This window comes from Narcine bancroftii, chromosome 5 (assembly GCF_036971445.1).
Source record: "Narcine bancroftii isolate sNarBan1 chromosome 5, sNarBan1.hap1, whole genome shotgun sequence".
NCBI classification, from domain to species: domain Eukaryota; kingdom Metazoa; phylum Chordata; class Chondrichthyes; order Torpediniformes; family Narcinidae; genus Narcine; species Narcine bancroftii.
This window is the reverse complement of record NC_091473.1, coordinates 112,616,665-112,760,843: the sequence shown is the minus strand read 5'-3', so window position 1 is coordinate 112,760,843 and position 144,179 is coordinate 112,616,665. Positions and strand designations below refer to the sequence as shown.

The following is a 144,179-nucleotide window of genomic DNA, read 5'->3' as shown; positions in this document are numbered from 1 at the left end:
CGTTGTTTAAACAACCGCCACTGGTGGTTGATTAGTCTCTGACTCCCTCTAATGGTCAGGAGGATCACTAGCACCTCATCATCATGTTGGGTACAGTTATTTTTTTTAATTTATATTTTTTTCACTATCAATATCATGTAATTCTGCTTTGCCTGCAGGAAAAAGGAAATGCATGGCTGCATATGATGTCAGGCATTTACTCTGACAATAAATCTGAAATCTGGTATCTATCTATCAAGGTTACTGAGAGAATGATAATGGTTATCATTATCACTGATCTACTTGGTGAACCATTTATTTCTTTCAACTTTATTTTTAATTCCATCAAGCAACAACCATACTCATCACCATTATCAGTTGGCTTTTTTTTGTGTTACTGCTTATATAGGCAAATTTCTCAAATAGAGCCACAACCAAAGCATCCTTTAATGAATGCAGTCAACTCAGTGAAAACAATGCCAATATATCTGCAGCCATATTATATAAGCATTCAGCTTTTAAAAACATGCTTATTCTAATAAACTCCACATCAAACATAATAAACAGCAACTTAGAGAGGGAGAATGGAGCCATTAGATTGGGGCCAGAAATGAGAAATGACATGGGGAGGCGAGATACCCTTTAGATCGGTGATGCTTAAGGGATTAATTTAAACATTTAAGAAGAATTGGACAGTACCTAATAGCCTGAATACAGCACCTAATAGCTGGAATATGTCTGGGATTGTCTGATCTCGGAAGCTAAGCAGGCACAGGACAGTTCAGTACTTTGAGGTGAGGCCATCTAGGAACACCAGGTGCTGTAGGTTTCTGTGAGGGACACTGGAAAAAGTGGCGACTCTCTGTCTGTCTTACGGTAGACAAAAGTTAAATAATTTAATGTTTGTTACATTCTAAATATGGTATATGACAATAATGGAACCTTTACCTTTGCATAGATGAAAGAAGTACGGAGGGCTTTGGACTGGGTGCAGGTCAGTGAGACTAGGCAAAAAGAAATGATTTGGCACAGACTAGAAGGGCCGAGAGGGCCTGTTTCTGTGCTGTCGTGTTCTATGATTCTAAGATTTATTAAGAGACACAGAGGAAACATGTTGATAAAGTCAATCAGGTGAAACTGTCTCCATTGTGAAGAAACAAAATTTAGCAACAAAAGAAAACCAGAGGTAGCATAAGGTGAAATAATTTACAATCTGAATTCTTGTCATCAGGAATGGATTGGCTGAAAGGTCCAACAGAAGCATTCAAAATAATATCAGACAAATACTTGATGGGTAAGGATTAGAAGGACTATGGAAAAATAATGGAAGAATAGGTCTAATTTGTTTCTTTTTAAAATACTTTTATTGAGTTTAACATATAAATCTTATTTACAAAATCTTCTAATACAACAAATAACAGGTCATATCATATACATGTCACAAATTAATATAAATGGTAATCAAAAAACCTATCCGTATTTGTTTATTTAACAATATTTCTTAAAAATAATTCTGGATAGAAACCAAGTAAACAAAGGGTAAATTCTGTCTAATTTAATGATATGATCGATGACAACCATAATTAAACTCACATTAACAAGTTAATCTTAAAAAAAAAGAATAAAAAGGGGAAGAAAGAAAAAAGAAACAAAAAAATACTTAAACTAAATTTAATCTATCCCTTCCCTCTAATCAAGGATCCCTGGTCAAAAAAGATGTAAAGATATGAATCAAATAGCGGCCTTCAGACACTAGATACAGAATCTCTGGAGCATTCAGACTTCTTAATTCTTCCAATTAAGATAGTATTCCATGAATGGGCCCCACATCTTTACAAATTGAATGTTTCTATCTTTAATGTTGTATCTAATTTTCTCCAAGCTTAAAAATGACTTTACATCATGTCACTACTGTGTATGAGTAGGTGAAGAGTCATCTTTCCAATTCATTAAAATTGCTCGTCTTGCTAACAACATAATAACAGCTAAAACTTTCTCCTGGGTTGCAGACAGAGGTATATCCAGTTCATGTTAAAAACCTAACAAGGATCTAGGATCTAAAAATCATTGATAAAGTGTGAAAAATATTTTCTTAAAGTCCTCCTAAATTGGGGCGCTCCCAAATGCAAAAGTGACGCTTCAAAATTTTACACTTTTCACATCAAGGATCAACATCTGCATAAAAACAAGATAATTTAAGTTTGGGCATATGTCATCTATGTTCCCCCTTAATTTGTATTATAAGCAATGCCTTGCACAAAATGAGGAATCATTAATCAAGCTGAGAGTAGAGTACCAATCTTCTTCCGAAAATCTTATGCTCAAATCTCATTCTCAATCATTTTTAATCCCAACCATTGAGGCTGATCTTAAATCCAATGTCATTATAAATACATGATATTTATCCACCATGAGAGAACTGTAACTTAAAAAATAATCAAGAATATTTGAATTCGAGATTTGAGGAAAATCAGAATGTTTGGACTGAACAAAATGCTTAACTTGGGAGGCAAAGTTATCTCAAACAAAAAGATCATTATAACTTTTGACACCTAATCTGTTCCATTCCTTAAAGCCTGTGTCTAACACAGAAGACTGATAAAGATGGTCATCTATAAAGGGACAAGCAAGAGAAAAAGTATTATAATCAAAACATTTCTAAATTGAGCCCATATTCTCAACCTATTTCTCATTATCGGATTATGTGTTCATGTAGAAAATTAAAAGGGTAAAAAGGAACCTAAATTTGCCAATATTGATGATTTTTTAGAAAAGTTCAGTTCCATTTCTACACAAGTGGGGAGATTCACTAATTTATCAAAATGTAATAATAAAAGGAAATTATGTATACTAATCGCCCAATTATAAAATCCAAAATTTGTAAGTGATAACCTTCTATTCCTTTTAGAATTTTGAAGATGGGCTTTATTTATACGTGGTTGTTTTCCCTGCCATATGTATGAAGAAATAACTTAATCTATTGAGTTAAAGAAAGATATAGGAATGAAAATTGGTAAGGATTGAAAAAAGTACAGAAATTTACGTAAAATGTTCATTTTAATCGAATTGATGCATCTAATCATTCTAATAGATAACAGTGACCATCCTAATACTAATGCTTTAATTTGATTAAGAAATGTCATAAAATTATCTTTCAATAAATTTTTATAACATTTTGAAATTGTAATTCCTAAATTTTGGATTAGTCTTTCACTATTTTGAATGGAAAATTAGGATACCTTGAAAAAGATCCTTTTGAGAGGTAATAGTTCACTCTTGTGCAAATTTAATTTATAATGCGAAAACTGTCTAAATTGGACAAGCAAAGTTAATAAATTTGGTAAAGAAACCTCAGGATTTGAAATAAAGAGCAATAGATCATCTGTATAAATAAAAGGTTTAATTTGAAAGCTATTTCAAAGTGTCAGAATACAAAATGGAGATCATTTGTAAAAGAAAATTAAAGGTGGGATTTTAAAGGTGAAGTGTTATGCTACTTTGTGTTCTTATTTATCATACCTTAGATTTGTCTTATGCCAGTCTTTGCTTAGTTCCTTTATTTTTGAAGGTCCTGAAGGTTCGCATAATTGTAAATTATTTATCTGCATTGAAGAAGAGATCAAAATGGTTATCCCCACCTGCCCTTTTTTAATTTTTATTTATTGCACATGAGCTAGCTAACACCCCTTGAAGATCAAAAGCATCCCTGCCTCGATAACGTTGAATCAACAAAGCTTGGAGATCATTCACCAGTATATTCTTGGAATCGGCTGGAGGCATTCTTTTATTGCTCTCTAGGATATATGTCACGAAGATCCTGAGGCAGTTTACCTTGGTCCCAACAAAGCTTGAAAAACTCATGCAGTTTGGCATGCAGAGTTTTGCCGCCAGCCTTCCAGACTTCTGGGGGGATTCCATCCATACCTGCTGCTTTGCCACTTTTCAGTTGTTCGATTGCCTTATATGTCTCATCCAGGGTGGGAACCTCATCCAGCTCTAGCCTTAGGGGCTGTTGAGGGAGCTGGAGCAGGGCGGAATCTTGGACTGAGCGGTTGGTACTGAAAAGAGATTGGAAGTGTTCTGACCATCGGTTGAGGATGGAGATCTTGTCGCTGAGGAGGACTTTGCCATCTGAGCTGCGCAGCGGGCTTTGGACTTGGGGTGAGGGGCCGTACACAGCCTTTAGAGCCTCGTAGAAACCCCTGAAGTCGCCAATGTCCGCGCTGAGCTGTGTTCGTTTGGCGAGGCTAGTCCACCACTCATTTTGGATCTCCCGGAGTTTGCGCTGAAGATGGCTGCATGCGCGACGGAAGGCTTGTTTCTTCTCTGGACAGGACGGCTTTGTAAGGTGAGCCTGGTGGGCAGCTCGCTTCTTTGCCAGCAGCTCCTGGATTTCCTGGCTGTTTTCGTCAAACCAGTCCTTGTTTTTCCTGGAGGAGAAGCCCAGTACCTCTTCAGTGGATTGCAGTATGGTAGTCTTCAACTGATCCCAGAGGGTTTCAGGGGACGGGTCCGTGAGGCGGGTTGCAACGTCGAGCTTTGCTTTGAGGTTTGCCTGGAAGTTTCCTCTCGCTTCGTCTGACTGCAGTTTTCCAACATTGAACCTCTTTCTGGGGGCTTTATTGTTCCTGGGCTTTGGCTTGAAGTGAAGGTTGAGCTTGCAGCGAACCAGCCGGTGGTCAGTGTGGCATTCCGCGCTAGGCATGACCCTGGTGTGGAGCACATCTTGTTTGTCACTTTCTCGCACCAGGATGTAGTCCAGGAGGTGCCAGTGTTTGGATCGGGGATGCATCCAGGTGGTCTTAAGGCTGTCCCTCTGCTGAAAAAGGGTGTTTGTAATGACAAGCCGCTGTTCTGCGCAGAGCTCCAACAGGAGGCGCCCATTGTCGTTGCACTTGCCGACGCCATGCTTGCCCAGGATTCCTGGCCAGGTTTCTGAGTCTTTGCCGACACGAGCGTTGAAGTCGCCCAGGATGACAACCTTGTCGGCTGTAGGGGTACGTTGGATGAGGTTGCGCAGGTCGGTGTAGAACTTGTTCTTTTCAGCTGGTTCCGCCTGGAGGGTTGGAGCATAGACACTGATGAGGGTGATGTGACGCTTGTTTTGAAGTGGGAGTCGCATGGACATGATTCGGTCCGAGAGGCCTGTCGGAAGGTTTTCGAGTTTGGAGGCAATGAAGCTCTTGACCATGAAGCCTACACCAGATAGGCGTCGTTCATCCGAAGGCTTGCCAGACCAGTAGAGTGTGTAGCCCGCGCCGCGTTCTTGGAAGCTGCCTACATCTGCCAGGCGGACTTCACTGAGAGCGGCTATGTCGATGTCAAGTCTGAGGAGTTCATGTGCAATGAGGGCAGACCGACGTTCAGGTCGATGGCTGTCAGTCTTATCTAGCATGGTTCTGATGTTCCAGCATGCTAGCTTGAGTTTGTGAGCATCTTTTGAGGGGGAGGACGTGGAGGGGGAGGACGTGGAGGGGGAGGACGTGGAGGGGGAGGACGTGGAGGGGGAGGACGTGGAGGGGGAGGACGTGGACCTGTCCTCGGGCCTGCGCAAAGGAGCTTTTGACTTCCAGGCCAAACATTTTGGCAGTTTCCGCAAAGCAGGACGTCAAGCGCTGAAGAGCTGGCTCTGAATGGGCAACTAAAGCGGCATCATCTGCAAAGAGTAGTTCACGGACAAGTTTCTCTTGTGTCTTGGTGTGAGCTTGCAGGCGCCTCAGATTGAAGAGACTGCCATCCGTGCGGTACCGGATGTAAACAGCGTCTTCATTGTTGGGGTCTTTCATGGCTTGGTTCAGCATCATGCTGAAGAAGATTGAAAAGAGGGTTGGTGCGAGAACACAGCCTTGCTTCACGCCATTGTTAATGGAGAAGGGTTCAGAGAGCTCATTGCTGTATCTGACCCGACCTTGTTGGTTTTCGTGCAGTTGGATAATCATGTTGAGGAACTTTGGGGGACATCCGATGCGCTCTAGTATTTGCCAAAGCCCTTTCCTGCTCACGGTGTCGAAGGCTTTGGTGAGGTCAACAAAGGTGATGTAGAGTCCTTTGTTTTGTTCTCTACACTTTTCTTGGAGCTGTCTGAGGGCAAAGACCATGTCAGTGGTTCCTCTGTTAGCGCGAAAGCCGCACTGTGATTCTGGGAGAATATTCTCAGCGACACTAGGTATTATTCTATTTAGTAGAATCCTAGCGAAGATTTTGCCTGCAATGGAGAGCAACGTGATTCCCCTGTAGTTTGAGCAGTCTGATTTCTCGCCTTTGTTTTTGTACAGTGCCAGCTCCCCACCATGACTACCAGCCCCCCCACATCTCCATCGGGCACACAAAACTCAAAACGGTCAACCAGTTTACCTATCTCGGCTGCACCATTTCATCAGATGCAAGGATCGACAATGAGATAGACAACAGACTCGCCAAGGCAAATAGCGCCTTTGGAAGACTACACAAAAGAGTCTGGAAAAACAACCAACTGAAAAACCTCACAAAGATAAGCGTATACAGAGCCGTTGTCATACCCACACTCCTGTTCGGCTCCGAATCATGGGTCCTCTACCGGCACCACCTACGGCTCCTAGAACGCTTCCACCAGCGTTGTCTCCGCTCCATCCTCAACATCCATTGGAGCGCTCACACCCCTAACGTCGAGGTACTCGAGATGGCAGAGGTCGACAGCATCGAGTCCACGCTGCTGAAGATCCAGCTGCGCTGGATGGGTCACGTCTCCAGAATGGAGGACCATCGCCTTCCCAAGATCGTATTATATGGCGAGCTCTCCACTGGCCACCGTGACAGAGGTGCACCAAAGAAAAGGTACAAGGACTGCCTAAAGAAATCTCTTGGTGCCTGCCACATTGACCACCGCCAGTGGGCAGATAACGCCTCAAACCGTGCATCTTGGCGCCTCACAGTTTGGCGGGCAGCAGCCTCCTTTGAAGAAGACCGCAGAGCCCACCTCACTGACAAAAGGCAAAGGAGGAAAAACCCAACACCCAACCCCAACCAACCAATTTTCCCTTGCAACCGCTGCAATCGTGTCTGCCTGTCCCGCATCGGACTGGTCAGCCACAAACGAGCCTGCAGCTGACGTGGACTTTTTACCCCCTCCATAAATCTTCGTCCGCGAAGCCAAGCCAAAGAAAAGAAGAAGGATATATGTGTATGATCCTAGAGCCATCATTGATTCCACTGGAGTCACTGAAACAAGGGAGAGCATAAGGACATAAGGTTTGAATAAGGACAGCACACTTAGTAAATTTTAATTGGGGAAAGTGTGAAGTCACATTTCAGTAAGAACAATCAGAAAACAGATTATTATCTCCATGAAGTCAAATGCAAGTGAGGGAGGTGTTCTTGTGCACAAGTCACAAAAAGCTAGCAGACAAGGCCAATGAGTGGAGCATTTTGGCCTTCATTACAAATAGGTTGGAGGTTAAAGATAGGGAAGCTTTGTTACAATTTTATAGGGTGTTGATGAGGCTTCACTTGGATTATGGGATAGTTTAAGTCCCCTTACCTAAAAAAAGTGAGGGGGACATTGAACAGGCTAATTCCTGGGATGAGATGGTTTCCCTACCAAGAGGCTCTAAATAGTTTTAAGAATAAAATTGCACAGTTCTGTATGGGTAGAAAATAGTAGTCTCAATGCAGACATCAATGTAGCAGAGGAACATCCCAAAGATAGGTAAATTGGCTATTGTTGGTAGCGCCAGTGGGCTGATAACGCCTCAAACCGTGCATCTTGGCGCCTCACAGTTTGGCGGGCAGCAACCTCCTTTGAAGAAGACCGCAGAGCCCACCTCACTGACAAAAGGCAAAGGAGGAAAAACCCAACACCCAACCCCAACCAACCAATTTTCCCTTGCAACCGCTGCAATCGTGTCTGCCTGTCCCGCATCGGACTTGTCAGCCACAAACGAGCCTGCAACTGACGTGGACTTTTTACCCCCTCCATAAATCTTCGTCCGCGAAGCCAAGCCAAAGAAGAAGAAGGTAGTGTTGAAAGTGGTAAGAGGATCAATAGTTGTTCAAGGCATGTGGGAGAGAGAAGATTATAGGGAAATAAGTGGGGGAATGGGATTGATGGGATTGCTGTGAAATATGGTATTGACTCAATGTGTTAAATTACCTCTTCCTTTATTGTAAATATGAAGAAGCTGCTGTCAATTACAGATAGAAATGTCATTGTAATAACATACCAGGAAAACAGGCCCTTACCTTTATTTCCTGCCTTAAATCATTGCAGTGCATCAATTTGGAATTTTGTCAATTAAAGGAAAACATTTATCATGGAGTTGAATAAGATTAGAAATAATATTTTAGCATTAGGTTTCAGTTTTGGAATATTTTTCAACAATTTTACTAGACTGTCTTCTAAACTTCATCTGTAAACTTTGACCGTCAGATTGTCTTTCATTGCACAAGTCAAAATTCCATCATGAAGATTGAATATATCCTTATTTCAAGATCATAAATTCACTGATAGAATTACTAAGGAAATTAAAATATTTTTGAGAAATAACTTACAATGCCCGTTCTTATCCAGAGGAAATTAAACTGTGGGACATGTACTGTTCACCCGGTCAAATTAAGACCACAGCTCTTAATTCAGACTTTGTGCTGCTGCCCCACTGGAAATTTGCAAAGACGCTGGAAGCAAATCTGATGACATCAAATTGCATATGCCAATGGTGGATCCATTCGTGACCCTGACCCCGAGTTTTGGAATTGCTTCTCGATGAAGATTCTCTGCGAGATTATAATGGTACAGTTGAGGGAACTGATGGTTACAGGGACAACAGCAAAAAATACATTCAACTCAGAAAAAGAGCTGTAATTTTTTAGGTTCTTTACTAAATAAGAACATAAGAAATAGGAGCAGGAGTTGGCCATCTGGTCCGTCGAGCCTGCTCCATCATTCATCTCACCTACCTACCTCTTCCCCATATCCCTTAATTCCTTTTCTATGTAAAAATCTATCTAATTGAACCTTAAATATGTTTAATAAGGTAGTCTCAACAGCTTCCCTGGGAAGAGAATTCCACAAATTCACTACTCTCTGGGAAAAACACTTTTTCCTCATCTCTGTCTTAAATCAACTCCTCTGAATCTTGAGACTGTGTCCCCTAGTACTGGTCTGACCTACTAGTGAAAACAATTCTCCTGCCTCTATCTCATCTAATCCTTTCTTAATTTTATATGTTTCTATACTATCTCCTCTCATTCTTCTGAATTCGAATGAGTATAATCCCAAGTGATTTAGTCTCTCATCGTAGGTCAACCCCCTCATCTCCAGGATCAACCTGGTGAACCTCCTCTGGACTGCCTCCAAGGCCAGTATATCCTTCCTCAAGTATGGAGGCCAGAACTGCACACAGTGTTCCAGGTGCGGCCTCACCAGTAACTTGTACAGCTGCAGCATGACCTCCCTGCTCTTGAATTTGATTCCTCTTGCGATGGTCCAACATTCCATTTGCCTTCTTAATAACCTGTTGTACCTGCAACCCATGTACAAGCACTCCCAAGTCCTTCTAAACAACAGCATGCTGCAGTTTTTCACCATTTAAATAATAACCTGCTCTTCGATTTTTCCTGCCAAAGTGAATGACCTCACACTTACTAACATTGTACTCCATCTGCCAGTCCTTTGCCCACTCACCTAACTTAACTATATCCTTCTGCAGCCTCTCCACATCCTCTGTACAATTTGCTTTTCCACTCAATTTAGTATCATCCACAAACAAGGCTACACTACAACTCTGTCCCCTCTGCTAAATCATCAGTGTAAATGGCCCAGCACTGACCCCTACAGCCCCCCACTTACCACTGTTTGCTAATCAGTAGAACACCCATTTAAAACTCTCTGCCATCTGTCAGTTAACTAATCCTCAATCCATGCCAATATACTACCCCCGACTCCATTCATCTGTATCTTAACCATATAACCATATAACCACTTACAGCACAGAACAGGTCAGTTCGGCCCTACTAGTCCATGCCGTAGCAAATCCCCACCCTCCTAGTCCCCTCCTATCCATGTAACGATCCAGTCTTTCCTTAAATGATCAAGCCTCGACCACGTCTGCCGGAAGCTCATTCCACATCCCCACCACCCTCTGCGTAAAGAAATTTCCCCTCATGTTCCCCTTATAATTTTCCCCCTTCAATCTTAAACCATGCCCTCTAGTTTGAATCTCCCCCTTTCTTAATTGAAAAAGCCTATCCACATTTACTCTGTCTGTCCCTTTTAAAATCTTAAACACCTCTATCAAGTCCCCTCTCAATCTTCTACGCTCCAGAGAAAAAAGCCCCAGTCTGCACAACCTTTCCCTGTAACTCAGACCCTGAAATCCTGTCAATATTCTCGTGTACCTCTCTGCACTCTCTCTATTTTGTTTATATCTTTCCTATAATTTGGTGACCAAAACTGTACACAGTACTCCAAATTTGGCCTCACCAATGCCTTGTACAATTTCATCATAACCTCCCTACTCTTGAATTCAATACTCCGATTTATGAAGGCCAACATTCCAAATGCCTTCTTTACCACACCATCTACCTGAGTATCAGCCTTGAGGGTACTATTTACCATAACTCCTAAATCCTTTTGTTGCTCTGCACTCCTCAATTGTCTACCATTCAATGTATATGACCTATTTAAATTTGCCTTTCCAAAATGTAGCACCTCACTTTATCTGTATTAAATTCCATCAGCTATATCTCAGCCCACACCTCCAGCCTTCCTATATCACCTTTTAATCTACGGTAATCTACCTCACTGTCCACAATACCACCAATCTTTGTGTCATCCGCAAACTTGCTTATACAATTTTCCACCCCTACATCCAGATCGTTAATATATATAACAAATAATAGTGGACCCAGGACCGAACCCTGTGGAACTCCACTAGTCACCGGCCTCCAATTGGACAAACAATTTTCTACCACTACTCTCTGACACCTCCCATCCAACTACTGCTGAATCCATTTCACTACCTCTTTATTTATACCTAATGCCTCCACCTTTTTTCCTAACCTCCTGTGGGGAACTTTGTCAAAAGCTTTACTAAAGTCCAAATAGACAACATCCACAGCTTTCCCTTCATCAACCTTTATTGTAACCCCCTCGAAGAACTCAATCAGGTTTGTCAAGCATGATCTACCCCTGACAAAACCATGCTGATTACTCCCTATCAATCCCTGTACCTCCAAAAATTTGTAAATAGCATCCCTCAGAACACTTTCCATCAACTTGCCCACCACAGACGTCAGACTTACAGGCCTATAATTCCCAGGTTTGCATTTGGACCCTTTCTTAAACAGAGGAACCACATGCGCCACCCTCCGATCCTTTGGCACCACCCCCGTGGCCAGTGACATCCTAAATATCTCTGTTAATGGTCCCACTAACTGTCCACTAGCCTTTTGTTAAGTCTTTTGTGCAGCACCTTATCAAATGCCTTCTGGAAGTCTAAATATACAACATCAACCTCCTCCCCTCTATCTACCGCATCCATTATATCCTCAAAGAACTCCAGTGTTTGTCAAACAAGACCTTCTCTTTCTGAATCCATTCTGCACATGCCTGATGGAGCCCTTTCATTCTAATTGTCTTACTATTTCATCTTTAATGACAGCTTCAAGCATTTTCTCGATTACAGACGTTAAGTTAACTGATGATAATCACCCATTTTCTGCCTTCTTCTCTTCTTAAAAAGTGGTGTGACATTTGCTGTTTTCCAATCCGCTGGGACGTGCCAAGAATCCAGAGAATTTTGCTAAATGACTACCAACACATCGACTATAACTCCCACCATTTCCCTCAGTACCCTTGGATGCATCCCATCAGGGCCAGGGGATTTGTCCAATTTCAGTCCCATTAGTTTTCTCATCACTATCTCTCTGTCACAATTATTTTATCAAGGCCCTCACCTCCCTTCACACCCCTATCACCACTCTTTGGCATGCTGGAGGTGTCTTCCACAGTGAAGACTGACACAAAATATCTATTCAATGTCTCGGCCATTTCCTCATTACTCAATATCAATCTCCCTTTCTCATCTTTCAAGGGACCTATGTTGACTCATCACCCTCTTCAGTTTTATCTTTTTATAATTTTTTTTGTTATCTGTTTTTATTTTTCGTGCTAATTTACCTTCATAATCCTTCTTCCCTTTCATTATTTCTCATTTAATTTGCCTTTGTTGCCTTATAAAGCTTTCCCAATCCTTCAGTTTCCCACCACTCTTGGCTACTTTGTACACATGAGCTTTTCATTTTATACTTTCCTTTATTTCCATAGCTAACTGGTTCTTCCCTCTCTTACAGCCCCTATTTTTAATGAGAATATATTTTTGTTGAGCACTGTGAAAAATCTCTTTGAAAGTCTTCCACTGTTTCACTGTTCTGCCAACTAGCCCGTGCTTCCAGTTCACACTGACCAATTCCTCCCCCATCGTGTTGTAATCTCCCCTGTTCAAGTATAATTCAATAGTTTTAGATCTAACTATTGCACACTTCATCTGTATTAGAAATTCAATCATACAATGATTGCTTTTTCCAAGCATAAATTGTTAAAAGGCAAATAAAATTACATTGATTAAAACTTTATAAGAAATGCAGGAATCAATGATTCAGTCTCAAGTATAAAGCCATATTGTCCACAAATTAAGGTTTTCCAGTTTATTGTCACATTATATCTGGTATAGAGAGAATGTTCCTTTTGCAAGCAGCCCAGCTAGTCAACTTTAACTTGCATGCAGCAGTACTAAGTAGAAGAGCAAGAGCACATTACCACCGTGGTGTTACAGTGCAGGATCAATTAATACATAACAAGGGCAGCATTAGAGTAATAATGTGTAGTTCATTTTGGAGTCTGATAACCATAGGAAGAAACCGTCTTTGAACCAATTGGTGGGAAAATTCACATTGTCTATGGGAGGAGGAAAAAGAAACCAAGACAGAGGTGGAGTGGATTTTTTAGTATGTTGGCTGGAAGGGTCAATTGAGTTGGAGGAGGGAAGGGAGGTTTGTATGATGTTCTGAGCTGTATTCACCACCTTCTGGAGTTTCTTCTGATGTTGGTTGGAGCACCTCCTGTACCACACTGTGATGCTGTAATGTCTCCAGCTACGACACTTGCACTTGTGTACCTGTAGGAGTGGTTAAACATGCACTGAAGGAAATAGAGACATTGGTGCATTCTGACCATTGCATTGATGTGGATGGTCCAGGTCAGGTCACTGGAAATGTTTACTTCCAGGAACCTGAAGCTATCTACTGCCTTCACTTCAACACCATTAATGAGTGGTCTATACATGCCTCCCCCCACCACCTGAACTCAATATCAGTTCTCTTGTCTTGAAGATATTGAGAGAGAGGTTGTTATCTTGGCTCTCAATCTCATTCTTCAGTTCCATCTTATCATTGGTTGATATCAGGTCTATGGCCTTTGGTTTTCGATTCACTTATTCTGGGAAAAAGTTATGACTATTTACTTTATATATGTACTCATGATTATATAACCTCTCTAAGATCTCCCACTGCAGGGAGGAAATCCCTAGTATATCCAGGCTTTCCTTATAATTCTAGCCTACCAGTTCTGGTAACATTTTCACAAATCTTTTCTGCTTAATGGTAACATTCTTATAGCTGGGTGTACAAAACTGTGCACAATACTCCAAGTGCATCTAGTGCGGTCTCACTCAACATCTTGTACAGTTGTAATATGATCTCCCTGCTCCTGTACCCGATGCCTTGACTGACAAAGACAAGTATGCCAAATACTTTCTTCATATCTACCTGCATCACCACTTTCATGGAACTACACATCTCTACCCTCAATTTTCTGTTCCACAATACTCCCAGGGCACCATAATGTGTAAATCCTGCCCTTGTTTAATACTGAAAGTACAACACCTCAAACTTTGCTCTGTTTATATCCATCTGCCATTCCTTCATCCAGTTTCCCAGTTCATCTGGATTCTGCTGCAATCATAGGTAACCTATTTCGCTGTCTTACCAATTTTAGTGTCATTACGAACCATGAGAAACATGCGAACATTATCACCCCACATCATTAATATAAAAGATAGATACCAGTGGACCCAGCACCGATCTCTGTATCATATTGCTAGCCGCAGTCCTCCATTTTGAGTGACCACTCTCAACTACCACCCTCTGTTTCCTAGCATCTGTATCTAATTGGCCAGTGCATCCTTTCAGGTCAGCCTATCATGTGGCACCTTGTCAAAATCCTGGCTAAAGCTCATGTAGACAATGTAGCAGGTGAGTTATTGTCTTTCCCTCATCAATCTTCTTCATCACCACTTCAAAAAATCTCCACTATGTGAGACATGATTTTCTGTGCAAAAACTTGAACTCGATCCCCATTTTAATTCAAAGGAACCATTTTCTACAACAAAACAAAAACCCAAGATTAACTGCAGTACCTTGTCCCTAACATCATCATCACTTACTAACCCCATTCACCCTGTTCCATGTAAATAAATCAGGACCGTGCTGCAAATTCCTAATAAATTGCATGCCTCATCAAACACCAAGGATATGAAAAAGTAAAACAAAATTGCAGATGCTAGAAATCTTGAAATAATAAGTGCTGGAAATACTCAACCGGTCAGGCAGAAACATGGAAAGAGAAACAATTGATATTTCAGTTTAGAACATTCAGAAATATCAATCAATATCTTTCTTTCATAGTTTACCTCGATTCCCAGACTATCTTGGGGTCATCGGTGTAGCCAGGGTATGGTAGCGAGGGCACATGTCCTGGGGACCAAATGAAGGGGGGCGCCACTGTCCTCGTCTCTGGCATGGATGCGCATCAGAGACACGGGGTCTCTTAGGTGTGTGGCTCAGCAGCGGGAAGGAAGTTTTCTCCCAGGTGCTGAGAGAAGGGGAGGGAGGTGGGGTGGTGGTGCTGGAACCCTGGCTGCGCTGCCACCCCTGGCCAGATGGAGCTTGGTGGGATGACCATTCAGGTTCAGAGGAAGGTTCTGCAATGGATCCAAGGATGGTTCCAGCAATGTTCCTGCCAAGGTGGGGTGGTCAAATCATGTCCTGCTGCCACCCCTGAGACCCGCCCCCCAGTCTGCTCCATGCATTCTGCAGGATATCAGAGTCAGTAGTGAGGCTGATTTTTTTAAGGAATGGGCAGAGTTCCACCTATCAGGATGTGGGCTTCGCTGTTGGGAGTCAGATGTTTATTCCAGGTGGCCGTTCCATGCCACGATTTCCTCCAGGTCACTGCTCTGTGGATCACTGGAGCAGAGGTACAACTCCAAAACAAAATGCTTTCCTGAGACATTGTGGCAGGAGGGAGAGAGAGCATTTGTTGTGGGAAAGGGGAATTCTGAATTCCTGGGAGGTCAGTGCCTTTTGAATTTGTGTAGAATCAGGGTTCTGGCACAATTCATCTGGGAACTCCACTATTTGTAATGTATGTGCACCAATAGCTGCTGATTGGGCTGGAACTGAGAGATGATAGTGGTCTATGTTGCTAGGAAATGAGAGATGATCTGTTGCTATTTCAGTGCCAGCTCTGCACCTGGGTCGTAGTTGCAGATGTTTTTTGGTACCTAGTTTATGCATGCCCAGAAAGACTGGCCACACTCTTTGCTGAGCAGGTGGGTTATTGAATCCTCTCAGCCAGGATGTGTTTTCTGGGCGTACGTGTGTGAAGTGAGTGTGAGTGGATGTACACACCTACCTACCCCACCCAAAGTTTGGCATCCCTTGGAACAATCTGTTGGCAGAGGTTCTCAACCTCTTTTTCATCCACATGCCATACCACCTGTAACAAAGCCAGATAAGGAGGAGGTTGAGCTCGAGCCTCTTCCAAGACCACCAACAGGAATTTAGTTAGGAGGCAGTAGGATGCAGTGAATCCCAAGGAGACAGGTGGTCTGTCAGTGTTTTGGGCTGGGACCCCTTATCAAGAATTTGTTTCATTTTGGTGGGGAATTCATTTTTTTGCAATTTTTTTTGCCTTTTTTTGTTGTAAATTGTTCACCCTTACTTTACACATTACATGCCAGCAATTTTGTTTTTGCTACTTCACCTAGAACCACCTGTAACAGACCCATGGAGCTGCAGGTGGTGAGCAAAGCAGGCATTGAGCGATGCTGGTTTATTGTATTTTCTTGTCTGAGGTTGGTGAGAATGAACATTAATTTTAAAATGATTATTCCAAGACACAGGATTTGAGAATATTGTTCTGAAATAATATTCCTTCTGATATCCCAGTGAAGTCCTGTGTTCTTCATGGTATCCCTCTTGAATAAAGCAGTCCTGCCTAATTGAAACATAAAAGATCTCCAGTGATCTAGCATCCCAGGATTCAAACAGAACCTTTCTAACTGCTCATCACTGTGTTGTTGCTTCTGGTGTTTGCTGTGATGGGACTCTGGGAGGGGGAAGAGAGAGTTGGCAGCTGTCGACTGGCATTCACACACACATGGCGTGTTGTTCCCTCCCCCCCCCCCCGAGAATTTGGAACTAGACGTGAGAAGATTCGATGGGCCAAATGGCCTGCTTCTGTTCATTTTTCTTGAGATCTTGTGATCTTGTAAATATCAACTTCAAGCTCATTTTCAACATTTAAGCAGGGGATCCCAAGCACTCCTACCACTCACAACTTATTTGGTAGGAGAGCAAACTCATTGATCACATTGCTCTTAATGTGGCTGTGGATCAGAGAAATACCTTAACATTTGTAGACCAAATGATTTGTTTTTATAAATAAAAACTGTGTATCCACAAGCCAAAGTCAGTATTACACTTCAAAATCAGAAGTATTTTATTTCTGTAATATTATATATAACATATATAAATATACACAACACAATTTTAAATAAATAAAAATACCAGCTGGATTTCCTCAAAGCAACAACTTCGACGATTACAATTTTGCCAGAAGTGTAGTGAAAATTCCATTCACCCTGCACCTCTGGTAAAGTAACATCAATAGGCTTTGAGGTTACAGTTCAGCAGGGACAAATCCAAGGAAATTCCTTGCTGCTGTTTCCATTCATCCAGTCATTCCTCTTTTTTTTCATTTCAGAATCAATTTTATGGGTGTTTTGTAGCTTGCAATTTGTGATCTTTGTGCACCCAGGGAATGTTTAACGTCCTTGACTGGTGTCGTTTCATCAGTTTCCTGGCTCCCACATCCATTCGGAAATAGAAATATCCAGGAAAGTGGCCACATTAATGGAGCTCCTATTAATACACTGAGAGGAACAGAACTGGAATAGAATGCATTATGTCGTTTAGGATATTTCATTGAGAATTCCATAGAAAACAAATGTATTTAAAATGATTTAGCAGCTGCTTTTGCTTCTGCGGAGTTTATGACTCAGGGCTCAGTCTTGTCATTAGTGGAGCAAAATTGAATGTGTTTCCACATGGCTCAACGTTTCTCATTTTACTGCCAAATCAAAAGGTAATAACTTTTTCCCTCAAAATTGCTATTTAATGCATATTTTTTTTGCATTTTTATTTCTTTCTCTCGAGTTTTCTTTCTGGGACACTATTTATCTTGCATTTTCTCAGTCCCCATTGCTTTCATTTGCAAATTTTTTGCTGAAGGATGGGGTATTAATATACAAGGCAATGACACTAACAAATAGTGGCCTACAGCACCAACTAAACAAAGGCACCAAAGCTCCTCCTTCCACACAACAGTCCTGCCATTCAAGTCAAGTCACATTTATTTGTTGTAAAGTTGAGATAGATTTTCTCCAGGACCACTGAGCCAATTTACATAAATATAAGTTAAAGTAGAAGTTAAAATATTAAGCCATATACAATAAAAGTACATGGTCTGGGAGTTCAGAAGCCTGATGGCTTGGGGAAAAAAACTGTTGCCCAAACTAGACATAAGGGTTTGAGTGCTTCGGTACCTCTTACCAGATGGCAGAGGGAGAAAAGTTTACATGAAGGGAATATGAAGTCTTTCACAATGTTTATTGCTTTTTGCATCCATGATGTGCCCGTTATAGTCGGAAGAGAGCTCCCAATGAACTTTTCTGCTATATAACCATATAATCATATAACCACTTACAGCACAAAACAGGCCAGTTGGGCCCTACTAGCCCATGCCATAACAAATCCCCACCCTCCTAGTCCCACTGACCAGCACCCGGTCCATACCCCTCCAGTCTCTCCTCTCCATGTAACTATCCAGTCTTTCCTTAAATGTAACCAATGATCCCGCCTCGACCACGTCTGTCGGAAGCTCATTCCACATCCCTACCACCCTTTGCGTAAAGAAATTTACCCTCATGTTCCCCTTATAATTTTCCCCCTTCAATCTTAAACCATGCCCTCTAGTTTGAATCTCCCCCTTTCTTAATTGAAAAAGCCTATCCACGTTTACTCTGTCTGACCCTTTTAAAATCTTAAACACCTCTATCAAGTCCCCTCTCAATCTTCTACGCTCCAGAGAAAAAAGCCCCAGTCTGCACAACCTTTCCCTGTAACTCAAACCTTGAAATCCTGTCAACATTCTCGTGAACCTTCTCTGCACTCTCTCTATTTTGTTTATGTCTTTCCTATAATTTGGTGACCAAAACTGTACACAGTACTCCAAATTTGGTCTCACCAATGCCTTGTACAATTTCATCATAACCTCCCTACTCTTGAATTCAATACTCCGATTTATGAAGGTCAACATTCCAAATGCCTTCTTCACCACACCATCTACCTGAGTATCAGCCTTGAGGGTACAATTTACCACAATTCCTAAATCCCTTTGTTGCTCTGCACATCTCAATAGCCTACCATTTAATGCATATGACCCATTTAGATTTGCTTTTCCAAAATGTAACACCTCACACTTATCTGTATTAAATTCTATCAGCCATTTCTCAGCCCACACCTCCAGCCTTCCTAAATCACCTTTTAATCTATGGAAATCTTCCTCACTGTCCACAACACCACCAATCTTTGTATCATCCGCAAACTTGCTTATCCAATTCTCCACCCCTGCTTCCAGATCGTTAATATATATAACAAACAATAGTGGACCCAGGACCAATCCCTGAGGAACTCCACTAGTCACTGGCCTCCAATTGGACAAACAATTTTCTACCACTACTCTCTGACACCTCCCATCCAACCATTGCTGAATCCATTTCACTACCTCCTTATTTATACCTAATGCCTCCACCTTTTTTCCTAACCTCCTGTGGGGAACTTTGTCAAAAGCTTTACTAAAGTCTAAATAGACAACATCCACAGCTTTCCCTTTATCAACCTTTTTTGTAACCCCTTCGAAAAACTCAATCAGGTTTGTCAAGCATGATCTACCCCTGACAAAACCATGCTGATTACACCCTAGCAATCCTTGTACCTCCAAATATTTGTAAATACCATCCCTCAGAACACTTTCCATCAACTTGCCCACCACAGACATCAGATTCACGGGCCTATAATTCCCAGGTTTACATTTAGACCCTTTCTTAAACAGCGGAACCACATGCGCCACCCTCCAATCCTTTGGCACTACCCCCGTGGCCAGTGACATCCTAAATATCTCTGTTAATGGCCCCACTATCTGTCCACTAGCCTCCCTGAGTGTCCTTGGGAATATTTTGTCCGGTCCCGTAGATTTATCCACCTTTATCTTTTTCAACACAGCCATCACTACTTCCTCGGTTTTCCTTATATGCTTCATTACCTCCCCACTATTTTTTTTCTTTACCTCAACTGGTTCAATATTTTTTTCCCTAGTGAATACCGAGGCAAAGAAATCATTCAAAATTTTCCCCATTTCCTCTGACTTCTCACTCAGCCTACCCTCACTATCTACAAGGGGTCCAATTTTATCCCTCACTAATTTTTTACTTTTAATGTACTTATAGAAACCCTTTGGATTTATTTTTACTCTGTCTGCCAAAGCCTCTTCGTGCCTTTTTTTTGGGCTTCCTAATTTCTTTCTTAAGATTCCTTCTACACTCCTTGTAGTCCTCCTTCAAATTGTCAGCTCCCTGTTCTTTATACCTCTTGTACACCTCCCTTTTTCTCCTAACCAAATTTCCAATATTCCTTGAAAACCAAGCCTCCCTATGACTTCCAGCCTTTCCTTTGATCCTCACTGGGACATAACTACTCTGTACCCTCAAAATTTCTTTTTTGAATATCCTCCATTTTTCATTTACACCCTCACCTGAAAATATCCTGTCCCACTCAATACTCCCCAAATCCCTTCTTATTCCTTCGAAATTTGCTCTTCTCCAATCCAGAACCTCAACTTTAGGCCCCTCCTTGATCTTCCCTAAAACTACCTTAAAACTAACAGAATTATGATCACTAGACCCAATTGGATCTCCAACATTAATGTCTGATACCTGACCTAGCTCGTTCCCTAACAGGAGATCCAGTATTACACTGTCCCGAGTTGGTTCTTCTACTAATTGATTCAGAAAACAATCTTGAACGCATTTAACGAACTCTAGCCCATCCAGCGCTCTAACTGTATGGGTATCCCAATCAATGTGAGGGAAGTTAAAATCTCCCATGATCACTACCTTATGATTCTCACACATATACATTATCTCTCTACACATTTGTTCCTCTAGTTTTCTTGACCCATTTGGTGGTCTGTAATACACCCCTATTAGCACCCTCATGCCTCCTTCACCCCTCAATTCCACCCAAACAGCCTCACTGGACGATCACTCCAGACCATCTTGCCACCTCACGGCAGTAATGTCCTCCTTAACAAGCAGAGCATCTCTTTCCCCTTTTTTACCCCCTGATATATAACATCTAAAACAAATGTATCCTGGAATGTTAAGTTGCCAGTCCTGCCCCTCTTGTAGCCAGGTCTCACTAATTGCCACAATATCGTGACCCCAAGTATCTGTCCATGCTCTAAGCTCATCTACCTTGTTCACTATGACTTCACTATCCTCTGCAGGGTCTTACGGTCTGAGGTGGCAGTGATGCAATTGCTAAGAATGCTCTCAATACATCCTCTGTAGAATGTAGTGAGGATGGAAGGTGGGAGATGAACTTTTTTCAGCCTTCACAGGAAGTAGAGACTCTGCTGAGCTTTCTTGACCTAGGGACCAAGTGAGATTTTCCACCAAATGCACACCAAGGAACTTCCCTAACTTGCCACTCGATTACCAGAAGTTTTGATTTAGCTGGTATCCCTCTTGAGGAGTTTCAATTGCATTAAAATTTGTGTAGCGGAGCAAGCTTACATGTGCTGACTAGGCCTAGCCATCATCAAAGAAGTTTGAAAATTTGTTAAGAAAGGCATTTAAAAACTACTCTGATGGGATTAAATATTTTAAAATATTATTCAACAAAATCTGGCTGGCATGGTTAGTGCAATACTGTTAAAGCCCTAGTGACTGGGTTCAAATCCGACGTGGTCCATAAGGAGTTTGCATGCTCTCCCTGTGTCTGCGTGGGTTTCCTCCGGGTGCTCCGGTTTCCTCTCACCCTTCAACACATACGGGAATTGAAAGGTAATTGGAATATTTGGCCGGCATGGGCTTGTGGGCTGGAAGGGTCTGTTACCATATTGTATGTTTCCATTTAAATTTACATTTAATTAAAAGGAATCTGATGCAAGAACATAGAAACATAAAAATATCAGAGTAGAAATACTTACTGAATAAGAGTAAGGTTATTACCCTGTTCTGTCTCAGCCCTTCACGTCTGCTCCTTCCTTCAATTGGATTATGGTTGAACATTCAATTTCAATTCATTGATCCTGCTTTTTCTCCATGTCCCTTGACCCTTCTAGCCTGGAACAATGTCTAACTCCTCCTTGAATATTGATTTGGTTTTAACAGCTTTCTGTGATAGTGAATTCCACAAGTTTATCTCTCTCAGGAAATGTCTCTTCGTGATATTGTCCATTGTTTGTCTTTTCTTAATAAATCCAGTTTCGTCAAGTTTTACTATTTTTGGTACACAGACAGCCAATCTGTTTGCTCATAGTTTTGCTATTATCTGATTCCACCTGCATTGAATTCGCCCATCGTTATTGAATGAAGATCTACCGGGACCAATGCCTGAAGAGGGCGCACAAGATCAATGAACCGGTGCGAACTCGAAAGGCCAACATGGCCTGTTTCCGCTCCATAAATGGTTATATGGTTATATGGTTATCTTTGGCTTGGCTTCGCGGACGAAGATTTATGGAGGGGGTAAAAAGTCCACGTCAGCTGCAGGCTCGTTTGTGGCTGACAAGTCCGATGCGGGACAGGCAGACACGATTGCAGCGGTTGCAGGGGAAAATTGGTTGGTTGGGGTTGGGTGTTGGGTTTTTCCTCCTTTGCCTTTTGTCAGTGAGGTGGGCTCTGCGGTCTTCTTCAAAGGAGGTTGCTGCCCGCCAAACTGTGAGGCGCCAAGATGCACGGTTTGAGGCGTTATCAGCCCACTGGCGGTGGTCAATGTGGCAGGCACCAAGAGATTTCTTTAGGCAGTCCTTGTACCTTTTCTTTGGTGCACCTCTGTCACGGTGGCCAGTGGAGAGCTCGCCATATAACACGATCTTGGGAAGGCGATGGTCCTCCATTCTGGAGACGTGACCCATCCAGCGCAGCTGGATCTTCAGCAGCGTGGACTCGATGCTGTCGACCTCTGCCATTTCGAGTACTTCGACGTTAGGGATGAAAGCGCTCCAATGGATGTTGAGGATGGAGCGGAGACAACGCTGGTGGAAGCGTTCTAGGAGCCGTAGGTGGTGCCGGTAGAGGACCCATGATTCGGAGCCGAACAGGAGTGTGGGTATGACAACGGCTCTGTATACGCTTATCTTTGTGAGGTTTTTCAGTTGGTTGTTTTTCCAGACTCTTTTGTGTAGTCTTCCAAAGGCACTAAATGGCTTACCTTATCCTGAGCCTATGAATACCCACCCCCGCCACCCAATCCTTGACTCCACCACCTTCTGCTCACATTCAGCCCTCAGTGCAGACATTCCATTGAATAGTGTTACTGTCCCTCTGACAGCCCTCCATGACATAAAGCTAAGGGGCCAGATGTGAAACTGAGAGCAGCAATGGAGCATTTGATGCTAATTCATATGCAGATAAGTCAGCATCTAAGCTTTAGAATGTTTCAGCCTTTGAATATGTGTTTGAATATGTGCTGGAAATTGAACAGCTAAGAGATTGAAGGGAAGCATAATTATCCCTTCTTTAAATATGAATTTACTCCACATTTCTCTGATCCAATACAATAAAGGCTAGTTTAAAAAATAAATTTTCAGTGAGATAGAGCAAAACCTGCATGAAATCTGAACCCTGTGCATCTCAGATGAATAATTCAGAATAAACAATCCCAAACAATGACAACATTTTCCATCAACAGTGTGTGTAAGTTAGGTAGGCAGGCATTGAATTTCAACTCAATCGCAATTAATACAAAAGATACAGAATTCTTAGCACAAATTACACTGGACAACAATTTTTTTTCCCAAAAGGTTTGCTTCCTGAAAAGAATTTGTGGATTATGACAGACAACTTTAAAATGGACACAAAGATAATTTGCTGCATCATGTAGGAAGTTGGAGAAACATTCAATTAACTTTTTATTGAATTTAACATGTTTAATCACATAATGATGTTGACCCATTGTGTTACTTCAACTGACCTAAAAATGTTTCACCACTGATTTTCATTTGTACTCAGCTTCTGATGCCTCTTGTGTCAGTGTCCAACAATAGTCGGCCAGCACTGATGGATAACAGTTGCCCTGATACTGTTTTTCCATGTCGTAAGTCCTGGTGAAACCTTTCACATTGTTCGTCACTGTTGTGCCAAGATCAGCAGGGAAGAAGACCAAGTGAAAATGTAGAAAATGAATTTTATTTTTAAAAAAACTTTACTTAAAATAAAACCACTTAGCAAACATATTATAATATTTCAAACTTAATCCCAATATATGTGGTATTTTATAAAAAGGAAAAAAAAAATACAAAGGAAAGAAAAAATCCCTATTAATTCCCCAACCCCCTACAAACAAATAAAAGAAAAAAAGGACAAGAAAATCAAAATAGGAGCACTTTGCTTTCCGATACCTTTATATATATAAATATTTATAGAGACCCATAAGAGAAAGGGAATGTTCATGATTCATTTAAGAAAATGAATTTTCAATCACATGTTGCACTTCATGGTTTTATGTTTGAAGCATGTTGTCGATCAGCTGGTGCTCTGTAGTTGCCAAGAAAATTCTCAACATCTTCCAATGTTCCATGTCTCTGGTGACTTTGGAACTGGCAAACTGTCGTCATGTTGCACTGTTCACATGGTTGAAGGCAGATTCGGGCATTAAATAGATTTCTTTTTTTTTATCAGAGAAGCCAAATACATCAGTCAGACAGAAATAACAGTCTGTCACATGATCCTTCTGTTTTCACCAAGTCATTCAGACTGCAATTGACATTGATCTCCAAGATCTCAGGTTGACTGCACATGTTGCACAACAAATGTAAGGAGCCCAGGGTTTTTCTTGGTCACCAATTTTACAACCAAAGTAGAGCTCATAAGCTTTCTTAATTAGTGCAGTCATGCTGCATCTTTGAGCCTCAAGCATACACTCGCCAAAAATGTAACAGAATGTACCACAACTGTTGCCACATTGTTGAGACATTTCTGCTACATTGGATCTTCATGAAGACAATAAATGCTGTTGTTAAGTACATTCATTCTGCTATTGCCTGAAGAACGTTTTCAATCGACATCAATGTAATGCATAGCATCTATATATGTGAGCTGCTTTTATAGCCTGTCTGCATTTATCCTGACTAACCATGACCAGGCCTAAGGCAACATTTGCAAAGCACCTCCACTGCACTTGGACCAGTTATGTTGACCTTCTGAACTAGTTTTAAAGAAGCAACATCCTGGAAGCAACCTATGGCCACAAAACCAGGGTTTAGCATTCCTTGATCCACTTCAATTTGCCTGTAGACCAAATATATCCAAGGCAAACTTCATCACCCTGACTCTCCACTCAGCCCTAGAACACTTGGACAACTAGTTAGACAATTGTACATTGACAACACCTCTGCCATTAATAACACGGCCACCAAAAAATTCCTCCCCAAGCCTCTGGATCTAGGTCTTAGTGCGCCTCTTTGTAACTGGGTCCTTAACAACACCTCTTCCATGATCACACTCAGCAGCAGAGCTCTTCATGGATGTATTCTCTGTCCACTACTATGCTCCCTTCACACCCACGATTGTACAGCCAAATACCATTATAACTCCACCTTCAAATGCAGTGACAACACCACAGTAATGGGCTGGGTATCAAATGCAGAAAACAGTTTGAAAGTCTGTGGCGTGGTGTGGTGGTACATCACCGGCCTACTGCAGGGGGCAACCTCTGTACCTGGAGGAGTGTACCGCCGGCAACCTCTGTACCTGCAGGAGTGTTAGGGGGATAGGACAACACCCAGCTGGCTGCCAATCAGTCGCCCTGAATGGATCAAGCCCCACCCTGTCGGGTGTCAATCACCATCTGGGATATAAGCCTGCGTCGGCCTCCTGAAGCCTCACTCAGAGTTACTGCAGCAACAGCCAGCCTGGCTCTGTGGAAGTCTTTGTGGATTAAAGCCTGCTGTACAGTCTTTACTTTGTGTGTGTTTGGTTCAGTCTAACAGTGCAGCACAATTTAACAAACAAAGACTTTTTTCCCATGGCTGCTATGGAAAAACTCCTGAGTGCAGGGACCCTCGAAGTCGACCCATGCCACCCAGAATCCCAGACACACTTCAAGATCTGGAGGCATGTGGTCAAAGCAATCATCGAGGTGTACGCAAGGGGCATCCTGGACTCAGATCAGAAGAAGTTCGTTCTACTCCAATCAAAGCTGGGTCACCATGCTTTCCAGGTAACCAAAGGCTGCTCCAAGTACAAAGAAGCAATGGACACTCTCGAGATCTTGTACAAGCCTTTCATTAATGCGGTCTTTGCAAGGTACCTCCTCAATACCTGAGCCCAGTAACCCGGGGAGACGGCTGAGTCCTACCTGGGGAACCTGCAAGAGTTGGCCCAACCATGTCGGCTGAAACTGGGGTAGGCACAGAGGAGGTCGAGAGGCTAATCTGGGACGCCTTCATCCAAGGGCTACGCTCAAGAGCCATCTGGCAGAAGCTGCTGGAAGATAGCATCTATGTCCTGGCCAAGACTGTGAAGTAGACTGAACCCTGGAAGCTGCAGCCCTAGACCAAGCTGGGGAAGAGAACATCACTGCAGTGAGCGCCCAGCACCCCTGTAAGTACTATGAGTCCTGGTGTGGGTCAGACCGACAATAGTGCAAAAACTGCCCGGCTAGGAATTAGTACTGTTCCCAATGTGGCAAAAAAGGCCACTTTGCTAAAGTGTGCCTCTCAAAGCAAGCTGGGAGCTCAGTGGCCCTCTACGACCTCCTCACCTCCCCCTCAGACCCCTCCACATGTGTGTTCCGGGCGACGCTATTGTCCCTGCTACCACTTCTGCCTTCCCCGACCCGAACGGTGCAGCCTCCATCCCCGCCAGTGATGAGCATTGCATGTGCCCCATGCGCCCAGACTAGCCTCCGCTTTCGCCAGCACCGCTCACCGAAAATTACAAAACCGGTGTGACATCACTTCCGGTTGACGGAGTAATGTCACTTCTGCCAGCTGCGATGACGTCACTTCCCCTGGCATGATGAATACGGCTAGGGAAGGGGGCCGGCCATGCCGCAGGACCCCACATGGTGCTACCATTTTGGGTCGGGCAGAAGCCGACATGGAGGCCCTCTGACAATGACGGCGATGATGTGGTCAACACGGGCAATAACCAGTCCACCCCACTGACGCTCCCCACTCCTCCGGATGCTATCAGTTGCCGCATGCCGCACACCACAACCAATGACGACATGGTCAACATGGGCGATGACCAGGCCACCCTACTGATGCTCCCCATGCCTCCGGATGCCATAAATCACCAAACACAACCGGAGAGCGACATCTCCGACCCCAAGATGGTCCTCGCTGCCACCACTCTGACCAGGAACATCCCCCACGACCTCGGGCACTCTATGATGGATGTGCAAGTCAATGGGCAGGTAATAAAGTGCCTGTTCGACAGTGGCAGCACTGAGAGTTTCATTCACCCGAGCATAGCCCACTCTCTGAAACTATAAGTCCACCCCACCACCTTTTCGATGGCCCTCGCGGCCAAGGACAAGACTGTTGGTACCCTTAGGCACTGCTTGGCTGATATAACTACATGAGGTTTAGGCTCCTGGTCATGCCCAAACTCTGCGCCCCAGTCCTCCTGGGCCTGGATTTCCAGTGCCACCTGCAGAGCATCACCCTTGCTTTTGGGGGACCCCAACCTCCACTCACATTACACAGTGCACTGACCTACCAGCCCCGGCCAACCTGTGGCCTCTCCACACTATGCATCACCCCCCACCGGCGCTCTTTACAAACCTTACCCAAGGCTGCTAGCCGATCGCCGCCAGAAGTAGGCGCTATTGTGCCGCAGACAGAGACTTTATCAAGGCAGAGGTGTGGCAGCTTCTGGCGGAAGGCATCATAGAGCCCAGTAACAGCTCTTGGAGAGCCCAAGTCCTGGTGGTCAAAGGGGGAAGTAAGCCGTGAATGGTTGTGGATTATAACCAGACCATAAACCGGTACACCTAACTGGACACCTACCCCCTGCCGAGGATAGCCGACATGGTCAACGAGATAGTCCGCTACTGGGTTTTCTCCAAGATTGACCTGATCGGCTTATCACCAAATCCCCATCTACCCGAGGGAAAAGTCCTACATTGCCTTCGAGGAGGACGGACACCTATACCCGTTCCACTGAGATCCCTTTGGGGTCACAAACGGGGTCTCCATCTTCCAGTGGGAGATGGATCATATGGTAGACTGGCACAAGTTGAAGGTGATGTTCCTGTATCTGGATAACATCACTATCTGCAGCGATGACCAGCAGGACCATGATGCCGACCTGGAGAAATTCCTCCAGACGGCCAGGGAGCTGAACCTCACTTACAACAAGGAGAAATGTGTGTTCAGCACCACTCGCCTCGCCATCCTGGAGTACATCGTGGCCCATGGGGTCATCGGCCCAGATCCAGAGCGGATGCGCCCATTAATGGAGCTACCTCTTCCCCCCACGCTAAAAGGCCCTCTGCAGGTGCTCGCAGTTGGTTCCCTGCTTCTCGGACAAGGTCTGCCCACTGGCCCAAGCTACAAATTTTCCCCTCCCACCTGAGGTGCAGGTAGCTTTCATGTGCATCAGGCAGGACATTGCAGATGCCACGATGCAGGCCGTGGATGAGGACTCCCCTTTCCAGGTGGAGAGCGATGCCTCCGATGTAACCCTCGCCACTACTCTCAACAAGGGGGGGTCCCCCATCGCCTTCTTCACTAGGACCCTCCACAGCTCCGCCATTTGAAAGTAGGCCCAGGTGATTGTGGAAGCGGTCCACCACTAGCGCCACTACCTGGCCGGCAGGAGATTCACCCTCCTCACCGACCAGCGAGCCGTGGCATTCATGTTTAACACCGCCCACAAGAGCAAGATTAAGAACAACAAGATCTTGTGCTGGAGAGTCGAGCTGGTAACCTACAGCTACGACATCCAATACTGCCCAGGAAAGTTTAACGACTCCCCCGATGTCCTCTCTCAGACTTGTGCATCTATACACAACGACAAGCTGCAGGCACTGCATGAGTCCCTCTGTCATCCGGGTGTCACCAGGTTGTATCATTTCATTAAGTCCCGGAACCTGCCGTACATCAGCAGGGATGTCAGGGACATGACCGAGGCCTGCTGGGTTTATGCGGAGTGTAAACCCCGCTTCTTCCTCCCGCCCCAGGCCCATGTCATAAAGGCCACTCGGCCCTTCGAGCACCTCGGCATAGATTTTAAAGGACCCCTGCCTTCCATGAACCAAAATATCTACTTCCTCATGGTAGTAGAGAAGTACTCCCGATTCCCTTTCACTATCCCTTGTCAGGACACCTCCACGGCCACTGTCATTATGGCCCTGGAGCAGATCTTCATCATGTTTGGCTATCCCACTTTCATCCACAGTGACCGGGGGTCTAGCTTTATGAGTGATGAGCTGCGCCAGTACCTGACGGCTAGGGGCATCGCGACTAGTTGCACGACTAGTTATAACCGAGAGGCAATGGGCAAGTGGAATGCGAAAACGGGGTGGTCTGGAAGGCAGTCCTCCTGGCCCTCAAGTCAAAAGGGTGGGTTGTTGAATACTGGCAGGTCATCCTGACCGAGGTGCTCCATGCCATTAGGTCACTTCTGTGTACGGATACCAACGAAACACCTCATGAACGCCTGTTTTCATTCTCCAGGAAGTCGGCGACTGGAATGTCCCTTCCAACATGGCTCGCGACTCTGGGACTGGTGCTCCTGTGTAAGCACGTACGGGCACACAAGGCCAAACCCCTGGTCAAGCAGGTTTTCCTCCTACACACGAACCACAATTATACCTACGTTAGGTTCAGCAGTGGCAGGGAGGACACCATCTCAATCAGGGACTGGCACCAGCAGGAGCACCCACCATTCCACAGCATCTTTCAGCCCAGGATGATGCCAACCGGGCATACATCCCCGTCCCCAGGCAGCTATGGGGCGCACAGGACGTCCTTGACCACCAAGGGCCCACTTCAGCCATGGGGGACGAACTTGCCTCCCCACCCATCCAATACGACTCTCACACCTCGATCATGGCCCCCTTGACCATCCCTCCGCGTGGAACCACACCAGTCACTCAGACCCCTGCCGCCAGCCCCCCCCCCACTTCCCCTCTGACCAGTGACCAGGAGCCCGTCCTACGACAGTCACAGAGACTCCGGTGGCCGTCAGATCGTCTCAATCTATAAATATTGTATTTTTGTACAGTGGGTATGATTCTTTGTTACTGCCCCCCACCCCTGGGACAATTTTAAAGAAGGGAGTGAATGCGGTGGAACACCACCAGCCAACAGCAAGGGAAAACTTCTGAACCTTCAGGAGTGTACCGCTGCCCTATAGGAACATAGGAACATAGGAAGTAGGAACAGGAGTAGGCCAAAAATGGCCCATCCAGCCTGCTCCGTCATTCAATACGATCATGGCTAATCTAATTTATGTCCTAACTCCACCTACCTGCCTTCTCCCCATATCCCCTAATTCCTCTATCATGTAAAAAATTATCTAACCGAATTTTAAATACGTTTAATGAGGCAGCCTCAACCACTTCCCTGGTTAGATAATTCCAAACATTCACTACTCTCTGGGAAAAACTATTTTTCCTCATCTCTGTCCTAAAATCTACTCCCCCGAATCTTGAGACTGTGTCCTCTCGTTTTAGTTTCCCCAGCCAGCTCAAAAAACCTTCCTACATCTATCCTATCCATACCCTTCATAATCCTATATGTTTCTATAAGATCTCTTCTCATTCTTCTGAACTCGAGCGAATACAATCCTAGACGATTTAATCTTTCATCATAAGTCAACCCCTTCATCCCAGGGATCAACCTAGTAAACCTCCTCTGGACCGTCTCCAAAGCCAGTATATCCTTCCTCAAATATGGAGACTAGAACTGGACACAGTACTCCAGGTGCGGTCTCACCAGTTCCTTATACAGTTGCAGCATTACCTCCCTACTCCTGAATTCAATTCCTCTAGTGATGAAGGCCAACATTCCATTTGCCTTCTTAATAACCTGCTGCACCTGCAACCTAACTTTTTGCGATTCATGCACAAGCACTCCCAAGTCCCTCTGCACAACAGCATGCTGTAGTTTTTCACCCTTTAAATAATATTCAGCTCTTTTATTTTTCTTGCCAAAATGGATAACCTCATACTTACTAACATTGTACTCCATCTCCCAGACCTTTGCCCACTCATTCAGTTTAACTATATCCCTCTGCAGACTCTCCACATCCTCATTACAATTTGCTCTTCCACTCAATTTGGTGTCATCCACAAACTTGGCTACACCACATTTTGTCCCCTCCTCCAAGTCATCAATGTAAATGATGAACAGTTGTGGGCCTAACACTGACCCCTGTGGCACCCCACTTACCACTCTCTGCCAACCTGAAAAACTCCCATTTATCCCGACTCTCTGCCTTCTGTCAGACAGGAGGCCTACTGCAGGTGGAAACCTCTGTACCTGCAGGAGTGTAAGGGGGACAGGACAACACCTGGCCGGCTGTCAATCAGTCGACCTGAATGGATCAAGCCCCACCCGGTCGGCTGTCAATCACTCTCCGGGATATAAGCCTGCGCCAGCCTCCCAAGTCTCACTCAGAGTTACTGCAGAAACAGCCAGCCTGGCTTTGTGGAAGTCTTTGTTGATTTAAGCCTGTTATACAGACTTTACCTTGTTTGTGTCTGGTTCTGTCTAACAGTGCACCACACGTGGTGGCAAAATAACAATCTCTCTCTCAACATCAATAATATGAAGGAGGTGTTCATTGAGTTCAGGAGAGAGGGCATAAACCACATCCCATCTACATGAATGGCGCTGAAGTGGAAAGAGTAGATAGTTTCAAATATTTAGAAATAAACATCTTCATGACCTGACCTGGGACAAGAACTTTGATGTAAAGGTCAAGAAAGCATAGCAGGCCAATGGGCTGACTTTCTTAGAAGACCATGGTAATTCATCATGTCCCTCTTGTTCATCAGCAATTTTTACTGATAAGACACACAGAATGCAGCTCAGAACATCATGCAAAATTTCCTTCCCCTCCATTGACTCCATCTACATCTCTAATTGCCCAGAAAAGGAAGCCAACATACTGAAGGAGCAATCACATTCCAAAAGCATGTTCCTCATTCTCCCCATTGGGTGGAAGGTGTGAAAGCATGCTGAAGACAGTTTCTTCCTTGCAGCCATCAGGCTCCTGAATGAACTCCACAGCAGTGCTATTATGCCACTCTTTCATTTTACAAATGATCTTCCTTCATGTTAATCTTAAACTCTAATTTACATTATTTTACTAGATATGGCGGTAGAGCTAGACTGCTCACAGAAGAGCTTTTTTCACTGTGTTAGGTATAATGTGACAAATAAACTTAAGCTAAAATGGTCACACCTATAGACTGAATGAATAAAGGCAAAGTCAACCCACAGAAAGCTGCTGCACCGGGTAATATTCTCGGCAGAGTGCTCAGGGGATGTGCGGCTCAGCTGGCAGATGTTCTTACTGGCATCTTTAACAACTCCTTGAGAAGTGCTGTGGTCCCAACGTGCTTCAAAGCCGCCACCATTGTCTCCATGCCGAAGAAATCATCTGCGTCCTGCCTCAATGACTACCGCCCTGTTCCACTCACATCCATCGTCATGAAGTGCTTCGAGAGGCTCGTTATGAGGCACATCAAGCTCCTGCTGCCCCAATCACTAGACCCCTTGCAGTTCGCATATAGACCCTACTGACAATGCCATCATTACCACCCTCCATCTAGCCCTCATCCACCTGGAAAATATGGACAACTATGTTAGAATACTGTTTATTGACTTTGGTTTGGCGTTCAAAACAATCATACCTCAGTACCTGATAAGGAAGTTGAGCCTGCTGCATCTAAATACCTCCCTCTGCATTTAGATTCTTGAACTCCTGTCAGGGAGACCTCAGGCAGTCCTGATTGGTAACAGCACTTCCAAGACCATCACACTGAGCATGAGGGTCCCTCCCAGGGCTGTGTGCTTAGTCCTCTCCTATTCACTCTGCTGACTCTTGAGTGTGCAGCAAAACACAGCTCGAACCACATCATCAAGTTCGCCGATGACACAACTGGTGGGCCTTATTAGTAAGAATGAGGAGTCAGCGTACAGAGATGAGGTGCAGTCGCTAACAGACTGGTGCACAGCCAACAATCTGTATCTGAACGTTAATAAAACAAAAGAGATGGTTGTCGATTTCAGGAGGGTATGGGGATTGGGGGTGGAATCACTCTCCACTGACAATTGACAGCTCATCAAGAGGTCATCAAGAGTATCAAGTTCCTTGGTATACACTTGGTGGAGAATCTCACCTGGTCATGTGACAGCTCTGCCCCCCCCACCTAGTCGGAGGACACACCAGCTGCCAATCAAAGTTTGGTTCCTCCCCACCCATTAGTGCACACCTTGTCACTGGATCCATGTAAATTACCTGGACTGGACTCTCCAGCCAGCCTTGGGCTGTTGTAATTGGATTAACTCTCCTGGCAATGAGCCACTGGTCTCTGCTAATGACTTGGGCTGGACCGTCCAGCACTATAAAGGTGCCATGTGTTCTTTGTTCTCTCTCTTTGCCAGCTTGGGACTACCCTGCTTCACTCTAGGCCTAGAAATGTGAAACGGTCCTGGAGAAACTATTGGTAAGATGTTCACTGTTAAAAGGATTGGGAGCATTTAATTAGTGTCCCCTGTAGCATTGAGCCGGGCCTGCACTGAGTCAAGGGGTGGTGGGGCGTCATAGTGATATTTCCTTGATTATTATATGTACCAGCTCATTGTATGTGTGAATATTTTGTTCCAACGCTATTTTCCACACATTTGTTATTAATTGTCCGCTATTACTATCCTACAGCTGCTGTAAACTCTGTGTGTGTGTGTGTGTGTGTGTGTGTGTGTGTGTGTACGCGTGTTTGTGTGCGCGCGCGCGCCCATGTATGCTTGGTGCAACTGTTACCATTTCCTACATTTGCCTCTGTAAATAAAATCCTTTCCCATCAAAACTGTATCCAGATTCCTTGCCTTTGAGACCTACCAAACCTGTTTCCTCACTCAAAACGATCCCTTAACACCAGCTCCATAGCCAAGAAAGTCCAGCAGTGCCTCTGCTTCCTGCAACGGCTGAAGAAAGTTCATCTTCCTCCCTCCATCCTCACTACATTCTACAGAGAATGTATTGAGAGCATTCTTAGCAATTGCATCACTGCCTGGTTTGGAAGCTGTACCACCTCAGACCGTAAGGCCCTGCAGAGGATAGTGAAGTCCGTGGAAAAGTTCATTGGGGGCTCTCTTCCTACTAAGACGGGCATCTACAACACACGATGCAGGCAAAAAGCAATAAACATTGTGAAGGACTTCACACACCCTTCATCTAAACTTTTCTCCCTCTGCCATCTGGTAGGAGGTACCGTATCACTCGGATCCTTATGTCCAGATTGGGCAACAATTTTTTTTCCCCAAGTCACAGAAACAACATGCAAACTCCACACGGGGAGCACTGTTAACCAGGAGCCCTGTCTATCCTTGTAAGTTTTTTCTGCATCCTCTTCAGCTTGACAACATCTTTCCTGCAGCACGGTGACCAAAACTGAACACAATACTCCAAATAGGACCTCACCCACATCTTATACAACTGGAACATGACTTCCCAATTCATATACTCAATACTCTGACTGATGAAGGCCAATGTGACAGAAGCCTTTTTGACCATTGTATCTACCCGTGACACCACTTCCAAGATACTTGTATTTCTAGACCTCTCTGCTCTACCACACTCGATTGATCCCTACCATTCACTTTGATGGTCCTATCCCTGTTATACCTCCCAAAATGTAAGAGCTCACATTTCTCTGTATTAAATTCCATCAAACATTGCTCTGCCCACCTCCCCAACCAATCAAGATCCTGCTTCAATCTTTGGCAACTGTCTCTGCTATCTACAGAACCAGACACTTGGATGTCATTCCCAACTTTCATATAATGCCATGTACATTTTCATCCAAGTCACTGATCTTCTTCTTTTCTTTGGCTTGGCTTCGCGGACGAACATTTATGGAGGGGTATGCCCACGTCTGAATTCTCTAACCAGGGAAGTGGTTGAGGCTGCCTCATTAAACATATTTAAAATTCGGTTAGATCAATTTTTACATGATAGAGGAATTAAGGGATATGGGGAGAAGGCAGGTAGGTGGAGTTAGGACATAAATTAGATCCACCGTGATCGTATTGAATGGTGGAGCAGGCTGGATGGGCCATTTTTGGCCTACTCCTGTTCCTACTTCCTATGTTCCTATGTCTGCTGCAGGCTCGTTGGTGACTGACAAGTCCGATGCGGGACTGATATAGTTTAACAAAATCATTATAAAGATTATATTTCTTTGGCTTGGCTTCACGGACGAAGATTTATGGATGGGGTAAAAAGTCCACGTCAGCTGCAGGCTCGTTTGTGGCTGACAAGTCCGATGCGGGACAGGCAGACACGGTTGCAGCGGTTGCAGGGGAAAATTGGTTTGTTGGGGTTGGGTGTTGGGTTTTTCCTCCTTTGCCTTTTGTCAGTGAGGTGGGCTCTGCGGTCTTCTTCAAAGGAGGTTGCTGCCCGCCAAACTGTGAGGCGCCAAGATGCACGGTTTGAGGCGTTATCAGCCCACTGGCGGTGGTCAATGTGGCAGGCACCAAGAGATTTCTTTAGGCAGTCCTTGTACCTCTTCTTTGGTGCACCTCTGTCACAGTGGCCAGTGGAGAGCTCGCCATATAACACGATCTTGGGAAGGCGATGGTCCTCCATTCTGGAGACGTGACCCATATATTCAATACAAACACATTGTGAATACTGTTTGTCAAAATGTTCAGAAAATATAGTTTATGACTAGGAAAGCTAGTTTTACAGTACAAATAAAAATCTTAATTGGACTGTTGACAGTTATAGTTTCTCTCCCTTTCCAAACCATGGCGTCAAACAGTGTCATTCCATCACCTGCTGATAAAGGGTAACTGATTACTGCGGCCTCATCTTCACAAATAGCTCTTCTCAGGAAATGGGTGTCATTCACTGTTAAATTACCTTTCCAGCAGGAACTACCATTTTGCACAAACATTTCACATCATGAACTTTTTCCTTAAGTAAATAATAACAGCATTGTACATGCCATCATTTGAAAGGCTATGAAATGAGTAACGACAGCCACAAATTATTTTGCAGAACCTCAATTGTAGCACTGGGGTCAGCATGGAATAATTCAAACTTTTTCAGTCAAAATTATTCCAAAAATATCCTTACTGGAAAAAAAGTATGGCAGCTTTATAATATTAAAAGTTAATGACTGGCCAACCAGAAATATCAGCATCCTGGTCCCTTTAATTAATCTCAGTCCTCACTCACCAGCTGCGACAGAAAAGACACAAAAACAGCTTAATATCATAATAATAGTTTAAGCAGGAAGTGGGCATGGTAGGGGAGAGACACGTAGTCTCTTACATGACACACACTTCATCTATTCAACCCGCCCCCCAGCCTCCTCAAACTGCATGAACATTGTTTTCCAAAGGTCTGTCATCTTGGAAGAAAATATATTTTGATTATTGTATGTATGAAAGCGTGTGATTTTGTTTAAAGTAGTATTTTATGTTCCAAAGAGTTTTTTTTTAAAAGCATGGAGCAGTAAGCTTGATTATGGGATTATGAGTGATTGTATAACCTATCTGGTGTTTTACAAGATTGCAGGCCATGTGATTTAGCTTAATGTGCAATATAGCCAAAAATTAAAATGTATATTTACTATAGATTTTCTGTCTTTCTGATTTAAAAATTAAACACTTATAAACCTGTTATTCTCCCATTGATGTATGATTTTAAAATGTGCTTTAAGTGCATTCAATAAATTCTGTTTATGAGCATTGGCATTCAAAATACACTTGAAGCTCTAATTGTTAACATTGCAATAAAATGACAACATATTTAAGGAGGCAAAATTTTCCTTTTGCTTTCACTTAGGTTAATCTTGGATTCATTTATCTAGAAGACGCTGTATTTTGTCTACTGATGTGCTATTTTTGTTTCAACAATTCCATAATGGCTCAGATACTGAACAAAAGTCATCAAAAATATATTTGCGCAATAACAGGAAGAAGATTTGCAACGATGAATGTCCTTGGCAGTGAATAATTCATTCATAGCAACTTACAATGGTCAAATGGACAAATATGGTCCCCAATAATCTTGAAAATTCAAAATAAAATGGAAAACTAAAAATCTTCCCTCAGTAAACATTATAATTTCTGGATATTTGGAATAGTTAAATTATTTTTATTCTTAAATTGGATTTAAGAATTTTGTTGGTGTTTATGGATTACATTCTGCAGCTTTGTTTATCTTTCTGCAAACACATGAAGTTCAATGGTCTGATATATGGCATTGGAAAACAATTATTGACAAAGGACATGCAAAAAGGATATAACTTAAGCTGATACATACAATATAAATCCAAGAAGTAACGTCAAATCTACACAAGATATTTGTTCAACTCTCATTTAAAGTCTTGGAGCAAACTAATATATGTGGGAAATAATGTGATGCCTTTGGAGAGAGTGTGGAAGAAAGTCAGGCATTTAAGAATTACAATAAGACCAGTAAAGGTGAGTTTGTTCTTACAAAGTTTGGAAGGAAGTTTAAATCATGAAGGATTAAATAAAAAGGGACGATTTCCATGAGCTAATGGTTGACAACTAGAAGGCAATGATTGAAAGTGATTTGCAAGAGAATTTGAGGTTATATGAGGATTTCTTTTCTGCTATGTGTTACGCAGCTCATGCAGGTGTGCCATCAAAGGCAAACTTGCTGGCGGCATCACAATCTCAGTGAGGTAAGAGAGCTGCTCTACTCAACAGTTCAAAACATAACACAAACTCCCCTCCCCTCCGTGGATGTCATCTACCATATACAGGTAGTCCCCAACTTATTACCGTAATGGGGGCCAAAGAATCAGTCACATCTCGGAATGGGCGCAAGTCAGAATTTTGCCCGCGTGTGGGGAGTACCGAAGTCTCAAAGAAAACTTTTTAATTAAATCTGTTTTTTCATCATACATTTGACAATAACAGCTTAAAGCTTTCTGAATTTGTCAATCAACCTTGGTGAATCTTTTCACATTCGGGTCCACCTTGTTAGTCGGCCTTCTGGGATCCTGGGGCAGGGTGCAGCCATTTTGATTCCTGCGTGCTTGCACAAGTCTTCGGTTGGGATATGTGTGAGGCTTTCGTGGGTTCACATATTGGAGCTCGGTTGGCATTCCACCAGTCTCTGAAATAACTGCTCTAATTCAAGCATGTGTTCTTCCCATGTATCCATACTAAATAACTAAATCATTGATATAGGTTCCTTTGTGCTCTAAACCCTGAATTACTGCATTTGTCATTCTCTGAAATGTGCCAGGTGCATTTTTCATCCTGAAAGGCATAACATTATTCTCATACAATCCCAAAGGTGTAACAAATACAGAAATCTCCCAGCCTCTCTTTGTCAAAGGAACACACCAGTATCCTTTTAAGAGATCAATCTTTGTAAGAAATTTAGTCTTCCCCACCTTATCTATACAATCATCTATTCTGGGAATAGGGAATGTATCAGTATTTGTCACCATGTTTACCTTTCGATAATCTATACAAAACCTAATTGAGCCATCTTGCTTAGGCATCAGAACACAGGGTGACCTCCAATTTTAACTTTATTTTCAGATGATGTCACTTTTGAGCATAAAATTCACCTCTTGATCCAACAATCTGCTCTTTTCCTGATTAACTCAGTAAGGATGCTGATTAATAGGCTTAGCATCACTGACCTCCACATCTTGACAAGCCACATTAGTTCTTCTTGGAACATCTGGGAATATATCCTTAAGTTTCATAAGTAATGTCTTCATTTCTTCCCTTTCTGATTTAGTCAAATCCATTAACTTGATGTCTAAGTTTTGCAAAACTATAGAATTTTCCAGCCTGGGGCTTATCACTTTCTGTGCTCCATGACCTTCCATGATAATTATCTCTTCCTTGCTTTCCTCTATAACTAGCACCTTGGTTGGAATCCTAGTCTCCTCCTCAGTAATTTTCTCAAAGTAAGGTTTAAGCATGTTCACGGGACAGACCAGTGTCTTTCTTCGGCGATCAGGCATCTCAATGACATAGGTGACCTGGTTAATTTTTGATTTCATCTTATATTGTCCTGAAAACTGAACTCTCAAAGGGTTTGACTGCATTGGAAACAAAACCATTATTTTGTCATCAGGTTTAATGTCCCTAATTTTTGCTTTATGATCATACCGAATTTTCATTTTTCCCTGAGCAGTTTTTAAATCTTTCCTTGCCATCTCGCTAGTCTGATGTCATCTGTTTTTAAATTTGAAAACATAATCCACAGATTTGATTGTATATCATTATGCATCCACTGTTCCTTCAACAATAGTAATGGACCTCCGACTTCATGACCAAACACCAACTCAAATAGACTAAAGCCAAGAGACTCCTGAGTTGCTTCTCTAACAGCAAACAATAATAAATGGATTCCTTCATCCCAATCCTTATTATTTTCCATTCAATAAGCCCTCATCACATTAAAACAGTTTCCAAAGGAGAAAAGTTCAGAGGAAGTAAAGTTGGCTTTGAGGAAAAGAGAGAGACAGAAAGGAAAGCCGAACGAGAAGCAGTAAGGCAGGCAGAAATGGAGGAAAGGGCAGCCGCAAAGGAGGAGAGAGAGGAAGAATGGAAACATGAGCTAGAACTAGCTAAATTGAGGCAGACCCTAGGAGAGGGAGAAGCCCAAAACCCACGTGCTGGTCAGAAGGAGAGGTTTCTGGTCAGTAGAGAAGTGAGGTTAGTTCCTCCATTTGAGGAAGCTGAAATAGACCAGTATTTCCAGCATTTTGAGAAAGTAGCTGTAAATTTAAAATGGCCACTAGACCAGTGGTCACTCCTACTACAAATTGTTCTTGAAGGGAAACCCCAACAGGTGTACTCATGTTTCACTGTACAACAAGCAGCTGATTACAAATTTGTAAAGCAGGCTATATTCTGATCTTATGAACTAGTCTCAGTGGCTTATAGACAAAAGTTCAGGAATTTAAAAAAAGCAGCAACCAAATCTTACTGGATTTTGCTTATAGGAAGGTTGTGTGTTTCAATTGGTGGTGGGCCACAAAGAAAGTAGAAAATAACTTTGATTTATTGAGGGAAATCATTCTGATTGAGGAGATTAAAAATTGTGTTCTTGATGATATTCGAGTGTACTTAATAGAGAAAAATATAAAAACTTGGCAAGAATTGGCTAAATTCGCAGAGGAATATGCTTTAACCCACGAATCTAAGTAGACACCAGCCAAAACTTTTCAAAGGAATACTGCCAATAATCCAAGTAGAGTAGAAAGAAAATCTGGAAGTGAGGTTAAAGGAAGAGAGGAAGAGAAGTGGGTGAAGGAAAAATTGTAAGAAGCCAGGGCACAAAATAGCAAATTGTCCTGTACTGAAAGAAAGGGAAAGGGATGGTACCAAATGCCTGTGTTCAGAGTGAGAAAATTAGGGATATTTTTAAACCATTCATGACTGAAGGTTTCATTTCAGTGAAAGAAGGATCCAATCAAGTGCCAGTTAAAATCCTGCAGGATACTAGAGCAGCCCAATCGCTTGTATTAAGCAACGTTTTGAATTTTGGTGAGGAAACCGATACTGGAGATGTGAATTTAATTAAAGGCCTTGGTGGTGAAGCAGAGCCTACACCTTTGCATAGAATAGTGATGAAATCAGACTTAGTTAATGGCCTGGTTACCATAGGGATAAGATCAAGTCTGCCGGTGGATGGAGTTTCTTTTTTGTTAGGGAAGTATTTAGCAGAGAGTAAAGCCATTGGTTTATGAGTCTGAAAAGGATTTGGAAATCTACCCTGTGGGTGCCATTACTAGAGCCATGTCTCGAAAAAAGGTAGAGGTAGAGAAAGTCTGTAGTGGAGGCAAGCATTGAGGACCAACCTAAGGATCCAGCTTTGCTGTTGTCAAGAGAAGAATTAATTGCTAGACAAAAGCATGATCCTGATCTTGCTGGGATAAGAGATAAGATTCTGTCGAACCAGGAAATTGAAACTGTGCCAGTAGGTTACTTTGTTCAAGATGGAATATTGATGAGAAAGTGGAGACCACAAGTGATACCTGCCAGTGAAAACTGGATAGTAATAGGGCAAGTTGTAATTCCCAAAACTTACAGAAATGAAATATTAAATTTGGCTCATAGTACACCTTTAGGGGGTCATCTTGGAGTGAAGAAGATGGTAGAAAATATAAGGAAACAGTTTTATTGGCCGAAATTAAGAAAGGATGTTGTGAACTTTTGTAGAACCTGTCACACTTGTCAGCTGGTGGGCAAGCCTAATCAAGGACCAACAGTGGCACCTTTACAACCCATCCCTGCTTTCGGGAAGCCCTTCTCAAAAGTGATAGTGGATTGTGTTGGCCCATTGCCAAAACCAAAGTGGAAAATTAATATTTGTTAACACTCATGTGCACAGCTTCAAGGTTTCAAGAGGCTATTCCCTTGAGAAACATTAAAGCAAAGATGATTGTGAAGGCTATGCTAAATTACACTGCTTGGCCTACCAAAGGAAATTCAATCAGACCAAGGGAGTAATTTTATGTTTGGAATATTTCAACAGGTGGTGTATGAATTGGGAGCCCATCAAATTGTGTCATCTTCCTGAAAATCAAGGGGCTTTGGAAAGGTTCCATTTAACTGTGAAAAATATGATGAGGGCTTATTGGATGGAAAATAATAAGGATTGGGATGAAGGAATCCATTTGTTATTGTTTGCTGTTAGAGAAGCAACTCAGGAGTCTCTTGGCTTTAGTCCATTTGAGTTGGTGTTTGGTCATGAAGTCAGGGGTCCATTACTATTGTTGAAGGAACTGTGGATACATAATGATATACAATCAAATCTGTTAGATTATGTTTTCAAATTTAAAAACAGATGACATCAGACTAGCGAGATGGCAAGGAAAAATTTAAAAACTGCTCAGGGAAAAATGAAAATTTGGTATGATCATAAATCAAAACTTAGGAACATTAAACCTGGCGACAAATTATTGGTTTTGTTTCCAATGCAGTCAAACCCTTTGAGAGCTCAGTTTTCATGACCATATAAGGTGAAATCAAAAATTAACCAGGTCACCTATATCATTGAGATTCCTGATCGTCAAAGAGAGACATAGGTCTGTCCTGTGATCGCATTTAAACCTTACTTTGAGAAAATGACTGAGGAGGAGACTAGGATTCCAACCAAGGTGCTAGTTATAGAGGAAGGTAAGGAAGAGATAATTGTCATGGAAGGTCATGGAGCACAGAAAGTGATAAGCCCCAGGCTGGAAAATTCTATAGTTTTGCAAAACTTAGACATCAAGTTAATGGATTTGACTAAATCAGAAAGGGAAGAAATGAAGACATTACTTATGAAACTTAAGGATATATTCCCAGATGTTCCAAGAAGAACTAATGTGGCTTGTCAAGATGTGGAGGTCAGTGATGCTAAGCCTATTAATCAGCGTCCTTACTGAGTTAATCAAGAAAAGAGCAGATTGTTGGATCAAGAGGTGGATTATATGCTCAAAAATGACATCATCTGAAAATAAAGTTAAAATTGGAGGTCACCCTGTGTTCTGGTGCCTAAGCCATATGACTTAATTAGGTTTTGTATAAATTATCGAAAGATAAACATGGTGACAAAGACTGATGCATACTCTATCCCCAGAATAGATGATTGCATAGATAAGGTGGGGAAGGCTAAATTTCTTACAAAGATTGATCTCTTGAAAGGATACTGGTGTGTTCCTTTGACAAAGAGAGGCTGGGAGATTTCTGCATTTGTTACACCTTCGGGATTGTATGAGTATAATGTTATGCCTTTCAGGATGAAAAATGCACCTGGCACATTTCAGAGAATGATAAATGCAGTAATTCAGGGTTTAGAGCACAAAGGAACCTATATCGATGATTTAGTAATTAATACGGATACATGGGAAGAACACATGCTTGATTTAGAGCAATTATTTCAGAGACTGGTGGAAGCACACCTCACAGTGAATTCGCACAAGAGTGAGTTTGGACATGCCACTGTAATTTACCTGGGTTATGTGGTAGGAGAGGGACAGGTGGCACTGGATGGAGCAAAAGTATTGGCTATCACTCTGTTCCCTATCCCCAATAATAAGAAAGCTCTTCGGAGATTTTTAGGCATGATTGGCTACTATCATAGATTTTGTAAAAACTTTGCAGAAATTGCACTCCCATTAACAAAACTACCTGGAAAGGAAGAAAAAATTATCTGGTCAGATGCATGCTAGGAAGCGTTTCTTAGGTTAAAGGTCATTTTATGCCATCAGCTTGTACTTGTGTCCCCTAACTTTGAAAAGCCATTTTCTTTAGCCATGGATGCCAGTGACAAAGTGCTTGGTGGTGTACTGTTACAGAAGAAGGATGGTGATGGAGTAGAACATCCTATTTCGTACTTCTCGAAAAAGTTTAATGACCATCAACGAAATTACTCAACCATTGAGAAGGAGAACACTTTGATGTGTATATTTGTACTGCTCAAAAACTGTTAATAATATATACTGATCGTAATCCATTAGTTTTTCTGTCTAAAATGAAAATTAAGAACAGAGAGCTATTGAATTGGAGCATACAAGAATATGATTTAATTATTACACACATAAAGGTGATAGATAATGTAATAGCAGATTGTTTGTCAAGATGTTAATCTGGGTAGATATGAATCTACTCATACTTAGTGTAAAAAAATTGAGTGTTTATTTTATTTTATTTATGTAATACTTCCATTAATTGTTAAAAATTTGTTCTTGTGGACCATTTTTTTTAAGCAGGGGTGGTGTTACAGAGTTCTGTGCTGTGTATTGGCCTATATGTTGTGTGGTTTTATGTTTAAAAAGTGACAGTTTGCCTTAGAGAGACAAGGCGAAGATGGACTGCTGAGAGAATGGGAGATGGACTGAGCATGTGCAGAAATGATATAAAAATTTCTGGACTTGGACGATAAACCACCACTGGGTGGTGCTATGTCGTGGAAGAAGGCCCAGTGCATGAGTCATGGTTTTGAAGACAGTTTAGAATGTTGGGATTTCAAAAAGAATGAACATTCCGAAGGCAGCCAGAAGGATCCGGACCAAGCCAGTTTTTCCTCTCTCTGCAAGCAACACAAGACAACTTTGAATTTTGTGCTTTCTCTCTCTCTCTCTCTCTCTCTCTCTCTCTCAAAGATCTTTTGGCTTCAGTTTACCAAACAAACTGAATTTTGTTTCTGATCTTTGCTTCAGCTGAGATCGAAGTTTTGTGAATCTTGTGTGTTTTGTGTTTGTTTAGTGTCCAAGTTTTTCTGTGGGCTGGTTGGAAATATAACTTAGAATTTAATTAGATATATTATATTTAGGCTGGGGAATTTATTAGTTTTACACTGTTATAGAAATTTGCATAGTAACCAGTGGCCATTGTTATAAAAGGGGGGATTTTGAATTAAAGTTTGAAGGTGAATTTTTTGTTAATATCTTTACCCCTGTGTGATATGCCTTCTTTGTGGTTGCTGGTTTGATCTTGTAACAGGTTGGCACATGCACAAGAGTACAAGAGTGAAGCGCTCTGATGATACTGAAATCACATCCTTAACTCTTGTACATGCACCTGCTATGCCCCTGGAAATGGGGAGAAATAATGACAAGAGTGATCGGGTGATGTTTCCTCAGTGGGAGTATTTACTCGAATGCAATTATCAAATATATACACAATTTCCAAACAGCATACCAGCTCGGTTACAGATGAATACATACCCTCTGTAAATTACAACATACAGTATTTCCCTGAGAAATTATTCTCATTTTCTCTACTACTACTGCTAAACAATATGGCTCAGTAGACTCATACAAAACTTGTAAAAGTTCCTAAATACGTAATATACCATCAACTTTTAAATACATTTACTTATGTGTACATTTGAATTAACCGCAAGGCGGAATCACTCAGCGCAGCTACGGGTTGTGCTCGCTAACATGCAGGGGCTTTGCTCACACACACACCTGATCATACTCGGCAAAACTGTACTTTAACTCACTCAAAATGTTGCATCAACATTCTCTCGACACTTGAAACATCTTAGTGAATGATCACAACCTCTCCACCAGTGTGGAATACCCACAACATACCTGGAAATGGGGAGAAATAGTTACAAACGTGATCGGGTGATGTTTCCTCAGTGGGGCCATTTACATGAATGAGGGACACATCGCAATTCTCCCTGGGTAATGTGGGTGGAGACACTATAATACTATTATGGGTCCATTCTTACCAATAAAGAATGAAATAAACAATGAACGCATTAAAAACATTTTGGCATTATAACCCTAATATGAGTTTCTACTGTTTTAGGCACCTTTGAACATCTCATAAAACGCCTTTTAAGTGCATTCCTTTTAAACTCATTTTTACCTTTATCACATCATTTTCACCTCAATAAAGACCATGAATTTAATGTCTTTTAGATTTGTCACACACCAACCAAACTCCAATGTCTGAACCCACCATGCATGCTTACTGAAGACTCGTGCATTTGCAGAGATCAAGATGGCCGCAGCCAGTCCTGGGACCCAGAACACCGACTAACAAGGTAAATATGCACATTTTGGCTCTTACACCATTTGAATCAGACTCCTTCTTTCTCTAGCTGTGACACAACGTGACTGCATTGGTGACCCCAATGGGCCAAAGGATTTTGGACCCAGTATGGACAACGCGGCCTCGCAAAGTGCAGTCTCCCTCAACCTGCCTTCCTTTTGGACGACTCAGACAGAAGTCTGGTTTGAACAAGTCGAGGCATAGTTCCAAATCAGGCTGGTAATTGACAAGGAGATGATGGGTCAAATGATCCATTTCCTGCATCATCCACCGACTAATGACATGTATGAGGCACTTAAAGCCCTCCTCCTCCGGTCGTTTGGTCTCTCCGCATGGCTCCTGCACATGGATGGCCTAGGTGACTGCACACCATCAGCTTTAATGATTAATATGTTGGCACTGGCAGATGGCCATAAGCCCTGCCTGTTCTTTGAACAAATTTTCTATAGCAGATGCCCAAAGACATCCACTTCATGCTAGCCGATGAGGATTTCAGCAACTCCCTCAGGGTGGCAGCCAGTGCAGATGTCCTGAGGCATGCAAAGCAGCAGGGTAGATCCCCTGTTGAGATTACTGCTGCGTCATGCCCAAAGGTTCCTCGCACCCCAGCAATGAGGTTGTACGCACCCTCGAACAGGGCCGACATCATCGCAGATTCTTGGTGTTTCTATCACCAATGGTGGGGTTCTGGAGCCTGTCATTGCCGACCTCCATGTGCGTTTCTGGGAAATACTATGGCTCGCCGTCACTAATGGCTACGGTGACTGGCCACCGTAACAACCTACTCTATGTCTGGGACAAGCAGCCTGGGCAGATCCCAGAGCTGAAATCAGTGTCTTTCCTCCTTCAGGCCATGAATTGCAGAACAGAAAGGCAGGGCCAGTGCTGACAGCAGTAAACAACAGAACCATCCACACATACGGTACTCAAACCATACGCTGCGGTTTGGAGCCAACGAGTTCACTTGGGCTTTCACGTTGGCTGCTGTACCCCAACCTGGGTGGATTTCCTCAGAACCCACTCACTGCTTTTCAACTTGAAGGGGTGACAGAAGATACCAGGACTTTTCATACATTCTCCCTGGGGAAGGCCAAACTACCCACCATGAACCTGGACTCCATAACATATTTTGGGAATGAATTCACAAGAGTTCTTACGGAGTTTCCAGGCATCACAATGACAGAGTTCACTTCGAAAACAACCAAGCATGCAGGTCACACTACATCCTCACTCAGGGACCGCCACTCCATCCCCGGGCCCGCAGACTGCCACCCGACAAACTTTGCCTTGCAAAAGAGGAGTTTCAGAAGATGGAGATGGAAATTGTGCACAGATAAGATTACCCGTGGGCCTCACCACTCCCCGTGGTGCCTAAGTCAGCAGAAGGATGGAAACTGTACAGTGATTACAGAAGGCTGAACAAGGCCACCACCATGGACCATTACCCTGTGCCCTAGATACAGGATTTCATGGCCAACCTGCATGGGCCTTGCATTTTCCTGAAGATAGACCCAGTACATGGGTGCCACCAAATCCCCGTGCACCTGGACAACATACCAAAGATGGCTCTGATTATGCCATTCGGACTCTTCAAGTTTCTCAAAATGCTGTTTGGTCTGAAAAACACAATATAAATATTCCAACAATTGATGGACATGGTGGGGCCAAACATGGAGTATTTGTTGGTTTACTTGGAGGACATACTGATCATCAGCTGTTCCTGCAAGGAACACCCACAACACCTCTATCTGCTCTGCCCCCACTTGCACAATTTGGGCTCGCAGTAAACCCCGCCAAGTGCTAATTTGAGTTGTCCACCATTGACTTCTTAGGGCACTGCATCAACCGTCCCATTGCCGGCAAAGGTGGAAGCTATCCGCCAGTTCACCAAACCTGACACAGTTAAGGGTCTACAAGAGTTTGCGGGGATGGTGAATGTTTACTGCTGCTTTTTACCTTCAGCAGCCTCTGCTTGGTCTCAAGTCCAGCAAGACCAAGGAGATCACATGGACACAAAAGACAGCAACGGCATTTGAGAAGGCCAAGGACACCCTAGTGAATGCCACTCTCCTGATCCACCTCCAAGTGGGCATACTGATTGCCCTCACAATGGATGCCTCCATCTCAGCAGAGGGCAGCATCCTGGAACAACTCATCGATGGCCAATGGAAACCTTTGGCATTCTTCAACCGGCACCTATGACCCCCAGAAGTCAAATACAGCGCCTTCTACAGGGAGCTGCTAGTCCTATACCTGGCTGTCCAGCACTTTCGGTATTTCCTCAAAGGAAAAGTGTTCACCACAAGCCCCTAACTTTCACCTTCGCCAAAGTGTCGGACCCGTGATTGACCCGCCAACAATTCCACCTCTCATATCTCAGAGTTTACCACCACGATAAAACGCATCTCCGGAAGAGCAATGTGGTTTCTGATGCACTGTCATGCTCCTCTGTGTAAGGGATGCATTCCCTATCTCTGGGGGGTGGACTAAGTGGTACTAGCTGAAATCCAGCGGCAGGACACTGCGATCCCAGCATACAAGACTTCAATCTCGGACCTTCACCTAGAGGACATTGCTATTGGACCAGGGGTCCAACACTCCTTTGCAATGTATCCACAGATCAGCCTTGGACCATCATCCTGACCACTTGGAGATGCCACTTTTTAAAAAATGTTTTATTTAATTTTACATATGCGTTAAAAAACATACATAATTTTTTTATTCGAAAATAATGAAAAAAATTAATACATAGTGATTTTTTTAAATTCCCACTCCCATCCTCCCCCCTCTCCCCAACAACCCAATAGAAAAGAAAGAAAACCATCTGGATAATATTCATAAAAACTTACTTAAACTATCAAATAAAATCTAACATATCTTAATTTTCTTGATTTAGAATTTAGAAGTCGGAAGGTTCAGGTTGGGCGATTACAACTTAATTTCTACAATTTGTAAATATGATTCCCAATTTTTTTTTTAATCAAATTTGTTACGTAAATTATTTGTAATCTTTTCAAGTAGTTTACACCAACCTATTTCAGTATGGTCATCTCCCCATTCCCAAATACACATCTGATTTCCAAGATACTGTCACTAATTTTCTATCTACTGCTAAGACTATTTTAACTACTATCTACTGCTAGGACTATTTTGAAATTTATTTAATTTAAATTTAAATTCTGTTTCAAAACTATTTCCAAGTTTTAAAAAAAATTTGGATCTTGAGAAAACTTATCTTTTGTAACTAATTCCAAAAATAAACCCAGTTCTGTCCAAAAGGGTCTTAATTTTGAACAGTCCCACGTAGAGTGTAAAAAAGTACCTATTTCTTTATTGCATCTAAAACATTTATCTGAAAAATCAGAATTTAATCCATATCATTTCTGTGGAGTGAGATGTAGTTGATGTAAAAAAATTATATTGTACCATTCTATACTGGACATTAAGTGTGTTAGTCATACTGTCCTAACAACATTTTAACCAAGTTTCCTTTTGAATATTTTTGGAGGTGCCGCATTTTTGACACCCTACAAAGTTTAGCCCACTCCTCCATCCTGGCTTATCTCTGATAAGTTCATGTGGCATTCCCTCCAAAAGCAGGTTGGGTACTGGGCCAGAATGTGCACAGAACGCCAAACCGCCAAGGGACAACAGCACGTGAAGGCTTCACTCCAGCCCTTTCAGCCATCACGGCAGTGGTCCAAGCATTTGCATGTAGACATTGTGGCCCCCTACTGGTATCAAGGGGATTGAGGTACCTGTTCACCATGGTGGATAGGTTCACGAGATGGCTGGAGGCAATTCCCTTAGCAGATTCCTCCATAAAGTTGTTCTCCAGGGCCCTCGTTTCCACCTGGGTGGTGCCTTTCGATCTCCTGGCCCACATCACCTCGGACAGGGGTCTGCAATTTACATCTGTGGACTGCACTGTTGCCCCTTCTGGGAATATAACTCCACCACATAATGGCCTAGCACCCACCTTCATGGGCCAGACTGGGTAGACGAACTACCCTGGGTGCTGCTCGGCATATGAACTGCGCCCAAAGAGGACCTGAAGTCTCCATTGGCAGAGCTGGTATACAGCACTCTACTCATAGTGCCTGGAGAGTTTGTACCCACAGCTCAAGGGCAAGAAGTGCCGCCATCAGAGGTCCTCAACAAACTGCAAGAGTGACTTGGTAAACTGGCTCTGATTTCAACGTCTTGCCATGGAGCTATGGCACCGTTTGTGGCTAAGGCCTTAAAGGGCTTTGTCTGAAGAGGCTCACGTAGACTGTTCCTACAGCATCCCTGTAAGGGGCCGTTCAATGTGGTATGCCACAATGGCATGACTTGCACCCTGGACATTGGTGGGCATGAAGAGACAGTCACCATCGACTATCTCAAACCAATACAGCTAGACCTCGACTGACCAGTAACAGTGTCCACACCACGAAGGTGAGGACTCTCATCCAAACAACCAGAGCAGACACGATGTCGGTTCTTTGGAGGTGGGGGGAAGCCATCATATGGCAGCTTGCCTAAGCACAGTTTGAACCAGGTGAACTGCCAACATCAGCACTGGGAGGGCTCTGACTGCAGAGTGAACCACGAGCCAGAAATTGGCGTCATTTCCACACCGCAGTGCATGAAGGTTCCTGGGAGGAATGTTTAAAGTGCACACTTGTGTGAACAAGTAAACAGTTTTCCAACTGGACGCCACTTGAATCAGACTCCTTCTTTCTTCCTGCGACACAACACGACTACAAGAACATTATTAGGTATTTGGTGGCAAATAAACTTAAAACTTTACCATTTGGATTACACTGAATTTAGAAGAGGGGACATGAAAATTAAATTGGATAAATTCTTGAATAGAAAATAGTGGCTTGATGGGCAGTGGTGGGGTCCTGTGGGAGGGGTCGATAGGAAGAGGTGACTGAGAGCTGTCAACTGGCCTTGGCAAGATAGAGGTCAATGCACCAGACCACAACTACACCATTAGTTTTCTTGTCCTCTCTGACTCTATCCTTGTCCATGACAATGTTAAAGGCCAGTGAGCGGTGGTCACTGTCCCCCAATTTTTCACCCACAGAAAGATCTGTGACCTGACTTGATTCATTACCTAATGCTAGATCTAATATGGCACTCCCCTTAGTTGGCCTGTCAGTATACTTAAGAAACTCTGCCCCATCTAAATCTTTGGTACTAAGCAGGTGCAGTCAATATTAGGGAAGTTGAAGTCTCCTATAACAACCATGTTATTTTTGCACTTTTCCACATTCTGCCTCCCAATCTGCTCCTCAGTATCCCTGCTGCTACCAGAGGGCCTATAGAATACTCCCAATAGAGTAACTACTCCCTTCCTGCTCCTCACTTACACCCATACTGACTCAAAAGAGGATCCCGCTATATTACCCACCCTTTCTGCACCCATCCTCCCCTTCTCCCTCACCCCCCCCCCCCAAATCCCATCCCTTTTAAAATAGTGAAACCCAGAAATATTCAGAATCCATTCCTGCCCTGGTGCCAGCCAAGTCCCTGTAATGCCCACTCCATCATAGCTCTCAGTTCATCATCCTTATTCCTGATGCTTCTTGCTTTCAAGTACATGCACTTTAGCCCTTCTGCCTTGCTACTTTTATACCCTATTTTCTGCTTCTTCTTCAAAGCCTCTCTAAATGATAGATCTGGCTTTACTCCACTGACCTATTGCTCTGTGTCCCATTGTGATAGAACAGATCTATCACCAATGTATATAGTGTATATAGTTACTGTATCTAGACTGTGCTTACAGCGATTGGCTGAGAGCTAAGCCACACCTACTGTCTGGGCCTTAAAGGGTTGTGTCCCTAGCCAGGTCGGATCATTCTGGACTGGTCGGCCGCCTGTGAAGAGCTCCTGTCTTTTGCTAATAAAAGCCTTGGTTTGGATCAAGTCTTTGGTTCTTTCGACGAGCTCTACAATTTTATTAGCAAAAGAATTTTTTTTGAAAGGGTTGGAGCGTTTAACTCGGCCAGAAAAACTTGATATCGACCCACAGTCAGCTAAAGCCTTCAAAGCCTTTAAGTTCTGGTTGCTGAACTTTGAAAACTTCCTGAGATTCATTGAAGTGGAGGAGGATAACCAGCGTCTAACAGCATTGCTGTCTATGGTGTCCTTGAGAGTCTACGAGAACATCCAGGATGAGACCACTTACACCGCAGCCATAAAGGTACTGAAATGACTGTATGATCAACCGGTGAACAGAGTTCATGCCTGGCTTGTGCTTGCGTCGAGGAAGCAACAGCCCGGCGAGTCCAGCAGGGCATATTTACAAGTATTAAAGGCGTTGGGCAAGGACTGTAACTGTGTGGACAAAACTGCTGCCGAGATCACAAACGATCTCGTCCGGGATGCCTATGTGGCCGGGCTCCGATCGAATGAAGTGAGGCTGTGCTTGCTCGAGCAAGGGGTAGAAAAACTAGAGGACGTAGCCCGGATTGCAATCACAATGGAGGATGCAGCCTTAAAGTCCACCGAGTTCTCTAGGGACTGGACCCCACGTTCTGATGTGAGTGGAGTGCCCTTCTACCCTACCACCCCCCGAGATACTGACGGCCTGTCGGCTGCTGCTGCACTGCCCCGTGCAAACCCAAAATGTTATTTCTGCGGGAGGGACAAGCACAGCAGGTCCCAGTGCTCAGCAAGAAAAGCCAGGCGCCAGAAGTGCCTTAAAAAGGGCCACTTTGCTGCAGTATGTAGGTCTAAAATGGCCACCAGCAAACACAGTGCCTCGTGTGAAGTCCAATCGCCACTATCCCATTCAAACTCTTTATTCCCCAGGCCCCGTGCTGCAACAGAAGGACCAACAGCACCCCAACGACCCGGGCCACCCTGCCGACAACACGACTGGGGAATTGAGCGAAGGAGCGGTCGCACCCGACGAGCCCGCTGGCGACACCACTCCAGCGACCCCAATCCCGGCACCACGGCGGTCATGCCGGATGGTCAGACCCCCTGACTGCTACAGTCCTTAACCTACCCCTTCCTTTCATTCTCTCCTTCATTTTTTTGTTTTTTTTTCCAGGGTCAGTTCTCCAAGAAGGGGTGAATGTGATAGTACAGATCTATCACCAATATACGTAGTGTATATAGTTACTGTATCTAGACTGTGCTTACAGCGATTGGCTGAGAGCTAAGCCACGCCTTCTGTCTGGGCCTTAAAGGGTTGTGTCCCTAGCTAGGTCGGATCATTCCGGACTAGTCGGCCACCTGTGAAGAGCTCCTGTCTTTTGCTAATAAAAGCCTTGGTTTGGATCAACAAGTCTTTGGTTCTTTCGACGAGCTCTACACCCATCCCCTTGCAAACTTGTTTAAACCCTCCAAAACCATACTAGCAAACGTGTCCACAAGGATATTACTCCCCCTTGACTTCAGGTGTAAGCCATCCAATCTGTACAGGTCCCACTTTCCACAGAGGTGATCCAAAAATCTAAAACCCTGACTCCTGCACCAACTCCTCAACCACACATTCATCTGTCATCTCCTCCAATTCTTACCATCACTATCATGTAATGCAGACGGCAATCTTGGGAATGCTAGCCTTGAGGTTCTGTTCTTCAGGTTTCTGCCTAGCTCCCCAAATGCACTCTTCAATACCTCGTCCCTTTTCTTACCTATATCGTTGGTACCAACATGTACCACGACTTCCAGCTGCTTTCCCTCTCACACCAGAATGCCGTGGATCCACTCAGAGACATCTCAGTCCCTGGCACCTGGGAGACAACATACCATGCAGGTGTCTTTCTGAACTCCACAAAATCTCCTGTCTCCCCTCCCCCCCCCAACCTTAGAGTTCGCGCTCTGACTCCTTCCATCAAGACAATTTTCAATCTTATTGACTACCTCCCCATTGATCCCAGTCATTCTGTCCCTCCGGACAAGTCTTCAATGAGAAAACTTATCAAAGGGCTTCCCAAAATTGATATAGACAATGTCCTCTCATTAATCCTCTTTATTACCACTTCAAAAAATCCAAATCATATTTGAGTCACAATTTCCAATGCACAAAGCCATGCTAACTATTATTAATCAGCCCTTGCCTTTCCATAGAACCATAGAATATTACAGTACAGAAATAGGACCCTTTGGCCCTTCTAGTCTATGCCAAACCATTTTCTTTGCCTAGTCCCACTGACCTGCACCCAATCCATAGCCCTCCATACCCCTCCCATCCGTGTACCTGTCCAAATTCTACTTAAATGTTAAAAATAAGCCCGCATTCACCACTTCAGCTGGCAACTCATTCCACACTCCCACTACTCTCTATGTGAAGATGTTCCCCCTAAACTTTTCCCCTTTCATTCATAACCCATGTCCTCTGGTTTGTATCTCACCCAGCCTCCATGGTTTATCCCCCTCATAACTGTAAATGCCTTTATCAAATCTCTCTTCATTCTTCTTCGCTCCAGGGAATAAAGTCTTAAACTGTTTAACCTTTTCCTATAACTCAGTTCCTGAAGTCTGGGCAACATCCCAGTAAATCTTCTCTGCACTCTTTCAATGTTATTGATATCTTTCCTGTAATTAGGTGACCAAAACTGCACATAATACTCCAAATTTAGCCTCACCAATGTCTTATTCAACTTTACCCTAACATCCCAACTCCTGTACTCTTCGATTTATGAAGGCCAATGTGCCAAAAGCTCTCTTTACAACCCTATCCATCTGTGAAGCCACTTTAAGGGAATTATTTTTCTGTATTCCCAGATCCCTCTGTTCTACTGCACTCCTCAGTGCCCTACCATTTACTGTGCATGTCCTTTTTTGATATGTCCTTCCAAAATGCAACACCTCACACTTGTCTGTATTAAATTCCATCTACCATTTTTCATCCCATTTTTCCAGCTGGTCCAGATCCCTCTGCAAGCTTTGAAAACTATCTTCACTGTTCTCAACCCCTCTAATCTTAAGCAAGATGACGGCGCATACACATCATGTGGCTCAGTGTCTGACAGGAATTTGGAAAATTGCATTGAAGTACTTGCTTGTGTCTTGCGTGTTTGTTAGATTGAACTGTATGTATTACAGCTACAGCAGGCAGACGCTTTTGAGAGTTTATCATTGCTGCAGTGATCTAGGTTTGGATGATTCATGAAGCTCATTTAAATTTGATCAAATTCCTCTAGGGTCAGAACAGACGCGACAGACTTACCTTCAACTCACCCAGATCAGAAGAGTTCGGCATCAGCGTCAAGATCGTAAGCAACGACGGGGGAAGCGTGGAGGCCTATGTGCCAAGCTATGATTAAAAGCACTCAGGCCAGTGCTACCGAGTATGTTCCTTGTTAATGCTAGATCTCTGCTGAACAAACTGGATGAATTGAAGACTTGGGTCCTCACCCAGAGAAGGTTTACAGATTGTAATGTAATGATATTCGCGGAGATGTGGCTTAATAGTGGGGCACCAGACAACGTGGTGGAATTGGAACATCGAATAGTTTTCACGGCTGACAGAATAGCGGCAGCGACGGGAAAAAGCAAAGGAGGTGGGTGGTGCATCTACATGAATCAACTATGATGCACTAACTCTATCACTGCTGAGACTCATTGCTCTGCAGATGTGGAATACCTGATCATTAAGTGCAGGCCTTTTTAGCTACCAAGAGAATTTACGTGTATCATTGCTGTAGCAGTTTATATACCTCCAAATGCGAACGTTAAAGCAGCCATGAAAGACCTCAGTGCTGCTATCAGCAAGTTACAGACATTACATCCAGATGGAGCCTGTATTGTGGCTGGAGACTTTAATCACTGTAACTTAGGCTCTGTGCTTCCAAGATTCCATCAAAATGTAACAAATAATATGAGGGATAATAAAACCATAGATGAGGTTTATACAAACGTGGCTGATGCTTTCAAAACCACTACCCTCCCTCACTTGGGTCATTCTAACTATCTCTCATTGTTTATGATCCCCTACTTCAAGTGGATTAAACCCGTAACTAAGACTATTAAGATCTGGCTGGAGAGGGACAACTCTTCTTCATCAACATTCAGTCTGAAGTGTGTTTGCTGCTAGTACTACAGTAGATTCTCAGGATGGTATCACTTCATATACCAACCAACTCTATTCTTGAGTATATCAACCAATGTGTGGACGAGTGACATCACAGCAGAAAATAAAAATATTTGCTAACCAAATACCATGGATGAACAGTGAGGTTCACCATTTGCTCAAAGACAGAGATTCAGCCTTCAGATTTGGGGACCAGGAGACTTATGGATCAGACAGGACCAACTTAAGGAGAGGAATGTCTCAGACTAAACAAATATATTGTGACAGATTATGTTATGTTTGTATTGTATATAGATATGTTTTGGGAAGATAAATTAGGGAAGGTTTTTTAGTGTAGGTCACATACAAACACTTTAAAACAAATCTTATTTAAAATACTGGAGCTCTGTTCATGCTAGACAGGGAGGCACCAAATGCTTTTGCAAAAGCTTTGGAGATTGCCCAAGAGAGACCACTAATGGATTGGTGTTTACAAAAAGGCAACAGATGAAAGAATTGTTGTAAGAGGGTCATGTGGTTTTGCAAGCAGAGAGAGTAAAACAGGCTTTTTCTACGAGCGAGAGAGATGAGTTCTGCAGTTTTACAGTCAGCAGCAGCAGCTGGGACTGGAACAGGACAAGCTGGCAAGCTTGAGGAAACCCCATTTGGATGACGGGTTGTGAGTGCTTAGTTCAGCCTGGTCAAAGCCCTTGTGGTTCATGGAAGAGGAGAGGACTGGCTGCCTAATATTTCACTTGAAATAAGGGAAACAAAAAGGAAATCTGTGATGACCTGAAAGAAAGAGGCTATCATCTGGAGAACCGTGAGGGGGAAAGTTTCTTCGGCAAGACATTGAAATGGCTGGTTACAAGGAATCAGTGTGGGTATCCAATGAACAACAAATCTCTCTCTGAAAACCGACAAGAGCCATTTACCTTTCAAGCGCCAAAGCCTGGTGAAATTCATAAATGTCAAATTCGGAGCACGGTATAAGAAATGCCTGCAACCAGTAAACTTGGAGGAATGGGAAGTGAGATTGGACTGTGAATCAAAGAATTTTTCTAAACTTACATACACATTACATAAACGTGCACTCAAAATTAGAAGGGGGTTAAGTTAGGTTAGTTAAGTTAATAGTAATAAGTTAAAGTTTGATCCTATTTTCATGTTTAAAGATAATTAAAAGCAACTTTTGTTTAAGTAAGAATTGGTCTTGGTGAATTTCTATTGCTGCTGGTTTTGCGGGTCCTCTAGGCTTGTAACAATATAAACAAAAGATCTAAGAGCATTTCATATCCTCGGGCCCTTGGCGCATTTGGGAGGGCATACAGATTATAAATCATCTGGTATTGCAGCTCCTCCAAGTTGTGATTCCCTAAAATTCTCTGAGGAGCTTAACTATTTTTGTGCTCACTTTGACCAAAAGAAAAAGGAGGTCACTTTCAAGGTGAATCTTTTACCTGATGAAATACCTCTCTCAATCTCCATCATTGATGTATGGGCCATTCTAAGTAGGGTGAATGTATAGAAGGCAGCCGGTCTGGATCGCATACCTGGCTGTATGCTTAGAGCCTGTGCATAACAGTTGGCTGGGGTTTTTATAGACATTTTCAATCTGTCCCTAGCCCAGGCAGTTGGTCCAACAAGGTTTAAGACTGCTACCATCATACATGTGCTGAAATGCTCTACCACTATGAGTCTAAATGACTATCGTCCAGTTGTTCTTACCCCCATCATTGCAAAGTGTTCTGAAAGGTGGGTCTTATCTCACCTGAAATCCTGTTTGCCTGTCATTATGGATTCTCATCAATTTTCATACCATACTAGCAGGTCAACCGAGGATGCCATTTCAACAGTGCTTCACAGCTCATACTCTTATGTTAGAATGCCATTCATTGATTATAGCTTGGCTTTCAACACTGTTGTCTCCTCTAAGCAGATTAGCAAACTTTGTCTGCATGGTATCAGCCCATCCCTTTGTAGTTGGATTTTGGACTTCCTAACAGACCTCAATCTGTTAAGGAGGGCAATATTTTCTCTTCCATTCTTAAATTGAATACCGGCGTTCCTCAGGGTCGTGTGCTGAGCCGCCTTTTGTAATCCCTCTTTACCTCTGACTGCATTCCTCTCTCTAGTACAAATTTAATAATCAAGTTTGCAGATGACACTAGGGTGATTAAAGGGGACAATGAAACAGCCTGGTGGGATGACGTTCAGCATCTGACCTTGTGGTGTGCCGATAACAACTTGACACCCAACACTCAGAATATCAAGGAGATCATTGCGGATATCAGGCGTTCCAGATGCCACACTCACGTCCTGATTTACATCAATGGAGTGGTGGTGGAGCGTTTACTGAGCTTTAAATTCCTTGGCATCCATATCTCTGAAGATCTCACTTGGTCCTTGAATTCTTCAAATTTGATTAAAAAGCCACAATAGCGTCTCTGTATTTTGAGGAGTATGAGGAGGATCCACCTCTGTCCCAGGATACTGCTGGATTTCTATAGATGCACAATTCAGAGTGTGCTGACATAGGGTATTTCGGTGTGGTGTGGGAATTGTATTGCATAAGATCGCAAGGCACTCCAGCAGATAGTGAAAACTGCCCAACGGATTATTTGAATTCAATTGCCTACCATCGAAAACATCTGTAGGGAATGAGGTCTGGGATCAAGAAGAGCCTTTTTTTTAATGAAGCTGTGACTACGTTGAACACTGAATCATGGCGCTGAGTGCTCCTGTACACATATTGTAAAATCAGGACTTTTTAAACATTTTGTTGTAAAATAGTGTTTGCTTTAATTGCATGCTTTATTGTAATGCATCTAGTGTAGTGGCCCAGGCACAGAGATGCAGACCAGCCCACAAAATGGACCTGATGGTTACACTGGCCATCGTCCCAGGTGACCTTCCACATGGTGGGAAGACAGGGAACTGTGGAGGAAACACCAGCCAATCCCAGGCCGGCGCTCTGATGATGCGGGGCCCTGACGTCCGCACCTGGGGCTCACATAAATGCGATGGCCAGTGCAATTAACCAGTCTTGACTTCAAGGCTTTGGTGTGTATGTCATTCTTTCCATGCCCGCATAGCGCGAATGCTACATTGGTAACCCCAACAGGTCCAACCGGCAGTTGGATCTGAAGATGACGGACCAGGCGGAGCCAGCGACCATCCACGCAGTCTCACTCAGGCTCCAAATGTTTTGGGTGTTGCAGCCACGTGTGTGGTTCTAGAAGGCTGTGGCTCAGTTTCAGCTTCAACGCATCGACAACAACGACACCTGCTACTTCTACGTCATGAGCTCACTCGATCAAGACAAAGCGGCAAGGATCGAAGACTCCCTGCATGAGCACACCACTCGATTGCTGCATATGAACAGATTGGGGCCAGGACCCCGTCCGCCTTATTGAGCGAGATGCTCGCTTTGACCGAGGGCCACAAGCCTTGCCTGCTTTTCGAGCAGATCTTTCTGAAGCAGCTGCCCGAGGATATTCCACTCTTGCTCACGGACAAGGACTTCAATGACCCTCAGAGGGACGCAGCCCTACAGAAATGCTCTGGAGAGCAAAGAAGGAAATAAGTGCAGTCGTAGACAATATCAGCAAGCCCCATGAACAGCTGACTGTGACACCAAGACCACCGGAGAGGCAAGTTAATATCCCAGGACAATTCTGCTGTTATCATCAGCAATGGAGTGCAGAATCCCGTCGATGCCGCCCACCTTGTGGGTTTCCAGGAAAGCCCTGGCCAACTGTCATTGATGGCTGTGGCAGTTGGCCCACATGATAGCCTCCTCTACATTTGGGACTCCTTATCTGGCAGGCGTTTCCTGTTCGATACTAGTGCTGAGATAATCCTCCTGCTCCTCGTAGGCCTCGTCACCCACAATGGCAAGCAGGGCCCAGCACTGAGGGCAGCCAACAGCTCCTCCATCCGGACTTTTGGTACCTGCACCAACAGCTGGTTTACATGGACATTTATCCTTGTGGCAGTGGCACCACTGATCCTGGGGGTCGACTTCCTTTGTGCCCACTTCTTGCTTGTAGATCTCAAGGGACAGCGCTTGGTGTACGCCAGAACTTTTAAGACTCTACCACTGGGGGAAGCTGAATTACCCCCCACCCCCCACCTTCCACCTTGACTATAATACTTTCAGCTAATGAATTTGCCTGAATCCTGGTGGAGTTCCCCTCAATACTGCTGCCACAGTTCTCCACGGCACCACATTCTGACCGAGGGCACCCTGCTCCACGCCAGGGCATGCCAACTCCATCCCAAAAAGCTCAACCTAGCAAAGGTGGAGCTCAAAAAAAATGGAAGAGCTAGGGATTGTGTGGCGCTCCGACCATCTCTGGGCCTCTCCCTTCACATGGTGCCAAAACCAACGGGGGATGGAGGCCATGTGGTGACAACCGCTGCCTCAGCGAGGCCAACAAGCCTGACACATATCCTGTGCCCCTCACCCAAGACTTTGCCGTCAACCTGCAGGAGATAAGGGTGTTTTCCAAGGAGGACCTCATCCAGAGTACCACCAAATCCCAGGAAGTCCCCAAAACTGCAATTATAACACCCTTTGGTTTGTTCGCATTCCTACGCATTCCCTTCGATCTAAAAAGCACAGCACCAACTTTCCAGCGGCTGATGGACTCAGTGGGCTGGGACCTCCCATTTCTGTTAATCTATTTGGACGATATCCTCATCACTAGCTGCAACAGCAAAGACCACACCGCCCACCTGAGACAATTGTGCACCTGGTTGAGTTTGGTTTGACAATTAACCCCGCAAAGTGTCAATTCGGCCTGGACACTATTGATTTCCTGGGGAACAGAATAAACAAACACAGGGCAACACCCCTCCCCGAAAAGCTGGAGGTGGTCTGGCACTTCGCCAACCACATACAATAAAAGGGCTGCAGGAATTTGCCAGTATGATAAATGTTTACCACAAATTCATACTGGCAGCAGCCCGCATCATACATACCCCTTTGCACTGATGGAGGGCAAGTCAAAGGACATTACCTGGGATGATGAGTCTTCGAGAGCGCTCCAGAACACCAAAGATGCACTGGACAATGCCACGCCAGACCAGAGGTATCTACCACTCTGACAATCTACACCTCCAGCGCAGCAGTAGGAGGCATACTCATTGAGGGCCAATGACAACCCCTGGCATTTTTCAGCAAGCACATGTGTCCCCCCAGAACTCAAATACAGTGCTTTCAGCTAAAAGCTATGGGCACTGTACCTGGCTGTAAGACATTTCCGTTACTCTTTGGAAGGTCGGCAATTCAAGATCTTGACCAATCACAAGCCATTGACCTTCGCCTTCCATAAGGTATCGGACCTTTGGTCCACCCAACAACAAAGACATGTCCTACATTTCCAAATTTACCACGGGCATGCAGCACATCATGGGGAAAAGCAATGTGGTAGCTGACGCTCTGTCATGCCCTGCAATCGAGTTGGTACACGCCCTGTCCTAGGGGTCAACTGTGTTCATTTATTGAGATGCCAAAGCACAGCAGCAGGACCCTAAGATCCCCGCATATAGGACAGCCATCTCCGGTCTTATGGTGGACATCTCTGTCAGCCCAGGTAACCTGACACTACTGTGTCATGTCTCCACCAACAGTCCTTTTCCCATTGTCCTGGTCACATGAAGGCTCCAGGTTTTCAACCCCATACACAACCTGGTGCGTCCTGCAATCTGAGCCACAGTCAAGATGGTGACTAGTAGGTTTGTCTGGCATGGCTTCCGTAAGCAGGCCAGCTAGTGGGCCAAGACCGGCATGAACTCCCAGTCCTCAAAAGTGCAGACTCACACAAAGCCACCCACCCAGACTTTTGAACCAGTGCAGCGCAGGTTCAGCCATGTACATATCAATATAATAGGGAAGCTACCAGTTTCTTATGGAGCGAGATACTGCTGACCATGGTTGACCACTCCTTGAGATGGCCTGAGACAGTCCCGCTGGCTGATACTGCCACAGAAAGATGAGCCAGGGCACTCATCAACATATGAGTGTCCAGATTCAGGGTCCCAGAGCATCTAACCTCAGACAGGGGACTACAATTTACCTCTGGGCTCTGGGCAGAGCAGGTTAACTTTCTGGGGATACAGCTCCACCACACCACAGCATATCACCCTCAGGCCAATGGGTTGGTGGAATGGTTTCACAGGCACTTCAAGGCAGCCTTAATGGCCCAGCTCAAGGGTCCCAACTGGTTGGATGAACTGCTTTGGGTCCTGCTGGGGATTCGCACTGCGCTGAAGGAAGACTTCAACACCTCGGTGGAGGAGATGGACTACGCCACACTCTTAATTATTCTGTGGGAGTTCCTGGCCCCCGAAAAATGCCCATAGGACCTCATGGCCAACCTTGCGGCAAAAACTGGGGTCCCTGGTCCTGCGACAGCCACCACACAGCCAGTCCAAATATAACATCCCCAGTGACTTAAAGACTTGTCAATATATGTTCATGCAAGGGGGCACACACCGACAACCCCTACAACCACCCTACGAGGGGCCCTACAAGGTCATCAGGGACAACAGGTCCACTTTCATCCTCGACATCAGCAGTAAGGAGGAGACGTTTACTGTTGACTACTTGAAACCAGCATATTTGGAGTGTGACCCTCCTCCCCGCGATGCAAGGGCAGACTGCCCAAGTCAACAGACCATGGCCCAATCACCGGTTCTGGAGGTGGGGTGCGGGTTGTGCAGCAGTCCACGAATGGAGATGCAGACTGGCCCACAAAATGGCTGATAAATGCAGTGACTGCATGGACCTGGGATGACACTATCCGTCATTCCAGGTGACCTCCTGCATGGGAGGAAGATGGGGAACTGTGGTTGGAATGCTAGCCAATCCTAGGGTGGCACTCCGATGATGCAGAGCCCTGACATACACGCCTGTGGCCCATATAAGTGCATTGGCCAGTGCAATAAACCAGTCTCAATTTCAAGGCTATAGTGTGTATGGTTTACTGGTACAATGTCATCATTGTCATCTGCAAACTTGCTGATCCAATTTACCACGTTATCATCCAGTCCATTGATATAGATGACGAACAACAATGGTCTCAGCACCAATCCCTGAGGCACACCACTAGTCACAGGCCTCCAGTCTGAGAAGCAATCATCCACCACTACTCTCTGGCTTCTCTTGTTCAGCCATTGTCAAATCCAATTCACTGCTTCATCATGTCTGAACCTTTCCGACTAACTTCCCATGTGGGACCTTATCAAAGGCCTTACTAAAGTTCCATGTAGAAAACATCTGCAGTCTTTCCTTCATCAACTTTCCTAGTAACCACCTCTAAAAATTCTACAAGATTGGTTAAACATGACCTACAACACATTGATTATCCCTAATCAGTTTCTGGCTGTCCAAATAATTGTACATCCAATCTCTTAGGAAGCCTTTCAATAATTTACCTACTACTGATGTCAGGCTCACCAGGGTTACTTTTGGAACTATTTTTAAACAATGGAATAAGATGAGCTACCCTCCAATCCTCCAGCGCCATGACTGTGGCTCAGGACATTTTAAATATTTCTGCCAGAGCCCCTGCAATTTCTACGCTAGCCTCCCTTAAGGCCCGGGGAATATCTTGACAGCCAGCAGGGCCTGATGAATTCTAATGCTGTATTTCATGCTCAGGGGTGCTTCAAAATCACATGGACCATATAACATAGGACCAGGCCATTGAGACCACCTAATCCTGGTGCTCATGCTCTATTCAAGCCTACCCCCCATTCACTTCATTTCACCTTGTCAATGTGCAATTTTAAAATGTTCTTTGAAGATTGAATCATGATGGTCATTTTCATTTGATAATGTAAAGATAATTTTATTTTTCTTCTTGCTATTTTCTCCATTTTACCTGCCCTCGCTGATAAACTACTGTGCAAAAAGTGTTTATCTTTCCAAAAAGATTTGGCATTTTAATGAATGGAAAAGTAACTGAATGTAATTATCATCTAAATAATTCTCAAATAGTCTGTACAGCTGCAAGCACGGTAATTCTGCCAATTTTTCATTTTCATTGTTAAATCTCCATGCATATGCTTTTCCTTTAATGTCTTAGTATTTAGCATAAGTAGGAGAAAAAAACAATTCCTCTGCAGTAACATCATGAATGAGTCATGACCACAATCCACCAGATCTATTCATGGCACCATGGATCTAGAATTTCACATATCTCACTTGCTCAACGTGTCAAGTCATTGCTAATTTACAAATGTTAATGAGTGGAAAATATTAGGATTACAGTAATTTGCCTTTGCAGCATTTAAATATTATGTTGCTCTATAATGGAGAGAGACAAAGAGGATTCCAAAGTAAGACTTATAAATTGGAATACAGTTAACTTCAGTGGAATGGACAAGGACCTGGCTACACAAAGTGGAATCCTTTTTATTAGGTCATGTTGCACTGTAACAAAAGATGCCTGTTGAAAAGTAGATTTTCCATGTATAAATTTTGCACTTTTCTGCATTGAAGAAAGGTAAAGGAACCAAAACCAGAGATCTTTGGATGAGAAAGGAGACAAAAAAGATCATGAAAGAAAAAGGAAAGTGCATGATGTGTGTCAAATGAATTCGTATTGTGCGAGCAGGCTAAATAGAGCAAGGAGGTGAAAGAGAAGTGGAGTGAGCAAAGGGAGAATGACAGTTAATGGAAAAAAAGGAATCCCAAAGTCTTCTGAAAGGATGTAAAAAATGAATGGGTAGGAGGAAAATAGGTGGGCTTATTTGCAATAAAGAAAGAAATAGCTTCAAGATAAAAAGCAGAGGATAGAACAAAAAAAAGTCACATCAGAATAGTCATCTGCATCCCATATTATCCAGTGCACCTGACTAAATGGTTTAATTAGCCAACTGACTAAATCAGGCAGAGGATCTTCAGGGTCATGTTGTCCATGAACATGAGTTATATTTAATGTGCTAGACATAGGAGTCAAATCTTACATTGACAATGCTGCCAATAAATTACATCTACTACTTACACATCTCAAGCAATTTGATGTCATACATTAATGGGAAATTTAAGACTACATGTGGCTCTGTAGCAGGTCTCGGTTTACTTGTAAATGTGTCAGATCTAATAGAACTGTCTTTGATAGTTGTAGCAAGACCTTCAACACTTTAGCAAGACCCTTGACAAGATCCCTCATGGAAAGCTAATCTGGAAGGTTACATCAAATGGAATCTAAGGTGAATTGACCAATTGGATTCAAAACTGGCTTGGAGGAAGAATTCAGCGAGTCATAGTGGAGAGTTGCTTTTCAGATTGGAAGGCTGGTGACCAGTTGTGTGCCACATGGATTGGTGTTGGGTTCAATGTTGTTTTTCATGCTATATTGTTGACCTGGATGACAATGTGGTTTGTATTGTTAGTAAGTTTTTGGATGACCACAAAATTGGTGATTTAGTGGACCATGATGATTACAAGGGAAATTGGGCCAAGGAATGGGAGATAGAAGTTAGCTCAGGAAAGTAAATGGTTTACACAATAAATGATAAAGTCCAAGAGAGTTTTGAAGAATAGAGAGATCTAGGGGTATTGGTGCATGGTTCCCTGAAAGTGATGACTCAGGTGGACAGGGTGGGACATCATCTGGCAGCTGTACAGGACTTGGAGCATTGAGTACAGTTTTAGTTGCCCAGCTGGAAGAAAGGTATCTAGAAAGGATTCAGAAAAGATTCACAATAATGTTACCTAGACTGAAAGGCTTGAACTATAAATTCAAGCTGGATGATTCAAGCGGGATAGTTTTAAAAACCATGATATCCATAGATAAGGTGAAGAGTGATTTTTTTTCCCTCAGAGTAGGGGGATTTAAGTTCAGATTTATTGTTATATGTACCAAGATGCAGTGAGTAAAACTTGAGCTCATAGATTTAAGGTGAGAGGAGAAAGATTTGAAAGGGACCTGAAGGACAACTATTTAACACAGAGGGTGGCAGGTATATATAATGAGCTGCTCGATGAAGCTGTAGAGGGGTGTACAATTATAATGTTTAAAAGACATTGAGACTGATACAGGGATAGGAAAAGCTTAGAACAGGGGCGGGCAACTTTTACGGTGTGTGGGCCTGATGGTGTGTAAGTGGTTGCTACCATAAATGAAATAAATAAATAGATTAAATAAATAAATGGAATTAACACAATGATGAATTTCAGGTTAGGGAAGGTATCTTCAAATCTGAAAATGCACCAAAAATCATGAGTTAGTCATTAAAATGACAATTGAAAAAAAAAACATTAATGTTAAAAAGGAGAAAAATTAGTCAGAATGAAAACAAAATAGCTAACCTCTAATCAGACAGCAGTGAGGGGGGAGAATGTCACAGTGGAGAGGGGGCATCTCTCACAAAGAAAGGGTGAACCTCTCACAAAGAGAGAGGGCTCTCACATAGAAGGGATGGGTCACACACACCCAGAGGAAGTGAAAGAGAGAGAGAGAGAGAGGGATTCACACCCAGAGAGGGAGTCCAACCCAGGGAGAGGAAGTGCAACACTCTGAAAAGCAGTCCAACACAGAGAGGCAGATGATTGCAGAGAGACGAGGAGTCACACAGAGAGATGGTATCATATAAACACACAGAAAAAGTCTCACATAAAGAAACAGGAAGTGGGAGAGAGAGAGAGAGAAAGAGGGGAGTACTACATAGATAAGGTGAAAGCATTACAGTAAGAGGTGGTGTTGTAGAGAGAGAGAGAGAGAAAGGTGAATTCTTACATGTACGAGTCTTTCACAGAAGAGATGGGTCTCACACAGATGAGAAGGCTCTCACAGAGAGCGGGATAGTGTCACCATGAAGGGAGGGGGAACTACACCGTGAGAAGGGGAAAAATGACACTGTGAAGGGGAAGAGTGACACTGTGAGTAGGGAGAAACATCATGGGGGTGTCTCGCACAGAGGGCGTAGGTTCTCGTGCAGAGGTCGGGGGATCTCGCGCAAAGGATGGGGGTAGCATCGCGCATGAGGGCTGGAGGACTCCAGCGCAGAGGCCAAGGGGATAGATCCACAACAGAAGGTAGGGGGAAGTCCAATGCACAGAGCAGGGGAGCCATGCATAGTGTGAGGGAGATGTGTACTGAGATGGAGTTCGCACCAAGGTGGGGGGAGCCACACACCAGAAGTGGGAACCATGCACAGTAGGAGCCTTACACTGAGGGGGGCCTTAGGTTGTCTGCCCTGGTTTAGAAAGATGTGGGCCAAATATAGACAAATGTGACTCAGCTACAATGTCAACTTGTTTAAGCTGATGTGCATTACGACTGAAGTTAGAGCTAGGGTTTGACCTGTGTTGAGATTTGGCCAAATAGCATACAGAGCCAATCAAGTTTTAACTCTCAAGTTTTTATAATTTCAAGCCAAGTTTTTCCTGTCCACACAGAAACACCCGGTATCGTACTCAAGGAAAGTCAGCAGATCAAATACAATGTAATTTCCTGTAATCCTTACTCCATAGGCTCTTTGAAGCAGAAGTAATACCAGCAGGGATTAACCAACCTTCTGTGCCTTTGGTCAGCTGGATACCTGTGGTCCTCTCAGCTTGCCCAGACAAAAAATGCAGTTTTGTGGAAGTCAAGCAACATGTTTCCAACCCACACATGATCCCCACAAGCAAACATGCAGCTGTGGAGCTTGTGATGAGTTTAGGATGTACTGCTTTGACACAACTGCTAACATAAGTTTGTGCATGTATATCAGGAGTAGCAGACACATATGTATGTGCATCAGGAGTAATTCCAGTCATTTTATGGATTTTTAATTATTCCAGAGGATTCCATGGAATTTGAGTACATATTAACACACAAAGAATTTTTAAAGACATTGTGTTACAGAAGTCTTCTAATGTTACAAACATTATATGAACTCAGCTTGCTGAAAAAGATTTTAGTTGATTTAGGTTCTTCCTGCTGTGATGATATAGAACATATTCCCATCTCCAATAAATCTTGAAACCATTCAAACTGATGTCATGAGATCATAGAGGGACAAACAAAATGCTCGTAATTCTACATAGGAAACTATCGACACGACTTAAATTTTCTTTGGCTTGGCTTCGCGGACGAAGATTTATGGAGGGGGTAAAAGTCCACGTCAGCTGCAGGCTCGTTTGTGGCTGACAAGTCCAATGCGGGACAGGCAGACACGGTTGCAGCGGCTGCAGGGGAAAAATGGTTGGTTGGGGTTTTGGGTTTTTCCTCCTTTGCCTTTTGTCAGTGAGGTGGGCTCTGCGGTCTTCTTCAAAGGAGGTTGCTGCCCGCCAAACTGTGAGGCGCCAAGATGCACGGTTTGAGGCGATATCAGCCCACTGGCGGTGGTCAATGTGGCAGGCACCAAGAGATTTCTTTAGGCAGTCCTTGTACCTTTTCTTTGGTGCACCTCTGTCACGGTGGCCAGTGGAGAGCTCGCCATATAACACGATCTTGGGAAGGCGATGGTCCTCCATTCTGGAGACGTGACCCACCCAGCGCAGCTGGATCTTGCGGACGAAGATTTATGGAGGGGGTAAAAGTCCACGTCAGCTGCAGGCTCGTTTGTGGCTGACAAGTCCGATGCGGGACAGGCAGACACGGTTGCAGCGGCTGCAGGGGAAAATTGGTTGGTTGGGGTTGGGTGTTGGGTTTTTCCTCCTTTGCCTTTTGTCAGTGAGGTGGGCTCTGCGGTCTTCTTCAAAGGAGGTTGCTGCCCGCCAAACTGTGAGGCACCAAGATGCACGGTTTGAGGCGATATCAGCCCACTGGCGGTGGTCAATGTGGCAGGCACCAAGAGATTTCTTTAGGCAGTCCTTGTACCTTTTCTTTGGTGCACCTCTGTCACGGTGGCCAGTGGAGAGCTCGCCATATAACACGATCTTGGGAAGGCGATGGTCCTCCATTCTGGAGACGTGACCCATCCAGCGCAGCTGGATCTTCAGCAGCGTGGACTCGATGCTGTCGACCTCTGCCATCTCGAGTACTTCGACGTTAGGGATGAAAGCGCTCCAATGGATGTTGAGGATGGAGCGGAGACAACGCTGGTGGAAGTGTTCTAGGAGCCGTAGGTGATGCCAGTAGAGGACCCATGATTCGGAGCCGAACAGGAGTGTGGGTATGACAACGGCTCTGTATACGCTTATCTTTGTGAGGTTTTTCAGTTGGTTGTTTTTCCAGACTCTTTTGTGTAGTCTTCCAAAGGCGCTATTTGCCTTGGCGAGTCTGTTGTCTATCTCATTGTCGATCCTTGCATCTGCTGACGTACTAATACATCCTAACGATAAATATTCTTTCCTTTTGATGTGGAGTGAGACTACTTTTCAAATATCAAACAGTTTAGAATATTCTCAATAGGATACTCGGATTCAGCTGTGTAAACCCCACATGCATTGGACCACCAGTGGTGCATATTCACCTACTTCACTGAAACAAATCTAAACATATTTAAAGCAGTAACAATGAACCAGTGGCATTCCAGACAGCTGAATAGCAGCCCACATATTCAAAGAAACATTTTATAATTTTGTTGAAAGAGAATATGAAGCATGGTTAACAAAACTAGTGGTTTTCTCTTTGAAGTGACAGAAGTTACTGAATAGAGATCTACAAGATTATGAGGGGCTTAGACGCAGCGGACAGCCAGCACCCTTTTTTTTCCTGAGTGACAACAGCAAACACCAAAGTTTTGGGACAGATGTCAGAGGTAAGGCGGGTGCCTGGAATGCATTGCCGGGGTGGTGGTGGTGGAGGTTGGTACAATAGGAACATTCAAAAGACTCTTAGATGGGCATGTGGGTGTCAGCTAAATAGAGGGTCATGGGTGTGAGGTAGGGAAAACCTTTTACCGAAATTCAATCCATGTTAAGTGGAGCACTTGGAATCTCAGCCAACACTTTAGTAAATCAGAATCAGAATCAGGATTATTGTCATGAACAAGTTATAAAATTTGGTGTTTTATGGCAGCATCATAGAGCAAACATACATATTATAACCATCTTACAACATTACTATAAAAAATAATATTAAATAAAATAATTGTAACAATAATCGTGCATGAAAAGTAAGGCAGTGTCTTTGGTTCATTGATTATTCAGGAATCTGATGGCAGCGGGGAAGAAGCTGTCCCTGTGCCGCTGAGTGCTCGTCTTTAGGTTCCTGTACTTTTTCCCTGATGGTAGCAGAGTGAAGAGGACGTGGGTGGTAGGGGTCCTTGAGGATAGAGGCTGTTTTTTTAAGACATTACCTCCTGTAGATGTCCTCGATGATGTGAATTTTGCTGCCTGTGATGTCACAGGCCGAGTTAACAACCCTCTGGAGTTTATTCTTGTCCCGAAAGTTGGTGCCTCCATACTAGGTAGTGATGCAACCACCCAGAATATTCTCCATGGTATTCCTGTAGAAGTTTATGAGAGTCTTCAGTGACATACCAAATCTCATCCAACACCTCACAAAGTGTAGCTGCTGGTGAGCCTTCTTAATGATTGCATCAATGTGAAGGCTCCAGAACAGATCCTTGGAGATGCTAGCACCCAGGAATTTAAAGTTCTTGACCCTCTCCACTGCTGAGCCCTCGATGAGGACTGGGTCATATTCCCCTAACTTCCTCCTTGGTTTTTCTGATGTTGAGCACAAGATTGTTGTCATTACACCATTCAATGAGCTGATCCATCTCCCTCCTGTACACTTCCTCATTGCCATTTGTGATCTGCCAAAAACTGTGGTGTAATCAGCAAACATGTAGTTGGAATTGTGGCTGGCCACGGAGTCATAGTTGTATAATGATTAGAGGAGTAGGCTAAGCACACATCCTTAGAGTTCGCCTGGGTTATTATCACTGAGGAGGAGACATTTTTTTCCAATTCATACTGATTGTGGTCTTCTGATGAGAAAGTCAAGGATCCATTACAAAGTGGGGTATAGAAGCCTAGAGTTTGGAGCTCCTTGACCAGAACTGAGGGAATAATGGTATTGAAGGCCAAGCTGTAGTCTATGAAGAGCAGACATATTCTTTTCGAAGTGATCTAGAGCTGAGTGGAGAGCCAGTGATATTGCATCTGCTGTGGAGCGATTGTGATGACAGATGAACTGCAGTGGGTCCAGATCTTTAATTAGGAATGTGTTAATTCTAGCCATGACCAGCCTCTTAAAGCATTTCATCACAGTAGAAGTTAATGGTACTGGGTGGTAGTCATTGAGGTAGATCACACTACTCTTCTTGTGTGCCAGGATGATTGATGCCCTTTTGAAGCTGGTGGGAACCTCTGACTGTCACAATGAGAGGTTGAAAATGTCTGTTAACACTCCAGCTACTTAGTTGGCACCGATTTTCAGTACCTTGCCAGGTACAGCATCAGGATCTGTACTTTTTCCCTGATGGTAGCAGAGTGAAGAGGACATGGGTGGTAGGGGTCCTTGAGGATAGAGGCTGTTTTTTTAAGACATTACCTCCTGTAGATGTCCTCGATGATGTGAATTTTGCTGCCTGTGATGTCACAGGCATTCTCTTGAATGATGTTCTGACATCTTCCTTAGAGACAGATATCACAGGGTTCTCAGCCTTTGCAGGGATTCTAGCAGGCACTGCTTTGTACTTCTCAAAAAGGGCATATAAGGTGGTCAGCTCATTGGATATTGAAGCATCTCATACCTCCATGATGTTCACCCTCACTTTGTAGGCTATAATGGTCGGCATTCCTTGCCATAGCTGGTTTTTGTCTCTGTCTCTAGTTTCCTCTGGAATTGCCACTTTGCTTTGGAGATGGCCTTCCCCAGGTCGTACCTGGACTTGTAAAGATCTGGATCCCCAGTCTTAAACATCCTTGTTCTTGCCCTTCGTATCTTGTGAATTCTCGGATTCGTTCAGGGCTTCTGGTTGGGGTACACCCAGCTTAATTCAACAAAATTCAATAAAATTTAATGCTAAAGCAATAATATATTAGAGCCAAGAAGAAAGCTAAGGAAAGTGTAAGGTCCTCTCAGGGATCAAAACACTTCACATCACTATTTTATAAATCTCCATATGTCAGTACACAACCTCCTTTGTTTTTGGAAAAATGGCCCCAGTTTATCCAGCTTATAGTTCAAGCCCTCCTGTCCCAGCAACATTAATCATCTCTGCAACCACTTCAGCTTAATTAAATTCTTCCTTTACTTTTATAAAATCATGAGGTGCATGGACAGGGTTGATAGTTACTTTCATTTTTAAAAGGTAGGGGAGTCAGAAAATTAAAATCATAGATATAAAGTATGAGACGAAATATTTAAGAGAGATCTGATGGGCACATTTTTCACACAGAGTGTGGTGGTTATATGGAATGAGCTGCCAGAGGAAGTGATAGAGCCAGGTGCAATCACAGCATTTTAAAAGCATTTGGACAAGTAGATGGATAGGAAAGGAACAAAGGAATGGGATGAACATGCATAGGCTTACTGGCCAGCATTGACGAGTTGGGTCAAAAGACCTCTTTCCTTGCTGTACGGCTCTATTACTCTATGATTGGAATATAATTTAAAATTACGCTCTAATCAAAGGAGTGGGTTAAGTGAACATCATACTGACATTTTATAGAGACGGAAATTAAGAGATTTTATAAAACCAGTAAAAATTTTGAAACAATATCTGAGCTTGGTGACTCCTATTGACGGTGATGAGAAGAAACCAGAAGTATTAACTTCAAGCACTAATATATCATCTTATGGCAAGCACCCAAGGCCACCAACTTTACATTCCTACATCTTGCTCTGTAAAAACCTCATCTGAAAATATATTTTGAGTGGTTCTGTAAAGATATAGTTTATAGTTTAGTTCCCCCACTGCAAAATGTTTTGGAATGTCGATGTGTAGTTTGAATGTGTGTGTGTGTAGAATATGATTGATACTCCATCAATAATCACAAAAGACTGGTGTTGTGAAACTATCAGGCTTTTGCTAACTATAGACTGGAACAGCCATAAACCTCATTGACTAATCAAGGCAGAGCGGAATGGGGAGCATGCAAAGGGTTATGGGTAGGAATGGTCTCAAGAGGCATCTCCAGCCAGCAGCAGCCAATCATAGCATAGCAGTGGTTTGCAACAATAATTTATATAATTTTCAAGTCCTTTAACCTGGCAAAGCAATCTTCAAACCTGATGCCCAATTCCCATTCTTATTGTTTACCAGAAACATTGAATTGTAAATCTTTATAATTCAATGTTAAGCAAAAATAAAAATGCTAAAAGCATTCAGCAGGTTAGGCAGGATCTTCAAAATCACAATTAATAATTTAGAACAAACACCTTTACAGCATCCAAGCTTTGAAATGTTAATTATTTTTCTCTCTCCGATGTTTTGAGTGTTTTTACTACATTGCATTTTTATTTCCAGTATCTGGAGTTTTCTGATTTTTCTTTAAGGCAGCGTATTGTACTGTAAAACTATAAAAGGTTGTATTTATTTCATTTATAATTTGGATTTTGGCCCGTTTATTTGACACTCCTAAAGTATATGGAAATAATCTGATTTCATATGGCTATAAAGGATTTGAGAGTCTAAAACCATTCAAAGTAATACTTGAACAAAATCTCACAGAGCTTTTGAGAGAAATTAGTGGGATCCATCCTGGATTAGGCATAAAGTTTCTCGACAAGTTTAACAGTTTTTGAATTACATTCTTGCTTAAATCCTTTAAAGCTCCAAGAATGTTATACAACTTATATAACGGTTTTTTCTTCAATAAGACTCAAATTCAATAAAACAGAGTTTGTATGTGTTTGACAGGCATTGGTTTATATCCCTCAAGAGTTATTGCTTGGCCACAATAATTGTGCTGTGGACTTTTAATACTTTTGAGTTAATTCCTTTTGCAGTGCAATACCCACAAACCCAAAAGGTGAGGGTGGCATTCAATCCCATAAAGTCCACTTGCAGAATAAAAGTTTAACTGAACTTTCTCTTCTCAAAAGCCAGCTGTGAAACCTAACACTGGAAAAAACTAAACACCATTTTCTGCTGATGTACTTCCTGTCAGGAACATTAAGGAACTGAAGGAGATTTATTTGGACAGCAGGCGTGACTTGGTTGAATTTAAATTCTGAATGAGATTTATTTTACTTTAAAAAAGCAATAATGAGTCAAAACAACATTTTTTTTTGTTTTAATTACATTTTATTGTAGTTGTGCTTCATCAAAACAGTTTAATCACTTTGGAATTATTTGCAATAATCTAAGTCAACAGATCAGGTGTAATAATCAAAGGGCTTTGTGGGTTGGGAGGAAAGTGCAAAGAGTGTTCAGGGGTATACAGAGTTATTAAGTGAATGGGCAAGTATGTAACAGATAGAATGTGATGTGTAAAATTTCAAGGTCATTCACCTTTACAGAAAATAATAGAAACATGAAATGAGAGAATCAATGCCATTGGTGTTTAGTGGGTCATGATGTTCTTTGAAAAAAGTGGGGTACTGTGTAAAATTAAAAAGGAATGCAATATGATGACCTTTATCTTGAAGGTAAAGTTGCCTTGCTGTATTTAGGACTCTGGTGGTCACAGTCTGAAAATTAGAGGTTGTAACGTCTACTTCAGCACATTCTTCCTTCTTTGTCTGAACCGCAGACACAGGAGGTTCGTAGGACACGGGAGACGTATCTGCTGTGAAAACAGGCTGTATGTGAGCAGACTCTTGCATTGGTGTACAGTATTCAGCTTCCCAGACCATGTCATGGAGATGGCAGAAATCCATGTTATCTATTGGTATTGCAGGAGTTTGGAAAAAATAGAGTCTCAAAGAGCAAGCAATGAGAATGACCATCATTAGATTGGATGGATTCTTGTCACCCAGTCCCTCCATATTTAAAAGCCGCATGCCCCGCTCATGCCAAGTCAATTCCTGCGTGTCCAGGAGAAATGGGAGGATCCTGGTGTACTGGTTGTCCGCCGTGGGATTGACAATAAATTCACTTATTTTAGCTACCGTAGCAGCTTCCAACGCACCTACGACATGTCAGAATTTTGTGTTTTCCACCGTTATGCCATGAAGATGAAACTGGGTTTCAGCCTGATTAAGCCAAACCCGAGGTTGATGGTCCAGAAAGTCTGACCACATTAACTGCAGCCATGGCAGCAGCTGCTGCTGTAGTTGTGTCCATGATAACTGTAGATTCAAGCTTCGGCTGAGTCTTGCAGTCGGGGTCACCAATTGTAGCGACTACTTCGGTAGAGCTACTAAAGCAATACACATACACCAGGTTAGTCAAAACAAGACTGTTTATTTGGGCTTTACATACTTTTTTTTATATACCTCACGTCCCAGGCTCCACGGATGGGGTGGTGACATCATTATGAGTTTGCCGCTGATCAACAGGGCCGGCAGGTTTAAATTAAACACAGTGAAAGTCCCAAGCCTTCTGGCAGGAGGCCCAGCAAACCAACGTTATTCGGCACTCAGCACAACGCACGTGTGGTCCATTAACCGGGTGAGAACCCAGCTGTCTGTGGCTCCGCGCTCCCGCCGAAGAACCGCGCTGGCGACAGTTTGCAATACCGCACTGTGCACCCACTCGGCCCGCTACACGGCCACTACGAGGTCATCCATACAGATCTAAAATGAGAAAACATTGCTTCATGTCTTTCTGTGAATGTTTATAATTTTCCATCCAAGAGGATTGTGGAAGCACAGTCACTGAAGGTATTCTTGACGGAGATGGATAGACCAGTTAGGAGTCAAGGAGCATGAAGTTAGAATAGGAAAATATTTCTGAGGGAAATAGGTGACTCCCGATCTTATTCAACAGCAAAGCAGATGGAGAGGGCCAGATCTAGGAAGCTGATCATACAAATTGACATATCCGAGCAGCAACCCATCGGGTGAAATAGGCCATCTCAGAAGTCTTTGGAACTGTTTTTAAATTACCATAAAAATCACAAATATTTTTAAATGTTCCCAGGTATTTAAGGAACCACTTGAAAAAAAAACATTTTTAGAAGTAGAGGCACTTAAAAATTTCTTAAAATGGCATTTTAAAAATTATGAACATCAATATCAGTAATTCTTTGCAGATTTTCATAAGTTTGATGAGCCCATTAAAATGACTGGGATGACAATATTTGGCTAGTTCACCCTGGTGTACAACCAAGGACCATCTCACCTCAGCACCCCTGCTCTGCTGCTGGTCTCAACTGAGCTATGGGTCATCTTCTGTATTTTAATGTGAAAGGTGGGATTCAGAGAAGAGCTGAGCAGAGAACTGGAGATAGACAACTGTCTATCATGGAGCAACAGCAGAGGTGAGATAACCTTTTTTTAAAATATTTTATTTACATTTTTAAAGCCAAACATATAAGCAATAAAAAACAGAAAAAAATTGAATACAGAATGAAAATAATAATCTATGATGCATGATGGCAATGATCCGTAACCCCTCCCCCACCCTCCTATGAAAAATAAAGAAAGAAAGAAAATAAAGTAGGCCCCAAAGAAATGAAATGAAGAGATGAAGAGAAAAGAAAGGAAAATAAAAGAGTAGAAAGAAAGAAAAAGGGATTGTCAGGAGTCTGTCATCTACCCCACAAATTTCACATTTACAAAATTTACGTAGATTTCAAGGGAACGTTAGCGTGGGTCGCGTAGGTGAGATGAGTGCAATTGAAGATTTGCTCCTACATTTTGTAGATATGGCTGCCACATTTGTAATAAAATGTCGTACTTATTTCTTAGGTTAAAGGTAATCTTCTCAAGGGGAGCACAGCAATGCACTTCTGCTTTCCAATGGGCTATACCTAGATGTGAATCAGACTTGCATTTTCTGGCCACTGCCAATGTGATCTTAGCAAATATCGCTTGATGGTGGAACAATTTCATTTCAGATCTTACAGCCGCAATATTTCCCAATAAGAATAGTTCTGGGTTCTGTTGAAATTGGAATCCTGCAATTTGCTCTGAGAATTTCCTCAGATCTACCCAAAATGGTCTTACTTTGGAACATGCCCAAGTTGAATGCAGAAAGGTTCCTATCTCCTCACTGCACCTAAAGCATTGATCGGAAATATCTGATTTAAATTTATTTAATTTTTGCAGTGTGAGATATAACTGGTGTAAAAATTATATTGCACCAATCTATCTTACATTTATTGCATTTGTCATACGGTCCTGACATTCTTTTTTTAATATTTTATTTAAGTTTTAAGAAGATACAGAATATAAAACTCAATTAAAATAATAACAATAATACATTGAATATAAAATCATAGAAAAACATCCATAAGGTCAAAAATAACATAAAAAGGGATGGAGAGTCCCTTTTCTTCCACCGGGGCCCCCTCTCCAGATTCGAAAGCCAACAGGACAGACAGCAGGGAATAGAGGGAGATAAAAAGAAAGTAGAAAAGAAAAATCAACAGGAGCGAGATTCAACATCTCAGAGTCATATCATTTAAAAAGTATTAAATTTCTAATAAGGAGTACACTAATTGACAAATGTCAAAATAAATTATTCAATCTGGGCATTTAAGTAATCTAAATAAGGTTGCCAAATTTCAATGAACATACTACATTTATTCGTAAGATTATAAGTAATCTTAAAGGTGGCTTAATTTGACTCATTTTTGTGGCAATTTCTTCCCATTTGTCCAACAGTGATGGGATGAGTGCAGCACAATTATGGTTAAGCATGAAAGCTGGTTGTAAGGAGCATAAGCTGAGATTCAATGATGTTTTGCTAAATAGATTTGATTGAGTATGCCTATTGATGGGATTTGACAATTGTTCAGAGAGAAACCTCTTTAACTCTTTCCTTGGATATTGATTTCAATTATGGTTTTTTGATTGCAGCCATGTAATGGTAAAATCAAAGAATTTTTCTGCTACACAGGCAGTCTAAAAAGGAATGTGCAGGAATTTTGAGTCAATTCCTGCACCGCAATTTATCCTGCAGGACCTCTACAACTTTTTGGAGGTAGCCTGCAGTGTAAATCGTACTGGAAATATTTGTTGTCGGTCATCCTCTCTATTACACGTCCAACCACCCGGGACTGTGCACTCAGGTACTTGCAGTCTAAAAAGGCGCCCAGTGTGAACAACCACACGAGCAGTAATTATGTTCATTTTTTTCAGCGATTTTCCCAACATTGCAGTCTAAAAAGCATTAATGCTTTCACAGTAAATCTTACTTTTCACTTTGCAGACAGAAGTATCACGACTGTTTCAGAAGTCATGTTTTGATATGCAAATTGGCCCTGCCAATGAGATGGAAATAAAAATTGGTCTTAATTCTATTCTCAATGACAGGCAGACAAATCAGCTTTCCAACAGGATGACAATGTATAGTTGAAATAGGAAATCTAGTAAATTTTCCTGTCCTTTCCAAACTTGGAAACAATAGTGTGGATTTTCATCTCTATGTCTTAGCAAACAAGTTGAGCCACAGATGATTGCTATTTTTTTAATTATTTTAATTTATAAATTGCTGTAATGTCCTAGACATGTTTTATTTTTACATGTTTATAAATTCTCAATCACCTATTTACTTGGGCTGCCTAAGAACCTGTAAACTCATATAAAACTGGGCAGTTAGTTCAGTGACGAGTGTAAGTTGTAAATCTTCCTGAGGTCAACCAGTTCTGTCTCCCTGTCTGGCAGCACTAATAAGGCTTCCTTCAAGATTCAGTGTAGGCAATACACACATAATTATGGCCCAAGTATCCAGACAGGAATGAATAGTTCCACAGATGGTAGAAGCACCATTTGGCCCAATAGTATAATTTGTGTAATAGAAAGACAACATTAATAACACTTTGTCTGGACACTTTTTGTAGAAATAGCAATCCCTTCAGCTTACAGCAAATTTAATTTTGTAAAATGTTATTTCCAATTACATTTTTCTCAGTTTGACAGGTTTTTTTTTCATTTCTGGTGGTTATTTCCTTTTACCTACTAGTAAGTAAGTCCATTCATTTCTTTATGGTGAGCAAAGGGAGGCTATATTACTGAAGCTGATAGATACGATATCTACATAAAATGTAACTTGTGTTTAAGCACATTTTTGTATACTTAATGCATGGGACTATGTGGTTCATCCCTCTACTCTGATGTGAACACTCACTGCAAATCTTCTCAAGTGCATGTTGATGAAGAGGTTTAAGAGCGTAGTCTGGTCATGATGCTTATTAACATATAAATGAATCCTTGTAGCCTGCTCCTTCCTATTAGCAGGCCATTTTTCCAATAAACAACTAACTGTCCAACATCTCCTATGAGATCCAGTTGCAATTTATATTGTCTTCAGTTGAACATAGTCAAAAACCATTCAAATAAGCAGAGACTGTGAATATAACATACTATATGGGTTAATTTGCATCAAAATGCTGATGCCCTTTCTTAAGGGATGGGAAATTTATCCTTGTATGTAGGGAATTGTTTATCACACAGGGCATGGGTGAAATGGTGTGAACAGCAAATACAGTTTTGATGGCCTAATTGACTTCAAGAAGAAGCAATGTTTACCAAGGGTTTCTATTGTGTGACATTAACCTTACAGAATATGCTAATAAATTGCAGTTTCTCAGCACCAGAACTAAGTAAAGGCAGGACATTTTTTTACTTTGCTCGTCTTACAGAGTGGAGTGAATGCACCAAAATATTCAGTTTGCACTGGAGGTGTTTTATTAGGGTCGGGAAGGGAAGGCACCGGAATTTCTGCTGTGTATGAAGTCTAGACACTTTTTTTCATTTAAGGATGGCAAATCATGCTCAGTGTATCTGGATGAATTGGTGTGCATGCTTCTTAGAATAGAATGCTTGTAGTAATTCAATTGACTATGAAATTGTTTATTGAAAAAGGCTAGATTTCTTCAGTGTTGATACACTTTCTGTAGACCACTTCATGCTATCCACACCTTTACTATAAGTTCAAATCCACTTTAACTTGTGTTGTGCTTGGGAACTACTCATACTTATTTTATTTATCTGATATTTTTGTTGGATAGAATTTGTCTTTGGATGATTCTTTTACTGCCTGATTTTTATGGCTAATGCAGAGCTCTTTCAACTCTGGATGGATAAAATTATGTGTCAAGGATCACTTTCCATCTACAATGGATAAGGTATTACCCCTGCATTAGCCATAAAAATCAGGCAGTAAAAGAGTCATCCAAAGACAAATTCTATTAAACAAGTACATGGATAGAAAAGGTTGAGAAGGTTATTGGGCAAATGCAGGCAAACGGGATGAGCTTAGGTAGACAACTTGGTCAGTATGGACAAATTGAGTTAAAGTCCTGTTTCTTGCTGTAAAGCTCTGTTACTCCATTATGGTTTTTAGACTGCAGGCATGTAACAGCACAATAAAGGAATTTTGCTGCTACGTGGCTAGTCTAAAAAGGAATGTGCAGGAATTTTGAGTCAATTCCTGCACCACGATTTATCCGGCAGGATCCCTATAACTTCTTGGAGGTAGCCTGCAATGTAAATCGTACCAGAAAAATGTATTGTCGGTCATTCACTCTACTGCACGTCCAACCACCGGGACTGTTGCACTCAGGTACTTGCAGTCTAAAAAAGGTGCCAGGTGATTTTCATGACATTCAATGACTCTAAATAAGCTGGTATACATATGGATTCCATGAAGAACTGGATTTAAAGTTTCATTTAAAACAAATTAGTGGTTTGCGATTTGGGAAATACATAAATTAGAATAAGAATGAGTGTTCATTATTTTTAGTCTTGGTTTTATACAGCCAAATGCACATCAACAATTTTAATACTTATTTCTAATTAATTTAAAAGTCAGCTATTCCAGCAATGTTAAACATTAGCAAGTGACTTTTACCATATGCAACTTGTACGCATTCATATTCAACATACACAACAGTGGTGTTGCCGGCACAGGAAGGACAGAGGTCATTATCTCTAACTTTAGCATAGATACGCCCTGACCACCCAACCATACCAATGCACAGGATTTGTTTCTTGTTCTCATTGCCTAATACGTAAATCAGGCAAGGCTTTGAATTTCCTGCAGGAAAAGGAAGTGCTATAAAAATAAAATCACATTCCCACCCTGTTGCATTTAATTGGAATACAACTTCCTTTCAAATTGGTTTTTTGACTGATCCAGGTTGATCCAGGCTTTTTAAAGAAGTTATTTGTGGTATGTCGGCATCATTAGCATGGCCAGCATTTATTGTCCATTTGTATTTATGGCCAAGATGGAGGTGGTGAGCGGACCCCTTGGACTGCTGCAGTTTTCTGGTGAACGCACTTTCACAGTACTGTTTGAGTAGGGGGAGGGAGGTCTGAGATCTATACATTGCAACAATGAAGGAATGGCAATATTGTTCCACCTTTATTGTATCAGAATCAGTAGCCAGTTACACCCTAGAGCAAAACACGAGTGATACAATTAGATAATGCATAAGTATAATATTCAACATCTTTATCTTTCCTTCTTTTCTGTACTCCTTCCTATTTTTTCCTTCGTCATTATTTCCTCGTTTAGAATCAGAATAAGAATTCATTGTCTTGGACATGTCACATGACCTTTGTAACGTATTTTAAAAAAATATGAATTCTTTCCTGTCTTCTCCAATAATTTTTCATCTCCAGATTCCTGTACTTTGTACTTGATGGTAGCAGAGTGAAGCAGGCTTGGCCTGGATGGTGGGGACCTTTAGGATAGAGTATGCTTTCTTAAGACACCACCTTACAAGCTGCACTCATTTTCTACTCTTTCAATTTACATACAGTTTTGTACATATCCAAAGAGGACTCCGACTTTTCCTCTGCTTACCTTGCTAATGCATTTCAGCCAATCCTTTAACGCTCTGTTCTCCAAATGACAAAACAACATGTAATTAGAGACTCACATTGAGAAAGTCATAATAGTCTACAGATATGTGTTTGTGTGATTTACGATGTCATGGTTGGAAAGATTCTGGCTTTGAACTTTGAACTCTTGTTTACATGACCTTTGTAACGTATTTTTTTTTAAATATATGAATTCTTTCCTGTCTTCTCCAATAATTTTTCACATCTAATATTATGTAGTCCAAACATTTCCATCTCATATTTCGCATACAGGCGGGGACTTAATGTTTTACAGGTGGCCTATGGCAAGGAATGTGCTGGTTGCAAACCTTTTCCAGATGGCCACACAGCATGAGTAATAACCTAACCTCATTAAATTGCTGAGTCCCAGCTACAGTCACTTAATAATCAAAGTGAAAGCCTAAGGTAACATCAACCCCACCTCTGAAACATGAAAAAGATTCAAATCTATTGAACCAGGTCTGCTCATGGTACTGAAATGTGGGCCAGCTTTGTGAATATAATACAGCCATTCATAGAAGATGAATTATGCTCAAATACTCTTCTCTATTTCACCCTCTCAGGCTATGAATTTAATGAGTCTGAACTGGAGGGTCAATGATCATATCTAATAGTATCAGCTGTGTACATCGTGATTATATATATCCTAATTAAGTTTAAACATGCCAAAAGCATACATACAAGAATTTGCAATTACAATCTTTATATGTAATGAACTCTTGAATACATTGAATTAACTCGATTATAAACACAGCCAATATTCTGACATCAAAAAGAATTAATTTAGAAAGGGCTGTATCAAACTTAAAGTGACTGTTCAGCTGAGTATCTTAGAAGTAGCATGAAACTCTTTGTTATACAGTTAAATACTCAACATTTACTTGCTTTAGTTAATGATCATTATCTGATATTTTATATTCCTGATCATCCAAGAGAGTGTCATTTAATACTGGACTCTCTTCACCTTGTGATAAAATGGAAACTTTTAGTTTTATCCTATATACTTTGCTAACTTGATGTAAAGACTATAACAGGAGAAAGTTTACTTTAACCAATTACAGTACAGATTTTGTTTGTTCGTTCATTCATCAATATATTTTATATTTTCTATTTTAATACAATTTAATTGATGTCTTCATATTACAAAAATGTATTGAGAAGTGCAATTCCCACACAGCAGAAAAGCTAAGTGCTCCACACCCCAATTAGACAGTTTTTAAGACCATTTGCAGCCCAGCAGATTACATTGGGAAATTAGAATTTAAGATGCTAGAAAATGGACCGTACCCCACCAGACTGTTATGAAACAATTCAGCTGAATTTTCCTCCTCATTTCTATATGGTCCTCTTGCTTGTAAGGTTGGTGAATGGTTGAATTACACTGATCTATGGGGGCCTGCCAAGAGGGAATGAAGTTTTCCCAGGTGTGCCCCCTCAGGCATATCAATGGGAGTGATTGCGAGCCAATGAACTGCAAAAGACCTCCTTCAAGCACCAGCCTCTTCCTCGTTCACAGCCCCCACCTCTTCTCGTGTGGTCTCCAGAATATACTGTGAAAATGCTGTTCGTGGCTGGCCAGCCTGTCATTCCTTCAGTAACTTTCCTTTGTTCTTTCATGCAACATAACCACAATAGCAAGAAAGGTGCTTATCATAAATCCCTTATTTGTTGAAGGATAAGCAAACCAATGTTAGCATCTGCCCCCAGGCCAGCAACCCAAGCACTGAGACTCTCATTACACTCAGCCTCCTCCAGTGGCCCAGCAATGTTATTTGACTGCCGGACAACAGATATGGTTTATTGGGTTTTTTTTTCATGTGTATTGTAATGCAGTAATAAGCTTTGTTTAGCAGGCAAGTCAATTCATGTAGCATGTCATGCAATAATAGCAAGTAAATAAATAAAAGGCATCAGTACAGGGAGCAGTACTACAATAAGTTAAATAGTGCAGAGTAAAGAAAAAAGTACCAAAACATAATACAGGATGTGGACAGCAGTACAGTTAGAGAACAGTGCAAATACTGTACATCATATTTTACCAGTCCAAAATCTATTTAAGTGTCTGATAATAGGAGGAAAGAAATGAAACTTATCTGTTGCAGGAAGAGGTTGACAGACGAGAAGGTTCAAGAATGTACTTAAAGTTTATCTTAAAAATGCAACATCCTTCTGGGAACCTTTGGCCAAGTATTATTCACAGTGGAGAAGGAGAATTAGGGATGGTAACAAGAGTTTAGATGGCAGGAGCACTCAGAAGACCACATCATAAAATGGCACAAAATGTAAGTCCACTTCAGACTTGCATGCTTATCTCAAGATGGGGCAGGAATCCTTTCATTGAAAGTAGGCACCTTGTAAACTGCTCATCCACCTGCATCAAAAAGTGCCTTATAATCCATCTGTGAAAGTTTCTCTGGTTTCTACATTAGCCATACCTTCAGAACCCAACAATCAGACCTGAACCTTGTCATCTTTGATCCCAAAAGATAAACAAAGTAAATGTAGAATATCTCAGAGTACTTAGAAACTCAAAATGTTCTATTACAAGCTCTCGTTTTAGTAGAATGGGATTATCACTGAAAGGGATAGTATAGAAAGGAGGGACTGAATGGTCACAGCTAACATTTAACATGAACACAACAAAAGTCACAGCCCAGCAATAATTTGATACATTGGAAGACCTGAGGGAAGGCTTATCACAGTCTGTCCAGAATTTGATACATTGATAAAGACATTGTGATATATCAGGGGGAGAATTATTCTGATTGCTGAAGAAAAGAAAAATCCACTTTTTGAAGCAGCTCTGGTGGCCAGCTATTTTTGTGGAATTTAGCAAGGTCTTTTTGGTGGATTGACCTGTGCCAGGAGGGTCTTTTGTGAAGCAAAGTGTTTCTTTATGATTGTAACTACGAGTAGAGGTCACTTAGAGAGACTGTCTCATTTGAAGTGTGACGAGCAGTGAAGTTACTTGGAGAGACAAGTGCCAGGGTCTTGGAAGCTTCCTGGAGGCTGCCCAGTTTGAGTCTTGTGCTACAAAAGGACCTGGAATGTTGTGACCACAGCTCGTGAGGTGGACATTTCTTCAAATGCAACGCAAGAAGAATCCGTGAGTCTGTAGCAGCTACAACTCCAATCTTCACATCAGTTCAACATTAATTCTGGGCATCAAATTTTAAAGGCCTACACTTCAACACTGAATATAAAAGACTGAACTTTGAAGTAACTTTCTAGATTTTTGGCTGTAATGGTTTGGGTCTCTCTCCTTCTCTCTCACACACACACACACACACACACACACACACACACACACACACACACACACACACACACACACACACACACACACACACACACACACACACACACACACACACGCACACAAACACTAGAAACCTGCGCATAGTTGGGAATAGATTTAGTTAAGACTATAGTTCAATTAGTATTGCTGCTCGTTACATGCGGTTCGTAACAGTACCTTAGTAATGAGTGTCCTATTAGACGTTTTGCACACTGCTTCCAATTATCATTTGGTAATCCACTTCAGATTTACATGCTGATCTAAATATTGGGCAGTTTCCCTTCTTTGTAACCCATCCAGTAATCTTACACATTAAATGCCTAAAAATCAGTTTGCCTCATGCTGAATGGGAGCAAAGCAGTAAATATTTCAACATGATTTTAATTCTACTACTGCCAATTCACGCCTGGTTAACAGATACTAAAATTATTCCATTTATATCAGTTGGTTGCATGCCAATAATCTATCTATAAATGTAAAATTAATGGGTTAATTTTTGATATCAGTTTATCAACATAGATCACAGTAACAAAGATTCATCCTGATTATATTAAAAATGTAAACAGTTCAACATTCCAATACACAATCAGCGTAATGGTTAATGAACCACTATTTTACAGTATCAGAGACCCGGATTCAAATCCAACATTGTATGGACGGAGTTTGTACGTTCTCCGCCTGTCTGCGTGGGTTTCCTCCAGATGGTCTTGTTTCCTCCCAACCTCCAGAACATAAAATTGTAGTTAATTTGGGTATAATTGGGTAGCACAGGTTTAAATGTTGTGAATTTTAAAACAAAATTTTAAAACTGTTATGCAATCCACTGTATAAAGCAATTTGGAAAAAAAAATGATTAAAAGTAATAATTGATGAAAATGTCTTGTTCACTTCTTCTTCTTCTTTGGCTTGGCTTCGCGGACGAAGATTTATGGAGGGGGTAAAAGTCCACGTCAGCTGCAGGCTCGTTTGTGGCTGACAAGTCCGATGCGGGACAGGCAGACACGGTTGCAGCGGCTGCAGGGGAAAATTGGTTGGTTGGGGTTGGGTGTTGGGTTTTTCCTCCTTTGCCTTTTGTCAGTGAGGTGGGCTCTGCGGTCTTCTTCAAAGGAGGTTGCTGCCCGCCAAACTGTGAGGCGCCAAGATGCACGGTTTGAGGCGATATCAGCCCACTGGCGGTGGTCAATGTGGCAGGCACCAAGAGATTTCTTTAGGCAGTCCTTGTACCTTTTCTTTGGTGCACCTCTGTCACGGTGGCCAGTGGAGAGCTCGCCATATAACATGATCTTGGGAAGGCGATGGTCCTCCATTCTGGAGACGTGACCCACCCAGCGCAGCTGGATCTTCAGCAGCGTGGACTCGATGCTGTCGACCTCTGCCATCTCGAGTACTTCGACTAGTGCCTTATAAAAGACAGGAAAATGATGGCGATGTGTTAATTTCCAAAAGATTCGGGGTGGGTGGGTGTGATAGTATAGATTCTATCACCAATGTGTATATGTATAGGTTGTAGTGTAGGATGATTGTGATTGGCTGAGAGTGTAGCCACGCCTACTGGCAGGTTTAAAGGGTTGCTCCTAGCCAGACCAGGTCATTCTGGACTGGTCGACCTACATGTGATACGCTCCAGTCTTTTAGTTAATAAAAGCTTTGGTTTGGATCAACGAGCCTTTGATTCTTTCAACGGGCTATACAATTTTATTAACTAGAAAGTTTTAAAGGATGGAGTGTATGCTAAAGCTACGGCTGGAACGCATCGACATCGACCCACAGTCAGCTACAGCCTCAAATGACTTTAAGCTCTGGGTGAGGTGCTTTGAAACATACTTAAAACTCTCTGACCCTGCTGTGATAGAGGACAGTCATCAACTACTAATATTGATGACTATGGTGTCCCTGAGACTCAACCACTTATGCCGCAGCCATAAAGGTGCTGAAAGGGCTCTACAAGCGACCGGTGAACAGGGTCTACGCTCAGTACAAACTAGCGACAAGGAGGCAACAGCCTGGTGAGTCCTGTAGAGCTTACATTCAAGCACTAAGGGCAATGGGCAGGGACTGTGCCTGCACAGACAGAACTGCTGCAGAGACCACAGACGATCTCATTCGGGATGCCTATGTGGCCGGGGTCCGATCGAATGAGGTGAGGCAGCGCCAACTAGAGCATGGGGGAGAAAACCTAGAGGACCTGATCCAGATTACAGAAACAATAGAGGATACGGTCTTAAGTATGGACGTGTACTCTCAGGGCTGGACCTCACGCTCTGATGTGAGTAGAATGCCCTCCTTCAACCCTACTACCACCCAGCACACCAACGGCCTGTCGGCTGCCACTACGCTGCCTGATGCGACCCCGAAGTGTTATTTCAACCAACCGTAATACCTGCATCCTTATAGCCATCAACGAGTACTCCCGCTTCCCGTTCGCTGTGCCCTGCTCGGACATGACCGCCTCCTCAGTCATAGAGGCCCTGCACAGCATCTTTGCTATCTTTGGGTACCCCATTACATCCACAGTGACAGGGGGTCCTCGTTTATGAGCATGGAGCTGCGGCAATACCTTCTGGAGTGTGGTATTGCTTCAAGCAGGACCACCAGCTATAACCCACGCAGTAATGGGCAGGTCGATTGAGAGAATGCCACCGTCTAGAAAGCGGTTACGTTTGCCCTCCGGTCCAAATGTCTCTCCACCTCTCGCTAGCAGGATGAGCTCACTAGTGCCCTACACTCCATCCGCTCCCTCCTAAGCACCATGACCAATTCCACACCCCCCCCACCCCCATGAAAGGATGTTCTCTTTCCCGAGGAAATCTGCATTGGGAACAACCATACCAGCGTGGCTCACAGTTCCCGGGCCGGTCCTCCTGCGACACCACGTTCAGTACTCAAAGAACAATCCCTTGGTTGACTGAGTGACTCTGCTCCATGCGAACCCGCATTATGTCTACATTGAGTACCCGGATGGGCAGGAGGATACAGTCTCGGTAAGGGACCTAGCCCAAGCCGGATCAGGCCCAGCAGTGTTTCCAACCCAACCTCCCCCAAATCCTTCTCCTCCAGGTCATGTGCTCAAACAGAGGAACCATCACCACCCCACGAGCTCAGGCCAGACTTTCGACAACGTCGCTGGGGAATTGAGCGAAGCAGTGGCCGCACTCGATGAGCCTGCCGGAGACACGACTCCAGCGACCCCAATCCCGGCACCCCGGCGGTATCGCCGGATGGTCAGGCCCCCTGACCGGTACAACCCCTAAGCTCCACCGGGCCCTTCTTTCTTTTTTTTTTAACAGCCCTCCTTCCACCCCGGGTTCAGTTCTCAAAGAAGGGGTGAATGTGATAGTACAGATTCTATCACTAACGTCTATATGTATAGATTGTAGTGTAGGATGATTGTGATTGGCTGAGAGGGTAGCCATGCCTACTGGCAGGTCTTAAAGGGTTGCTCCTAGCCAGACCAGGTCATTCTGGACTGGTCGACCTACATGTGATACGCTCCAGTCTTCTAGTTAATAAAAGCCTTGGTTTGGATCAACAAGCCTTTGATTCTTTCGACGCGCTCTACAGTGGGAGAAGGTGAGACATTTCCTCAACTCTAGATTCGCCTAAAATCTAACTCTGTGATGAGCAATGGAAACATTTTTAACTGAACCTGCTCTTGCGCAGACCCATTGCACCATAATGAAAAATTATTGCATGCTGCTGTGGCACTGAGGTGAAATATGGATGGCTAATCTTGACATGTTTCAACCCTACATCCATTGCCATTGACATTGATTAAATCAGATGGGTGACATTGCACAACAAAGAAACTTCTTTTTTAAGATTAATGAATTCCATGAGGTCAAGAGACACTTCCTCAAAGGGCAGTTGAAACAGAGTTTTTGAATATTTTCGTGGCAGAAGTAGTTAGATTTTAGTAGGCAATGGATGAAAGATTATCACACAAGGAATGTAGGATTGAGGTCAGCTATTATTTATTAATTGGTGGACCAGGTTGCTACATTGTACATTTGTAGTTAACATGAACTCATCTAGAATCTGATGGATGCATTCTGAAAAAGGTTGAAAATTTTGCACAACACTGCAGCCTTGCCACAAAAGTCACGCAGCATAACATATAAGGATCCTGACTAAATTATTCACTGTCAGTTCATTTGCCATCATATGGACCTCCAAATCATCAAATGTGTGTACAGCCATTGCTGGTATAATCTTTAATGAGCAGATAACCAGGCTTCACATGTTCTTCTCTGGGATTCTCTCCTTTCCATCTTTTATGCCCCACTCTGTTCTGAGCCCACACATTTGCTCTGAAACATCGTGAGGATTATTCATAAGTCAGTTCTAGGATACATAATTGATCTGCACCACTATTCTTTAAAACTTCTGCTACTTTGCTTGCCTTCAGAATAGCATTGACCTCCTGTAGAGCTCGTCGAAAGAATCAAAGACTTGTTGATCCAAACCAAGGCTTTTATTAGCAAAAGACAGGAGCTCTTCACAGGTGGCCGACCAGTCCGGAATGATCCGACCTGGCTAGGGACACAACCCTTTAAGGCCCAGACAGTAGGCGTGGCTAAGCTCTCAGCCAATCGCTGTAAGCACAGTCTAGATACAGTAACTATATACACTATGTACATTGGTGATAGATCTGTACTATCACACCTCCAATTTACTAGTGCCTCATTACCATCCATTAATAAATGGAAGCAGCAGAATTATACATTAAAGGCTTTGTATAATTTCCCTTCTCTATAATAAACTTGCAGCATGGCATAATACTCCATATTTTCTGCTTCAGAATTCTTGGCAAACACCAGGTGCAAAAAAAAAATGAAGAAAACGCACTCAGCCAGAACTTCAGCCCATTAATTTTAATGATTGGAAAATTGTGGGCTGGAAGGCTGGAATTTCCTAATTTTCATCAGCTCTGTAGAACAAAGTACTGGCCAATATTCAATAAACAAATTTAAATTATTCCAAATTAAATACTCAATTAGAAAAGAATTAACAATTATTACAAGTTAAACAGACCTCTGGAATAATTCCTTTTTTGATACATTATTTTAAAGCAGGGACATCAATTACACAGTGCGCTGTTCGATTTGTTCATTTAGAATTTAATATTTCCAATTGTATCAGATTACAACAACTGGGAATGTTTACTAATCTCACTTAAGTGACCATCAAGCAGGGCATATGAATGGTGGTTCCATCCCCCAAGTGTTGTGCAAGCAGTGATGTAGTTAATGCAGGTGAATCTGCAGAGCTAGGTGCAGGGTGGAAGAAGGTGAGAAACCTTTGTTTGAAGGCAACTTCATAGAATCATAAAAGGTTTTTTTTTAGCCACCAGCATTTAAAGAAATGGAATGGAGTCACCAAAAGGATATAGCATCAGAAAAAACAGAAAGTATGGCATGCAGGCTTAACCAACCAAAAATATTTAGCTTCCAGATAACATGATTTTTGTTGCTTTTACTGCTAAACTTGTCTGATCTTTAGAGCCTTTCCTTGTTGGTTATCTTAAATGAGTTGGGGGAAAAAAATCAGTACTTGAGTTCATTAATCACCGAAATGCCTGCCAATTACACTGGACAACAATTTGTTTTTTAAATGGTTTGCTTCCTGAAAAGAAATTGGGGATTATGATAGCCAACTTTAAGTTGAAGACAAATATAATTTCAGATATGCTGCATCATATAGGAAATTAACTTTTATTGAATTTGCCATGTTTAATCGCATAATGATGCTGACACATCTCATTAGTTCAACTGACCTAAAAATATTTTGCCACTGATTTTCATTTGTACTCAGCATCTGATGCCTCTCGTGTCAATGTCCAACAATAGTCAGCCAGCACTGATGGATCCTTGTTGCCCTGATACCACTTTTCCATGGTTACAATGTCCTGGTGAAACCTTTCGTCATATTCGTCACTGACTGCACTAAAGTCAGCAGGGAAGAAGCCCAAGGGCAAGTGCAGAAAATGAATTATCAAGGGCATGTTTCATTTCATCGATTTATATGCACAACATCCTTAAATGTCATACTGAGAGCAACCCCAGGTATGCTCGGACTGACTGAAACAGATTGCTTTGTGAGTAATGTTACATGGTACTAGTAGACTGAAAATATTACAGAAAATCACAAAAATAGGTTGTATCTAAAAAAACAATATGTGATAGGAAAATGTTAAAGTGATTCTTGTGATCAGTAACCCAAAATCAATGAAGGTGTTCAGGAAGCAATATCTTTCTTGTTCAATGTTATCAATGTTGGCCTGTTGTCCTCAGCCTTGTTGAGATGCCAACTTGGGGTTACATGAAACTGGGTGTTCCATGTAAAATCGATTGTTGATTGTGACTTTTGACTAATGCAACAGCGAATATTGTGCTTCTTTACGTGGTAACAGACAGAGGCAGTTAGAGATGCAGGAGTAATATAAATTTGATGTTACTTCCTCACCAATGACATGCAAATAATTCAGAACAAACGGTATGGGTGTCACATAGAACATTTGGCTCTAATGATAAGAAGCCACGTTATTGTCATCTGATTGCAGAAGTACAACCTGACGAAACAGCGTTCTCCAGTCCTCGGTGCAAAACATGCAGACATAAAACAAGACATAATACCCATACAGGCAAACAATGCATATGCAGGACAAGTATTTCATCTATACAAATAAAATAATTAAAATATTGTTTTGTACATATGGGAGTCTCAGATGGTTACTGTGAGCAGTTCCTTTGGTCATTCTGCATTCTCATTACCTGTGGAAAATTCTATTCCTCAGTCTGGTGGAGCTGACTCTGATCCTCCTATATCTCTTCCCTGATGGGAGCATCAATTCCAGTAGATCATGACGATGGAGGGAGGGAGACTCCAGTCATCCTCTCTGCCAATCTTATGGTCCTGTGGATTGACCCCTCCCCAATCCATTTCTCTGCAGCAACCATATAAAACTGTGATGCAGCCAGCCAGAACTCTCTCGATAGAGCTCCTATAGAAGGTTGGCATAATGGTAGCTTTGTCCGCTTCAATCTTCTCAGAAAGTGTAGTCACTGTAGTCCCTTCCTGACAAGTGAGGAGATATTGAGTGTCTACAATAGGTCACTAGTTAAATAATCTCCAAGGAAATTGGTGTTCTTTTCTCTCTCCGCTAGAGTTTTTGATGTGTAGTGGAGGATGGTCACTCCTGGTCCTCCTGAAGTCCATAATCATCTCTTTCATCTTGTCCATGTTGAGACAAAGGTTGTTACACTTGCACCAATTCACCAGGTATTCACTTCTTCTCTGTAGTGCATCTCATGGTTGTGGCTGATGAGGCCAGTTGCTATTGTGCAATCTGCAAATTTGATGACATTGTTGGAGCTGGATCTGATGAATTTTGGACTTGTATCAATGTAAATTAAGTCAGACAACAAGCTAAATATATATACGAGTAAGAAGGATTTGTTATAAATATTTTCACGGCAGTACAATTTTATCATAAGCTTACTGATTGCCGAAATATTATTAGACAACAGTATGACTTAAAAAAAGACAAAAATTCCTGAGACTTGTCCCTCTCCAGAGTCCACTTTCCCTGCTACAAAAGGTTAAGGAGTCAAATGTTCAGAATCATCATCATCTTTTCCACTATGTCCCAGGATTTCCAGGTCTCCTCAGGAGGAAAGGGCAGTCCTTGATCTCCACCTGCGGGAGAGCACAGGGTGACTTGGTAATGAAGAGTACAGAGGTATCTGGGCCTAGCACAGGAATGCTGGAAGAGTTTGTTTAACTGGGAAGTTCGTGAATTTGGAAAGTAAGCTCATTTACAATTCAGATGTGTTCCAGTCCTCATTGTGGTGGGTGGGGAGATTCCTCCCTTGCATCTTTCTGTTGACATTTGACAAATGTTCCATTGCAGAAGAGATCAAAAACATTTCCTTCTACATTTCAATACCCATTCGTGCTGAAAAATGTTTTTCTTCAACATTTGCCTTGTTGCTTTTAATAGTTTCATCTGAATCACGTGTGCATATTTTCTAACATTCGGGGGAGCTTTGCATGCAACTTGGTTCTCTTACTGGGAACAGAAGTAAATATCAGTTGAAGCTGTCTGCTTGCTTGTCTTAAGCTTGTTTATAAAAATTAATACTTACCTCCAATAATTAAAAAAAAGTTAGTCATTGATTGTCCTAGAGATCTTTCTTTCTTCTTTGGCTTGGCTTCGCGGACGAAGATTTATGGAGGGGGTAAATGTCCACGTCAGCTGCAGGCTCGATTGTGGCTGACAAGTCCGATGCGGGCCAGGCAGACACGGTTGCAGCGGTTGCAGGGGAATATTGGTGGGTTGGGGTTGGGTGTTGGGTTTTTCCTCCTTTGTCTTTTGTCAGTGAGGCGGGCTCTGCGGTCTTCTTCGAAGGAGGTTGCTGCCCGCCGAACTGTGAGGCGCCAAGATGCACGGTTTGAGGCGATATCAGCCCACTGGCGGTGGTCAATGTGGCAGGCACCAAGAGATTTCTTTAGGCAGTCCTTGTACCTCTTCTTTGGTGCACCTCTGTCATGGTGGCCAGTGGAGAGCTCGCCATATAACACAATCTTGGGAAGGCGATGGTCCTTCATTCTGGAGACGTGACCCACCCAGCGCAGCTGGATCTTCAGCAGCGTGGACTCGATGCTGTCGGCCTCTGCCATCTCGAGTACTTCGATGTTAGGGATGAAGTCGCTGCAATGAATGTTGAGGATGGAGCAGAGACAACGCTGGTGGAAGCGTTCTAGGAGCCGTAGGTGATGCCGGTAGAGGACCCATGATTCAGAGCCGAACAGGAGTGTGGGTATGACAACGGCTTTGTATACGCTTATCTTTGTGAGGTTTTTCAGTTGGTTGTTTTTCCAGACTCTTTTGTGTAGTCTTCCAAAGGCGGTATTTGCCTTGGCGAGTCTGTTGTCTATCTTGTTGTCGATCCTTGCATCTGATGAAATGGTGCAGCCGAGATAGGTAAACTGGTTGACCGTTTTGAGTCTTGTGTGCCCGATGGAGATGTGGGGGGAACTGGTAGTTATGGTGGGGAGCTGGCTGATGGAGGACCTCCGTTTTCTTTACTTCCAGGCCAAACATTTTGGCAGTTTCCGCAAAACAGGACGTCAAGCGCTGAAGAGCTGGCTCTGAATGAGTTAACTTGCCACAAATGAGACAATTCCTTCAATAATCTGATTGTATGGTAGAAATATCGTATAATTAAATATGAAACAATGATTCACAGAAATGAATGAATTTTAAATTTATGTTTTGTTTTTATCTTTTGAAGCTCAGAAGACTTGTGAATTTGGCAAAGATGGCGTGATTTTCAAAGCTTCACATAGCTTTTGGAACTTGTTCCAAAAAAAGCAAGTCAGAAAGACTTTCCAGAGACTCCTTCATTGAAGTGACTGAATATCCTTTCTTTATATTTTCTATTTTCAGATGTTGCAGTGGTGGTTAGTTCATTTTAATTTTTACATTTATTTGTCACAATATAACTAGTACACTGAGAGAGGTTTTTTTTCTGCAAGCAGACTGAAAGGTTATCTCACTCATATAGCCATGTTAAGAACACAGTTAAAGATTACTGTATCAGATTTCAATGAAAAGAAAGATCAGTTATCACCAAGCAAGGGCACATGAATGCATGGTTTTGGGGTTCATTTGGGAACCCGATGGCTGCAGGGAGGAAGCTGCCTTTAAGTCTGTTGGCGAGTTCCTTGCTATTGGAGTTAGAATAAACATACTCGTTTGAAGCTCTTATTTCATGCTTAGATCTGAACAGCATTCCAGCATTAGATGCCTACCTCTGGATTAGAGATGAGGAGGATGGAACCAACAGGAAAAGTTAACTAAGTAAAGTTAGTGATGTACCTTTAATAAAATGTTTGTCCATTGAACACTCCCTGAAATAAAACGATTTAAAAAAAACAATAGCAGAAGAAAAAAGGCTCTGAATATGGACTCGCTTGACTATAATCTCTTTAAGTTTATTTGTATGAGTCCTGGGGTTCCCAGCAAATGGAAACAGAGAGGTCCTGGCAGCTGCATATCATTGTAGAACAGCACAGCATGTTCATAAACCTCCACCAGCCATTAGTGTGAAAGTGATGGAAAGCCTGAGATTAAACTTGGAAACACACAGGAAGCTTGAATACTGCCATTCCGGTTTGGTGGGAAAAGAAAGAAAATAGCAGCTCAGAGAGAATTTGGCTTTACAGATTCTAAAAAGCCCCATGGATCATTCACATCCTAAAAGGGAAGGATAGAAGTATCTTTCAAGGTAAATTATGTTCCTGCTTAGAATTATCGATAAGTAGTACTGTACAATAAAACCCCTGTTATCCGGAATTTAAGCAACCTGCAGCCTCAAGACACTGACAAAAGAAAAATCAGAAATAAAAAGGTAAAAAAATATGGAAGTTTAAAATTGGCGTGCCTTGACCAATCACACAACATGCAACCTCAGGCAACCAGAAAATTCACTGATCCGGCATCGACTATTGGTGCCAGATTCCATGGGTTTTACTGTAATTCTGTCACGCCCACGAGGAAAATAATCTCAGGGCTGTATGTTATGTCATGTATGTACTCTGTCAATAAATTTGAACTTTGACTTTGACATGCTGAGCTGGAAAACAAAGAGCCCAAAATATTCAGATAATGAATTCAGCGAGGAAGAAATGGAAGAAAAAAATCTTATTTATGGAAACAGGCTACAAAATATATCACAGCTTTACTTACACAATACCTCTGTGAAACCTACAGAATAGATAGTTGATGAAAGTAGTTTGGAGATTGCAAGTATGCTTTGATCTTCAGCTGGGTTGACTATAAACTTAGAAATGCAATTAAAAGCTGGGAGGAGTTGTGAGTGGTTATATTGTTTAAAGGTATTGTAACTTCCTAGGGATGTGCTCTCAGAGGTTGATTCATTTGTGATCCAAAAAAAATGAAATGTTTCAATTGGGCACAAAATATTACATGTGATTTGGTATATTGGATTGTGATTTCCATGGATATCAATCAAAAATATCAGGGATTCTGCATTGTATCAGATACAAATGTAATCGTAATAAGCTCTAAAAGTTGTCATAGTTGAAGGGTGGTAGTGGGGACAAATTCCCACTGCTACACAAATGTTCTTCAAGTCCAACCCTTGGCCTTCACATATAAGCATAGTTCTTAATCCCAGAGGGGCCATTCTCACTGGCAGGAGAAGGGAAAACGCGGGTCACTGGTGCTTGAAATCAGTTGCTCCGGGCATATGGGGCTCATTAATTTAGATGGTAACTCATCTAGGAGAGGGAAAACTCTGATTTCAAACCTCCACTGACTGTGGTTATATCCATGTAGTGATATGTATATGATGTGTATAAGTAGCTGGTCCACCCACTGATAACTCGATCCCCTGTAACCCCTTCCCCTGTGACCTGGCCATAAATGTTGACCTCCCTACACCCTTCCCTTCATTTGAGCACATGAAGTTGGGCCAGCTGAAATCTAATGTATATTAAAGCCTATCGTTCCTCATTCATCCTCTGGAGTCATTGATAGTGTCTATCAATTTAATACACATTAATTTTCCACACGGGATGGACAAGCTGCTGAGACCCAACAGACTCTAAATTGGCCCACAGATGCCTGGAGCTGCTGAATGATATGAGCAGTGGTTTGCCTGCTTCACAAGCTTCCTCGAAGTAGCAGTGGGCCTGGTGGACTCTGATGAGAAGAAACTCAAGGTCTTGCAAGCTAGAGTGGGCCACAGAGCGAACCTGGCGATCCGGAGCTGCACGACCTGAGCTCTGTAACCTCTACTAACCCTGGGTGAATGAAGTGTACTCACAGTACCAGCTGGCCTTGAGAAGACTGCAACCTGGTGAGTCCATGGATGAGTTCCTCTAAGCACTGTATGACCTGGGGAGAGACTGCTGGGGCCCTGCTACCGCCCCCATGCCCGCAACCCAGTGTGTGGAGGAGCTGGTCCGAGATGCCTGCGTGGCTGGGGTGAGGTCTGACTACATTCATCAGGGACTGTGCGAGGAGGACAAGCTGCCCCTGAAGAGAGCCTTCCAGCTCTCCAGGACTCTTGACTTGGCCCAACGCAACGCTGACGAGATCGCCAGTAAGAACGAGGTCTCCACGTGCAGACCACGGGTGCCACCATATTGGGACCTAACATCACAGACGTCCTCAACAATTGCGTGCCACGATCCCACTGCCGCTACGATGGGATAGCCAAGGTGCCACTTCTGCGGCCAGCAGAAACACCCCCGACGATTCTGCCTGGCTAAGGAGGCAATCTGTTCGTGATGCAGGAAGAAGGAACATTAACAGCATATCAGTAAGTCTAAACATTCCCGAGTGAGCAGCGCAATGCTGATGTCACAACCGGCCCCGAACGGCTTGACTGCATACGCAACTCAGGAGTCACCATCTTACCTAGCGTCTCCTCCACCCTCCTGGATGATGTCACCTTCGCCCTCCACTACCCGAATGACGTCCCTTCCTCCACAGATGCAGCAGCGTGGTTAACATGGAAGCTGCCATCTTACTGGTAGGCCCTCCCCTCCGACAACGATGATGACGAGGTGATTCTGGCCTCCATGACTCTGAACCAGGGCAGCCTTCATCCAATTGCCCACTCAGTGATGAAGATCAAGGTAAATGGGAAAAGAACTAACTGCCAGTTTGACAATGGGAGCCACATGCCCCTTCGAACGGCTAAGTGTCGATTTCAAGGGACCCCTGCCCTCAATCAATAGGAACGTGTATTTCCTTAACGTCATAGATGAGTTCTCCAGATTCCTGTTTGCCATTCCTGTCCCAACATGACCTCTACCATGCTTATCAGGGCACTCCGCAGCATGTTCACTCTGTTTGGGTATTTGGATTGCATCCATAGTGATCGGGGGTCCTCCTTCATGACCAATGGGCTGCAGCTGTACCTGTTGGCTAGAGGCATAGCCACTAATAGGACAACAAGCTATAACCCTAGGGGAACGGCCAGGTGGAGCGAGAAAATGCCACCATTTGGAAGGTAATCCTCCTGGCCCTTAAGTCAAAAGGCCCAGCAGTGTCTCACTGGCAGGAAGTCCTGCCGGAGGCATTCCGCGGCATCTGATCTCTCCTATGCACTGCTACAAATATGACTCCAAATGAACACATGTTTTTCTTCCCCAGGAGGTCAGCGACTGGAACCACTCTGCCACCCTGGCTCTCATATCCGGGACCAGTCCTGCTGAGGAAACACATGAGGGGCCATAAGACCAAGCTGTTGGTGGAAGTGGTGCAGCTCCTGCCCACTAACCCGCAATACACTTACATGCAGTACCCCACAGCCATGAGGACACAGTCCCTGTCCTGGACCTGGTGCGTGCCAGAGACACCCAAACACCTCTCGCCACCACATAGGGACTTGGTGCAGGCTAGTGACATCCCACATCACATGCCTGGGACCCTCATTCAGCTGAGCCAACCACTTTGACTACCCCCACAGACAACCAAACCTCACCCCCTATGATGACAGCATTGCACCCCCCCCCCACCTCAAGACACCACACCAGCAATGGAGCTGACCAGTACACCACCAGCAGAGCTGCACAGGTCACCAAGGCAGAGGAAGCCACCTGACCAGCTGAACATTTAGGACTGGGTTTGTTTTTTTTTAAAGAGGGGATGAATGTGGTGATATGTACATACTGTTGTGTGCTGTTCTGTGTATAAGTGGCTGGCCTGCCCATTGATGACTGTAACCCCTCCCCTATGACCTGGCCATAAAGGTCAACTTCCCTACCCCCTTTGGGCACATGGAGTTGGGTCAACTGAAATCTAACGTGTATTAAAGCCTACCATTCCTCACTCAGCCTTTAGAGTCATTGATAGTGTGTATCAACCCACTCATGGGAAAGACTGGGAGTAAGCCCCAAGGAAAAATCCAGAGTTGAGTCTCAAAGCCAGCTGACTGCTGTACCCAGCACAGGCACGGAAACTCCTACGATGCTGCTAGGACCAAACTGTCTCGACTTTTTTCGTTCCTCTGAAGATGGGCATAGAGAGAGGTGTCCCACTGCATGGGCAACAGATGGATCTTCATATCAACTCTGCCCTGGTTTGCACCCTGGAGAGACCGCTCCAGCTTCACTTTAGGCGCAGTACCCATGATCAACCACAACCGGCAGAGGCCACAAAGTAGCCTACAGTTAAAAGGCAACTCTAAAGATTTTGGTCAAGAAATAAGGACATGATGTGACTGTAATAGGTGTGTTGGTGCCAATTCTTTCCACAAGTAGAGCCTAAATGTTATTCACATGAGAGAAAAGATGTATGTTGTGAAATGAAACTCAAGTCACTGGAGGTGAGTGCAGTCAAGAATGCAACGTCAACACAGAGAGAACAATATTGTCATAGGAAGTATCAAAGAAGGAATCTATACAATATTGCATAGCGAATGTGACAGAATTTACTTTGTATAGCATTTATGCAACAAGCAACTGTAGTGTGCAGGAGATTTTAGTTATAGCCCTGAATGATACAGAAGGAAAAATAACAAGGAAGGAGGTCAGTCTTAAAATATATTTAAAGCAGTATTTCAGTCTTGTGACAGGCATACTTGGTATGCAGTGATGGCCATTGTAATGAGGTGCCCATAATTATAATGGACTACTATGGGTGAAAATTGATAATGGATACAGATTGGTTATCACATTTGAAAATTCACTGGATGTGAAAGTGTTTATTGTTCAAGCAGATGCTACAAGAAATCTTTGAAATTGCAAATCTTCCAAGGTCATTCTAGGTTCATAATGAATAATTGATTAGCTAATTTTTCATTTAAATACCTTATGGCCTCACACACTACTGTCGGTGTTGATCCAGCCTGGATGCTAGGATATCATCATCTATGAACACAATTGAGCTTAGTCCCTGGACTAAGAGGGGTGTACAGAGGCAGCAAGGAAATAGAAGTCAATATTTCAAGGAAAATATTTCAACTTATTGAGATCGTTAGAGTCAGCAAATATGTGAACAAACATGAGACTCAAAATGTCCATAAAACGATAGAATACTGCTGCACAGACACAGGTTCTTTGGTCCAACTAGTCTGTACTAAACTATATATCCTGCCAAATCCAATCGACTTGCATCCGGAACATAACTCTCCTATCCATGTAACTATCTCATCTTATCCTATCCAATCTTCTGACCTGGTTGAAGTGGTTCCAAATCCGTAGTCTATAAAGGTGTTGAGGGAGAATGCTTTCCCATGAGGGCTTGTGTACAATCATCACCAGAATCTGATGTATCAATGTTCATTGGGAATATAAAGGCGGAGAAACACCCTGTAGGCATTCATTCATTAGTTACTTCAAAGCAGATTAAAGAGAGAGAATGGTTCATTCTTTATTAAATTAATTGTTAAGATATTGAAAGGCTCCTTTGAAGACTATGAGGATATTTCAAAATAAAAGCTGGAAAATTACACTACCAAGGGGCCTGTAATTATTATCTAGCTGATTGGAAATTGTGTGACTGCATATACAAGCATATTCTAAGGTAAGCACCAAAAGAGTAATTAAGAACAAATAATTGGCAATTTTCTCTTGCCGACTAGTAAATTTATTTTTAAGACAATTGCATTTATTGACCCGTCTGCTCCAGGCACTAAGGAGACAAGGACATGAAGATCACCAGACTCCTCAATGACCACGTAAGATTCTTTTAAAGCCAGAGGATGAGTGTGTGCTGGATGAGATTTGTGGCATGATATCGAGAAACCATTGGGTGCATTAAAATGATTGATTATGTGTGAGGCAACTAGCATATGGTAAAGTGTCAGTATGTGGTAATTCATAGAGATGGCATAGTTATTTCAAAGCAGCAACAAAAAGAACTGTGACTCAGGAGAATACATAAGCATTTTATGCTATCAGTGCATTGACTCACTCATAGTTGTGCCCATTGCAGAAATTTAGGTTACTTTGAAATAGAAGGAGACATACGTTTAGATTTATCGTTGATGACTAAAGAGAACTTATGCCCAATATATCCACAGGATTGATACAATAAAAAGGAGCAATGGAGAAGTGCATAGCCATAGCTGGCACTATATGTTAAACTGCAGCTTTTTGAATATTGGATTAGCTGACAATACATTTGTCTTTCAAATGCATTGTAACATCTGGAGTAGCATCTTATGTAACCTTTTGAAAATGTATTTACTTTTGCCACATCAATAAGACATGATCTAGGTGTCACAGAACCATAATCTTATACCATAGAAGCAGGCCATTCAACCTACTGTCTCCATGTTGTCCATCACATTCCTTTATATTCATTCTATTTACCAGTGCTTGGTCTACCAACTATTGGACTTCAGCGATATAAGGGATCATCCAGATACTTGTTAAATGTTGCGAGAATACTTGGCTCCACTACCCACCTAGACAGTGTGTTTCAGATTCCAACAATCCTTTGGCTGAAAAAATTATTTGTTTGTTTTCTAATTCTCTTACTCTTTACCATAAGCGAATGGTTCTCAACCTTTTTCTTTCCATTCACATACCGCTTTAATTATTCCCTATACCATAGGTGCTCTGTTATTAGTAAGGGATTGCTTAAGGAGATATGTGGGTGGAAAGAAAAAGTTTGAAAACCTCTGTTTTAATTATACCTAATTGACTCGTTATGTGCAGGGTTTCATAACTCCCAAGGAAATGGGCCAATGAAAATTTTTCTCAAGCAAAATATTTCAGCAACAACTGGGTCTAGAGCAATGATTCTCAACTATATAACTATATAACAATTACAGCACAGAAATAGGCCAATTTGGCCCTTCTAGTCCTCACTGACCCAAGTACCCTCCTCTAATCTCATTTATCTTCACTCTGCCCATAACCCTCCACCCCCCTCCCATCCATATACTTACCCAATTCTTTCCTAAATGACAAAATTGACCCTGCCTCCACCACCTTTTCCGGAAGCCCATTTCACACAGTAACCACTCTCTGAGTAAAGAAGTTCCCCCTCATGTTACTCCTAAACCTTTGCCCATCAACTCTCAACCTATGACCTCTTGCATCCATCTCTCCTACTCTCAATGGGGAAAGCCTTTCCACATCAACTCTATCTATCCCTCTCATTTCTTAAGCACCTCTATCAAATCCCCTCTCAGCCTTCTACGTTCCAAGGAATAAAGACCTAATTTGCTCAATCTTTCCTTGTATTCCAGATGCTGAAACCAAGGCAACATTTTTGTAAATCTTCTCTGCACTCTCTCTATCTTGTTAATATTCTTTCTATAAATCAGTGACCAGAACTGCACACAGTACTCTAAATTTGGCCTCACCAATGCCTTGTACGGTTTCATCATTACTTCCCAACTCCTATATTCTATGCACTGATTTATATAGGCAAGCATACTAAAGGCCTTCTTCACCACCCTATCCACATCCGCTCCTACCTTCAGGGAACAATGCACCGTTATTCCTAGATCTTTCTGCTCCACTGCATTCTTCAATGCCCTCCCATTTACCACATATGTCTTGCTTTGATTATTCTTTCCAAAATGAAGAACCTCACATTTATCAGCATTAAATTCCATCTGCCATCTTTCTGCCCATCCCTCCGCAATCCTTGAAAACTCTCTTCATCATCCACAATTCCCCCTATTTTAGTATCATCTGCATATTTACTAATCCAATTTACCCCCCCATCCTCCAGATCATTAATATATATGACAAACAGCAATGGTCCCAATACCGAACCCTGAGGTACACCGCTTGTCACCGGCCTCCAACGTGACAAACAATTATTTACTACTACTCTCTGGCCCCTTCCTTCCAGCCACTATTGAATCCATTTGACTATCTCCAAATTAATACCCAAGGACTTAGCCTTCCTAACTAACCTCCCATGCAGAACCTTATTGAAGGCCTTACTGAAGTCCATATAGACAACATCCACTGCTCTACCCTCATCAACATTCCTAGTCACCTCTTCAAAAAATTCAACAAGATTGGTCAAATACGACTTTCCGTGCACAAATCCGTGTTGAGTGTCCCTGATCATATCCTGACCCTCCATATACTTATATATACTATCTCTAAGAATGCTTTCCATCAATCTACCTACCACAGATGTCAAACTTACAGGACGATAATTGCTAGGCTTGCTCCTCGAACCCTTTTTAACAAAGGAACCACATGAGCAACAAGCCAATCCTCCGGCACTATACCTGTCTCTAATGACATTTGAAAAATCACTGCCAGAGCCTCTGGCACTAACTTCTCTCAAGGACCTGGGGAAAATCCTGTCAGGACCTGAAGACTTATCCACCTTTATATGTTTCAAAAGCTCCAGTACTACCTCTTTCTTAATCACTATAGTCTCCATATTTACCCACTTTGCTTCCTTTATCCTGCACAGTTCAATATCCTTCTCCTCAGTAAATACTGAGGAAAAGAAATTGTTCAAGACCTCCCCCATCTCTTTTGGCTCCACACACATTTGTCCTTTCTGATTCTCTATAGGATAAATTTTGTCTCTCACTTTCCTTTTGCTGTTTACATATTTGTAGAAACCCTTTGGATTTATTTTCACCCTGCTTTCTATAGCCACCTCGTACCTTCATTTAGCTTTTCTAATTTCTTTCTTAAGATTCTTTTTACATTCAATATAGTACCCAAACATCTTTTTTTCCCTGTTTCTTATATTTTTTTGTAGTACTCCCTCTTTTTTGAACCAAGTTTCCAATATCCCTTGAGAACAATGGCTCTCTCAAACTTTTGACCTGACCTTTCAACCAGGTTTATAAAGATTTTGTACTCTTAAAACCTCTCCTTCAAAAGACCCTCCATTTTTCTATTACATCCTTCCCAGAAAACAAATTGTCCCGATCCACCCCTTGTAAATCCTTTCGCATCTCCTCAAACCTAGCTTTTCCCCACTCAACTCTAGGCCAGACCTATCCTTTTCCATAATTACCTTGAAACTAATGGCATTATGATCACTGGACCCGAAGTCCTCCCCCATACATACCTCTTTCACCTGACCCATCTCATTCCCCAACAGTAAACAAAGCTCCCTCTCTCGTTGGTGCCTCCATGTATTGATGTAAAAAGCTATCCTGCACACATTTTACAAACTCCAACCCATCCAGCCCTTTCACGGAATGGGTTTCCCAATCAATATTCGGAAAATTAAAACCCCCACAATCACTACCCTGGGCTTATTATAAATATCTGCTATCTCCCTACTAATTTGTTCCTCTAATTCACGTTCCCCATTCAGTGGTCTATAATACACCCCTATAATTGTAACTTCCCCTTTTCCATTCCTCAATTCCACCCAAATAGCCTCCCTGGACGAGCCTTCTATTCTATTGCACCTAAGCACCACTGTAATATTTTCTCTAGCAAGTAGTGCAACCCCACCCCCTCTTGCCCCCTTCCCCCACCCCCCCCCGGTTTTATCACACCTAAAGCAATCTTTCCTTCCCACTCACCAACCACCTTAAGCAATCCCTTACTAATCACAGAGGGATTAGTATAGGGATTACTTAAAGTGGTATGTAGGTGAAAAGGAAAAGACTGAGAACCACTGCCCTTTTGTTTTAGATACTTCTGCCCTAACAAAAAGTTTCTCGTTATCATCCTTATCACTGTCTGTTATTATTTTGCATACTACAAGCAGGTTACGCTCTCCATCTCTTCTGCTCCAAAGGAAACATACCCAGCCTATCCTGTCTTTTCTCATCACTGAAATGTTCATCCCATTATCAATAACACCATCACTTCTGCAAACTTATTAATCATATCATTACATCATTTTCATATGTATAACATTCAATGTCAGTCCCAATATGTAACAATTTATGTGGTAATATACAACTTTCAACAGCTTCAAACCATTTATTGCCCATGAAATAATGAGCTATTCAATTATTTATTGGGTGAAAGTTAACAAGATCAAAGATAATGCCCTACATTGCAGAACTTCTATAGGTCTACAGGTTTCTTTCTAATTCATTGATTATTTCTGGAAGTCTGTAATTGTGCAAAAATTGCCCATAAAAACTATAGGCTAGGTAGAGAGAGAGAGAGAGCAAGACTGAAGTGATGTACTGCCCTCTTACTATTGCCTTTCAGCTTTGTCAATTAATCTGCCAGCTTTTCTAAAAGTAAAGTAAAACATATCAAGAAGTTCTAGGGAAATAACTTTCATACTTTTGAACTGCAACCGAGCAAGATAAACAAATATACATTTGGCCTTGTTTATGTGGTGCCCTACAATGAGCTCTCCTGTAGAGTTCATGGGAGGACACCACATAAACTGGGCCAAATGCCCCATATCTATCCTTGGCAAAACTATCAGCATTCAGGTCCAGGCAGTAAATTATCACCATCAAAGAGTGATTTTAAATAAATTCTCCAAGTGTGACAGTAGTAGAGGCTAAATTTCATATGCATTTGTGACCAAGGTCAAGTGAGGTCTAATATCCTAAAACATTGCAAAATACGAAAAAAAAATCAAATTTTGCAGTCTTCAAAGTTTAGTCGATTTTTTGGGGAGAAAAAACATTGACCCTAACTCTTCTGAAACTCTTGTGGCACTTTTAACATTTTTAATACTTCACTGATAAAAGACATTTTCCCAGACCAAAACTGACCTTTTTGTTTTGTTTTCTGTTTATCCTATCCTCAATTCATACCTGCATATTACTTGCAACCCTGTCAAATCTAATTATGTTTAATAACTTTAGGTGTTCCATCTTATTGCCTTCAGAATGTCCAAATACACAACATTCATTGGTTACCTTTGTCTATTCTGTTTGTCACAGCCTCAAAAACACAGATTTGCCACACATTATATAGGAAAGATAATGATACATAGCCAATGTTTTGGGTTTGAGCCCTTCATCTAGGTACCTTGATGAAAGGCTCAATCCCAAAACATTGGTTATGTACAAACCTCTGCTATATAAAGTATACTTTTGGACCTTCTGAGTTTTACTTCAATCATGGTGTCTGCACACTTTCATGTTTTACTCCTATATCACACATTATTTCCTCTATGACAGATTACGTTGTGTTTGTATTGTATATAGATATATTTTTTGGGAGATAAATTGGAGCAGGTTTTTTTAGGGTAGGTCACATACAAATACTTTAAAACAGATCTTATTTAAAATACTGGAGCTCTGCTCATGCTAGACATGTTGGCCCCAGAGCCTTTGCCAAAGCTTTGGAGAGTACCCAAGAGACTTCACTAATGGTTTACAAAAAGGCAACAAATGAAAGAACTTGTCGGACCCACAGACTGTCTGGATGGAACTTGCTGCTCTAAGAGGGTCATGTGGTTTTGCAAGCAGAGAGAATCACACAGGCTCTCTCTCTCTCTCTCTCTCTCTCTCTCTCTCTCTCTGTGAGAGAAAGATTCAGTTCAGCAGTTTTACAGTCAGCAGCAGCAGCTGGGACTGGAACAGGACAAGCTGGCAAGCTTGTGGAAAACCCCATTTGGAAGACGTGTTGTGAGTGCTTAGTTCAGCCTGATCAAAGCCCTTATAGTTCATGCAAGAGGAGAGGACTGGCTATCTAATGTTTCACTTGAAATAAGTGAAACAAAAAGGAATTCTGTGATGACCTGAAAGAAAGAGGTTATCATCTGGAGAACCCTGAAGGGGGCAAGTTTCATCAGCAAGACACTGGAGTGACTAATTAAAAAGGAATCAGTTGTGCGTGTCCAGTGAACAACAAATCTCTCTCTGAAAACCAACAAGAACCTTCCTGAATAGTAACCATTACCTTTCAAGCACCAAAGGCTGGTGAATTTAATAAATGTTAAATTCTGTGCACAGTATAAGAATTGCCTGCAACCAGTGAACTTTGAGGAATGAGAAGTGAGAATGGACTGTGAACCAAATAACTTTTCTGAACTTACACACACATTTAGAATTAGAAGGGGGTTAAGTTAGGTTAGTTAAGTCAATAGTGATAAGTTAAAGTGTGATTCTATTTTCATGTTTAAAGATAATTAAAAGCAACTTTTTTTAAGTAACTCTTTGTTTTGGTGAATATCTATTGCTACTGGGTTTTGGGGTACTCTGGGCTCGTAACACCTCCCATAATCCCCACTCCTTTTATTGTTTTCTAAGTGCCCTTGGTAACTCTTCCTTAATACTAAAGTCAAGGACAATCTATAGTTCTCTTCTCCCTCCCTTCTAAAATTGAGGATAAATTTATTCACTCGTTATCTGTGGGCATCATTCTATTATCTATGGAACTTTGCAAGAGGATAACAAGTGGATCTACTATCTCTGTTGTCATCTCTTTCTAAACCAGATGATCACTGGGGTTATTTTTCACTTTCCCTCTAAGGCCAGAAAGAGCTCATGTGTTCCCATGGGCAAACAAGAAAATTAAGGCCTCCTTTTCTTTCCAATTGGTAAGGCCATATAAACTAGAAGATAGAGTAGGTCATTCAGCTTCTTGTGCTGATTCTTCAGTTCAATGACATATACCTGAAAGCCTCCCAAGGCATTGTTTCACTAGTAATGAACGTTTATTATTAGTTATCAGCTTCCCTGCATTCAAGGTTCAGCTCCTGTTGCTTCCCAGTCCTTTCAGTCAGGTGATCTTACATTTAAATTAGCACTTGATAGGACTGTGCATTCTCTCAAACCAACACTGAAATAAAGTGCTTAATTGAAATAACATAATAGCATCAATCCAACTGTTGGAACCATAGACCGCTACAGCACAGAAAACAGGCTATTCAGCCTTTCTAGTCCATGCTGACCATTGTTCAGCTAGTCCCAATAACCTGCTCCCATTCTTTAACCCTCCAGACTTCTCACGTCTATGTATCTAACCAATTTATTCTTTTTTTTTCAAACTTTATTTATTGAAAAATTATTGGTAAACACAAAATACACTTCACAACTAAATTTTTATATATATGAAAATAAAGAGAAAAAAAGAAAACCCCACCCCTTCAGCCAGCTGTCTTAAGGAGAGCCAAAGAAATATATATGAAAAATAGAATAAAATAAATCAGTACCTCTAAATGCATATATTCCAAATATAATGACCACTTATTAACAAAAAAAGAATAATTATCATACAAAACATAAGTAATTTTATCCATAACAATACAAGCTTTCATTTCATTCTGCCATCGCATTAACTAATCACTGTCTTATCCTTCCATGTACTTGCTATACATTTTCGAGCTACAGACAACACTACATATATAAATGCGATTTGAAATTTATCCAACCCAAATCCCTTTAAAGGAATCACATAACCCAGTAAAAAGAAAACAGATGGATCTAATGGTAACTTAATCTTATACAATTTTTCCAAAATTGACTTAATTTCTTCCCAAAATGGATGCACATACATACAAGACCAAACAGCATGTAAAAAAGTTCCAACACACGTACCACATCTTAAACAGGAATCTGAATTACTAAAGCCATATTTTTTCAATTTCTCAGGAGTTGCATCCCTAAAATGTATCAGAAAATCAAAGATGACGATACAAATTGGGGGTTTAATTAAAGATTTAAATTTGGTAGATATTTGGAGAAGGATGAAACCTATAGAGAAAGATGTTTCACTTTATTCTTCTAGACGTGATTCCTTTTCTAGAATAGATTTTTTAAAATATCAGCAGATTTACAGGGAAAGGTATTGCAGGCAGATTATAAAAGTAGAGTAATATCTGATCATTCTTTATTATTTTTTTCTTATGAAAGTTCGGAGGTGTTATGTCCATCTTATAGTTGGAGGTTTAATACAATGTTGTTGAAAAAACCTGAGTTTGTTGCTTTTGTTAAGAAACAGTTCGATTTTTCTTATTGGAAAATGTTAACTCTGTTCAAAGTAGATTTGTAGTATGGGATGCGTTAAAGGCTTATTTAAGAGGACAAATAATTAGTTACACTACTAAAGTTAAGAAAGGGTATATGGCTGAAAGTATTAAATTGGAAAAGCAGATTGATGAATTGGAGAAGGAATTTCAGAAGGGAGTAACAGATAACTGATATAACATAACTGATGCAAAAAAAATTATAATTAACTATTCCATAACGTGCATTTGTCAATCGAGTAACACTATCATGACACGTATCCATCCAATATTCTTCAGGAAAAACAAAAGTTAAATAATTTTCCTGTTTAAACTTTGATTTTTCCCATTCCGACTTGTCCATATTATCTTGTAATACTTGATACATAACAGAAATATAACCCTTTTTAGACATAGAAGAAATCAAAGACTCAAACTCTGACAATATAGGTAAAACCATCTCTCTAACATACATTTTTTTTTTAACCAGTGACTGGTTGATAATAAACAAATAAAGAAACTTCAGCAATATCAAAACACTCTTTCAATTGAGTAAAAGAAAGAAATTGACCTTCTACAAAACAATCCTGCAATATTTTATACCCTTAAAATTGCAATTCTTTAAATGACTATTAAACAATGAAAATGGAATAAGCTGATTATTATATAATGGTGTTAAAATAGATAATTTACCTTTTGATCCTATAGTATTATTCTTTTTTGTCCATAACATCAATAAATGTTTTAATATCAGCACATTATACTCCCGTAATAAATCTATATTCCACCGAAATATAAATTGATGTACTGCAGTTTCAGAAATACATGCAATCTCAACTTTAGCCCAACTTGAAGATTGATCCAAATCCATCAAATCATTAATAAATTTAAGTTGGGCTGCCTTATAATACTTCTGAAAATGAGGTAATTGCAATCCACCTAATGCGTACTTCCAAGTAAGCTTAACTAATGCTACCCTTGGTAATTTACCTTTCCATAAAAATTCCCTAGTAGCTTAATTTAAATCTTGGAAAAAGTTCCTTGTAAGAAAATATGGTATTGATTGAAACAAATATTGAATACATGGAAAAATATTCATTTTAATACAATTAACCCAGCCAATTAAAGTTAACGGAAGGACTTTCCACTTAATTAAGTCTGCTGTTATCTTTTCCAACAATGGAACATGATTTAGTTAATATAAATATTAATACTCAGTATTCACAATTATTCCTAAATATTTAATTTTATCTGTCCATTTAAAATTAATAACATTTTTATAAACTGAATAATCTCCTTCACCTACCGGTAAAATTTCACTTTTATTCCAATTAACTTTATACCCAGATAATGATCCATACTGTAATAAGCATTCCTGTAAATGCTGCAAAGATTGTTCTGGATTTGTTAAGTATATCAAAACATCATCTGCAAATAAATTAATCTTATACTCTTCATCCAAAACTCTCATCCCTTGTATCTGCTCATTTTGCTGTATTAATTGAGCTAACAGTTCAATTACCAATGCAAATAGGGCTGATGACAATGGACAACCCTGTCAAGTAGAATGTGTTAATTTAAATGATGACAAAATCTTTCCATTTGTCACCAACCTAGCAGTCGGGTTTGTATATAAAGCTTTAACACAGCCAATAAACGAAAGGTCCAAATTTAAACTTTTCCAAGACCTTAAATAAAAAATTCCATTCAACCCTATCAAAAGCTTTTTCCACATCAAGTGCAACCACCATTGGATGGTTGGGCTGTCGTCGGTATGCATTGGTCAAACTAATTAGTCAAAGAATATTATCCGAAGCATGTCTATTTTTAATAAAACCTGTTTGATTTACAGGTATTAATTTAGGTAAATAGTTAGCAAGCTGATTTGCTATTATTTAGCTATTATTTTATAGTCCACATTCAATAATGAAATAGGTCTATACAAAGACACCTTTAATGGATCTCTATCTTTTTTTGGAATTACAGTAATTAAAGCACTAGAACAAGATTCTGGTAACTCATACTGTTCAGTCACTTGTTGTAATACCTCCCCTAACACCAAAGATAAATCTTCATAAAAAACTTTATAAAGTTCCACCGAAAACCCATCATCTAATGGTGACTTACCATTAGGCATTTCCATCATAGCGGTCTTAATTTCTAGAACGGAGCTTCCAAATCTATAATATCCTCTTCATCTAATGCTGGCAACTTTAATGTAGATAAAAAAGAATCAATAGATCCATTATCCTGTTTCCCCTCAGAAGTATATATTTTTTTATAAAATGAATAAAACTGTTCATTGATTTCCTGAGGTTTATAGGCAACTTTGAATTCTTTTTAACAGCATTAATAACCCTTGATGCCTCCTCCTTCTTTAACTGCCATGCAAGTACTTTATGCACCTTCTCATCCCACTCATAATATCGTTGTTTGGTTTGATTAAGTAAACATTCAAATCAATAAGTCCATAACGTATTATATCGCAATTTCAATCTAGTCAAAGCTATCTTCTGATCTTCTGTTACTCCCTTCTGAAATTCCTTCTCCAATTCATCAATCTGCTTTTCCAATTTAATACTTTCAGCCATATACCCTTTCTTAACTTTAGTAGTGTAACTAATTATTTGTCCTCTTAAATAAGCCTTTAACGCATCCCATACTACAAATCTACTTTGAACAGAGTTAACATTTTCCAATAAGAAAAATCGAACTGTTTCTTAACAAAAGCAACAAACTCAGGTTTTTTCAACAACATTGTATTAAACCTCCAACTATAAGATGGACATAACACCTCCGAACTTTCATAAGAAAAAAATAATAAAGAATGATCAGATATTACTCTACTTTTATAATCTGCCTGCAATACCTTTCCCTGTAAATCTGCTGATATTTTAAAAAATCTATTCTAGAAAAGGAATCACGTCTAGAAGAATAAAGTGAAACATCTTTCTCTATAGGTTTCATCCTTCTCCAAATATCTACCAAATTTAAATCTTTAATTAAACCCCCAATTTGTATCGTCATCTTTGATTTTCTGATACATTTTAGGGATTTATCCATTTATGGATCCAAAACACAATTAAAATCTCCCCCAACTAAAATATTTTCATTAGCTTGACTTAATAACAAAAAAGCATCTGGAATAAAACATTCATCATCTACATTAGGTGCATAGATATTGAGTAAAGTCCAGAGTTCATAAAAAATTTTACAGTCCACTTTTAAAACCCTCCCAGCATTCCCCTCTACAGTCTGTAACTCAAAAGATAATACTTATGAACTAAAATCGCTACACCTTTTGCCTTGGAGTTAAATTGAGAAAAAAAAAACATGACCAACCCAATCTCTTTTCAATTTCAAATGTTCTTTTTCAATCAAACATGTTTCTTGTAAAAAAGCAATATCAATTTTCATTTTCTTAATATAAGCTAAAACTCTCTTTCACATAATTGGATTATTTAATCACTGAACATTAAAAGTTGCAAATTTCAAACTAGACATTTTAATAAACTATCAAGATAAGCACGTAATATAAAAAAAATGCTCTCCTGTTAATAAATAAAATCTACTCTCCCTTCCCTAATATTATAAAAAATTTAACATGAAAAGGAATACAATTAATTCCCCCAAAAAAAGAGAAAAAAAAACACCCAAAGGTAGTAATTCTCTAAAAAACTGGGTGTGGATCACCCCACCAGTGGCACATGACTATCAAAGATATCAGTGCCATCCATCTCCCCCCCGCCAGAAATACAATATATATAATAATGTAATTCAACATCATTAATATATTCAGCCCTGGGACTCCAGTCCCAAAGATTGATTCGAATCCTCAACATCACTAGGACTGTGTGTCAAAGCCTCCTTCTTCCCATCTTTCCCATTCTTCCTATTCTGTCCGTTTCCATGTCCATTTCTTTTAGGTGACGATGGTGAAATTCTTCCCTGAACACATAGATCCGGTAATGAATTAGTGAAAACCATTGCATCGTGATCATTCTCAAAAAATTGAGACTGATAATTGTCATAAAAAACCTTCAACACTGCAGGGTATTGAAAAGCAAACTTATATCCTTTCCGCCACAGCACATCTTTGGCCGAATTAAACTCATGTTGACGTCTGATAATTTCTTGACTCAAATCAGCATAGAAAAAAACTCTATTATTCTGACTCATCATTGGGTTCGACTTTGTCTTCCCTTCTGTACCGCAACCGTAAAATCATTTCTCTATCCTGATAATTCAAGCACCGAATTAACACTGCTCATGATGGTTGACCCGGTAACGGTTTCCACGTCAACACTCTATGTGCCCTTTCCAGTACCAAGCCACCCGGAAAGAACTCTTTACCTAACATCTCAGGGATCCAATCCTTAAAAATTTTTTTTAATCGGATCCACACCTTCCATATCTTCCAGAAGGCCCACAATGTTTACATTATTTTTCCAATGAATCAATTTTTTAAAATAATTCTCTCTTCTGAATTCCCCAATCCATGAGTTAATCTTCCACTTTTTCTATTTTTTTCTTTATTACGTTGAACTAGCTCTTTACATTCAGAAAAAGCTGTCTCAAATTTTTTAAATCTTCTGTACCACATCTACTGAATTAAGGCATTTATTAACATCTCTCTTAAGTGTAGATAAATCTTCAGATATTGTAGATTGTATTTGAGTCATTTGATGAGACATAGTATCCATATAACAAGCAATCCCTTCCAACACAGTAAAAATAGAGTTCAGTTCGAATTCCAGTGCCACATCTTGAGACCCACCTTCTTCAAGCTCCTCTTCCAGTTGTTCCTGTGAACTAGCTGTATAAGGTAAGTCCTCTTCTTGCTCCCTCATTGTCAAGACTTTCCCCGTGCGGCTGCGAGTTTGGACACCCGACGACGGTACCCGACCATGTTGGGCCGCTGCCGCTCGGGCCCCCCACAGCCCACTCGAGTTCTAACAGATCCCAGACCCTGGAAGCACCACGCACGTCCCTGACTCCCCCGATGGCAGCGAGGGCCCAAGGGTTCCTTGTTCTATCGGATCGGCCGTGCGCCTGACTTCGCGAACGCGCGGGTCGTCGGTCAATTTCTTCAACAAGCTGGTGCCATTTTGTGGGGAGAAGACCGGCGCAGGCGTAATATTCAACCTGGCTGGAGTTCTCTGTGGCTTGGAGACTCCCGACGGCAACTCCGTGGTTCCAGCTGGACAGGTAGGCCTCAGTTCTTCAGCACTTTTAAAAAGTAGTTTTTTCTGTAGTTGAATCTCAGGTTTTTTAATATTAGTCGCCATTATAGACCACTTAAAAACAGAATTAAAGTGTTTATATACCTACATTAAAGTTTAAACACGGGTACTTAAAAAAACTGGCTGGGGTGGATTAGGATCACACGTCTGTCCTCTACGCCATCTTGCCACGCCCCCCCATCCAATTTATTCTTAAAACTCAAGATCAAGTCTGCACCCATAAGATCAGATCACTCATTCCACACTCCCACTACTCTCTGAGTGAAGAAGTCCCCCCTAATGTTGCACCTAGTCCTTTCCCCTTTCACCTTAAAGCCATGTCCTCTCGAATTTATCTCTCCTAATCTTCTTGCAGTTAACTAACAAATCTTGCCTTCATGATATTCAATAGGAAATGAAGAAAATATCTCATAATGTTCATCTGTGGCATTCCCTTTATGTTGTCTCAATTAAGACCCTGAATATTACTCTCAAATAACTCAATTTCCCAAAGGAATAATTAAATAGAAATACATTCTTAGAAACTGGAGAGGAATGATGGTACAAGTCTCCCAACCATTCACCACATTAATGCTGTCTAAGCTTCACAAACTACACGCAGACTATCGGGACTGCTGCACTCCTCTAATATCTGTATGAATGTGAATCAGCTCTTTCAGAACTCTGTAGAAATTGCACATGTTGAAAGGCGAACCAAATTAGGTTCTCTAGTCAATGGAAAGATGGAGGCAGCCAACTTGATGTGATATCTTACAGACCATTTCTTTCCAAAAGGCACTTGAGATTGAATCAAGATCAGTGCAAATAAGACAAAGAGGGGATAAACTGGATGTTCCCTAAAAATGAGCATGGAAATCAGTGACCTGAGTCCATGCTGTCTGCTTATATCATGATTTTTGCATAACAAATACCTTAACTCCACTGCTTATTGGATTGTAAGTTCAACCATTGTAGGCTTCATCCTGAGACTGAGAAGTACCATTTCATCCCCTGGGATCTGGCATCAGAAGAAATTGAACCCTGGGAAGCACAGCAAGCATGCTTGAGGGACTTATCCGTGCTCCCATTATCTTGTGTGTACACTTGCATGCTTGGGAGACAATGAAGGAGAGGAAGGAGGAAAGACTCGGTGCTGTCCAAAACCTTGGTGGTAGAGCTGCGAGGTTAGGGAGATGATCTGAAGGACAGAAGGCCCCCAACATGTATTACAAAGTGGGATGGGGAGAAATGAGATAGGCTGGGCTTGGTTTTGCTATAGTGAAGGAGACTCATGGGTAGAGTCAAAATCTTTTTCCCATGATAGAGAGATAAAAAGATAAGAGGATATTGGTTTAAGGTGAGAGGAAAGAGTTTAAAATGGATTTGAGGAGTAATTTGTTTTACACCCTGAGAGTGGTTGATAGTTATAACATAACAACAATGGAGGGGTGGAATCAATTATTAAGTTTAACATAACATAACAATTACAGCACGGAAACAGGCCATTAGGCCCTTCTAGTCCGCACCGAACCAAACACCCCTTTTTAGTCCCACCTCCCTGCACAATGCCCATAACCCTCCATCTTCTTCTCATCCATATACCTGTCCAACCTTTTCTTAAATAATACAATTGAATCCGCCGGCACTATTTCTCCCGGAAGCTCATTCCACACGGCTACCACTCTCTGAGTAAAGAAGTTCCCCCTCATGTTACCTCTAAACCTCTGCCCCTTAATTCTTAACTCATGTCCTCTTGTTTTAATCTTTCCTCCTCTTAATGGAAATAGTCTATCCACATCCACTCTGTCTATCCCTTTCATAATCTTAAATACTTCTATCAAATCCCCTCTCAACCTTCTACGCTCCAAAGAATAAAGACCTAATCTGTCCAATCTCTCCCTATACTCTAGATGCTTAAACCCAGGTAACATTCTGGTAAACCTTCTCTGCACTCTCTCCACTCTGTTTATATCCTTCCTATAATTAGGCGACCAGTACTGCACACAGAACTCCAAATTAGGCCGCACCAACGTCTTATACAATCTCAACATCACCTCCCAACTCCTATATTCCATGCAATGATTGATAAAGGCCAGCATACTAAAAGCCTTCTTCACCACCCTATTCACGTGAGTTTCTACCTTCAGGGAATGATGTACCGTTACTCCTAAATCTTTCTGCTCTTCTGTATTCCTCAATGCTCTCCCATTTACCACGTATGTCCTATTCTGATTCTTCTTACCAAAATGAAGCACCTCACACTTATCAGCATTAAAGATGCTGATAAGTTTAAAAGGCATTTAAATAGATAATTTTTTTAAATTTTTAATTTAATTTTTTAAATTTAGACATGGTAACAGGCCATTTCGGCCCACGAGCCCATGCCACCCAATTAACCTATAACCTCTGGTAGGTTTTTTTAAGTGCAAGAAAACCAGAGCCCCTGGGATAAACCCATACAGACATGAGGAGAACGTATAAATTCCTTACAGACAGCACAGGATTACAGCGCTGGAGCTGCAACAGTGTGCTAACTGTCCTGCCCCATCCTTCAATGGCACGGCATAGAAGGATACAAAACTAACGTGGGAAAATGGGATAGGCCCAGTTCCATGTGGGGATATGGTAGGACAGTGAAAGTTACAGCTTCTAAATATTGATGCAAATTGAAAAAGACATAGAGGTTAAAATAAGGCATGATAAATCCCTTATTTTTGAGTATTGAACAGAGGCTGAAGGTTGCAACCAAATACTTCAGCTCATATCAGTAAGGAGAGAAGCACGTGGTGTGCAACTTCAATGTTATTAGTTGCTCAAACGATGCCAGGAAAACATCTAATCCTTGAAGGTGAATTAACCAAGGAAGCGCTTGTTCCAATTTCACATGGAAATTATCACAGGCAAGATCTATCCTGGGTTTAATCACTTTTATGTGTAATTTGTGCATCAAAGAACCACTAATGGATTTAATTATGAAGCTATTTTTATTCATCACTAATTAAATACAATGATTGCCTTGTTCATGCTGTAATTTTCACTTCTTGCTAATCATTTATGTTTTTTTCTATATTTTCCAAGAACATTTTAAAAGGTGAAATGATAAAATCACAAAAAATTACTTTTTAAACATTAATAATTTATTTTCATTTCTTTCAAAGCACCCTGTGCTGTGTAATAAATCAGTAAGTTTATTTTTACATGGTTTACACTTGCTATTGTTTGTAATTGTCAGTTGTGTACATTGTTATACAAAGTTAAATTTGTTCGAATCATGTATATTTGTCTTTCAGATGGTATGTAATTTTTTCTAATGGGATACACTTGTTTATTTCTGTACCACTGTTGTATTTTAAGACTTGTTCCCATTTTCCAGGTTGTCATAATACATTCTTTTGCTACTGCTCGTGCTATAATAATAAACCTTTTTTGGGCTCTGTCTAATTTTAGTCCTAATTTTTTGTCTCTTACATTATTTAACAGAATTTTTTTTGGACCTTTTGGTATATTATTTTTTGTGATTTTGTTTAATATTAGGTTTAGATCTTCCCAGAAAGTTTGTACTTTTTAACATGTCCAAATTGCATGTAATGTTGATCCAGTCTCTTGTTTACAAGAAAAGCATCTATTCATTGCCTGTTGATATATTGAGGAGTGTCCCTCCTATGGTCATACTGGAATCATCTGTAGAAAGGGAGGTGGCTGCATTTAAAACTGGGTAGCTGAGAATAGTGGCATGAGTCAGCAAATATTTCGTCTTCAAGAAGGTGCTGTTTCCCTCTTCAGTCCAGTGGATGGTTCTGGCATTTCAGGACAGTAAATCGAAAAGAGGCTTCATGATATGAGCTGCTCCCGGAAGAAACCAAAGGTAAAAATTTACCATTCCAAAGAATTTCTGTAGGCTTTTAACCATAGCAAATTCTGAGTACTTGGTAATGGCCTCAACTTTGGATGGCAGTAGAGTCATGCCTTCCTGAGTAATCCTATGCCCCAAGAAATCAATGGTTTCTTGTCCAAAAATGCATTTATCTGGATCGATGATCAGTCCAAATTCTTGAAGATGAATAAAAAGTTTATGAAGATTTTCCAAATGTTTGTCCTTGGTCACACTGGCCACTAAAATATTGTTGAGTGAAATGAAGACATTGGTCAAACCATGTCCTAAACCATCCATCACCTGTTGAAATGATTGAGCACCATTCTTTAATCCAAATGGCATTTGTAAAATTTCAAACAACCTAAGCGGGGTAACTATTGCTGTTTTTGGAAACTCTTCCAGCTCTATCGTTACTTGGTAATAGCCCCGCACTGTCTATTTTGGAGAAAATCTTCTCTCCGTGCAAATTAGACAAGAAATCCTGAATATGTAGTTTCAGATAACAATCTAGGATTGATGGTGTAATTAAGCAGCCTGTAATCTCCACATGGTCGCCAACCTCCATTGTGTTTCAGGACCATATGCAATGGAGATGCCCAGGGGCTGTCGGGCCTATAATTTTTCCCTAGTTCCTCCATCTTGGCAAACTCTTCCTTAGCTAAATGCACCTTCTCTGGTGGCAAGTGACATGCTTTAGCATGGATATGTGGGCCCTTAGTACAAATGCTTTGCAGTGGAGGCAGAAAATTGTCGAGGAGTAATCTCAGGGAAATCTTCCAACAGCTTGGAGAATTCATCCACTGGTTTACTTAATGTTTGGAGGCACAGACCAGGGATATAGGTATCTGCCAGAGGAATAGTCTGAAAAGTATTTCCAACTATTAGCTGGCACTCTTTTAAGTCGACGAGAAATAAATGAGCCCGAAGAAAATCTTCACTAAGCAAAGGTTGGGGTACTGCTGCAATAATGAATAGCCAAGTGTAATGATGATTCTTGAACTTGACATTCATCTTCCTGATGCCAAAGGTCAGAATGTTGGAACTGTCAACTAGTCGTAGTTGACATGTCGGAAGGCATGTGTCAAAACAATGGGTGGAAATACATTAACTTCTGAAACTGTGTCCACCAGAAATTTTCACTGGGACAACTGGTCTCAAACATACAGTAGGCTTATAGGTTTTTCGCCAACCACTGCCGCCCTTACGCGGTTGGCCTGGGCGTTTCCCACAAACAATCAGGGTGGAAGGCACTTTTGGGCATTTACTCCCCACCACTTGTGATAATAACATCAAGATGAGGTGTCCACAGGATGCTTGCCCATTTTGGGGCATTGCCAACTAGAGTATGACATAGGGTCAATATTGGAGGGGTTGGTTGCGCAGATGTCTTTCCTTGCTGTTCTTTTTAGCCTGCCATAGAATGTCTGCCTCCGCCGCTACAGCCTTTGGGTCTTCAAATGAACACTGGGATAATGAGAGCCTAAAAGAGCTGCTCAAATAACATATTAGGACTTTTGCCAGATGCCAGCAACAACATTTCATCCATTCTTTCTGAAGGGGCATGGTCTCCCAACCCATCGAGATGTTGGAGTTTAGCTGCCCTTTCCCTACTGGAAATACCATGTTCAATGCCTTCTGGAAGTTATAGTGCCACTATTGTGCTGTTACATATGTGTAAATCCCCCCCTCCCTCCCTCCCTTCCACCCTCCACCCATCCACCCCTTCAGAATATACCAAAAAAAGGTAAAATAAATAAATAAATAAAAGTATGGAGAATGTCAAGAAAACAAATAATACTTCACAAAGTCTCAATAGTAATAGTGAAGCCAAGGATTAACAGCAGATGGGCTTTCAGAGAGTCCATTACATTTTTAAACCAAACATAGTGTGAATATGGGCTCCCTATTTTCCAAAAAAATTTATATTTATTACGTAAATTGTAAGTTAGCTTCTCAAGTGGAATACAGCTACAAAGTTCAGTATGCCATCTCTCCATCCCAAAATCTCTATGAGGAGTGGCCATTTGTGATATTTTTAATAACAGTACACTACCTCAATTCATCAATTTAATCTGCAGCTTTAGATTTACAGCTATCAAACCTTTAACAGTTTATTTCTTGTAAATTTTACACTAGTTCTCCTTCCCTTCAATACCATCACTATACTATCAACAGTGGCTTCTCACCATCCAAATAATACCCAGGGAATATAATACCATTTGAAATTATCTCTGCCTTTAGCTTCCTTTGGTTAGAATCACCTGCAAACACACTGTTGCGATTGGAAACCCGAAGTCTGGATGGTCATGGGGACAATCCTAAAACCTGGAACTGCCTGTGTGCATAAACCACCACAAAATGAGAAGGATATGAGTGCATTGGAGATGATGCAGAGGAAATTCACAAGGATGTTTCCTGGCTTGGAGCCCTGCAGTTGTGAGGAGAGACTGGAGAGACCAGATTTGTGTTCTTTGGAGCAGAGGAGACTGAAGGGAGAGGGAGCTGAATAAGATATACAACATTTTGAAGCATAGAGATGGTAGATAATGAGAAACGTTTTCCCAATGTAGGCATATCAAAAAAACTGGAGAATATAGGGTTAGGGTAAGGATAAAAGGTTTTAGAAGAAGATTATATTTTCACCCTGAAGGTGGTTGGAATCTTAATGGGTAGTGGATAATAATATTCTCATAACATTCAGGATGAGCATTTAGCTGCTGAGGTATAGAAACCACAGAGCAAATGCTGATAAATAGGATTAGTGGAGATCAAGTTTAAGTTTATTTGTCATCCGATTGTACCAGAACAACCCTCCGAAACAGCATTCCCCAGTCCACACTGCAAAACACACGTACAGATGTAACACATATACAAATGATACACAAACACAGTACATATGCAGATATATTAAAATATTGTTAATAAATAGTGGAGTCACAGAGTTGTTTTAGTGGTTATTGAGCAGTCTCGCTGCCCCTGGGAAGAAGCTGTCCCTCATCTTGTTTGCTCCGGCTCTGACACTTTTGTATCTTTTTCCTGATGGGAGTAGCTAGAAGATGCGGCATGCAGGGTGGTAGGGGCCCTCCCTCATTTTGTGAGCCCCCTTTAAACAGTAAATCCCATTAATGGGTGGGGAACGGGAGGCGGAGGGTGACCCCGGTGACCTGTGCATTGACCTCCGATTTGATGCTCTATGGAAACTGTACAGCACCGAGATGATGTGCTGAAGGACTTGTGTAAAAATTCTGAGGGCTAATCCTTGTGGTGCTTTAATATCAGGTAGATATCTATCTTAATCTAACAATGAAATATAGTATCTAAAGATACTGAAAAACAAGTAGAGAAAAATCCTATACATTACTTAATTTTTTTTGCATTTCATTGGAAAGTGTTACTTAATTGAAAAATAATAAAATTGGCCATGGAAAAATATTATTTAGTCAGTCCAAAATGCCTATCTGACTGGAGAAGACCATTAGGATATGGTCCCAGCTCAGTCATTTGACTAACTGTGTAAATGAATGATAAAAGTAGCAGGGAGCAAACTAACCTGACCATGTGATGGGAGTTCACCAAGAAGGTTGGGCCACAGCAGAGTCACTTGTTTAATCGTCTCCAGACACCCGGCCTGCACCATCTGCTGGAAAACATCAGCACTTTTGACCATAGTTTAAATCCCATGGCATGGAAACTGAGAAGTTATGTTATAAAGCTCACCCATCTGTAGTTCATCATCTGTCTGTGGGACAATTGATTTTCACATAAAAGACTTAATGACTATTTCACCTCTTTATATTTGAATCAAATATCAGTAGTGACTTCCTCCCATTAGGCACTGAGTTACTGTAAAACTGAAAGAACAGGCAGGTAACTGGATACATGCTTACAAATGTAACTGTGAGCACCATCTGACCTCTCCTGTTCCTTAAGAAGGTTAATATTGAAAAGGCTTGGTTAGTCTAAGATTCTTGCCTTTTATTCCACAAGGGCAAGCAACATTACAAAACTAGTTGTGTTGTGGTTCAGTGATTCATTTGGCTGAATTCATCTATCCAATATGTAATGAGCCCAGAGGACCCCAAAATGCAGCAGTAATGGAAATTCACCAAAACAAATGGTTACTTAAACAAAAGTTACTTTTAATTATCTTTAAATATGAAAACAGGATCAGATTTTAACTTATTACTATTCACTTAACCTAATTTAACCCCCTTCTAATTCTAGGCGCATGTGTATGTAATTGATGTGTAAGTTTAGAATAATTCACAGTCCAATCTCCTCCAAGTTCACTGGTTGTAGGCATTTCTTATTTTGTGCACAGAATTTGACATTTATGAATTTCACCAGGCTTTGGTGCTTGAAAAGTAAATGGTTACTGCTCAGGAAGGTTCTTGTTGGTTTTCAGAGAGAGATTTGTTGTTCTTGGACACAAACTGATTCCTTTAAATCAGCCATGTCAGTGGCTTGCCAAAGAAACATACCCCATCAGAGTTTTCCAGATGATAACCTCTTTCTTTCAAGTCACCACAGAGTTCATTTTTGTTTCCCTTATTTCAAGTGAAACATTATGGAGCCAGTCCTCTCCTCTTATATGGACCACAAGGGCTTTGACCAGGCTGGACTCAGAACTCACAACTCATCTTCAAAATGGGGTTTTTCCACAAGCTTGCCAGCTTGTTATGTTCCAGTCCCAGCTGCTGAACTGTAGAACTGAAGTCTCTCTCTCTCTATCTTTCTCACAGAGAAAACCTCATGACCCTCTTAGAACAGCAAACTGTACTCAGACTGCGGCACCAGACCCAATCTTCTGAGTTTGTTCATTTTCTGCTTTCCAAAACAATAATCCATTACTCCACTGCATGCCCAATTAGCACCTACTTGTGAAGTTCTTATAGGCATTCTTCAAAGTTTCTGCAAAGGCACGCGGAGGCTGGACTGTCTGGTTTGAGCAGAACTCTGGCATTTTAAATGAGATCTGTTTTGAAGTGTTTGTCTGTGACCTATTTTAAAAAAAACCTGCCACAATTTATCTCCTTTAAAACATATCTATATACAATATAAAATATAACATAATCTGTCACAAATAGAACACAAATATTGAGAGAAAAATTTAGATAATCAATATAGTAAGATGAAGATATATCTTTACCTTAACATGCCAGAATTTAGGAAGATAACAGGTGAACTTTATTTACTTCCCACTGGAAGAATTAATTGACCTTTTACAATCATAGTCATAAAACCACAGTCATGGGAAGATACAGCACAATGAAAGAACCTCTGGCCCATTTCGTTTCTATGAACCATCAGCACTCATTTTTACCTATCCAGAATCTCCTCCCTAAATTCTATCTCTCTCTTACGTACTTAGGCTATTTAAGTTACAAATCAACATATTTTTGGGATGTGGGAGGAAACCCTTGCAGACAAAGGGAGAACATTCAAACTCCACCTAGACAGCATCCAAGATAAGGATTAAACACGGGTCATTGGAGCTGCATTTTAATATTAATAATAATTTAGATAGACAGTATGGTAACAATAAATTCAGGCCCATGACCTGAACTGCCCAATTTTGCCCATGTGACCCATCAACCTATCCACCCTATATATCTTGGGAACATGAGAGAAAACCAAAGCACCCAGAGGAAATCAATGTGAACAATGGGAGAATGTACAAATTCTTGCAATCAGCGCCAGATTTGAACCGACGTCATTGGCAATTAATAGGATTGTGCTATCTGCTACGCTGACAAATTGTGCCGCTGTTGTGTATATTTTCCAGTGGTTCTGTGCGAGGAGCTGTTTCAGCTGCACAGTTCTCATCAAACTGGGCAAGAAAGATACATAACCAATGTTTTGCGAAGTATGAGGCTTATGGGGCAGTCTGGCCTAGGAATCATTTATAGTAGAAAATCAGTATTAAATCTTTTTGATATTGGGTCAAATCAAATGCTCCTGCCTGTTCCCTTATATAAAATTAAAAATGAGCTCTCCAGGGATTTCACCTCAGCTCAAACATGGGTGTACAGTGTTCTTTTGTTTCAGAGTTCAATGCCACCAGCAGTCTGGTGCAGTTAGAACCTAACGTACACTGCTTCATGATTCAGGTACTGCTTTCAGACCCATATCTGTGATTTTAAAAGTCAGTCTATAATTTAATTTCTCTCTTCAGGGCACGCTTCTAGCCTGAAAAATGTATACACTAACTAAACAGAGAACGTGTATTTATGGATCATGATTAATTAGGTTTCTGCCTCATTCCTGCCTTTAGCACCTTTATGAAAATTCATCTGACTTGTATTACTTATTCCAGGAGTAATGATCTCCACCACATATCTGGTAATCAGATCTGAAAAATAGGTCTCAGAAATCATCACCTTACTGGACAAAAATAGTTTTGCATGGTGGGGGTTGTGTAAGTGGGGACCTAATCCTAACATCTCCATTGAAAACAGTCAGAAAGCAAGGAATATTTTTGGCACTCCGTGGAAAAGCTGAAAGGATTTCTGTGCAGAAGTAATGAATAAGGTGAAAACTCAATTTATTAGATCCCAGATTTTAGCTGCTTCTCAATATTTAATAATAAACTTTGCATTCTTTTTAGTTGATGATTCTCCAGCATTCAAATTAATATTATTTAAATTCTGTAGAGTTTCTGCTGCTCAATTAATAGCAAAAATACCTGCGGTGGGAGTGGATCAAAGACTGCATCAATGGAAAGCCCGGTCCCCAGGTTAAATAACCAGAGGAGGCCTCCCTACTTCGTTTGAACACCAACTGTTATGACTGAATACCACCTATTATCACCCCTGGATCCAAATTTGCAGAGGCTGAAAGACATTTTACCTTCTCTATAGTCCCTTTCACACTTGCAAGTGATCCCAGGAATCAAATGCCAATCGGCCTTTAAAGTGACAAGTGTGAAAGCAAAATCAGCTCAACGCCAGCGTTAGATGACGTCATCTCACACTGGGGATTGACTGCCTCTACCCCTAGAACAATACGCTGCATTACAATCAGGCAAGTGTGAAACGGATAATTGCACCAGTAGAAGGTAGAACAGTCCTAACCCTGGGGATGGCTCCTTGCAAGTCTGAAAGCGTTCATTCCTATCCCAGGACACTGAATGGCCAATTTAGTGGGATGCAAGTGTGAAAGGGGCTTCTACTTTGGAAGGTGCTGCATAAATGAAGTTGTGCAAACATGAACTAAAACTAATAAAATAATTTCAATAATATCTCAGATATGGTTTGATTTTAGCAATATTCCTGCAATTTTTTTTGATTTATCAGAATATGGGTCTCCAGTTACATTGTCACAAGAATTAGGATCGCATATTTTTCCAAAGATGATGGGAATTGATCCAGCCTGCATCACTAGATAGGGAATAAATCAACACAAGACCTTTAATCATGGGGTGATTAATGCACATTAATGGATTGTGTAAATAGGGATGAGTGAGCACAAGACCACATCTGTGTGTATATGTGTGTAGGTTTGCATGCATGCAGGTGGGACTGTGCATTTGGGATACATGCATGTATGGAAAATTTCTATTTGTAGGCAAGTGTGTATGATGGGGAGGTTAAGATGCATGTGTATGTGTGTGCAGATACACATGTGCATTCAATTAGTTGGTAATTGATCCCAAAAATCAACATGCATGATAAGTTGCATATTTTATTTTAACTGAATGCTGGGAAGTGGACATTCACCACCTGCTCTGCAGTAAAACCACAGTCCTCTGCTGGCCTGCATTCAATCCCTTGGAGAAGGTCATGGCAACCTGCCATGGTAATAGTGTCAGTTTCTTTACAAGTGTGCAGCAATATTCTCCATGGGTAGCATTGCCCACTTTCTAGCAGCACCTAATAGCCTGAATATGCCTGAGACTGTCTGATCTCGGAAGCTAGGCAAGCTCAGGACTGGTCAGTACTTGGAGGGGAGACAACTGTGAGAGGTGCTGGACAAAATGGTGACTACAGTAGACAAAAAGTTAAAGAATTTCATGTATGTTACATTCTAAATGTAGTATTACATGCCAATAATGGAACCTTTTCTTATGCTAACAATATTGGCTATTTGTAACAACTGTTCTGAGTCCTCATTTTGGATAAGATGCCACTTATTTTGCAGCAAAATCCAGCTCAAACCTTAGGAGCAACTATTATTATAAGATAAAATGTTTTTTTCTGTTGCCTGTTTCTGAAAAAAAAATGAAAGCTTGCATGCCTTCTTTCACCTACATTTTCCTTTTTAAGGCTGGATTTAAAAAAACATTTGATTGATTGCATGAGGCTGTTTTCAATCAATCAAAAACATTCACCTCAGGGAAGGTTCTGGAAAGTTTTCTTTTACCCCTCCCCCAAGTTAACTGCAGAATCATTAATAATACATCGTCTTCCATATCTTCCACGACATTTTATTTTCATCAATCTTTAGCCCATGCAACAATTTGCTGCCATCCTTCTTTTTCTTACTTATGTTTTATCTTTTCTACCTTTGTAAATTTTCATGAATTTTGAATTCTTTGATCATTAGGAAATATCTCCCCATTTTATTGTCTTGTTAGAATCTTTAAAAACCTGGTTTGTAACTTTCTTTATTTTCAGTCTGGCCACCAATCCCATAGATATCCACATGCCGAGCGTCACGCAAATTTGTACCAACATGGTAACGTGCTGGGAGGTTGTCTAATGGTACTTAAATTGGAGTTAAATTAACCCAGATTTTACCTCCAAGGTGAATAAGGCTTGAACTGACCTTAAAACTCACCCATGTAAAATGGCAGTTGAAATGACATCTTTAAAGGAGAGCTTCAATCTGAGATAGATGCAGTCAGCCTAGAGGACACAGATGTTGAGAAATTAGAGTTCGCACTCCACAGGTGCGCAAAACAGGTTTTGCAGTGCCCAAACCAGTGACTTGTGAAAAATCATGAAATAGTGAAATCACATCTTGAATGATACAGAAATATCTGTAAATTTCCAGGTGGGAGTTCTCTGCAGAGCTCATAGTTCTGAATTCTGACCACGCTAACTGCTGGGAAATAAGTTACCCCATAAAAACTCTACAAGTCATTCACAGCATAAGAAACTATAATGAAGCAGAGGGAAAACAGGGAAAGAGGCTGGGAGATTACTTTCTTCTGTGTTCCATTTGCACTCTCCTCACTTGAGTGGTCTAGCTCCTGCATCATGAGTGCATCAAAAGGCTCAAAAGTTGAACATGGAAAAATCCCAAGGCTGAATCAATATCCCAGAGGTGACTATAATTTATTGTTTGCTGTTCACTTATTGAGACTTTTGCTTCTTATTTTAGATTGCATCTTAAATGGGCAATTTCTCTTGGTAAACACACTGCACGCTGAATGGTGTTGTTACTTGTACCTGATGTCAGCCGAACATCAGATTTATGCTGAGAGGTCCCAAATCATGTATAACAAATGTATGCAAATTTCTAAACATGAGGCCATTTCAGAGTTACTAGATTGATGTTGGAAGACTGATAGTACTTTTGAAGGGACTTGGTGTTCATTTTCTATTCATACCTCAGGAAGACTCAGATGACGTACTTACCATTCAAGTCCAAGATCATCTGCCGGTACATCAACCTGCCTACACATGTGTTGGCCTCATCAAGTCCAGTGAGGTTCTGAGCATCAGCTTTATATCAATGAGGGCTGTCAAGAAAATGGAGAGCCCTTTCATTTGAATAGGTTAGAACATAACAACACAGTACAGGCCCTTCAGCCTACATTATTGTGCCAACCTATATGTAAAGCGCCATTGTGGATTATACGTTGGCAGCATGGCTAGTGTAGAAGTTAGCATAATGTAAGAAGTTTGTATATTCTCCCTGTGTCTGCGTGGCTTTCCTCCAACCCTTCAAAATCGTACAGGGTTATACGATTGGGTGTAATTCGACTGCATAGGCTCATGGCCCAGAAGGGCCTGTAATCATGCTGTATGTATGTTTATTTTTTTTAATTAAAATTAATTTTTCAATTATTTATTAGTTTAAAGATTTTTTTTCATTTTCTTTAAAAATACTTAAATAATTTAAAGAATTAAGTTTGAAATGTGTTTGAGGATTAAGCATATTTAAAATTCATTAAAAAGTTTTGACATCTAATTGATGGACAAAGCCTGTCAGGGCTTTCAAGTGGCAGGGCCATGACATAGAGGATTTAAGAGTTACAAAGAACCTGCCCCAGCTAGATAGCTTGGGTAAAACACAGAAGTCTGCAGACAGCTTTCAGGTGCAGATGGTCAACCTATTTAGCCATCCATATCGGGAAAAAGTAAAACAGATGTATGTCAATTTGGTGTAGTAAATCCAAGCAGTGGGTTGGGTTCAGTCTCCCTCAATCAAAAGCTTTGCAAACTATATGGGTTTTAATGGAGATTTAAAGAAGGGACATTTGGGTAGAGAAGATTAAAGTAAACTTCAAAAAAAAAATATTTCACCTATCCCATCCCCAACACACTTTTTGTTAAATTTTTGAGGTATGGAAATGTTGGCAAGTGTTTAGTTGTTTAATTTTTTTTTTAACTGTTTAAAAAAAAAGGTACTTGAATAAACAATGTAAAGTTTATTTAAGTGTTTGGCTATTCTAAGAATGATTAAATGTATTAGAAATACTTGAAATGTTCTTGCCAGATTGATCATTTGTACTCATGTTTTTGAATATTTTATTTTTCATTTTCCATAAATACATTCATACAATCTTTGAACTTTTATGCACTTCAAATATATTAAAGATATACAAAATCAGCCCCCCCCCAAACACACAAATATAAAAAATATAACTTCAGAGTTCTGATTTTTCATAATTCTTTTTCGGGGATATCACCTTTGAACCTTTGTAAGACTATTTTAGCACTTTTGCCTTGGAGAACAAAATACATCCTAGTTATAAATTTGGGTGCATTTTCTAGCCATAGCATCCCTTTCATTACTTGAAAGTGGGTCCATTGTGGGATCCCATCTTTCACACAAGAAGGACCTTAATGGAAGAAAGCAGTGGAAGGTTCTATTCAACAAGACATCTATCTATTTTAGTTGTTCCACGGACACAAGTAGCCCTTCCTCATAACAGTCTTCAATATGTGTAATTCCTTTCATACCAAGAATTTAGAATTTTATTACCCAAATTCATGAGCAATACTTCATTCTGGTACAATGGTGCTTTTGGTGATATCCCCGCCTTTATTCCAATAAATTCATTCATCTCCTGTCATATTTTAATCTATATATATTGAAATGTGGATTTTTTTTGTTATTAATTTGGCATTCTATTTGTAAATAAAATAATTTTCCGCCCTCTCCCTCACTCTATGTAATCCTACTTGGATCCATGAGGGAAAGCTCTTCAAAAAAGGATGGAAGTAACCTTGCTTGGGCTGCTAGATAACATTTTTTTTAATCCAGCAATCTTAATCCCACTAAATTTATATTCCATGTCATTTTCTTCATGAAGATCCTAGGCACTTCATTATTCCAAAGAAATTGATGTATATGACCATTGAGTGCCTGAAAAAATTCTGAGGCAAAGGAATAGAGAACGATTGGAAGAGGAATTTCATCTCAGCATTACTTCATTTTCACACAGTTAACCCTCCCAACTAAAGTAATAGACAAGTTTTTCCATCTTTGTAAATCATCTTCTATCTTTCCAAGCATAATAACTTACATTTATACAGACTTAATTATCTACCATTATTCCTAAATTTTTTAATTCCTTCCAATTTTCATTTTATGGTATCTTTCATTATCAAAATTTATTAATGGCATAATTTCACTTTTTTCCAAATTAATTTTATAACCAGAAACTTCCATATTTCTCCAGTGTGGTTTATAGTTTGCCCAAAGATTCATCGGGGTCTGATAAATACAACAGCACATCATCTGAAAACAAATTGATTTTATGCTCTTCCTGGTCAACTTTGAATCCCTTCATGTCTGGATCCTTTCTTATAGCCTCCACTAATGGTGCAATCGCCAAAACAGAGAGACCTGGAGACAGTGGACATCCCTGCCTGCTGGAACTACTCAAAGGAAACATCAGATCATTAGTTATAATTTTGGCCCCTGGCTTATAATAAAGGGTTTTATCCAGTTAATAAATATTTGGACCATTCCAAAATTTTCTAATACTTTTAATAGCAATGGCCACTCTAACCAACCAATCGCCGGGCGGCCTTGCTTCTTGGGTGGGCTATGACCACGGGCTCGGTGGGATCGAGGTGCGCTGGCTTCAGCCTGTCCACGATAAACAGCTCCTGCATGCCGCCAATGTCCAGTGTGAACGTAGAGCCGGAACACTGTAAAACCCTGTGCAGCTCCTCGTAAGGTCACTGCAGAGGTGCTGCGGTCAGGTCCCGCCGAATGAAAACGTACTCCGCGGAAAGCAGTTTGCCAGGAACATGAGACGGGCGGGTCCCATGCCTGGGTGGCAGTGGGAGTTCAAATGAGTCCAAGCATGCCCTGAGATGAGGAAGTAGTTCATGCAGCAACTGCTGGGGATTGTGAGGTGCGTTGACGAACTCACCAGGTAGTTCCAGCGGCGCACTGCAGACCAGCTCAGCAAATGATGCCTGCAGATCTTCCTTGGAAGTAGAGCAGATGCCCAGGAGCACCCAAGGCAGTTTTTCCGCCAAGTCAGGACAGGTGAAGCTGGCCATGAGTGCCGACTTAAGGTGGCGGTGCAGATGTTCGACCAGTCCATTAGCCTGTGGGTGGTAGGCCGTGGTGCTGCAGTGTAGCTGGATCCCCAGCCTGTTGGTGACCTGTGCCCAGAGCACAAATGTGAACTGAGTGCCCCGATCGCTGGTGAGGTGACCTGGGACACTGAACCGGGTGACCCAACCATGCAACAGTGCTCAAGAGCAGGAATCAATGGAGGAGTCTGGCATCGGGATTGCCTCGGGCCAGTGAGTGGTGTGGTCCACCATCGTAAACAGGTAACGGCTGCCCCGGGAAATGGGTAATGGTTGCCCCAGGAAATGGGTAAGGGCCTGATGATGTCCACATTAATGTGGCTGAACCATTCCCGGATGTGCTCGAACTCCTGTATGGGTGCCCTGGTGTGCCTGTGCACCTTGGATGTCTGGCAATGGGTGCATGTTCTGGCCCAGCCTGTGATCTGCTTCCACAGCCCATGCCATACGAACCGTTCTGCCACCATTTGGACTGTAGACTTGTTGGACGGATGTGAAAGGTCATGGATATGATGGAAGACCTGCCTGCGCCAATACTGGGGAACCACTGGTTGTGGGAGTATTGCACAGGATGGTGCCTTCGCCGCTCAGAGTTGGGAGGTCTCAGAATCGCAGGCCCGTGATGGAGGTCTTGAAGGCCCTCGTCTCCTCATTAGACTTCTGGTCCCGGGCGAGCTGGTCAAAGTCGAGGTTGGGCGTCAGCGCGCAGATGGTCGGTAGAGAGAGTGCATCGGCAACTACATTGTCCTTCAAGCCTAGTGCCAAATGTCGGTGGTAAACTCCGACACGAAGGAGAGGTGACGTTGCTGGTGGGCCAACCAGGGATCCTTTGCCATTGCGAGTGCCTGGGTGAGGGGTTTGTGGTCGGTGAAGATGGTAAAAGTCCTCCCCTCCAAAAAATATCGGAAATGCCGCACCGCCAGGTACATGCCGAGTAACTTGCAGTCAAAGGCACTATACTTGTGAACCGGCGGGTGGAGGAGGCGGCTGAAGAATGCCAGCGGCTTCCAATGTCCATTCACCTGCTGCTCCAGAATGGCACTGAAGGCTGTGGCAGAGGCATCGACAAAGAGTGCCATATGCAGGTCAGTGTGCGGGTGGGAAAGCATGGTGGCCTTCATGAGGGCATCCTTGGTGGCCTCGAATGCAGTGTAAGCTTCTGGGTTCCAAGCGAGCATTTTGTGCTTGGCTGCGGTGAGGGCAAATAGTGGCTGCATGATGCGTACAGCTCCCAGGATGAAGTTTTTGTAAAAGTTGACCATATCCGTGAATTCCTGCAGCCCCTTGAGGCTGTCGGGGCATGGGAACTCCCTGATAGCGGCGGGCATGCCTCCTTCGGCTGTGATGTTATGGCCCAGGAACTGCATGGACTCTTTCTCGAACTGGCACTTGGCCGGGTTGATTGTAAGGCCGAAATCGGCCAGCCAGGAGAAAAGGACGCATAGGTGGGCCTTGTGTTGCGCCCAGTCCTTGCTGGCAACGAAGATGTAATTCAAATAAATAAAGACGAAATCCAAGTCCTTGCCCACAGAGTCCATGAGGCTCTGGAAGGTCTGAATGGCGTTCTTGAGCCCGAACAGCATGTGCAGGAATTCGAACAAGTCAAAGGGGGTGATGATGGCTGCCTTGGGTATGACCTCAGAGTGCACCGAGATCTGGTGATATCTGCCCACCAGGTCAATCTTAGAGAAACCCCTTGCACCATGCAGGTTGGCTGTAAAGTCTTGGATGTGAGGGATGGGGTAACGGTCAGGAACTGTTGCCTCACTGAGCCATCAATAGTCTCCGCAGGGAGGCCAGCCATGGGAGGCTTTCAGGACCAGGTGGAGCGGCAAGGCCCACGGGCTGTTGGACCACCGAATGATACCCAGCTCCAACAGGTGCGAAAACGCCTCCTTCGCCACTTGGAGCTTGTCGGGTGGGAGTCAGCATGCCTTGGTGTGAACTGATGGGCCCCAGGTGGGGATGTGGTGGAACACCCTGTGGCACAGCGAGGCAGTGGAGAACTGTGGCTTGAGGAGTGTCGGGAACTTATCCAGAATTTGCTGGAACTCGTCTCTTGGCATGCTGATCATGGCCATCTGTGGTTACTCCGAGGTGAATGGCCTGGAAGGTACGGGTGTCCACCAGGCGCCTACCTCAAATGTCCACCAGAAGCCTGTGTGCGAGGAGGATGTCTACACTCAGGATGGTGGTCGAGAGGGACGAGACGGTGAACCTCCACGTGAAATTTTGTTGGCCGATCTGGAAGTGGACTGTCTTGTCTCCATACTTCTGGATTTCTGTTGCATTGGCCGCATGGAGGGGAGGTCCACGAGGTCGGTTCCTGGACTCGACGGCTGTGGTGGGATGATGCTGATCTAGGCTCCAGTGTCAACGAGGAACCACTGGCCACTGACTGAGTCCCACATGTAGAGGAGTCTGTGTCCTTGACCAGCTGCCACAGCCATTAACAGCGGCCAGCCTGGTTGTTTTTCTGGAATGAGCAGCCTTGGATCCCTAATGCTGGTGGTAGAAGCAGAGGCCTGGAGCAGATGCCGTGGCCTTGGTTATGCTCTTGGGGGCCCCTGCAGGGGCTGGATGCTCTACTGCAGCACTAGGGGCAGGCTTGGCGTGGCCGTGCCCGTGTCTTGTGACCTGCTGGACTGCTGAGCCCTCCGGGAATTGTGCGAGCCATAGCTCTTGGGCCTTCTGGGCGATCTTCCTCGGGTTGGTGAAGCTCTCCTGGACCAGCAGTTGCCAGATGTCCCCGGGCATATGGTCGAGGAAAATGCTCTTGAAGAGTGGGCAGTTGGTGTGCTCACTCATGAGCGCGAGCATCTCGTCCATCAGCTCCATCGTGGACCTGTCCCGCATCGAGGTGCAGCATCTGAGTGGCATGCTGGTGTCTGGATAGTCCGAGGGATCCGGTAAGCACGCGCTTGATGATCTCATATTTGTCTTCGGCGGGTGGGTCCTGAACGAGTTGCAGGACACGTCTGGTGGTGGCCTGGTCCAGGGCAATGACTACATGATAGAATTTGGTCGTGTCGGACTAAATCTGGCGGAGATGAAACTGAGCCTCCGCGTGGCCGAACCAGGTCTCTGGCTCCTGAACCCAGAATTCAGGCAGTTTCATGGCTATAGCACTGATCCCAGGCTCGCTCACGATGAGTTCAAAGATGTCGGGGTCACCGATTGTAGCGGCAGCTACACCTGCTCCTGAAAGAACACACAACCAGACGGGTTGAGCTCAGTGAGCTGACTAGTTTATTGCAGGCTGCTGGGCTGGACTTACACTCCCAGCCCGGACATGGCTGAGAACCATGCTGGAGGGTGCTGACATCACCCAGGCATCATGTGGTCCCCCAGCATGGGCTTCTGAGCCCCATGTCGCAGGAAGGGAAAACCCCTGATGGCACCATTTTGGTCGGCTGCCCCACCACGTGGCTTACAAGCGGGGTTGGTTTGCCTGCCTAATGATGAGCCACCTCAATATATTTATTTTATATTGTACCTTTATATATAGAGGAGATTATTATGTATTGTGTGTATATGTATGTGCACCAGAGTTCACTGTGACAGTATATAGATATGTTTTTGGGAGAAAAATTGGGGCAGGTTTTAATTTATTTATTTTTTAAAATAAAGTGTAGGTCAAATCAAACACTTTATAAGAAATACTGGAGCTCTGCTCTAGCTAGACACATTGGCTCCACAGCTTTTGCAAGAGCTTTGCAGAGTGCCCAAGAGACTTCACTAATGGATTGTTGTTTACAAAAAGGCACAGATGAAATAACTTGTCAGAGCCACAGACTGTCTGGAGTGGAACCTGCTGTTCTAGGAGGGTCATGTGGTTTTTCCAGAGACAGAGACAGATCAGTTCTGCAGTGCTACAGTCAGCAGCAGCAGGAGCTGGGACTGGAACAGGACAAGCAGGCAAGCTTGTGGAACACCCCATATGGAAGATGGGTTGTGAGTGCTTAGTTCAGCCTGATCAAAGCCCTTGTAGTTCATGCAAGAGGACTGGCTGTCTAATGTTTCACTTGGAATAAGTGAAACAAAAGAAACTCTGTGGTGACCTGAAAGAAGGAGGTCATCATCTAGAGAACCCTGAAGGGGGAAAGTTTCATCAGCTAGACATTAGAGTGACTGATTAAAAAAATCAGTTGTGCATGTCCAGTGAACAAAAAATCTCTCTGAAAAACAATAAGAATTTTCCTCAGCGGTAACCATTACCTTTCAAGCACCAAAGTCTGGTGAACTTTATAAATCTTAAATTCTGTGCACAGTATAAGAATTGCCTGCAACCAGTGAACTTGGAGGAATGAGAAGTAAGATTGGACTGTGAATCAAAGAACTTACATACACATGCACTTAGAATTAGAAGGGGGTTAAGTTAGGTTAGTTTAGTCAATAGTGGTAAGTTAAAGTGTGATTCTGTTTTCATGTTTAAAGATAATTAAAAGCAACCTTGGTTTAAGTAACCATTTGTCTTGGTGAATATCTATTGCTGTTGGGTTTTGGGGTCCTCTGGGCTCGTAACACCACTCGTACAGTCATAGAACCAGAAAGCACTACAGCACATAAACAGGTCCCACCAGTCCTTTGAGTCTCTGACAAAGGAATTTTTTTGACTAGTGTCACTAACCTGCACCCAGTCCATAGACCTCCACATTTCCCCCATCCATGTTTCTGTCAAAATTATTTTAATTGTTAAAATTGAGCTGGCCTTTAACTATTAGAATTTTAAATGGAGCTCAGTCACATTTCTGAAGGTGAGAATTGCACTTCAGCTGCTTTCAGTTCAGCTGATGATTTTGCTGGTTACCCTCGCCTCAAACACCAGAACGAATCATATGCACCTATATAATATTCAGACAAAAAGAGACATGTTTTTCTTTTTCAAACTTGTGGTGATACGTTTCCTCCATTGTATATAGTTATTGTTGGTTACTATATATACATATATATATATTGAGCTGGCCTGCCCACTGATGACTCATACCCTATGACTCCTCCCTTGTGATCTTGGACCATAAAAGGTCAAGCCACCTCACTCTTCCCTCCATTCCTCTACCTGGATCCAGGCCAGCAAGGTTCTTCTGTATATTAAAGCCTATCATTTCCTCAGCTTGTCTCTCTGGTTACTGGTAGTACCCTAGAGAACAATAAAACATTACAGCACAGAAGCAGGCCCTTTGCCTTTCTAGTCTGTGCCAGACTATTCCCTCTTGTCCCACTGACCTGCACCCCATATCACTCCAATCCATGTACCTGTTCAAATTCTTAAATGTTAAAATTGAGCCCACATTCACCAACTCAGCTGGCAGATCATTCCGCACTCCCACAACTCTGTGTGAAGAAGTTTCCCCTCACATTCCCCCTAAAGTTTTCCCCTTTCACTCTTAATCCACGTCCTCTGGTTTGTGTATCACCTACCCTCAGTAAAAAAAGCCTAACTTCATTTACTCTATCTTCCTCATAAATTGAAATACCTCTGTCAAATCTCCCTTCAGTCCTCTATGCTGTAGGGATTAAAGTCCTATCCTGTTCAACCTTAATATACCTGTAGAAACCCTAAGAAAATAACCTTGACTTTTTTTGCATTCCCGATTTCTTTGAGGTTTTTCTTGCATTTTTTAAATACTCCTCAAGTAACTCATCTGCTCCATGTTGCCTCTACCTGCTATACACCTCTCTTTCAAACCAGATTCCCAATATCCCATGAAAACCAAGGTTCTCTATGCCTGCTAACCTTACCTTTAATTCTGACAGAAACATACAAACTCTGTACTCTCAAAATGTCACCTTTGATTGTCCTCCATTTACCTCGCACACCCTTGCCAGAATACAACATCTCAGTCCACACATTCTAGGGCCTTTCTCATTTCTTCAAAATTAGCCTTTCTCCAATTTAGAATCTCAACCAGAGGCCCAGACCCATTTTTCTCCATAATTATATTGAAACGAATGGCATGATGATCAGTGGATCTGTGGCTCCTTGCTCGATTAGACTAGTTTCTTGTGGCTTCGGTACCCATTGATCTGCTGGTATGTTAGGTGCAAGCCTTTAGCAATTTCACTCTGCGTGATAGATCTTGCAGAAGCCTGAGATAATGCTTTGACTTTGGCCATCGTCACAGCATATTGTTCCTCTAGATCTCATCTTTTCTTTTCTCTCTTCAATAATCTTTTCTGCTCTCCTTGCTGATTCTTCATTTCAGCTTCTTTATCTTCCAGAGCACGTCTTTTCTCCAACCATGCATATTGTGTCTTGATAGTAGCCAAGTCTGGTTGCGCCTTAGCAGGCATAGCTGATATGCTTGAAGCACGCAAAATTGTATTTACTCAAGGTGACTTTGAAGATCTTCCTATGCTCATAACCTTGCAAATACTATAATCAGAATTCACATCTGAACTTTCAGATACCGCTGATTGAGTCTCTATCTTCTGCATTTCGCTCAATACCACACCAGTGTGTTTTGCAATTAACATTCATCTGTTTCAGTTCCACTAACATTAAAACCAGCTAATGAGGTCTGCAGGGCCTTATCACCATCTTATTCTTGTTTGGTAGTTGAATCTACTTCTTCAATAGTGGCTGGCTCCAATCTTCTTCCAAGTGTTGTTGGTCCATCATGCTGGCTCAACTCATGATCAAACAGTTCTTTGAGAGGAGCTGTTTGCTCGAGGTCTTTAGCCAAACGAGACATCTTCTCTCCATCTTGGATTCTTAGCACTTCAGCTCATCTTCTCCTGGCTTCCTGCTTCCAGGGAACAAAACAAATTTGTATCTTGTGTGGTCCCTGTAAGAGAATTGCTGCTTGTCTCAGTGTTACTTCACAAACTGGCTTCTTCCATATCAGTTGTTTATAATAACTTTCCAAAGCATTCTTCTGGGTTTCCTGCCAGATTCTGCTAACCAGAGCTCTGTTATCTCTCAAGGTTACAGGTGTCTTTTCTAGACAGACATGTTCTCAGAGGCTTCTGAATCTTCTCACAGACAACTAAACTTCTTTAAAGCTTAAATGCTTCTATGATTTTAACAAATTGAGTTCTTTCAGATAAATTTCACAATTCTAACTTTTCTTTGAATAATATAGACAACACTTTCCACATTATAGTATTTCCCAGTTTCAAAACATGTCATCTTTACAGAAACATAAGCGACAATATTCTGAATTACCATCTTATTAACTCAATAAATCAAACTTCATAGTTTCAGCTGTGTAGCTTTAATTAATTGATAAAACATTTTGCACAACTTCACATTGATATATTCTTAACCATGAGTAACAATATTTTATTTTAAACAAATAAAATAAATAAAATAAATTAAGATGAAATAAGATAAATTCAAAGAAAAGTATCTCAAGCTCACATATCTCTCATGGTACTTCAAAGAAAGAGATACAAACTCCCCGTCTGCTCGGATATTATGACATATGACATCATAGTAACTATGGAAACAATACAAATGATTTATTAAAGGTATAGTAATAAAATTAACAAAAATCAAAAACCTATTTGCTCCCCAATTCTCTTTGACTATTGGGCAGTGAATTCAACCCCATGAGTGTGATCATACTGTTCCCATTCCTCAGCTGCATCCATATAGCCTCAGTAGATAAGCCCCGTTCTTTCCTGCCTGAGAACAGCTGTGATAATTTCCCGATTGAGCAATGCCATTCCTCCACCTTTCATCACCTCCCCCCCCCCCCCACCACCCCAGTTCTATCGCATCTGAAGCAACAGAAGCCTGGAACATTGAGCTTCCAGTCCTGCCCCTGCTGCAACCGCATTTCACGAATAGACACAATATCATAATTCCATGCGCCAATCCACATTCTAAGCTTGTCTGCCTTTCCTACAATACACCTTGCATTGAAATAGATACAATTTAGAATATTTCCACCACATACAACCCATTGGCTTCTAACAGTGCATGAAATTTTCACATCATCTTCTCCGACCACCACGCTTCTATCTGCTCTTTCATTCTGGTTCCCATCCCCCTGCAAATCTAGTTTAACCCCACTGGAGCAGCACTAGCAAACCTTCCCACAAGGATATTAGACCCCCTCCAATTCAGATGCAAACCATACCATCGGAACAGTTCCAATCTTCCCTGGATTAGAGCCCAATGATCCATAAACCTGAAGCCCTTGCTCCTGCACCATGTCTTTAGCCACATGTAAAGCTGCATTATCCTCCCATTTATAACCTCATGAGCAAGTGGCATGAGTAGCAGTCCTGAGAGCACAACCTTGGAGGTTCTCTCCTTCAACCTAGCAGCTAACTGCCTGAACTCTCCTTTGCAGGACCTCATCACCTTTCCTACCCATGTAATTGGTCCCCATATGGACCACAACATCTGGCTGCTCACCCTCCCTCCTTGCATGAACTCAATTTGAGATATCTCAGCCCCTGGCACCAGGGAGGCAACAAACCATCCAGGATACTCAATTTCTTCCACAAAACCTCTTATCTCTCCCCTCTAACAATGGAATCCCCTATCACTACAGCTTGCCTCTTCTCCTCCCTTCCTTTCTTAGCCACAGGACCGGACTCCATCCCAGAAACCTGATTGCCACAGCTTGGTTGTTCCCCACCAAACAGTATCCAAAATAGTATCATTGTTATTGAGGGAAAAGACCCATAGGGTGCCCTTCACTGCCTGCCTGTTCCCTTTCCCTCTCCTGGCAGTCACCCATCTACCCTTCTCTTGCCTCCTAGGGTGTGATAGTCTGCTTATCACCCCTCTGTCTCTCAAATGATCCAGTGTTCATCCAACTTCAGCTCCAGTTCCTTAACATGGCTTGTCAGGAGCTACACCTCACAGATGAAGTCATCAGGGATACTACTGGCTTCTATGACAACCCACATTCTGCAAAATGAGTATTCCCTATCTTGGCTGCCTTTCCCTGTGTTTATGACTAAAGAAACAAAATGTATGATATCTATAATCTGCCTTTTTCCTGCATCTACCTGCTGAATCAATTTTTCTTCCTCAAATACGGTGCCCCTTTCTTACTTCAACTCCCGCTATCCCTCACCTGTTCTCATCAAAGCCTGTGGAGCCAAAGCCTTACCACTCTGACTCAATCCACTCCCTCAATGATCACTCTGCTACACTCTGCTATAATGATACTCAGCTTCTTCCTCCAATCAGCTGCTGCCTACCCCCCCGCCTTTTTTTAAATTCTAACTGCCACTAATCCTCAGGTCACCTGACCTCTCTTATTCCAATCAGCTTCTTGTTTAATGATGATAATAAACTTGCACATGAATTAATTCCAATGATTACCATACCACTGTGACTGTAATTAACACACTTATGAACAACTATCCTCCACATACTATATTTTTACCTCATTTTTTTTCTAAAAAATTGTTATAGATTTAATTTCCTCGTCTGGTTTCTGAGAGCAAATGAATGCTTATTGTTGTCAACATTTTGACATCATTTTGTGGCTGGACTCAGCTTGACCCACAAACCAAATTTAAAATTTAGGGGTGGCACAGTTAGCATACTGGTTAGCGCAATGTTGTTACAGCCCTTGTGATCATGACCGGGGTTCAAATCTCATGCTCTCTGTAAGCAGTTTATACATTCTTCCCATATCTGAGTGAGATTTTCCTGGGATGTCCAGTTTCCTCCCACCATTCAAAATGTACTGGGGGCTTTTGGTTAATTTGATGTCATTTGGGTAGCATGGAATAGTGGGGTAAAATGGTCTGTTACTGTGCTGTATGTCTAAATTTAATTTTTTGAAAAATGACCTTTGATCTGAGTTTATGCAATATGAAAAGCTGTCTCGACTTGGAGGTTCTCATTGCAGAGAATCCTTTCAGCTGTTTCTATTCATACCTGCTGGGTTATCATCCAAAATTTCTCTACAATTTCATCGGCATATTTTTGCCAAGGTCAGCTGATCACAACAGATCTGAAGGTTTTGGTGATATTCACCATTCGAATTTTTGCCACTTTGGCAAAAGTCAATTAATCTGATGTTTCCATGATGTGTTTTACGAAACTAAAATTACCTTGTATTTCTTGACCAGTTATTTTCTTTAAAATTGGTTGTAATTATTAGAATGAACTGAATTACTTCCAGGTGGATATAAATTTAGTGAGTATTATGGAGCAAACATTGCTCAAGCTCAGCTTATTGTGGTCTGATACGCTCCATGAAACAAAAGCTGAAGTAATTAAATTATACAGAGATTAATTCTACTTTCCTCTTTCTCTCAGAGGTTTTGGGAGGGTCATTAACCATCTCTCCTGATTTTGGTTCCTTTGGAATATGATCGACAGTTGTCTTGTTGCACGAGTTTCCATCTTCACCCAGGAAGAGAAAGCCTGCAGAATCAAGTATTACAATAGTAATTTTATTCTCCTTGATTTAAGCCTCCTCTCATATTCCTGTTGTACAGGCACTTTCCATCCTAACCCTCGAGTCGACTCTTTTTCTGTATTTTTGACAGCATCGTTAGTTAATCCACCAAACCACACTCCTGCATGCTGCTCAGTCAAAACAGCAGTTGTTGCCTTTATATTTTTAACTGTGGGTAGCACTGGATTGGAACATTAGTCTAACCTCATAGTGAACAACAACCCTGCTCTGTAGTAAATCAAAGTTTTTCTTTCAGAAGAGGAGGTTCAGTCTGTTTAGTAACCTCTGCAGAGAGGCCAGAAACAGCTCACATCCATGGGGAGTTTTAAAGAGCTGTTGGTGCTCATTATAGTCTCCACTAACTAAACTTAAAATAAAAGCCAAATTAAAGCAGGAAAGTAATAAGGGCTTGACTTCCTCAACTGTTCCACCGACTACTACTATAACTGGTGCTGGTCTAGTAGAATCACGCAGACAAATGCCAGGCTCATTCTCAACCTTCATTGGGAAATCCCTGTTGACCTTATAAGGGGCCCCTTAATAGACCAGCTATGTCAGAATGTGGCCACGAGGCAGTGGCAGCTTAGAGCTAATGGTTCCCCAGGCCCATAAAAGATCAATGCTAAGACTGAAGGTCAATGTACCCAATGAAATCAGGCATTCCGACCCCTGTAAGTAGAGTGGTAAATGGAAAGATGGTGTAGGATCTGTGAAAAGTGTTTTCCAGTAGTGGGGTAGTGAGGTTCCTGGGAAGCTTTTGTGAGTGTATACATTTCTAGCAACCTTTGACAAACACTTCCCTCTGATGGACTTTGAGTCTGCCTGGAAGGTAACAGCCATCATGATATTGGCTCACCTAATATTGATTTTGCTGTTATAATAGCATGTACATTACCATAAATATTTGGAAGGTATTAATATGGAACATTTGCATTTATGAATTGGCACTTGAATTGTTTACATTTGTAGCACTCAGGGTAAAAATTTCATTGTACTGCTCAGGGAGAGATGATTAGAATAATATATTTATGAAGTGAGAGACCAATTTGGGAAGACTTTATGTGAGGCATAAAATCTGGCACGGATCAATGTACCTCTGTACCTTGTAATTCTAGTAACTTGGTAAAGTTAAATTAAACTAGTGAGTATTGGATCAATCAAAGAAGATCCCTAGCTGAGGAACTAAGCAACTCCAAAAATAAATCATGAAGACAGCAGCTTGGCTCTGTGATAGGATTCATACCTCCGAATTCTCTAATTATTGTTAGTGGCATGATTAGCAGACCAGTTAGTGCAACGCTATTGCAGTGGCCGTGACCTGGGTTCAAACCCACCACACTCTGTAAAGAGTTTGTATGTTCCCCCCGTGACTGTGTTGGTTTCCTCCCCTCTTCTAAAGGTATACAGGCTAATAAGTTGATTGATCACATGGTGTAATAAGATGGCACCGGCTCATGGGCTGCAACTCTAAATTTAGGATATTTCTTTAAATGTTTAAATTGACTTTCAAAAGTAGTGGAAAGCCAGCTTACGTGCATACAAGAAGCCCAGGGAGCTATGCCAAGGAATTTCCCAGTTTCATTGTAGGATTGTTCTGAAACATCATGTTACAGAGGTGCTGTTGTCCAGCATCAAACAATATCTGGGTGCTTCAGTCTTCACGAAAGATCCACCCATGGTGACTGGGAAGGAGCTACAGGACTTCTCATGATGACAATACTTCAAAGTAGATAATTAGCTGTAAGTAAGATCATAAGACCACAAAAAGCTGGTAAATGAGTGGGCCATTCAGCTCCTCAATTTGGCTCAAAATATTCAATAGGATTAGGTATTCTACAGCTCCAATTTCCTGCCCATTCCTCTTCTCTCCCTAACTATATAGAAATCCATGTATCTGAACCTTAAATATAAGATATACAAATTGTTATATGTGGATTGTGGAGAAACACGTGGCATCCCTGCCTGAATGAATTTTGTTGATTGTGGGTGATCATGTGTTCTTCCTGTCTAAAACATATTTGGAAGTCACATCACCTGTCAATCAAGGTTGGACTCCAGCCACCCATTAGTGCCTTGCCATTGGCTCATTTAAATTACCTAGTCATTAATGGCTAGGTGTCCAGATCAGAACTGTATATAACATCAACACATAGCACATTCTTTCACTCTGCCTCATGGTCCAAGCGCCAAACATTGTTTCATGCCAGGTTGCTACTGTGGACATAGAAACATAGAAAAATAGGTGCAGGAGTAGGCCATTTGGACCTTCAAGCCTACACCACCAGTCAATATGATCATGGCTAATCAGTACCCAGTTCTTGCCTTCTCCCCATATCCTTGATCCCCTTAGCCACAAATCTAACCTACTCTTAAATATTGACAAGGAATCAGCCTCAACTACTTCCTGTGGCAAGAATTCCACAGATCCACCACCCTCTGAGAGAAGAAATGTTTCCTCATCTCAGTCCTAAAAATCTTCCCCCTTATCCTTAAATGGTGACCCCTGATTCTGTTTTTTTTTCCCCCAGCATTGGAAACAACCTAAACCCTTAAGAATTTTATATGTTTCTATAAGATCCCCCCTCAATCTTCTAAATTCCAGAGAATAGAAAGCCTAGACTATCCAACCTTTCTTCATATGCAAGTCCTTCCATCTCTGGTATCAGTCTAGTGAATCTTCTCTGCACCCTCTCCATGGCGAGGATGTCCTTCCTCAGATAAGGAGAACAAAACTGCATGCAGTACTCCAGATGTGGTCTCACCAAGGCCCTGTATAGCTGTAGTAGGATCTCTGTACTCCTGACACCACAGGGAGTGTCGCGGGTAAGGTGTGCATAACACTTAAGCTGAGCCGTAGTACTGCAATAGATCAGTGCTTGCAGAGAGATACACCCCTGTTGGTACAGAGAACTGGGAGTGTGTGTGAAAGTCCCTATATGTAAAGTGTGTACACGTGTGTGAGCATTTAGAGGATAGACAGCCACTGGTATCGAAGTCCAACCTGGATATGATGTGAATGTCTATATAGTTAACGCCTTCCCAAGATCGTGTTATATGGCGAGCTCTCCACTGGCCACCGTGACAGAGGTGCACCAAAGAAAAGGTACAAGGACTGCCTAAAGAAATCTCTTGGTGCCTGCCACATTGACCACCGCCAGTGGGCTGATAACGCCTCAAACCGTGCATCTTGGCGCCTCACAGTTTGGCGGGCAGCAACCTCCTTTGAAGAAGACCGCAGAGCCCACCTCACTGACAAAAGGCAAAGGAGGAAAAACCCAACACCCAACCCCAACCAACCAATTTTCCCCTGCAACCGCTGCAACTGTGTCTGCCTGTCCCGCATCGGACTTGTCAGCCACAAACGAGCCTGCAGCTGACGTGGACTTTTTACCCCCTCCATAAATCTTCGTCCGCGAAGCCAAGCCAAAGAAGAAGAATATAGTAATTGAGTATCATTTGATGTTTTCCCCTGTTTGTCTTCTGTCTGTGTTCATTAAAATTACCTGTGATTGTAACACTTGGGTCCAGACACATCTCTTTGTGAACCCACTGAACCTGATATTCTTCCAAACACAACAATTGGCATTACAGTTTTGTCTGGACACGTGGA

At 42.0% G+C, this 144,179-nt stretch overlaps 1 long non-coding RNA gene across 3 annotated transcripts; it reads right to left on the bottom strand.

Moving 5' to 3' along the window:
* Positions 1-80,188: 80,188 nt before the first annotated feature.
* Positions 80,189-139,316, bottom strand: LOC138762781 (uncharacterized). Of its 3 annotated transcripts, none has more exons than XR_011357140.1 (6): positions 139,229-139,316; positions 137,554-137,632; positions 127,047-127,150; positions 126,244-126,311; positions 81,177-81,210; positions 80,189-80,764 (listed from the first exon to the last, which is right to left on the bottom strand). It is a non-coding gene; the product is annotated as an uncharacterized lncRNA (long non-coding RNA). The 3 variants fall into 3 exon arrangements; XR_011357139.1 differs by lacking the exons at positions 80,189-80,764; positions 81,177-81,210 and adding exons at positions 110,501-110,580; positions 121,016-121,102 and having other exon boundaries at positions 126,232-126,311; XR_011357138.1 differs by lacking the exons at positions 80,189-80,764; positions 81,177-81,210 and adding exons at positions 110,501-110,580; positions 121,016-121,102.
* Positions 139,317-144,179: the final 4,863 nt, after the last annotated feature.